Genomic DNA, 144,179 nt, shown 5'->3' on the forward strand with positions numbered 1-144,179 from the left:
TTATGACCTCAGGGAAAGTCACAGCAGCTGCACTTTCCACCATGTCAGGGACAACAAGAGCTGCCAGCACATTATGAACCACGGCTGCAATTGAAAAGAGTCCAAAAATGTCATCTCAGCAGAGACAACAGCAAAACAACTGCTTCCACAGCATCAGGATCTACAGGAGCAATAACTGCTGCTACCACATAAAGACACTTCAGCAACAACAGTTGCTGCATCAACAGCTGCTACAACAGACTCACCACAAGCAGCAACACTAGCAAGAATCATTGAAAGCTCATCATAGGATGCAACATTAACTACAACACTAATGATAGTAGGAACCTCAACTGCTACCATGGCAGAGCCCAGAGCAGTGATCATAGCAGGGACTATGGCATAAATTGGAGCATGACATCATAACCACTTCCTCTTTAGTAACAACATCTGCAATAGTATTTGCAAGCACACCAGGGACCACAAAAGTGGGACAGCTTTTAACACATCTGCAATCTCAGGAGAGGCAAGAGTAGCAATCCCATCTGCCCATATCCAAACTAATAGTATGACAGGTGCAACTGCTTTCACCACAGAAGGGATGTCAGCAGTGGCAACCATTGTCAGCACATCATGACAGCAGCAGCTGTCTTCAAAGAATGGACCACAAGAGCAAACAGCTGTAACCTTAGGACGGATTTCAGCAGCAACCACATCTGCTACCAATGCAGGGACAACAACATCATCAACTATCTTGTCAACATTTACACATCTGCCACAGTCCGCAGTTATTACAGCAGGAACTCAACATTGACCTAAGTTCCCACCAGTGCAGGGACATATTAAGATTAACAATGACTGCCAGTTAGACATGGACTACTATTAATAGTACAAGACAGACAGCAGCAACAACAACAGCAGCCTGGAGCAGGAACCAAAGCAGTGTCAACAGCAGCTGTCACAGTTGTAACCACTGAGAAGAATAAAAGGTGATGACTGGACTGCTTGAATTGGTCTTAGTCACTGGTAATTATTCTGGGCTGCACTGCAATCCATCTTGTTTTTACTCACTTTGCCACGACACATGTACCAATTAGATGAAAGTCAACCTTGCTCTTGCTCCAGTAGGAACATTTAAACCGAACTGCTAAGCCATGCCTCCTCTCAACTAACACGCAAACAACTCGAGAGTGTTTTTGGCCTATTGGGCCTAATCATTGAGGTGCAGCTTGAGTCCTATGGCACAGTGAGCACAGAACTCCTTTATTAGTAATGGTGTCCCTTAGAAAATCAACAATAGTCTTGACTTTCAACTACCTCACATTATCGTGCCAGACATATTTAGAGTCCCACTGTGGCTGAGACAATTGTGCCTCAATAGGAGTGGTGTCCAATAGACCACTTGGAAGGATTTTAGCCTCATCCATGGAGCCCAGGTGTGCCGCCTAAACAAAGATATAGTCCCCAAGGGAGTGGCATTTATGCAGTGCTGAAGAGTGCATGTATTGCCTCTTGAAAGGGTGCCATGCTCACCAGACATCATTTAAACCCTGGAAGCCCAGCCATCTGGCCAGCACTGGCCACCTAATAGACTGAGGGGAAGAGTCCACAACCTGCTCACTACAATGAACTTCATTAAAGTCCCCACCTACGATTAACATATCAGTGGAAGCATTCAAGAGAATTTATGTGATATTTTTCAGTGTCACTTTTACCAAAGAAGGCGGTGCATAGACACTACAAAGCATCCATGGAGCTCCTTCCATCATTTCCTCCAGCAGCACGTAGTGGCTTAACCTATCTGAGTGTACCTTTGACACTACTATGGGGAGGAATTAATGTAGGAAAATAGCTGTGCCTTGTGAACCTCCTTGTACACCCTACATGGTACACCCATGTGTACCCATGCCTGTCCCAGAACCCACAATTAGTATCCAGGAGGTGCATTCTTGCAAAAACAGGATATCCAGGGAGTGGTGCCTGATGTAGGACATAACAACCACCCTTTTAATTATATCCAGGAGCCTGTTGACATTCTAAGTTATGAATTTACAATATTGTTGTGTGGTGCCCATCCCTGGTGTGACTCAAAATAGGTAATGAAAAATAGTGAATCAAAGGTTCCAACCGTATTGATGGCTGCATAGGACTGTCACAATAAAAAAACACTCCGACTCTCCCCCACACTTCCTGCCTACAAGCATATAACACCCCAAACAATACAAGATACAAAACAACCCCAAAAACCACTAACTCAGGAATAACACTGCATTCATTTCACAGGATGGAAACCCTAGTAGAATACTTTGACTCAAAAAGATTAAGTAGAGTCCCCCAACCGTCCATTCATCACTCCTGATGGTGGGGAATGGAGCAACCTCCTGTGACCCGCCGTGTATGTGGAAATCAACCCAGTCCCACCAGCTTCCACTCTTTGAGAGTGGGACACCCCTCGCACCTGCCTGCTCCGCGGCAGCCATCACCTCACATCTGACCATGTATTTGCCAGAGCAATGGTTCCATCTCCCACCTGATGTTTGGCTGGTGCATTTCCAGGAAGCAGTGACCTTTCCACAACCCATTCCCAAGCACTGTCTGGAGTATAAAAAATCTGCCTCTTTCCATGGAATATGACCTTTCATTGTGCAGAGTATAGAAACATGTACTGGATTCCCATAACTCTAAGCTTCTACTGCACTTGATCAACGATTTTCTTTTACTGCTTCACCATGCAGGTGTTGTCAGGGAAGATAAAGATCTTTTGAGAATCAAGTTGAACGTTGTCCAATCATCTGAGCATATTTAGCACCATATCACGGTCCCTGTAGTTGAGTAAGTGGGCTACCACTGGATGAGAAAGGCCCCCATCGGGAAGCCTCCAAAGGAGGGAAAAGGGCAATCACACATTCGAACAGCAGGAGGAGAGTTGAGCCTCATGGAGGTAGGTTCATAATCGGGTATCTTGAAAAATTTCAGGATGTTTTTTACCCATCAGGGATCCTCAAAAACCTGATGTTATTTATAGTCTCAGTCGCAGCTGCCACAGGTTTTGTGTGTTTACCTATTTTTCCCTACCCGTGGAGTACTTTGTGTGTCACCACAATTCCTCCAGGACGAGGTGTGATTCGACCTACCAGACCACAATCTCATGTGGCATGCGCAGCGAATGCGCTAAAAAGGCAAGAGCTGCACTTCCTTAGTGGCCCCAGGCCAATGATACAGGATAAGAATAAGCTCCAACAAGTCTTTCCAGGTGCATGCAGGTAAAGCGAGTGGTAGATTAATCTTGGGCCACAGTCTGCCAGTAGTGACAGTGAACACCTGTAATGGGATGTCTCGTAGGTTCTCATTATCCTAATGAGACTACTGGATTTGGGTGGCAAAATCGCCTGGACTGCGGGGGATTGAGTCTGAACCTGCTCCAGGTGACGCCTGTCAGCCTAATCCGGGTTTGTTCCAGCGAACTAGCAGTACCTCGTCTCCACCCAACAGCAGGGATGATTTGGGCAACCGGGCGCATTACATAAACGATTCCTCAGGGAAATCGTGGTCACTCAGATCTCATCTGTTTCTCTGAGTTACATTAGTCTAACGTATGCAAGGGCAATAAGAGGCAGGAGAAAGTTCAATAAGGTTTTATTGAAGTAACTGCATCTTAGATAATAAAGCATGGATTGCAATAACTAGGATGATGAAGCACAAAAGGGTCAAAAAGGTAACAAGGAGAGTAAAACACAGAAATAACGCTACCATATTGTCACTAAGGTTTGTAGAGATAGTTTCTACCTAGGCTATGTTATAGCACAGCATGTTAAGCTCTAATTCTGCCCTTCGGGTTCCTCCTGGGAAAACATCAGCCCTCATTACTCAGCAAGAGTCCTGTAGTCTACATAAGCAGCTGCAGCGAAGCACTCAGCAATCAGCATACAGTCGTCTGGCTGGAATCTCCCTCTAACGTACATGGGTCAAAGCAGTGTTTTTATAATAAAACAGCTGATGTTCAAAGAAAATATCCCCACCTAAGAGTGTGTATGTTTCTGTGAACAGTGGAGACAAAGCATACCACTTTTACTGGAAACCTATCTCACTGCAGCCTTAAGAAAGCACAGAGTGAAAGAAATGTTTTTATTTAAGAACGCAGTGCTGTCCTAGGCGAGGAGCAACATGATAGAGAAACTAAACAGCTAATGTGGCTGTTATTAAAATAATATAACAAAGCTAAAATAAAAACATATCTAAGATAACATGCACAGCAGCAGGCATAGTTTGCTAAAATAACATGTATGAGGCTATAGCTAAAATGACTACTCAACAGGGGGACCCAAGCCATGTGAAGCTCCTGTCAGCCCAGCTTCCCCATAGTCAAGGAGAAACTTCTCACTGGTACTCACCCTCAGGATGGGCAGCTGTTGCTGAGCCGCAGGGCCCAAGTGGAGATTGGGCTCCACCATCACGAAATACCTCTCAGGCAGTGCAATAACAGGGTGGCAAGCCCCTGTAAAGTGAGGCACCCAGCCCCCATGGCTTGTAGAAATCACAAGGGGATGTGGGAGGGCCGAGCATCCAACCCTAACTTATGGTCTCCCAGCATCAAAGGCCTGGGGTCCAGCCCCATTTCCAAACTTGGTGCAGTCGGGAGGCACACCCCCACATCATGTGGCAAAATGCAAGCCCCCAAACACTCTGTCCTGGTATTCGGGTTGCCCCAGGAGTCCACAGTGGAGTTTATCTCAATACACGGCACCACCGATGTAACCACCTCATCCTGCACCCAGCCCCCGTGGGCTTCCCCCCCCCCTTCCCATAGGCACGGATGGAAGGGGAATTGCTTCCCCTTCCACCCCGGCCCTTTCCCTCCAGTGACGTCTGATGACATCAGCCTGCGATTGCCTCACTGACCTCATCAGAGGCCGCCCACTTCCAATCAGAAGAGAAATGCTTTGCGTTTCTCTTCCGATCAGTGGGGTGGGAGCAGGCAGAGGACAGGAAAGGAAAGGCCTTGCCTTTCCTTTCATGTCTGTATGAGCATTTCTGCAGCCCGCTCGTGAGGCGATCAGGCTGCAGAAATGCCCACTAGACACCAGGGATTTGTGTTTTGTTTTGAAATGGACATTAGGGAAGAGACCCCTTGAGCAAGGGTCGCTCCCCAGGAGTGTAATTTTTTATGAGGCCTTTTCTGCCTATTTTAATTAGACCAGGCCACTAGGCACCAGGGCAGATCAGCCTATTTCAATTAGGCTGATCTGCCCTGGGGGGGGGAGTGAGGGGGGGTCAGAAGCCACTAGGCACCAGCGATAATTTTTTACAGTTTTTTTAGAGGTGGGGAGTGACCCCCTTAGGCAAGGTTCGCTCCCCTGGGGCAAATGTCTTTTACGCCATTTCTGCCCCCCTTGGGGCAGATCGACCTATTTTAATTAGGCCGATCTGCCTCCAAAGGGGGCAGAAATCACTAGGCACCAGGGATTTTTATTTTATTTTTATGTTGTACAGATGGGGAGCGGCCCCTTAGGCAAGGGTCGCTCCCCTGGGAGGCAAATTTATTTTAGGCCATTTAGATCGGCCTATTTCTATTAGGCTGATCAGCCCCAGGGGGGGCAGAAACCACTTAGGGACTGGTGTGTGTGTCTTTTGTTTTGGGGGGGAGCCCCTTGGGCAAGGGTCGCTCCCCATGGGGGCACATTACTGTTGGACATTTCTGCCCAACTTGGGGGCAGATCGGCCGATTTTTGAAAGGGCCATCTGCCACCCAAAAATAATTGTGGGGTGGTGGCTACCAACCAGTATGGGCATGGTTATGCCCTTACCCCAAATAAAGGGGGTAACAGTCTTTCAGCTCTCACCCTGCACACTAAAAGATCTTATCCCAACGGCAAGCAAGAGGACATTTGATTATTTTGGGTTTTGGTTTTACATTTGGGCCATGAGAGCTTGTCTAACTCTTAAAATCGTCGCACTTGGAATGGTGAGGCCTGCACTTTTTGGACTTTGGGATGCTGCCATGTAGAAAAATCTACAAGACCTAGACACATCTGAAAACTAAACATCTGGGTGAGTCCAGGGTGGTGTGCTTCACATGCAACCGCACCATTTTCTTACCCACAATGCCAAGCATTGAAATCACACATTTTCCCCACATTTTTGTGATGGAACCTTCCGGGACCTGCAAGAATCCACAAAATTCCTACCACCCAGCATTGTTGCATCTATACCAATAAAAATTCTACCCCACTTATCAGCCTACAAATGTTTTTTGCAAAACTGCCCTTTTGGACTCGCTCTGGTTGTCCCTCACTTTTGACATGTTTTTGGCTCTTCTCTGTCACAGGGACTTGGCCCACCTACACAAGTGAGGTATCACTTTTATCGAGAGACTGAGGAGAACGTTGGGTGGTAGGAAATCTGTGCCGGTGCAGTGATCCCACACAGAAATGTGGAAAAAATTTGATTTTTTTAAAGTAAATTTGAGCTTTGCTGAGGATTCTGGGTAAGAAAACACTGGGGGATCAGCGCAAGTCATATCTCCCTGGACTCCCTCAGATGTCTAGTTTTCAGAATTGTCTAGGTTTGCGAGGTTTCCCTAGATGGCTGCTGAGCCCAGGACCAAAAACGCAGGTGCCCCCACCCCCAAAACAGGTAGTTTTTTATTTGATAATTTTGATGCATCCGTGTTGTGTTTTGGGGCATTTCCTGTCGCGGGCACTTGGCCTACCCACATAAGTAAGGTACGATTTTTATCAGGAGATTTGGGGGTATGCTGGGTGGAAGGAAATTTGTGGCTCCTCCCAGATTCCAGAACTTTCTATCACGGAAATGTGAGAAAAAAGTGTTTTTTGCCAAATTTTGAGGTTTGCAAATGATTTTGGGTAACAGAACCTGGTTAGAGCCCCACCTGGATTCCCCTAGGTGTCTAGTTTTGAAAAGTGCACAGGTGAGGTAGGTTTCCCTATGTGCCGGCTGAGGTAGAGGCCAAAAACCACAGCTAGGCACTTTCCAAAAAACAAGTAAGATTCTAATGTAAAAATGTGAGGTGTCCATGTTGCATTTCCTGTTGTGGGCATTAGGCCTACCCACACAAGTGAGGTACCATTTGTATCAGGAGACTTGGGGAAAGACAGAATAGAAGAACAATTGTTCTTGCCCCTTCTCTTTCTCTACATTTTTTCCTTCCAAATGTAAGACAGTGTGTAAAAAAGACGTCTATTTGAGAAATGCCTTGTAATTCACATGCTTGTATGGGGACCCCAGAATTCAGAGATGTGTAAATATCCACTGCTTTCCAACACCTTATCTTGTGCCCATTTTGGAAATGCAAAGATTTGCTTGATGCCTATTTTTCACTCTTTATTTTTCACCAAATGAATTTCTGTAAACCCGGTATACAATGAATGCAAGGTGCAGCTTATTTATTGGCTCTGGGTACCTAGGGTTCTTGATGAACCTACATGTCCTATATATCCCCGCAACTAGAAGCATCCAGCAGACGTAACAGTATATTGCTTTCAAACATCTGCCATAGCTGGAAAACGTTATAGAAGAAAACGTGGACAGAAATGGCTCTTTTTTTCACCTCAATTTCATTATTTTTTTATTTTAGGTGTTACTTTCTGTAGGAAAACCTTGAAGGGTCTACACAAATTATCCCTTGCTGAATTCAGAATTTTATATACTTTTTAGAAATGTTTAGCTGCCCGGGATCCGGCATTGGTTTCACACCCTTTTCTGTCACTAACTGGATGGAGGCTGAAAGCACAAAAAATAGTAAAATGTGGTTTTCTGATTCATGTCTGCCTGTTCCTGAAATCTGTGAAGATGGTGATTTTAGTACTGCAAACCCTTTCCTGATGCCATTTTCAGGGAAAAAACACAATCTTTCTTCTGCAGCCCATTTTTCATTTTTTTTTGAAAAAAATAAACTTTTTGCTGTATTTTGGCTAATTTCTTGGTCTCCTCCAGGGGAACCCACAAACTCTGGGTACCTCTAGAATCCCTACGATATAGGGGAAAAAAGGTGACAAATTTGGCGTGGGTAGCTTTTGTGGACACAAAGTTATGAGGGCTTAAGTGCGAACTGCCCCAAATAGCCAAAAAAGGCCTGCCACCTGAGGGGGAAAAGGCCTGGCAGCAGAGGGGTTAAAGTCTCAGGGGCCCACCTCAGCGTTTGCACCAGAGACTGGCCGGAGAGCAGGAGCCCTCTACCATCTTTGCCTCGAAAGAGAGGCTGCACCTCAGTCAGGCCGCACCAAAAGACCTGCCAACTGCACCACAGCAGCCAGCAATCTGAGCCCTGGCAGTCATGGAGAAGCCGGACAAAGAGATTTTGTGAAACTCAGTCCCTCAAGAAGATGCTCTGTATGCAGCACCAGGTCTCAGTAGCAGGTAAGGCAGGATTTCAGACCGCTTACAGGACCATAGAGCAAGAGCTCTAAGAAATGGCAGCCACTATCTTGCCCTTCAGGCCACTGCCCCTCAACCAAGCTTTCTATTAGGAATTGCCTATACCTGAGCCCTGGTGTAAAAACTATAGGAGCACTTTAATGGTCATCATATGCTGTATCAGCCAAGGGCAGCATGTCCTGTTGGGTAGCTACCTTTTCCCCAAGTTGGTGAACTTTTATCGATTTACCCTTTGAATTTCTGAATCTGTTTAAGTGCTAGTGGGGGTACATCTGCATTGAAAGGTTGCACACAGAATGCTTAACAGTGAGTGTGGAACTAATGGATCAGCTTTCTGAAGTTCCAGGAGGAGGGTGTATATATCAGCTTTTTGTGCAGTTGAATCACCTAAAGTTTTAGTGTCTGTGTGTAGCATCTTGAAATAATCATCTTGGAAAACTCCCTGCACTTCAGTACAAATGTGGAGTAATTGTGTTTAGTGTCACCTGTGGGGTGTGCAGAGATATCTGTGTGGAACACATTCTTTGAATCATGTATGGATAGTATATGTGGATTTTGTGGCATAGCCTATTGATATTGTATGAATTTCTCTGTTCCTAGTATGGGAAAATACTTAGGCCCTCATTACAACCTTGGCGGGAGGCCTCTGCCGCCCGCCAAAGTTGAACCGCTGGGCGGCTGCCAGTGCAGCCGCACTCCTGCAGGGTCTATTATGAGATACCCTCTGGGCCGGCGGGCGGAAACCTGGTTTCCGCCCGCCGGCCCAGTGGGGATCTCGGACCCAACATGGAGCCGGCGGTGTTGCAGCTGTGCGACGGGTGCAATTGCACCCGTCGCACTTTTCACTGTCTGCTATGCTATGCAGACAGTGAAAAGCTGCATGGGGCCGTGGCAGGGGGCCCCGCGACTCCCCTTTCCGCCAGCCTTTTCATGGCGGTTCAAACCGCCATGAAAAGGCTGGTGGAAAGGGGACTCGTAATCCCCAAACCGCCGGGACCAATGTGGCTGGAAACCGCTGGTCCCGACGGTGCGACTGCGGCGCTTCCGTCGCGGTCGTAATGCCCAAGTTTGTACCGCCAGCCTGTTGGCAGTAAAAACTCCAAAACAGCCCTGGCGGTCTTTGACCACCAGGGTTGTAATGAGGGCCTTAGAATTTATATTATTAGAATTTGCATGGAAGGACATTGCCCCCATCGCTGGCATAGTGCAGACACATCATGGATGTTTGCTTTAGTTGCTGCCTCTAATGTTGGTTTAGGGTAATCATGTATGGCTAACAAAACTGCCTCTCTCCATACGTTACTAATACCTAACAAAGAAACAGTTTTAAAGTTATGTATCAGCTTTAAACACAAATCAACTGCTGGAGGATGCTTAAGGTATGCAGACAATCTCGTCCTTGATCGGCCGCGTAGGAGCTTCCATCATGCTCCACGGCTGAATCGCTGGACGATGCAAAGGGGAATGTCGTGAGGAAGAGAAAGACGCGTTGTGCTGCAGCCCAGATTGCTGTGAGAACTTTGGGCTGATCAGCGGAAAGGAGGAGGCATGGCTGATGGAGACGAGCCCAACCCAGGCATTAACTGAAAGACGCGCTGCAGCCCAGACCGCTGTGAGACCTGAAGGCTGACCGGCAGAAAGTCAGCACGTCAGAAGGAGAGGCATGGCAGGATGGTGAAGATCCCAAGGCAGAGAAAGATGCCCTGCAGCCTGGACCACTGTGACCCACGGGCTTATTGGCGGGAAGTCAGGTGAGGCACGGAAGGAGAGAGGCGAACCCAACTCGCTCGGAAAAGGGGAGGAAGAATTGGAAGGAGGGATACAGGCCCAGTGGCCCTAGTGGGGGGGACCCCATGACATATAGTAGTGCCACGCAGATTGGAGGGAAGCTTCCCTTACCTGTGTCATCCCTCTTGGTGGCTCATGATCCTTCCTCCCCCCTCCACTAGTTATAGTGCTGGTCAGGTGCTTTACCAGAGACAAATGGAATGAAATGAAATACGGTAATAGTTGTTACTACTGGATTACTGGACCCTCCCCCAAAGATATAAAACTTTATATCAATCTTACAGCTGGCCAGGTTTTGAGTTAGAGGATTCTGGCTGTGACACGCTCAGTAACAGAGATCAGAGGGGCTTCCTTGCCCAGACTACTGTGTGGGACACATGTAAGGGGTGCAAAAGCATCGGAGATATGCAATTCAATGGACTGGTGATGGCTTAAAATTTGAAAGGAGTAGGCAGTAAGTTGTCTCCACCAGCAAGAGTGGCACTAGGCTTTCTTGTTGGGTTGGCTGGTGCTCTAAGGGGTCACGGAGGTGGCCTGTGTAGACACAGGTGTGGCTTGTGGCCCTCGGGTGCATCTGCAGCACGGAGGAGATTGACGGGTGCCTCTTCAGCTCAACAATGAAAAGATACCCATGAGATTCACAGACCAAGGGCCGTGCTACAGCTAAGTTTGTTAAACCGGTTGTCACAGTGTCTTTTCCTCGGGATCTGCACGCTGCTGAACAAGAAGGCCCACCTCCCGGCGTCATCGACTCAGAAAGCTTTAATAGCACAGAGTTATGATGAAGCCAGGAGGGGGGAAAGGAATTAGGGTAGGGAACAGCTGGCAGAGAGATCTAAAAAGGAAGAGATTAGAACAAGCATGCATCTACTCATTAATGACAATCTAATTCACCATTAGAGCCTTTGCGTACATGCATCTCTATAATACCAGATTCAAACTCTTTGTGATTGGGCAATATCCCCTTCTGTAAATCACAACACCAGAATGAACTGAGACCTCAGAGTCCCAAGAAGACCATAGTTTTATACCATGGACACTCTCTGAAATATCAATCATAGAACCACTTATGCATTGATAAAACTCTAAACATTAGATCTCTGTTTAGAAGACTCATAAAACACTTAAAGAGTTCTTTTCAAATAATGTAAAACACCTTAATATGTATCTCACATATCATGCATCTTAAAACAATGAAACTGTGATTTCTTTATCTTTGAAACCCTTTTTCAATAAAGGTTCTCCTGTGCATGAAAAGTGCTTTTATTGGAGCACGTTGCTTCCGTGAATTGAATCGCTTTACTGAGCGCGTTTTGCTGCTGTGAACTGAAGTGCTTTACTGAGCGCGTTTGCTGTCGTGAACTGAAGCGCTTTAATGAGCGCGTTTGCTGCCGTGAACTGAAGCGCTTTACTGAGCGCGTTTACTGTTGTGAACTGAAGCGCTTTACTGAGCGTGTTTGCTGCCGTGAACTGAAGCGATTTACTGAGCGCGTTTACTGTCGTGAACTGAAGTGCTTTACTGAGCACGTTTGCTGCCGTGAACTGAAGGGCTTTACTGAGCGCGTTTGCTGCCGTGAACTGAAGCGCTTTACTGAGCGCGTTTGCCGCCATGAACTGAAGCGCTTTACTGAGCGCGTTTGCTGCCGTGAACTGAATGGCTTTACTGAGCACGTTTGCTGCCGTGAACTGAAGCGGCCTAAAACGCAATGCTCGTTCGGCTAAGGGAATGCTGAAAGTTAGGAAGAAACAACTCCCTTCTGACGTGGGGTCTTAACGACCTTACCACCCACGAGTACGACCTACTCTTGTCTGAATTCCCAAATGGAATAACTGGAACCTTCGAGTTTCTGCCAAGCTGCCTTTGAAGAAATTCTGCTTTGCTCCAGAGGAAAGTCCCTTGAGGTCTGACTGCATCGAAGTCTTCAAAATAGTGAGCCACGAGGTTGGGTGTGGCTGGGCTTTATAGGCCAGCCACACCCCAAGATGGCTGCTGCCTCTAAAAAAATGGGAAATGTAGTCCCTTCATAGAATAGCACTTATAAGTGCATCTTGACCACCAATGGCCTGAACCTGCAGCTATGTTGGTTTTACCACAGGGCAAGCGACGCTGCTGGCCGTTCTTGGAACAAGCGGGGATGACGCGCCGCAAATCCACGAAGCGGACCTTCGGGTGGAAACTGGACCGCGCGCAGCATTGATCCTGACATTACACCCCTCTCCCAAGCGCGGTCCAGGGCCTGGTTTTTCAGGATGGAGGAGGTGAAATCGCTGCACCAAACATGGTGCATGGACATTCTTTGTAGGTTCCCAAGAGTCATTTTCCGGTCCATATCCTTTTCAGGACACCAGGTACCAAAGGGAAGATCCCCGATATTTGGAGTCTAAGATAGCTCGCACTTCATATTCCAAGTGCCCTTGGACTAGGAGAGGAGCAGGTTGTGTGACACTCGAGGGCGAAGCTGGTTTGAGAAGTGAAGTGTGAAATACTGGGTGAATTTTCAAAGATGATGGTAACTTCAGTTTATATGTTACTGGATTCACTTGTAAAACTTCATAGGGCCCTACGAATTTTGGATGGAACATATTTTTATTTTTGAATACAAAGTTTTTTGTGGACAACCAAACGTTATCCTTGTCTGTATATTGAGGACCAGGCTGGTGTTTCTTGTCATATTGTATTTTATATTTTTTCTTAGCTTCATGGAGATTTGTTTGCAGTTGTGAATGTACCTTCTTCATGTGTGTTAGCATGTCCATAACTGCCGAGTGGTTTGTGTTGCAGCCGGTAATGTGACTGGCAAAATATGTGGATGACGACCATATAACCCATAGAAAGGTATTGAGTTTATCGAGGAATGATGAGAGTTATTATAAGCCAGTTCAGCTAGCCACAAAAGATCCAACCAGGTTTTTGCAGATTTTGTTGCATAACATCGTAAGTATTGTTTCACGGTTTGGTTTAGTCTCTCTGTTTGACCATCCGTTTGTGGATGATAACTAGTAGACAAGTTTGAATCAATTCGTAAAGCCTTGCACCATTGTTGCCAAAAGCGTGCTGAAAATTGTGTTCCTCTGTCAGAGAGGATGAATCTTGGAAGTCCATGAAGGCAAACTAAGTTTTCTAGGATAATAGTTGCTAAGGCGTCAGAGGTTGGGAGCCCTTTACAAGCGATGAAATGAGCATATTTAGTAAGGCTGTCCACTACCACTAAAATAGTTGTAAATTGTTTTATTTGCGGAAGACCAGTAATGAAGTCCATTGAAATATGTTCCCATGGATGATTGGGAACAGGTAGAGGTATTAGTAGACCTTTAGGTTTGCTATGTTCGCTTGTTGCATCTTGCACATACCTCACATGATTGTAACATTTGCTGAAGATCGTGAACGAATGTAGGCCACCAAAAATACCTCTTGATGAGTTCTATTGTTTTTTGAGGACCTGGATGACCTGCCAGAGGGTGACTATGTAACCAATGAAAAGCTGTTTCTCGTAACTCCTCAGTAGGCAGGAAAACTCAAGATTCATGCAGTGGTAAACCTTGTTGAATTGACCTTTTGGTGTCTTGTTGTAACCACTCTTGCCACTAGGTGATATGAACATTTTTACGAATAAGATCAAAGAATTTCTCAGCTGCTATTAACCACAGTACCTTTGGAGGTGTTATAATAGGCATAGGTTTTTGTTCGGTAGGAGTAATAGAAGAATCTTGCCTAGACAAAGCATCTGCCTTTCGATTGTCAACTCCTGTTCTAAAGGTCACTATGAAATCAAATTCTGCGAAGAACAGCATGCATCTCAATTGTCTGGGAGTCAATAGTCTGGCAGAACTCATAAATTGGAAATTTCTATGATCAGAATATACAGTTATGGTGTGTTTTGCTCCCAGCAGATAATGCCTCCATTCCTTAAAAGCATTGCGAATTGCTAATAATTCTTTTTCAGCTATGGTGTAGTTCTGTTCTGCTTCATTCAATTTCCTTGATGCATAAGCGATGGGGTGCAACTGTCCCGTTTCTCTATGACGTTGAGATAAGATGGCTCCCACAGCAACATCGGATACATCAGCTTCCACTATGAATGGTTCCTCCACATTGGGGTGAGCTAGGATGGGAGCTGTAGTAAAAGCCTTTTTCAATTCTTGAAATGCTTCCTCAGTTTCTTGGGACCAGTTGAAAATTGCCTTTTTTCTTAGCAATTTAGTGATTGGCACCACCTTTTGGGAGAAATGATGGATGAAACGTCGATAAAAATTTGCAAATCCCAAAAAGCATTGAACATCACGTACTGATTTTGGTGTGGGCCAGTCAGATACTGCTTGAATCTTTCTTTCAGTCATGTGCATGCCATTTGGTGTTAAGATGACTCCTAGAAATTCAACTTCTTTGGAATAAAATTCACATTTACTTAATTTACAGAATAGATTGTGTTTTTTGCAGGGTTTTTAATACCTTTTTCACATGTTCTTCATGTATTTCCTCTGAGTCTGAATAAATCAATATATCGTCTATATAAACGATAACAAAGATGTCTAAATACTCTCTCAGGACATCATTTAGGAAGTATTGAAAGGCTGCTGGAGCATTACATAGATGAAACAGCATCACTAGATACTCGAAGAGGCCATAATGAGTTTTGAAAGCCGTTTCCACTCATCTCCCTCTCTAATTCAAACTAAGTGATTAGCACCTCGTAAGTCAAGTTTGGTATAGATAACGGCGGATTTTACTTGGTCTAACAAGTGTGGAATAAGAGGCAGGGGATATTTGTTTTTGACTGTGATCTTATTGATTGCTCTAAAGTCAATGCAAGGCCTCAAATCACCATTAGCTTTGGGTACGAAGAATAGGGGAGAAGTTGCTGGAGATTGTGATGACCGAATTAACTTGTTGGCCAAACATTGATCAAGATATTCTCATAGGACTTGACTTTCTTTCTCATATAAAGCATAGATTCTACAATTTGGTATATTAGCACTGGGTACTAAGTCGGTCTGACAATCGTCCCGTCTGTGAGGTGGTAAGGAACTTGCTTTCTTCTCACTGAAAACGTCAGAATATTCTGAGGATTGGGATGGCAGATCAACTTCTTTTTCGGCTGCAGTAACAATGGAATGTTGAAAGTCTTCTTCTTATTTTTCTCTTCATTCGAAAAAATTGTTTTGCACAATAGGAAGAAGAAAAACTTAAAACCTGGTTGCGCCAGTCTATGCATGGATTATGTAACATTAACCATGGCATTCCAAGGATTAAACCATACTGGGGTGCCTGTATTATATCGAAGCGAATGATTTCACAATGATTCTGGTTTTCATGATCTTTACAAATCATTTGGATTTGTGAAGTTTGTTTAGTAACTGGGCCTCTGGACAATTCGCTACCATCATATGCATAAACAACTTCTGGAATCTTTTTCCTGACACTGGGTATCTGTAAGTTTAGTGCAGTCTGTTGATCCACAAAATTTCCTGTTGCCCATCAATCAATTAGAACTTGTACTTTATGTCTTTTTCCTTGCACAGTCATTTGTACTAGAATTCAAAAATGTTTGACATAACGGTTTGTGCATGAGCACACTGAAGGGATTGTTAATTTGCCCAAGAGGTCCCCTTCATTTTTTCTTGGGCATTTTAGTTTTCCTGTGAGTCTTCCAAAGCAATAGCTATCTTTCTCTTTGTTTCAAAAGTTGGGTCCATTTTACCTTTGAGTTTCTTTTGACATTCCTTTATAAAATGACCCTTTTTTCCGCAATATAAACACTGACCATTTTTTCGTTGTTTGTCCATTTCCTCTTTGGTAAATGATGGCCGGACAGTTCCGATATCCATTGGTTCAATCATTGAATCTGAGGACGCTTGAAGATGTCTGGGCCTTTCCAGACGCCAATTGTTTTTTTCCCATCTTTTCCTTACTCCTTTTCTTTCAGAGAAACTATGATCTAACCGTAGAGTTAGATTAATCAAAACAGAACAAGTTTCTGGTTGTGGTTCAACTTGGGCCAATACATCTTTTAGTTCGCCTTTTAACCCGTGATAAAATACTGGTGACCTTTTTACCTTAGGCAAAGCAGTTTCCACAACTAGCCGGTTGAAATGGGACAAATACGTTATCAAGTCTTTATTTCCTTGCCGCTATTCTAGCAACTCCTTGTCTGCAGACATAGTTATAGCACGCCTATCAAATACTTTTTCAAATTCTTCCACAAAATGGCGCCAATTATACAACAAAGGACTGTCTACTCGAACTAAAGGCACAGCCCAAATAGCTGCATCACCACTTAGATACGATATCAGAAATGCAATTCTAGATTGTGCATCCGGAAAAGCACTGGGACGACATGTAAAATGTAACTCCACCTGAGTGAGAACATTTTTAACCTTATTACGGTCACCTGAAAACCTTTCTGGTGCAGCGAAAGGAATCTGTGGTGGAATGTTCACAGCTATATTAGTAGGTGTGGCAACCATAGGGCGAGTAGTAGAATCAGAACCATCCACCTTACTCTGTAACTGAGTTACTTTGCTAACCAAATTAGCTGTGACATTTTTTTAGTCTGTCATATCTTTTTGTATCTGAGCTACTGCTTGCATAAGGGTGTCTAATGTGGCCATTCTTGCGCAGCTAACTTACAGACCAAGAGGAAAGTATTAAATCATGGGCTCACTATTCTGTCACAGTGTCTTTTCCTCGGGATCTGCATGCTGCTGAACAAGAAGGCCCACCTCCCGGCGTCATCGACTCAGAAAGCTTTTAGGGTAGGGAACAGCTGGCAGCGAGATCTAAAAAGGAAGAGATTAGAACAAGCATGCATCTACTCATTAATGACAATCTAATTCACCATTAGAGCCTTTGCGTACATGCATCTCTATAATACCAGATTGAAACTCTTTGTGATTGGGCAATATCCCTTTCTGTAAATCACAACACCAGAATGAACTGAGACCTCAGAGTCCCAAGAAGACCAGAGTTTTATACCATGGACACTCTCTGAAATATCAATCATAGAACCACTTATGCATTGACAAAACTCTAAACATTAGATCTCTGTTTAGAAGACTCATAAAACACTTAAAGAGGTCTTTTCAAATAATGTAAAACACCTTAATATGTATCTCACATATCATGCATCTTAAAACAATGAAACTGTGATTTCTTTATCTTTCATGCACAGGTTCTCCTGTGCATGAAAAGTGCTTTTACTGGAGCGCGTTGCTTCCGTGAACTGAAGCGCTTTTACTGAGCGCGTTTTGCTGCCGTGAACTGATGCGCTTTACTGAGCGTGTTTGCTGTCGTGAACTGAAGCGGCCTAAAACGCCATGCTCGTTAGGCTAGGGGAATGCTGAAAGTTAGGAAGAAACAACTCCCTTCTGACTTGGGCTCTTTACGACCTTACCGCCCACGAGTACGACCTACTCGTGTCTGAATTCCCAAATGGAATAACTGGAACCTTCAAGTTTCTGACAAGCTGCCTTTGAAGAACTTCTGCTTTGCTCCAGAGGAAGGTCCCTTGAGGTCTGACTGCATCGAATCTTCAAAATGGTGAACCACGAGGTTGGGTGTGGCTGGGCTTTATTGGCCAGCCACACCCCAAGATGGCTGCTGCCTCTAAAAACATAGGAAATGTAGTCCCTTCATAGAATAGCACTGATAAGTGCATCTTGACCACCAATGGCCTGAACCTGCAGCTATGTGAGTTTTACCACAGGGCAAGCGACGCTGCTGGCCATTCTTGGAACAAGCGTGGATGACCAGTGGTGCGCAAAACACGCCACAAATACGCGCAGCGGACCTTTGGCTGGAACCTAGACAGCGCACAGCCTTGATCCTGACACCGCTACACAATTTGAGGAGTAAGCGTCCAACGATCCCTTATAAACTTTCAGGTGCAGATCCAGGCACTAGAGGACCCCACCCCCCAAATGCATCTCCACTCCACCTCTATGTCTCCTCCGATCCCAGCATAACAAAAAATATTAGTCTGAGTGCAATTCATTATGTGGAGTACACTGAGCCAGCAAACAATAGTCGAGGGAAGTGTGAACTTGGGAACCTGGATAAAATTGATAACTGCAGGGAAGAACTTTTTCACTCAGAGCAAAAACCTGGACTAAAGCCTGACACCAGTGGCACTCAGGAACATGGAAGCAGTTGCAAGCAGTTATACCTATTATTCAGTATCAGGTGAGGTAAGGAATTTAAGGAAACCCTGAAAGCAACTCAGCAAAACGACATGATGGCAAAAGGCAGACAGGATCGACACAATTCAATATTAATTGAAACAACTTCCTGCCCGTTGCTCAACACTGCTCCGACCCCTTCACACCCGGTGGTATGTTGCCGACTGCATCTCCCAATGGCTCTATGGATAACAGGTCTCTACAGCTGGAGGTCAGAAATACAATTGTCCCACTACTGATTGATCTGGGGAACTCCCGGTTAGGTAATCAAACCCAGTCGGAAAGAGCAAAAGAAGGGAATGTCGATACACCAATGGAAAGTCTGCTTCTTCAAATTCTGAGTGAGCTAAAAGGCTTAAAACTGTCACAAGAAGAGGCAAATCGAAAGACTGAAGCACAGTTAAATCTGATAAGTAACAATATGCAGCAAATTGAGCACTCATATCAAGGAGATGGAGCAATGAGTGTCAGACCTGGAAGATGGGGGGCCCCATCTGGAAACATAAATCTCCAAATGTCAATCAGAATTAATGGACTTGCAGATTCGGATGGATGATGCAGAAAATCGATCATGTAGATCTAACTTAAGGTTTACTGGGGTGCCAGGAGGTCACGAAAATGGGAAAATTGTTATTAAACTAATTATAGACCTTGTAAGCCAGCATGTCCTACCTGATCCAGTAGACAGAAACCGAGACCTTACTATAACGCGAGCTCATGGAGTACCAGCAGTGCAGACTCCTAGTGCAAAATATCCTCGAACAATTCTGGTGAACTTTGGCGATTATCTTATCAAAGAGCGTATTCTTTCACAGGCAATTAAAACAAAGGCATATCAGATTCCTGGAGACTACACTTTCAAACGTTTTTCAGATATGTCTGCCTTAGCCGCACATAGGAGGTGGGAATCTAAGGAACTGATCCCTAACTTTCAAAAAGCAGGGCCCATGCGGGGGTTGTGCAGCAATCAAAACTTAGGGGGTCAGCAGACACTGAAATTCGCGATGGGTACAAATGCACCCGTCGCACCTTCCCACTCCGCCGGCTCCATTCGGAGCCGGCTTCCTCGTGGGAAGGGGTTTCCCACTGGGCTGGCGGGCGGCCTTCTGGCGGTCGCCCGCCAGCCCAGCGGGAAAGCCAGAATGGCCTCCGCGGTCTTTCGACCGCGGAGCGGCCATATGGCGGTTCCCTCCAGGCGGGCGGCTCTCGCCGCCCGCCGGGGTCTGAATGACCCCCTTAAAGTTTTTTTAAGGGTTATTCAAATATACTACAAACAGTTGAGGCAGCCAAAACCCTTTTGCACTCAATACGAAATGTAGACGGGGATCAGGGTGGCAGAATAAGTAGCTATGGTGATGAATTATATGAAAGACCGGGGGCAGTTCACTTGTAGCACAGAGCGTCATAAATAACTCACTATTAACTCCTCTCTGTTGCTCCAGACAATTAGGGTGCCATGTCAAGGTGCATATTTGGGACTATGAGAATTTTGGGGGTTGGTAAGTTGAAGCAGGGTCACATTAAGGAAGTGGGGGTGGGGGTGGGAAGTGGCCCCAGAGTGCCCAGGTGGGAGGGCCCTAGGTGTAGGTCACTAAGGGAGAGGGGTGGGACCAAAGACACACAGAGTACGGTAGTGGTAGGGGGGGGGCTTAATTATTGGGGAAGGGGGAAAAATGAGATTCTAAAGATGAATAAAGTAATGAATTACTGGGGAAGGGGGCGAAATTAGATTTTAAATGTGAATAAAGCAATTGTGTGCTGGTTTAGGTCAAATTGTTGGAGGGGAACTAATGAGACTCTAAGAATCTCAAAACAAGGTTGCTTAGGGAGAGGTTAGAATCAGCTATTATCCTTGAAGCATGCCTATCTGCATGAATGGCGGGGTTGAATTTTATACTAAAGGTGGTCCCTTGGAATGTTAATGGCCTAAACAATAGGAAAAAGAGGGGTGCAATTGAAGCTTGGGTTAAAACAGAAAATCCCTCAGTAATTTTATTGCAAGAGACTCATATTCCAGCCAAAAAACTAGGGGAATTTGTTTTGTTTAAAAACTGGGTGGACTATAAGGAGCTCTCAACGGCTCAAGCAGTTCATAGGGGCACTGCAGTCTTTCTGGCCAAGGGGCCGGAGTGCTTGATTTCGTTAACGATAAAATCGGGTGTTGGGTGAGTTGTGTAGTGTTCACTAAGAGACTTACGTTCGTAAGTTTCTGCGCTCCAGTAGAAGGTGGTCCTGCGCCATATGAGGAGTTTTTTCAGAACTATTTAAGATCGTTGACATTACGCAATCCCTGGAGGATCACTTTGCGACTAAAAAAGATCATACATGCCTCTCCAACTGATTCAAAAGCTCATCTCGTATAGATTTTATTTTGTTACCTAAAACATTGAACTTTAAGGGCTAGCAGTCACTGCACAGTGGCCTCTCATACCATGTAGTCCTTATTTTGGAAGTACTGGTGGGAAGGGACATGCCTAGGCTTAGAAGATGGACATTTAATAAGCAACACCTTCAAGAGGAAGGATGAGTTCAGGTCTGTAAAAATGAGATTAGAGAATTCTTTAATAGATACCACGATTCAGCCATTCCCAATACTGTGTGGGACTCATTGAAAGCATATCTTAGAGGGATTGTGATTGCAAAGGATGCTGCTAATAGGCGTATCAATAGAGAACAAGGCCAGGCTTTAGAAGAGGAAGTGCATAAGAGACTAGTCAAATACCTTAAGTATCCAACAAGAATGAACAAAAAATTATTAGATCAGGCTAAGCAGGCATTTTCTGATCAGTATTTTAGCAGGTCTGAGGTGATATACCAGGCTCACAAGCAAAGAGTGTACGAGGAAAGTAAATTCTTAGCCTGGCAAGCATGTGACCAGGTGGCTAGTAATATGACCCACGCATTGAAGTGCTTAACCTCGGGGTAAGATACATGGACCACAGGAAAATGGGAGAACTTATGCTAGAACATTCTAGACGAATATATAGTCAGAATCAAGTGGTCGATTCAGTAGCTATCAGGGACTTCTTAGGTAGGGTGGACAGCCCCACTTTGTCCAAGGAAGACATGGATGCTATATCTCGCCCGTTTACTAAGTCGGATCTTATGGAGGTGATCAATTTGCTGCCCGAGAGCCTCTGGCAGAATTTTTCAAAACTTTTATTGATGTTTTGGCTGACAATTTTTTGCTCGTAATCAATAATATGCTAAAAGGGGGCACTACTTCAAACTCATCTTGTGTAGGAAATGTAGTTAGCTTTTTTTTAAAAGATAAAAATAATGAAGATCCAAATTCATATCAAGCAATTATGCTCTTAAACTCAGACTATAAGATTGTTATGAAGCTTCTGGCTAATCGTTTTAATTCAGTAGTTGCAAAATTGGTTCATCACGATCAGAATGGGTTTATTGCTGGACATCAACTAGCAACTAATACACACTTTCTGGCTGAGGCATTAGATTATTTTTCCATCAATAATATCCCCACTGTCATTCTTTTATTGGACACAGAAAACGTTTTTGATTTCGTGGTATGGGCGATGCTGTTTGATATGTTAGCTAAATTTGGGGTTCCATCTCAGATCTCGGGGTTCGTACAAAGGATGTATAAAAATATGGAAGCCAACATAATAATTAACTCTGCAAATGTGGATCAAGTTTGCCGGGGCATTCGGCAGGGATGGCCCCTGTCACCCAAACTGTTCGCTTTGTTTATTGAACCATTGTCCATTGCAATTAGACAAAATGAATTGATTCGCCCTCCCATTGAGCAGATGGGGAAGATTAAGCTGTATGCAGATGATATTATTTTATTCCTTGATAATAACAGAAGTTCAGAGGAAAAAGCCTTCAAAATATTTGCTCAGTTTGAGCAAATAGGGGGATATAAAGTAAATTTAAAAAAACAGAAATTATCCTCTGTGGGCACCCTCCAGTAGATTACTCCCTGACTTGATGCCCTGTGTGAACTCTCAACCTAAAAGATACCTTGGGGTTAGATTCTAGTAAGAAATGTAAGATCTTTATGATCTCAACTGTGCTCCCCTACTTCTTAAAACTCAGGCGTTATTAGCTCAGTGGGGATCACTTCCTCTAAATATTTTAGGGAGGGTCGCCTTGATTAAAATGGCAATTCTGCAGCTGTTTAATTTCTTATTCGCAGCCATCCCATGCATGCTAACCTCCCCCTTTTTTAGGAAACTGGATTCATTATTTATATCGTTTATTTGGCAGAACAAAACTGCTCGCGTTTCACTAGGCACTTTTTATGTGGGTTCGGAAAAGGGTCGCCTGGCACTCCCCAATGTCAAAGACTACTATTTTGCATTTTTCGCACAGTATATGGCTAAATTTAAGGTAGCATCGCCCAATGGTGGCTTATTCCTGCAAGATTTTGGGGAATTGATCTGTAGGGAGCACGTTATAAGGGATGCTGTACAACTGGTGAAATCCCCAAAGAAAGTACGTCATAAGACCTGGAGGTGGTTCTTTAGAAAGAGATCAGAATTCTTTTGAAGATACGCGATCCCACATGTGAATACCTTCACTCTCCTTTCTGAATTAATAAGGCGACCCGGTTCTCAACTTAATCCGGATATAACTTGGAAGTGGGAATATGCTGGATTTGGGAAAGCTGGAGATTTTTTAGCTGGTGATAAATGGGAAACCCTGGTGAATATAGGGGTAGCTGTGCAAGGCAACTTTTTGCTTATGGGGTCTTTCAGAACTATGCTTGAGAGTCTTACCGATTTGGATTGTGACCAGATACAGGATTCTCGAAAGATAGTTAAAGAACTGGTAGACCCCTCGGGGGATAGACGAGCGGGTGAGTGGAGAAGGCTGCTTATAAGGCGGAAGGGACCACATCTCTTTTTAAAAGCAACTAGCAAATGGGAGCAACATGAAGGGCTAAAATGAACAAAGGATATGTGGAAAGAATTAATCAATTAAATGTCAGGGTACTGAACGGAGCTAATTGGCGTAGAATGCTTTATTTTAGCCAATGGCTGATCTATCGTACCCCGCAATTTCTAGCCCAGGTCAATCCCAACTGGCCTAGCCACTGTTTTTGATGTCATGCGGGGGTCACAGCAAACTGGACACGTGATAGGCGGATGTGGGCTCATTCAAGAACTCTAGGGCAAGGTATTCATATCTCTAGAAATAGCCTTACAGATTGAAATAGTCCCCAGTGTATGGTTGCTGATCTTGGGCTATGACCCCGGAATGAAACTAGCGCCCAGATGGGTAAAATTAGTCTATATCGCCACCGCTGTGGCTAGCACACATTGTCAATGACCAATGCTTACATTGGGGTGTTGTATGAGAAAAGGCTGCTTTCAATTGATTAGTTTTATGAGCAATCCAAAATGGAACTTTGTCTCACTTGGAGGGCACTTTGACCATAAGTGCACAAATAGGGTGTGGACTAATTGTCTACATAGGGGGAGGTCCCTGTTTGGCTGTAGGGGCCTCAATCTTAATCTCTAACCTTTATGCCACATACTGTCTAAGATGCCTAAACAGGGGCTCCAACTCTGTGAATAACTCTTGTACTTTAGCTGCAGTCACAATCCGTACTAGTGGTCGTAGTGTAATGTGTGGGTAGGTCTTGGAAGACTCAGGGTGCCCCCATCAAACCATAATCATGGCCAAACTGGCCATAGCAGGCATCGGGTGTTTTCCCGGGAGGCTGGGGGCCAGTTTTGTTACTGTCGGACGGTTTTGCAGCAGTACAGCAATATTATCACCCGGTAACAAAATGAGCAGGCCAGCATAACCCACTCTGGCTGTAGGGCAACATGACAGGTGCCATCCCACCACACTGAGAGCTGAGCTGGGGGAGGGGCACTGTGTTTGGAAATTTGTAATGGGTTTAAATGCACCCACTGCAGAATTCCTTGTATATCCAGCAGTTTTCAGTCAACAATAAAAGCGCTGTGATATCTGCGGTAAATAATATTTCTGCTGGAGAGTGATTTGAATTTTGTCTAGTGACAGTTTTGCTAATTTAAAGTAGTGAATAGGGTCTAAATACCTGCGGCAAAGAATGAGTTCAATACAGATCACAAAATTGTATCTTATACGCAAAAGACAGTGGGTTACAACTTTTGTCACAGTGATCCTTTTATTACTTTCAGTTCATAAGTAGAAATCGTAATATAGCACAGTGAGTTATGAACTTCCATCAAAGGCTGTATGCAGACTGCATCGTACAGGTTACAAAGGTATGCTTTTTTCCAGTCTTTCATTATCCTAATGTTGACAATAGAGGTTTGTTTGGGTAGAAATAAATTCCTCTTAGTAAAGCCAACCCTAACCAGTGTGTTACGTTTTGAATCCTGAGTTTGTGCTTCTCTTATCATTTATATCGACTGTTAGGAAATTGATGCTCCTTTTGGAACACCAGACCAAGCACTCTTAGAAAATGCCTATCGGTATGGATGATATGTGAATCCTACACCTTATAGTTCCCCTTTGTCTTTTGTAACATGTTTATACACTAATTTACACAAGTATGATTCATTGTCTCTATGTGGGTGTGGGTTGTAAAGTGCTCCGACACACTACACTGGTATGAGAGGCACTATAAAACATATTAAATACATGTGGGAGAGGAGTATGGAGAGACGAGGTGCACTGTTGGAGGGTGATAGTGAAGATTTACTGAAGGGCCCCAACAAAGATTGTCTCAATGTCAGCCATCAGCCCTAAAGCCGCCCCTGGCCCTCCCTCAGCGAGAAGCCCCCTGCCCACAAATTATCATGAGGCGACCTTGTCTTCCAGATCAGACGTCAGAGACTCTGGGGGTAATAAATAGCCAGTGTGAAGGACTAAATTGCTTTTTCAGTTCTTCCTGTGTTAATCACCTAGCAATTCGATAATTAAGGAATATATGTTTTGTAAATCACAGCAATACAAATTGTGGTGTGATTAGCGGATGACATGATTAACAAACTTTGTCTTCCTTGTTAGTACATCAATACAGAAGTTGCTTTTCAACATACCTACAGTGTCTTCTTTGCACAATGATAATGTGTCTCATTGAAAAGGAGTCTTAGGTGCACTTTGATGTTTTATATGAAGACCTTCTAGTTTGACATATAACACAAACATGAAAAAAAAGACCAATTATATTTGTTTAAGTGGCTGTGCACCCTGGTGCTCTGAAAGGTCATCATTTGCTAAGCTTTGAAAGCTAACATAAGTGAATAATTAATGAAAAATATGTTGTAGAATGTACTGTTTTCGCCATTTTTACCCACATTGTCTTGGGGGGAAGACCCTCCCTTCCAAACCCCACTTGTAGTGGTCAGGCTTGCTCCCTATGCACCGTAAAGGGGCTTGTCTGACAAGATTTGCCAGGGTTGCTTTGGGTTCCCAGTATGGCTCTAACCAAAATGCAGTTACTTAATAAAAAATGGCTTTGACGTACATATTTTGCAGGAATTGGAGAAGACTGATGTGCATAAAATACAGAGTGGCAGGATCCACTGGCTAAAACTCTACCCATGAGTAAAGTATTTCAAGAAGATAAGCTGGACTGGCTGTAACTACTAGAGTCACTTCTCATCCCCATTTCAGGCATCAGTCTGCCCAACAAATATTGTGTCACAAGTCTTCTAACACTTGCCTTTATTTGCAAGGTCCCCTGAGCCTTTTAACACATATTCAGAATATGATTCAAAATTCTATTGAATTATGGTGAAATTCCTTTTGCAAGTTCATCTTAGGAAACCCTTCAGCAAATAGGGTGCTCTGGTGTGGCCTGAAGGAGGAAATTAATATTACAATGCATGTTTCTGCATGGTTAGTAATTTGGGTGCTCTGACAAAATATTGTTTAAAAGATGTCGTGAAATACAAATATCATGTCAAAAATATTTTAACATCAAAAATATCATAGTAATATCTGTGTTCAAGTCTTTTATATAATTTTGTAAACCTAATTGTACATGATATCATTTTTTATTGTTTGGTCGAGTGTTATTAGTTTTTGTGTGATACGTTGTTATTATTTTAATGCAAAGTGTGTTTCATTGTTTTTTTGGGTGCGTTTGTTTTTTGATGATAAATTTTAAGGGTTTTTTAATGTAAATTTTTTGGTAGGTTGCTGGGTTTGTAGGCGGATAGGGTGGGAAGTTGTTTAAATATATATGGGACTGATTTAGATTTTGGAGGACAGGTTACTCTGTCACAATAGTGACAGATATCCCGTCTGTTGAAATATTAATCCCACAGGAAATAATGGGATTTATATTTCGATGGACGGGATATCTGTCACTGTTGTAATGGCGTATCCATCCACCAAAATCTAAATCTGGACTTATATTTTTCAGTGATTATAACTTTTTTATGTGTTTTAATATATTAATTAGATCAATATGTAAACTTTCTGTAGTTATATATTACATATTTTAATAATGTGATTTGGTAATAACATAATGATTTGGAGATTAACTAATTATAGTATCTTTGAGATTTTTTGTTTCATGAATAATTTATTCCATTTTTAAATACTGCCTATTGATATCTATTTTCTAATATTAATGTAATTTGTTTTTGTGGGTGTTAGACTTTTGCTTAGGATGAGATGTATTTTAAGTTTATATTTTACATGTTTTAATTAATATAATTTTCAATATAGTTTTATGTATAATTTCATTTGTTAATTTTATGTTTTTAGTTTCTAATAATTTATTTAAATTATATAATGCTAAAAATATGTTTTCATTTGTTTAGGGAGATATATTTTATGTTAATTTATTTTAAATGTATGCAATTTATTTTGTATTAATTTCAGAAAAGAAAATTGAAATCTGAGCTTTCTAGAGCTTAATATTTTCCCTATTGCTGCTGACTCTTGTGACAGAATAGTAGTTCTCACACCACCAAAATCCAACACTTTTCCTACTGGTGCTTACTTGCCAGGAGGAATAGTAAGTATCATCCGTGTTGCTCAGATTGTTATGGGGATAGTAAATCTGACCCTTTAAAGTCTAGCACTTTTCCTATTGTTGCTTATGTTGGAGTGGGAATAGTATATCTGACTCTTCAAAAGCCCAATACTTACCCAAATGGTGCTTAGTTGGAGGGTGAATAGTAAATCTTACCCATCCAGGATCCAAAGTTTTTGCTACTGGTGCTTACAATGGTGTGAGAGTAGTGGATCTGACCCCTCCAGATTCCAACACTTTCCCTGCTATTGCTTACGTTGGAATGGGAATAGTAAATCTGATCTCTCCAAAGTCTACTACTTTCACACTGTTGCTCAGGCTTGAGTGGGAATCACAGGAGTTAACACTTTCTCTACTGTTGCTTACATGGGAGGGGGAATAGTAAATCTGACCCCTCCTCAATCCAACACTTTCTCTACTGTTGCATACGTTGGACTTGGAATAATACATTTGACCCCTCCAAAGTCACTTTACCTATTGTTGGTCAGGTTGGAGTGGGAATAATGATTTGTACCCCTCCATGTTTTGTTTATATCTGGTTTCTTTTTTTTAGTTTTTAATATATATATATTTTTTTATTTTAAAAGCTTTTTTAATGTCATTTTGTTATCATTTATTTTTTGTAGTGATACTTTTTAGTTTTTCTGTTACTGGTATGATTTATATTGACTGTTAGGGAATCAATGCTCCTTCTGGAATGCCTGTGGCTTCACTCTCACTGAGAGCCTCTCGCTTGCACCTTGTATACTACTTCCAAACATTTTCATGAGAACCATCATCCCTTGTGATTCATGATGTGCATGTCTCTCCAAGTACCCTGCATGGTAGAAATGTGATTGATTTAAAAAAAAAATCTTGCCAGTAGTCCTTGGAATGTTATCTGATTACTTTTACGGTACCACTTGCCTGTTTTAATTAGAGATCCCTTCCCTTAGTACAAAGACATACCATGAGTCATCCATTGCTAGTGCTATCATCAACCCCAGTGGGTGAATACGAAACAGGTGAGTCACTGCTCAGTTATCCTTGAGGTGGGCCCTATACCTCAGCTAAACATTAACCCCAGATTTCCTGCCAAGGTATCTTGATCATTCTTAACTTTTTATTGGACGTTTGGGTCAGGCAGGAGAGAAAGCACATTAAACCAGCTTATGTCCCTATTTCACCTGGATGTTTATTGTTCAATGCCTCTGCCAGGGGCTTAGCCTTGGGTGTGGGAAGGTGTTTGCAGTTTTACACCACCCTAATAAATGTATTTTCTGATGAATAATTAGGTATGGGTGCTTTCAGCAGGGTAGGGCGGGATACCTGTTGGATTTCACCTGGATTTTTTGCATGCACACCCAGACAAAGCCACCCACACACTCTTTCTCATCTATGTTTTGAAAGCCTTAAAACATGTTCATTATTTCCCAAAATATTGTGTTCTCTCATTTAGCACCTCTACAGTCTACATACTTCTCCCTTTCCATTGCCTCTTAAGCCCCTCTCATGCCACCTGGTTGCTGTATAATGTCCTTTAACATTATGGCCCTCATTATGACATTGGTGGCAAATGCCGCCTACCGCCACAGCGACGGCCGCCAACATACCGTCGCCGTGGCTACCAACCGTCCACCAAATTATGACCGTAGCTGGAATTCTGCCAGAAGGCTGGCGGAATTCTGGCTACGGTCATGGCGGCAGATGGCGGTAAGGTGGCACTGCTGCCAGCAGCAGCGCCACGCCAGCAGAACACCGCTGGCTGTATCATGAGCCAAGGTACTTCCTGGTGGTGTTTTGCTGGTGGATGCTGCTGCTGGCAGCATCGCCGCATCCCGTCTCCGGCTGGAGGACCCCCTGCGAGCAGGTAAGTTTGGTTCTCTGACATGAGAGGGGGAGGGGGCTGGTGTATGCATTTGTGGGGGTGTGTGTGACTGTGTCTGAATGCGTGCATGCATGTGTAATGCAGGTGTGCATGAATGGGTGAGTGTACGTGCATGTTGTGGCGTGTGATTGCGTGTGTACCTGGATGCATGATAGTGAGTGTTGCTGTGAGTGTGTATCAATGTATGCATGCATGTGTGAATGTGGGTATGCGTGTGTGTATGGGTGTGTATGTATGCACGTGTATGTATGTATATGGCAGGGGGTTGGGAGGGGGGGGATGGAGGGGAAGCAGAGGGGGGCGGAGGAGACCCCTATCAGTGCCAGGGAAAGAATTACCTGGCACTGATAGTGCCTACCGCCATGGTTTTCGTGGCAGTACAGAAACCACGGAAACCATGGCGGTGGGTGGGGTCAAAATGCCATGGGCAGCCTAGTGACGGCTGCCGGGCTGGAGACTCTAGTCTCCAGCCCGGCTGTCCTTACCGCCGTGGCGGTTGGCGTGTTAACTTGGCGGTTAGGCTTTGGCCAAACCGCCAATGTCATAATAGTGACGGTATGTACCACCAGCCTGTTCGCGGTACTACTGCCACTATTACACCGGCCGCCGGGGTTGTAATAACCCCCTATATGCCAACATGATTGTCAGGAAACCTGAAGCTCATCATAAATAAGCTAATTAAGGTATACTTTTCCAAGGTTCTTGTTGTGTCTTCGCAATTCCAGCTCCCAAAGAAGGCCACACAGAGGCAGGTAGGGGGTGAGAATGTTTCTTCTTTATTCTGCAGCCTGGGTCCCCAGTGCATGCAGGGACGTACTTCACCAATGCCCAGTACGAAAGTAAATTCCTTCCTCTGACCGGAAGTGCTCATTGGCCAGCACCCACCTCCCAGTCGGTGGGCAGTGTGTGTGTGGTCCTAGTGCCCACTCCTGCTTGCGCCAATCATTCCAATATCTCCTCCTTTTATTGACAAATATGCACACGCCAGCCCAACGAGGAGCAGGCCCTATGATGAAGCATGACATCCATAGGGTGCGTGAGAGCTCTGTCTTCTACTCTTAAGAGTGCCTTTCTGACCTGCTTTCTTCCCCGTGGAATAGTGTACCTTATTTAATTTGACTCTGGGAGGATGTGGACTGGACTAATTTGAAATCTCCCTGTCCCTCTAAGATTTTGTAAATATAAACATTCCCCATGTTTGCCTTTGTTGGTGATACCTGGTATGTTCTATGTTTTCCAAATGCAACCAATACATTTGGATGGGGAGGGAGGGAGGGAGGTAGAGGGAGAGGGAAGGAGAGGGAGAGAGAGATTGAGAGAGAGAGAGAGAGCGAGAGAGAGAGCGAGAGAGATATATGAAGGTGTCATGGTCGACTATTTCAATAGTTGTTCTTCGACTCAGCCATCATAGTTCTTCAATCAGTCTATTGGGCTGTCTGCTTGCTCTCAATAGGCATGATCTCTCCTTTTCATAGCCTTTTTCTTCTTTTACATCTTTGGCCAGGAGGGGTCCTCCCCTGTTAATGGAACCTTTTGTATTAGCCCTCCAGTGTCTGTGCTTGGAGCCTTCTGTCTGGCACTAGGCCGTGCCTCTCCTAACTCATCATCCAACACTCTGAACTCTTTGAAGTTGGAGCTGGTTCTGGTGATGGAGTAGGACCCTGCCTCTGCTGTGATCATTGGCCCTTTGAGGTTTGTTATCCTCAGAGGCTGGCTCGAAAAGGGGCTGCCTGATTTCCCCATCTGCCATTGACGCACAAGGACTAGATCTCCAAGCTGTAGTCCAGGCACTGTGGCATGACGCCGTGTCGGGTGTTGTTTCATTTTCCTCTTTGCCTCTTGGTCACACGCGACAATGTCGCTGTGTTATGACGGTGCCTTTGTTTCCAGTTGGGGCAGATGAGTCCTACTTACTCTTCCCAGTGGCATTTCTGATGGACACCTCCTTGTGGAACTATGCAGGGTGTTGTTGTAGTCCCAAAGTACTTGGTACAGTGCTTTTCCTACAGAAATTTGTGCCAACTTCACTTGTTGGACAGCCTTCTATACGTTACCCATGATCAAATCAAATCAAATCAAATCATTAACATTTATAAAGCGCACTACTCACCCGTGCGGGTCTCAAGGCGCTAGGGGAAAAAGGGGGGATTATCGCTGCTCGAACAGCCAGGTCTTTAGGAGTCTCCGGAAAGTGGAGTGTTCCTGGGTGGACCTGAGGCTGGTGGGGAGGGAGTTCCAGGTCTTGGCCGCAAAGGAAGGAGAAAGATCTCCCACCCGCCGTGGAGCGGCGGATGCGAGGGACAGCAGCGAGTGCGAGGCCAGAGGAGCGGAGGAGGCGGGTGGGGACGTAGAAGCTGAGGCGTCTGTTGAGGTATTCCGGTCCCTTGTCGTGGAGGGCTTTGTGTGCGTGGGTGAGAAGTCGGAAGGTGATCCTTTTGCTGACTGGGAGCCAATGCAGGTGTCTCAGGTGTGCGGAGATGTGGCTGCTGTGGGGTATGTCGAGGATGAGGCGGGCCGAGGCGTTTTGAATGCGTTGCAGGCGATTTTGGAGTTTGGCTGTGGTCCCGGCGTAGAGGGTGTTGCCGTAGTCCAGGCGGCTCGTGACGAGGGCGTGGGTCACGGTTTTTCTGGTGTCGGCGGGGATCCAGCGGAAGATCTTGCGGAGCATGCGGAGGGTGAGGAAGCAGGCGGAGGACACGGCGTTGACTTGCTTGGTCATGGTGAGAAGAGGGTCCAAGATGAAGCCGAGGTTGCGGGCGTGGTCTGTGGGGGTCGGTGCGGTGCCGAGGGCCATGGGCCACCAGGAGTCGTTCCAGGCGGACGGGGTGTTGCCGAGGATGAGGACTTCCGTTTTTTCAGAGTTCAGCTTTAGGCGGCTGAGCCTCATCCAATCTGCGACGTCCTTCATACCCTCTTGTAGGTTGGTCTTGGCGCTGGCGGGGTCCTTGGTGAGGGAGAGTATAAGTTGGGTGTCGTCGGCGTAGGAGGTGATGATGATGTCGTGCTTGCGTACGATGTTGGCGAGGGGGCTCATGTAGACATTGAAGAGTGTCGGGCTGAGAGATGAGCCTTGGGGTACGCCGCAGATGATCTCGGTGGGTTCTGAGCGAAACGGAGGGAGATAAACTCTTTGGGAACGGTTTGCGAGGAAGGAGGCGATCCAGTCCAGGGCCTGGCCTTGGATCCCGGTGGAGCGCAGGCGGGTGATTAGGGTGCGGTGACAGACGGTGTCAAAGGCAGCCGAGAGGTCGAGCAGAATGAGGGCGACTGTTTCACCGTTGTCCATCAGGGTTCTGATGTCGTCTGTGACTGAGATGAGGGCGGTTTCAGTGCTGTGGTTGGTTCGGAATCCGGTTTGTGAGGGGTCGAGCAGGTTGTTGTCTTCCAGGAAGGTGGTCAGCTGTTTGTTGACGGTCTTCTCTATTACTTTGGCTGGGAAAGGCAGAAGAGAGATGGGGCGGAAGTTTTTCAGGTCGCTCGGGTCAGCCGTAGGTTTCTTTAGTAGGGCGTTGACTTCGGCGTGTTTCCAGCATTCGGGGAAGGTAGCAGAAGAAAAAGAAGAGTTGATGACCTTCTGGAGGTGCGGGGCGATGATGTCGTCGGCTTTGTTAAAGATGAAGTGCGGGCAGGGGTCTGAAGGGGCGCCGGAGTGGATAGAGTTCATGATGGATTTGGTTTCTTCCGTGTTGATGTGGGTCCAGTTGTTGAGGGTGATGGCCGGGGATGCGGGTTCGGTGGTGTTTGGTTGGGTCTAGTGTCCGAAGCTGTCGTGGAGGTCGCTGATCTTGCGATGGAAGAAAGTGGCGAGGGATTCGCACAAATCCTGTGAGGGCGTGACGGCGTTGGCGTTGGCGCTGGGGTTGGAGAACTCCTTGACGATGCTGAAGAGTTCTCTGCTGTTGTGTCTGTTTTTGTCCAGTCTGTCGGTGAAAAAGTTCCTTTTGGCAGCGCGGATCAGGTGGTGGTGTTCGCGGGTAGCGTTCTTGAGGGCGGTCATGTTGTCAGCGGTGTGGTCCTTGCGCCAGGCTTTCTCAAGGGCGCGACAAGTTTTCTTTGATTCTTTGAGGGTGTCAGAGAACCAGAGAGGTTTTTTGGTGTTGGTCTGTCGATGCGTGCGTTTGAGGGGAGCAAGGTTGTCTGCGCAGTTGGAGATCCAGTTTGTGAGGTTGAGGGCTGCGTCGTTGGGGTCGGTGGTGAGGGTGGGTTGGTTGGCGGCAAGTGCGGAGAAGAGTTGCTCTTCAGGGATCTTGTTCCACTGTCGACGAGGGATGGGTTGAGTGCGGAGGTGGCGGGTCTCGCGTCGGAATGTGAAGTGGACGCAGCTGTGGTCGGTCCAGTGTAGGGCGGAGGCGTGGCTGAAGAAGACGTGTTTGCTGGCGGAGAAGATAGGGTCGAGCGTGTGTCCGGCGATGTGGGTGGCGGTGTTCACCAGTTGTTTGAGGCCGAGGTTGGCGAGGTTGTCGAGCAGGGTGGTGGTGTTGGGGTCGTTGTTTTGTTCCAGATGGAAGTTGAGGTCGCCTAGGAGGATGTAGTCTGGAGAGGCGAGGGCGTGCGGGGAGATGAAGTCGGCGATGGCGTCGCTGAAAGGGGCGCGTGGCCCGGGAGGACGGTAGACGAGGGATCCTCTGAGGGTGGTCCTCGGGTCGGTGCGAATCTGAAAATGCAGGTGTTCCGCGGCGAGAGGGGTGTCTTCGGTGGAGGTGGTGACGCTGATGGAGTCTTTGAAGACGATGGCGATACCTCCTCCTGCTTGGTTGGTGCGGTCTTTCCTGGAGATCTTGTAGCCTTCGGGGATGGCGGTGGCGATGTCTGGAGCAGAGGAGGCGTTCATCCAGGTCTCTGTGATGAAGGGGACGTCCGGTGCTATGGAGTCCAGGAGGTCCCAGAGTTCAACGGCGTGTTTGTGGACGGAGCGAGCGTTGACTAGGATGCACTTGAGGTGGTTGATGGCGCGTGGGCTTGTGGTCGTGGTTGTTGCGTGGTGGAAGATGTGTTTGCAGGAGTTGCAGGCGAAGGGTCCATGGGTGCGTTTGGGGTGAGCTTGGAAGCAAGTGTTGGAGCGTCCAGGGTTGAGGGCGTGGAGGGTGGTGGGGTCGTAGCGGATCAGCGGGGCTTGGGAGAGCCGGGGACCAGGGGTCGTGGCGCTGGGCGCGGGCCAGGCGCAGACGGGCGCAGAGGGGCTTGCCTCTGGCGCGCCTCTGGCGCGCCAGCGGCGCAGTCGCGCAGCGGCCGCCATATGAGGTAGGAGGGGGGAGGGGTCAGCTGGGGGCAAATGGGAGCTGGGGGGCGGGGGCGTGCAGGAGGTCGTGGCGGGAAAGCACGAGGGAGGGGGGGACAGGTAGAGTAAGAAGAGCTGGGGGAGAGGGGTTTAAGGGTGGAGGGGGGTGAGTGTTAGGAGGTTTAGGAGATTAGGGAGAAAGATAGGAGTAGGGTTGTGAAGATAGGGGAGGGGGGTTGTAGAGGTGGGTGAGGGTGCGAGGTAGAGTGAGAGGATGGGAAGATAGGTAATAGAGGGGGTGGCGGGAGGGGGGGAGAGATAGAGAAATAGATAGAGAAAATAGATAGAGAAATAGATAGAGAGATAGGAAGATAGAAGGAGGTGGAGAGTGAGGGAGTTAGATAGTGGGATAGAGAGATAGAGAGATAGGTAGATAGGAGGAGTGAGGGAGGTAGATAGTGAACCGGTTAGATAGGGGAGATAGAGAGGGGGATGCGAGTGAGGGAGGGGGATGAGGCAGGAGCAGGAGGGCAGGCGCGGGGAGAAGAAGACGGAGGAGGCAGAAGAGCCGAAGACAGAAGACCAGAAGACCGGAAGAACAGAAGAACAGAAGAACAGAAGAACAGAAGAACAGAAGACCAGAAGTCCGGAAGGAGAGAAGAACAGAAGAACAGAAGACCAGAAGACCGGAAGGAGAGAAGAAAGGAAGACCGGAAGAACAGAAGAACACAGAAGAACACAGAGGAACACAGAAGAACACAGAAGAACACAGAAGAACACAGAAGAAGATACAGAAAACGAAGAACAGAGGGCAGAAGACCACAGAAGAAGATGAGGAAGAAGAGAAGAAGAGAGAAGACGGGGAAAAGAAGAGTACAGAAGAAGATTACAGACGAGGAGCGAGGAGGAAGAACAGAAGAACAGAGAAGAAGAAAAGAAGAAAAGAAGCAGGAGCAGGAGAGAGGGTGAGTAGCACGGGGCAGAGCGAGGGGCTGGGAGGTGGGGGGTACTTACTGTGAGGTGGGTCTCAGGAACTCAGGAACCTGGAGGAGCTGGAGGAGCTGCAGCGGCAGGGGGAGCGACCTACCCTTGGGTCAAGGGTCGCTACCACTGTCGCGCAGCGGCCGCCATATGAGGTAGGAGGGGGGGGAGGGGTCAGCTGGGGCGAATGGGAGCTGGGGGGCGGGGGCGTGCAGGAGGTCGCGGCGGGAAAGCGCGAGGGAGGGGGGGACAGGTAGAGTGAGAAGAGCTGGGTGAGGGGGGTTTAAGGGTGGAGGGGGGTGAGTGTTAGGAGGTTTAGGAGATTAGGGAGAAAGATAGGAGTAGGGTTGTGAAGATAGGGGAGGGGGGGTTGTAGAGGTGGGTGAGAGGTAGAGTGAGAGGATAGGAAGATAGGTAATAGAGGGGGTGGCGGGAGGGGTGGAGAGATAGAGAAATAGATAGAGAAAATAGATAGAGAAATCGATAGATAGAGAAATAGATAGAGATATAGGAAGATAGGAGGAGGTGGAGAGTGAGGGAGTTAGATAGTGGGATAGAGAGATAGAGAGATAGGTAGATAGGAGGAGTGAGGGAGGTAGATAGTGAACGGGTTAGATAGGGGAGATAGAGAGGGGGATGCGAGTGAGGGAGGGGGATGAGGCAGGAGCAGGAGGGCAGGCGCGGGGAGAAGAAGACGGAGGAGGCAGAAGAGCCGAAGGCAGAAGATAGAAGACAGAAGACCAGAAGACCGGAAGAACAGAAGAACAGAAGAACAGAAGACCAGAAGACCGGAAGGAGAGAAGAACAGAAGAACAGAAGACCAGAAGACCGGAAGGAGAGAAGAAAGGAAGACCGGAAGAACAGAAGAACACAGAGGAACACAGAAGAACACAGAAGAACACAGAAGAAGATACAGAAAACGAAGAACAGAGGGCAGAAGACCACAGAAGAAGATGAGGAAGAAGAGAAGAAGAGAGAAGACGGGGAAAAGAAGAGTACAGAAGAAGATTACAGACGAGGAGCGAGGAGGAAGAACAGAAGAACAGAGAAGAAGAAAAGAAGAAAAGAAGAAAAGAAGCAGGAGCAGGAGAGAGGGTGAGTAGCACGGGGCAGAGCGAGGGGCTGGGAGGTGGGGGGTACTTACTGTGAGGTGGGTCTCAGGAACTCAGGAACTCAGGAACCTGGAGGAGCTGGAGGAGCTGCAGCGGCAGGGGGAGCGACCTACCCTTGGGTCAAGGGTCGCTACCACTGTCGCCCAGCGGCCGCCATATGAGGTAGGAGGGGGGGGGAGAGGTCAGCTGGGGGCGAATGGGAGCTGGGGGGCGGGGCGTGCAGGAGGTCGTGGCGGGAAAGCGCGAGGGAGGGGGGGACAGGTAGAGTGAGAAGAGCTGGGGGAGTGGGGTTTAAGGGTGGAGGGGGGTGAGTGTTAGGAGGTTTAGGAGATTAGGGAGAAAGATAGGAGTAGGGTTGTGAAGATAGGAGAGGGGGGGTTGTAGAGGTGGGTGAGGGTGAGAGGTAGAGTGAGAGGATAGGAAGATAGGTAATAGAGGGGGTGGGGGGAGAGGGGAGATATAGAGAAATAGATAGAGAAAATAGATAGATAGAGAAATCGATAGATAGAGAAATAGATAGAGAGATAGGAAGATAGGAGGAGGTGGAGAGTGAGGGAGTTAGATAGTGGGATAGAGAGATAGAGAGATAGGTAGATAGGAGGAGTGAGGGAGGTAGATAGTGAACGGGTTAGATAGGGGAGATAGAGAGGGGGAGGGGGATGAGGCAGGGGCAGGAGGGCAGGCGCGGGGAGAAGAAGACGGAGGAGGCAGAAGAGCCGAAGGCAGAAGATAGAAGACAGAAGACCAGAAGACCGGAAAAACAGAAGAACAGAAGACCAGAAGACGAGAAGGAGAGAAGAAAGGAAGACCAGAAGAACAGAAGAACACAGAAGAACACAGAAGAACACAGAAGAACACAGAGGAACACAGAAGAACACAGAGGAACACAGAGGAACATAGAAGAACACAGAAGAAGATACAGAAAACGAACAACAGAGGGCAGAAGACCACAGAAGAAGATGAGGAAGAAGAGAAGAAGAGAGAAGACGGGGAAAAGAAGAGTACAGAAGAAGATTACAGACGAGGAGCGAGGAGGAAGAACAGAAGAACAGAGAAGAAGAAAAGAAGCAGGAGAGAGGGTGAGTAGCACGGGGCAGAGCGAGGGGCTGGGAGGTGGGGGGTACTTACTGTGAGGTGGGTCTCAGGTACTCAGGAACCTGGAGGAGCTGGAGGAGCTGCAGCGGCAGGGGGAGCGACCTACCCTTGGGTCAAGGGTCGCTACCACTGTCGCGCAGCAGCCGCCATATGAGGTAGGGGGGGGAGGGGTCAACTGGGGGCGAATGGGAGCTGGGGGGCGGGGGCGTGCAGGAGGTCGCGGCAGGAAAGCGCGAGGGAGGGGGGGACAGGTAGAGTGAGAAGAGCTGGGGGAGGGGGGTTTAAGGGTGGAGGGGGGTGAGTGTTAGGAGGTTTAGGAGATTAGGGAGAAAGATAGGAGTAGGGTTGTGAAGATAGGGGAGGGGGGGTTGTAGAGGTGGGTGAGGGTGAGAGGTAGAGTGAGAGGATAGGAAGATAGGTAATAGAGGGGGTGGCGGGAGGGGGGGGGAGATAGAGAAATAGATAGAGAAAATAGATAGATAGAGAAATCGATAGATAGAGAAATAGATAGAGAGATAGGAAGATAGGAGGAGGTGGAGAGTGAGGGAGTTAGATAGTGGGATAGAGAGATAGGTAGATAGGAGGAGTGAGGGAGGTAGATAGTGAACGGGTTAGATAGGGGAGATAGAGAGGGGGATGCGAGTGAGGGAGGGGGATGAGGCAGGAGCAGGAGGGCAGGCGCGGGGAGAAGAAGACGGAGGAGGCAGAAGAGCCGAAGACAGAAGACCAGAAGACCGGAAGAACAGAAGAACAGAAGAACAGAAGACCAGAAGTCCGGAAGGAGAGAAGAACAGAAGAACAGAAGACCAGAAGACCGGAAGGAGAGAAGAAAGGAAGACCGGAAGAACAGAAGAACACAGAAGAACACAGAGGAACACAGAAGAACACAGAAGAACACAGAAGAAGATACAGAAAACGAAGAACAGAGGGCAGAAGACCACAGAAGAAGATGAGGAAGAAGAGAAGAAGAGAGAAGACGGGGAAAAGAAGAGTACAGAAGAAGATTACAGACGAGGAGCGAGGAGGAAGAACAGAAGAACAGAGAAGAAGAAAAGAAGAAAAGAAGCAGGAGCAGGAGAGAGGGTGAGTAGCACGGGGCAGAGCGAGGGGCTGGGAGGTGGGGGGTACTTACTGTGAGGTGGGTCTCAGGAACTCAGGAACTCAGGAACCTGGAGGAGCTGGAGGAGCTGCAGCGGCAGGGGAGCGACCTACCCTTGGGTCAAGGGTCGCTACCACTGTCGCGCAGCAGACGCCATATGAGGTAGGAGGGGGGGAGGGGTCAGCTGGGGCGAATGGGAGCTGGGGGGCGGGGGCGTGCAGGAGGTCGCGGCGGGAAAGCGCGAGGGAGGGGGGGACAGGTAGAGTGAGAAGAGCTGGGTGAGGGGGGTTTAAGGGTGGAGGGGGGTGAGTGTTAGGAGGTTTAGGAGATTAGGGAGAAAGATAGGAGTAGGGTTGTGAAGATAGGGGAGGGGGGGTTGTAGAGGTGGGTGAGAGGTAGAGTGAGAGGATAGGAAGATAGGTAATAGAGGGGGTGGCGGGAGGGGTGGAGAGATAGAGAAATAGATAGAGAAAATAGATAGAGAAATCGATAGATAGAGAAATAGATAGAGATATAGGAAGATAGGAGGAGGTGGAGAGTGAGGGAGTTAGATAGTGGGATAGAGAGATAGAGAGATAGGTAGATAGGAGGAGTGAGGGAGGTAGATAGTGAACGGGTTAGATAGGGGAGATAGAGAGGGGGATGCGAGTGAGGGAGGGGTATGAGGCAGGAGCAGGAGGGCAGGCGCGGGGAGAAGAAGACAGAGGAGGCAGAAGAGCCGAAGGCAGAAGATAGAAGACAGAAGACCAGAAGACCGGAAGAACAGAAGAACAGAAGAACAGAAGACCAGAAGACTGGAAGGAGAGAAGAAAGGAAGACCGGAAGAACAGAAGAACACGGAAGAACACAGAAGAACACAGAGGAACACAGAAGAACACAGAAGAACACAGAGGAACACAGAAGAACACAGAAGAAGATACAGAAAACGAAGAACAAAGGGCAGAAGACCACAGAAGAAGATGAGGAAGAAGAGAAGAAGAGAGAAGACGGGGAAAAGAAGAGTACGGAAGAAGATTACAGACGAGGAGCGAGGAGGAAGAACAGAAGAACAGAGAAGAAGAAAAGAAGAAAAGAAGCAGGAGAGAGGGTGAGTAGCACGGGGCAGAGCGAGGGGCTGGGAGGTGGGGGGTACTTACTGTGAGGTGGGTCTCAGGAACTCAGGAACTCAGGAACCTGGAGGAGCTGGAGGAGCTGCAGGGGGAGCGACCTACCCTTGGGTCAAGGGTCGCTACCACTGTCGCGCAGCGGGCGCCAGATGAGGTAGGAGGGGGGGGGGTAGGGGTCAGCTGGGGGTGAATGGGAGCTGGGGGGCCGGGGCGTGCAGGAGGTCGCGGCGGGAAAGCGCGAGGGAGGGGGGGGACAGGTAGAGTGAGAAGAGCTGGGGTAGGGGGGTTTAAGGGTGGAGGGGGGTGAGTGTTAGGAGGTTTAGGAGATTAGGGAGAAAGATAGGAGTAGGGTTGTGAAGATAGGGGAGGGGGGTTGTAGAGGTGGGTGAGGGTGAGAGGTAGAGTGAGAGGATAGGAAGATAGGTAATAGAGGGGGTGGCGGGAGGGGGGGAGAGATAGAGAAATAGATAGAGAAAATAGATAGATAGAGAAATCGATAGATAGAGAGATAGGAAGATAGGAGGAGGTGGAGAGTGAGGGAGTTAGATAGTGGGATAGAGAGATAGAGAGATAGGTAGATAGGAGGAGTGAGGGAGGTAGATAGTGAACGGGTTAGATAGGGGAGATAGAGAGGCGGATGCGAGTGAGGGAGGGGGATGAGGCAGGAGCAGGAGGGCAGGCGCGGGGAGAAGAAGACGGAGGAGGCAGAAGAGCCGAAGGCAGAAGATAGAAGACGGAAGACCAGAAGACCGGAAGAACAGAAGAACAGAAGAACAGAAGACCAGAAGACCGGAAGGAGAGAAGAACAGAAGAACAGAAGAACAGAAGACCAGAAGACCGGAAGGAGAGAAGAAAGGAAGACCGGAAGAACAGAAGAACACAGAAGAACACAGAAGAACACAGAAGAACACAGAGGAACACAGAAGAACACAGAAGAACACAGAGGAACACAGAAGAACACAGAAGAACACAGAAGAACACAGAAGAAGATACAGAAAACGAAGAACAGAGGGCAGAAGACCACAGAAGAAGATGAGGAAGAAGAGAAGAAGAGAGAAGACGGGGAAAAGAAGAGTACAGAAGAAGATTACAGACGAGGAGCGAGGAGGAAGAACAGAAGAACAGAGAAGAAGAAAAGAAGAAAAGAAGCAGGAGCAGGAGAGAGGGTGAGTAGCACGGGGCAGAGCGAGGGGCTGGGAGGTGGGGGGTACTTACTGTGAGGTGGGTCTCAGGAACTCAGGAACTCAGGACCCTGGAGGAGCTGGAGGAGCTGCAGCGGCAGGGGGAGCGACCTACCCTTGGGTGATCCTTTCCACCATGCCATAGGCTTCCAGCCACAGCGGTGTTATTTTCCTATGATGTACTCCCAGATATGCCCTGAATTTGAGAAATTCTTCCTCTGAAAATTGAGGCCCATTGTCTTTCTTTAGTGTCAGAGGAGTGCCCCAATCTGCAAAGATGTCATCTAGAATTGGTAGAGTGGCGGTGCCGGATGTTGATGACACCCGGTGCACTATGGGGGAAGCAGGAGTATTTGTCGATGACTACCAGTAGGTAGCTGCCAGTGTCCTGTGGCCCATAGAAGTGTGCAGTGTTGTCCATACCATCTCAGGGACGTTGGACATGAGTAGTTGCTCTGGCTTGGATGGCCTTCCTGTTATCTAACAGAGATGGCAGTTCATAATCATGTCTTCTACCTGACGGTCAAGTCCAAGGACCCATACTTTCTCCCTCCACATTTTTTTTGTTGCCACTATGTCATGGTGGGACTCGTGCAAGGCTGACTGTCTGCTGTCGAAGTGTCGCCGGTATTATTATTTTGGTGGCACGAATATTTTGGTTTGACAGCCCCTCCTGCACTTGTTTGAATGCTAGTAGTTCCTCTCTCCTGAACCCTTCGCCCACCGGACTGTTGGCGGTCACATGTCTCCACCTCTGTTGTTGCATTATTGTTTTGACTGCTTGTAATGTGACATCCGTCATTACGTCCTGAGTCAGTTTCTCCATTGTGACTGGGGCACGTGTATACTGTGTCAGCACAAAGTTGAGATATTCCTCGGCTATGGATGGTGTCTCTATTTTCCGGGGCAGGGAATGTCGCAACATGTAGTCGGCAGGGTTGTGTTCTCTCCCTGGATTGTGCACTATTTTGAAGTTGTAGTCCATTAGGTGTTTTCCCAATCTTTCTATGCACAGTGGTATTTTTGCATTGGGGTTGCCCTGTACCGTGACCAACGCCTGGTGGTCTGTCACAATGGTGAATGGTTTTCTGTAAATGCACATGTGCTACTGGTCGCATGCCCATACTTCCACTAGGCTTTCTTTCTCTGGCTGAGAGTATGCCCTTTCTGTATCTAACAAGCTCCTACTTGCGTATGGAATGATGTGTCACAATGAGGCGGTCATTCCGCCGTCCACCAAGGTACCGCCGTCAGAACACCGCACCGCGGTCAAAAGACCGCGGCGGTGATTCTGAGATTTGCCCGGGGCTGGCGGGCGGCCGCCAAAAGACCGCCCGCCAGCCCCGGGCAAATCAACCTTCCCACTAGGATGCCGGCTCAGAATTGAGCCGGCGGAGTGGGAAGGTGCGACGGGTGCAGTTGCACCCGTCACGTATTTCAGTGTCTGCTAAGCAGACACTGAAATACGTTGTGGGGCCCTCTTACGGGGGCCCCGCGGCACCCCCTACCGCCATCCTGTTCCTGGCGGGAGAACCGCCAGGAACAGGATGGCGGTAGGGGGTGTCAGAATCCCCATGGCGGCGGAGCGCGCTCCGCCGCCATGGAGGATTCTGACGGGCAGCGGAAAGTCGGCGGTACACCGCCGGCTTTCCGCTTCTGGCCGCGGCTGTACCGCCGCGGTTAGAATGCCCGGCGGAGCACCGCCGGCCTGTTGGCGGTGCTACCGCCAACCTCCGCCATGGCGGTAATTACCGCCGGGGTCAGAATGACCCCCTGAGTCTCTTCCGGGCTTATGCTGGGCGAGAATGGCTAACCTTACCGTGCTGGCGTTTACGGTGAGTTCCATGCACAGAGAAGCATCAAAATAGGTGAGGTGGTCTATGGCTGTGAATGCATGTCGGATATTCTCAAATGCCTTGTTGCATTCGGAGGTCCCAAGGAATGGTTGTCCTTGTTTGGTCAGTTCGCGAAGTGGGGTTCTCACAGTGGCAAAGTCTTTAATGTATTGAGCAATGTAGCTCCCTGGACCTAGAAATGATCTCACTTCTGCTACCTCCGCTGGAGGTTATGTTTTGCATAGGGTTTCTACCTTGCTGAGGTCTAGCCGCATCCCTTTCTTGGAGAAGATGTGTCCAAAGAAAATGAGTTCTCTTTTTCCTAGCTCGCATTTGTCCTCATTTATTGTCAGGCCAGCTGCTTCTAGTTGCTTGCATACTGCCCGCAGTGCTGGTCGTGGTCATCATTCGTTTGACCAAATACCAGGAAGTCATCACTGTAGTTTAGACCATTTTTTACAGGCCTGTTCACTCGTCTCCTTATCTCCAGAAATATTTCTGCTGCTGATGACAACCTGAAGCTTAATTGCTTGTAGCGAAATAGTCCTAGGTGGGTGGAGAATGTGGTGAAGTAGCGGGACTGCGGATCTAGTTCCAGTTGATGGTATCCCTTGAATAAGCCTAGCTTGGAGAACATGCAAACTACAGTAAGGCCGCTGATCATGTAATTCAGATGAAAGCCAGGGTGCTGTTTTCTTTCGAAAGCTTGTCAATGCAGATTCATATTTTCTGTGCGTTTTTTTTGGCAGAAGCCACAATGGGGGAAACCCATGGCGTTGATCCTTCTGCGGGCTCGATGAGGTCCTGTGCTAGCAAGCTCTTTCGTTTGAAAGTCAGAGAGGTCAAATGGCTAGGAGGCCGGAAGATCGCGCATGGAATCACACCCTTGTTATTTTCCTCTGTCAACGTCGCAGGCACATAGTATGATGTACTTGACACAATGTAATTGTTGGCACAATTGTATATTGAATTGTCAGTTTAGTCACTAGTGTGTTGAACCTGGTCGCAATATGAAATATAATGCTTTCGCTCACAGTTTTGCAGTGCACAGTCTAGTTGCTGTCAAATTCTATGTCAGGACCGGAGGCTCAGATTATGCTTCTCTTTCCATGCTTTATTTTTTAACAGCAGCCAATGAAAACTATGGAAAGTAAAAAACTACATAACCCAACACAAGTAATATCACGTGATGAACCATAGAGGAGGAAGCCTATAAAGTGTTACATCACACCCAGCCACTCCTCTTTCTTTGCTGCTTCGCAGCCAGATAAGTGCTATTTTCTTTCTTGTTTTTGGTAATAACGTGTTTTGAGCGGGTTTTTCCCCTCCTTGTAAAGCGTTCTTTTTAGATTGCTTTTCTAATAGTGTGGAGCGGGAGCAGGGGAGCTAGGACTCGCACTTCCAGCGCAGTCCTATTTTTATGCCGGAGGAAATGTCTTATCGACTTGATTTATTGTTTTATTGCTCGCGCTCGGCGTGAGCGCGTTATGCGAGGTAGAGCTGTCCCTGCACTCCTCATTAGAGTCTGTCTTCCCTTTCAGAGCGCACCGCGTGTGTTCCCTTCTTCATAGCCAACAATTATCTCGAACCCGGTTGTGTTTTGCCGGGCCGAGTAAGTTATTTGTTTTTCCCCAGGGGGCCTGCCTCCAGCGCTCGGACCGGAGCGCTTTCTACACTTTGTTTATTTAACGCTCGTCGAGAGCGTTTTATTGGCTTTGGGCTTACGCTCGTCCGGAGAGTTTAAATTGGATTTCCTTCCTACGAGCTTTTATTAGGGGCTCTGCCTCTTGTTGACTTTAGCGCTGCTACGCTATATATATTCTGAATTTGTTCCTCACCGGCTAAGCTCCCATCTACGCCCCAGTGCCTGGACACTGGGGTTGGAATAATTCCTACTCAGGTTGGGCCTGATTTCAAGGGTTTTTAACCCCTGCAGAGCAGCTCCCTCCACTTCCTAATTTGACTGTTTGCTCTGCCCTGATTTACTACTTTATTGATTATACTGCTCCTTTGGAGCCTCATTTCTGCAGATTTTTTCAGTACGGCTGGCTATGATGACCAAGCCCAAGATTTATACTACCTGGATGATACTGCTGGTACTTTTGACCAGGACCTAGTCTATGCTCTTGACGCAGGAGTGCGTCATTCAGTCAATCAGGCCTTAGCTCAGGCCATTCAACCCATCAAGCACCACCTATTGGGCTTGGTGGATCAACAGAGCTGGGTGGCCCCGGGGGGCACTCAACCCAGTGGGGAACCTTCGTTTGCGGCGAGCACTCAGGCTCCCAAGCAAATTTCTAACCCGCATGCTGCAGACTTTGAATCCCTTCTAAGGAACATGGCAAGGGAACATGACTACAATGCGGGATCACAAAAGAAGACTGTTAGTGACCCAGCTTCTTCTTCTTCTTCGGAGCACTCCTCCGACCAGGGTGATGCTCACCCTCGGAAGCGCAAGAAGAAAGCTCATCACAAGAAGATTCCGAGCCAGAGGACATCGTACACCCCAGATCCTCTCTATGGTTACCACCCTCTGAGGTGGCAGATTATGTAGAAGCCCATATTAGACACGGCTTCGATAAAGATATTCGTTCTAGACTGAGATCCGAGTGTCCCAGACCTGATTTCCCTTCCAAAGTTACCGAGACTCCAGAGTTAGATCCGACTCTAGTAACTTTCCTCAAAAAATCTGCGAAGGATCCTAAGAAGGGTATTGATCGTGCCTGGCGCGGATGCCAGGACAAGCTATTAGACATTTCCGGACCTCTAACTAAGATTCTGGAATTGGCTTTTCAGGCCAAAGAGTCAGGTGAGCCTATTAACCCGGACATTCTGGTAGGCTGGGCTCAGAGTGCTCTTTGTTTTTTAGGCAATGCCAATTGCGCCATTTCTTCGGAACGACACAGATCTGTTTTGATGAAGCTAGACCCCAAGCTGGCGGACCTGGCTGCCTCTGAATCAGGCCCCGTGGCCCAAGGTCTACTTTTTTGATCTCCATTTATGAAGGAACTTTCCAAGTTCGTGTCCTCTTACGCCAGTTCGGACAAGGCACAAGGTTCCATCCGGAGAGTGCTACGTCCACTTTTTCGTGGGGCCGGACGCTATAGAGGGCGTGCATTCGGCTGCTTCAATCAGCAAGGCCCCCATCATGACTCCTACCAGCAAGGAAGAGGAGGTTTTCAAGATTACGACTCCTCCTCCTCTACCTTCTACCCGTCAAGACCGAGGTACGGTCGGGGCAGATTCCGCAGGGGGAGATCCAAAGGACAACAATCTTTCTCCCAGGAGTCGGGAGCCACAGGTGAGCTTGATTGTGTGTTAAGATGTAATGCTGGGGGGCAGAACTCAGAACTTTTTGGAGGCTTGGCGCCTGATTTCCTCAGATGCTTGGGTCTTAGAGACCGTACAAGGGTTCAAGCTAGAATTTTACGGGTCCCCGTATCAGCAATGCCTTCCCAGGCAAGTGTATTTTTCCCGTCAAGATCACAATCTCACTTCCGCAGAAATTTCAGCTCTGGTCAAGAAGGGCGCCGTGGTCAAGGCTCCCCATCACCCTTCAGGTTTTGTCAGCCCAGTATTTCTAGTAGACAAGAAGGGTGGCAGCTCCCGCCTAGTGCTAAACTTAAAAGACTTCAACGGGTTTTTGATATATTGCCATTTCAAAATGGAGGGTATCCATTTGTTGAGAGACGTTCTCCAGGAGGGAGACTGGTTAGTCCGTCTAGATCTAAAGGACGCCTATCTGACCATTCCTATTTTTCCTTCGCATCGGAGGTTCCTTCAGATCTATTGGGAGACCGAGTATTACGAGTACAAAGTTCTCCCCTTTGGCCTGTCCTCTGCCCCTTGGTGTTTCACGAATGTAATGCGACCAGTAGTAGAGTTTCTTCGCTCCCAAGGGGTCTGATTAATAATTTACCTGGACGACATCCTGATCATGGCTCAGGATCGAGACCTGCTGTTGTCTCATCTGGAATGCTCGGTGTCTCTACTTCAGAGGCTGGGGTTCATAATCAATGCCCAGAAGTCCATTCTGGTTCCCGCTCGGCGGATAGATTTCTTAGGCTTCCGGATAGACTCGATGCAGTCTCTACTTATTCTTCCCCCCGGGAAGATTCACTCGATCAAGAGAGAATTGAGATCTCTGTTATCCAGACAGACTGTCTCATTGAGAGCGATTGCTCACATGGTGGGCCTGCTTTCTTCTTCGATTCAGGTGATATTTCCGGGTCCTTTGCATTACAGAGCCCTTCAACGCTTGAAGATATCTCATCTTCAGAAAGGCCTAAGTTATGCAGATCAGGTTCCCCTGTCAGATGAGTCTCGTGCGGAGATGCATTGGTGGCTGGAGCATATGGAAGCCTGGAACGGCAGGGCCATATTCAGCTCTTACCTGGACGTAGTGATAGAGTCCGACGCCAGTCGTTGGGGCTAGGGAGCCCGATGCAGCTCAGTGTCCACTGGAGGCAGATGGTCCAGCACGGAGTTGAGCCTCCACATCAATTGCTTGTAACTCCTTGCCGGATCATTTGCAATCAAGAGTCTCTCTCCCATCAGAGCGAATTGTTGTATTCTCCTTTACATGGACAACATCTCGGCTGTGAGATACGTCAACAAGCTGGGGGGAACTCGCTCCCGCATTCTGGCGGATATAGCCAAGGAGTTCTGGTACTTCTGCCTTCAGCACAGAATTTCAGTGGTGGCGGAATATCTGCCTGGAGCCAACAACTTAGTGGCCGACTGGAACTCTCATCACCTGAGAGACTTCAGCGATTGGAGGTTACATCCCAGAGTTTTCAGAACTCTTTCTGCGAAGTGGGGTCCCTTTTCTATCGATCTGTTTGCGTCTCGCCTCAACCGGCAGATGAAATGTTTTTTCAGTTGGAGACCGGATCCGGAAGCATTGAAGACGGATGCGTTTCTTCAGGACTGGTCTCAAGAACAGAGTTACGCGTTTCCTCCATTCTTGATGATACCCAGGGTCTTGGCCCAGATCAGGCGTCAACAAGCGGAGTTAGTTCTGGTAACCCCCCTTTGGAGATCCCAGGCATGGTTCCCAGTGGCAATGGAGCTGAGTTGCGATCATCCGATTCTCATTCCCTTTCGGGAAAATCTTCTCCAGGACCCTCAGGGGTTGTTACACCCTTTAATCCTGTCGGGTCAACTATCGTTGATGGCTTGGCGTCTTTCAGGGAAAGATGGAGCATCCCAGGTCTTTCGCAAGAATCTTCCGAGTTCATTGCGGGTTCCTGGTCTTCCAATACTCACAAAAGATACGCTTCGGCTTGGAAGCGATGGAGTACTTGGTGTAGTTCTAGGAGTGCAGATCCTTCTTCAGCAGGTTGCTGTCTGGTCCTAAATTTCCTTTCTTCCCTGGCAGTGTCAGGTCTAGCATATCGTTCCATCAATAACTATAGGGCTGCTATTTCAGCAGGACATTTACCAGTGGAAGGTAAACCCATCGGAGAGTCCCCTATTGTGTGTAAGTTAATGAGGGGTATTAGATTGTCTAACCCCCCTCGTCCCCGTTATTCGTCCCTTTGGGATGTGAATATTGTCCTTCGTTTTTTAGAATCCTGGCCTTCTAATAGATTTTTGTCTAGGAAACAGTTGTCAGCTAAACTCACCATGCTGTTATGTCTAATTTCGTGTAAGAGAGTTTCAGATGTTAGAGCTCTCGATTTGGCCGGGAGAGTTTTTTCTCCTGAGGGAGTATCTTTTTCCATTTCGCATAGAACTAAATGCAATCTGAAGACTGTATCTTATCCCTGTTTTGTGGGCAACCCCAAAATTTGTGTGGTGCAGTGTCTTAGAGCTTACGAGGTGAGTACAGAAGAATTTCGTTCTGATATGGGGGGACAGTTACTCATTTAATTGGTTAAACCTTATCATCCTGTTTCCTCAGCCACTCTCGCTAGATGGATGCGTTGGTTGCTGAGTGAAGCAGGCATTGACATTTCTAAGTTTGGAGCACATTCTGCCAGAGGAGCTATGGCTTCTAAGTCTTTGGCTTTGGGTTCTCGGTTAGAGGACATTTTAAAGGCAGCGGATTGGTCTTCCCCTTCAACATTTAAAAAATGTTACTATAAACCTATTGTCGATATTGCATCTGTGGTTGTGAATCAGCTTTGAACAAGCATAATCTGAGCCTCCGGTCCTGACATAGAATAAAAAAAAATGTAGCAGTCGCGCTAAGAATTTTTCAATTCTATAAAGGACACGGAGGCGATGATTATCCCTCCTGCACTGTATATTTGTGATTATTTATGTTTAATATCTTATTGAATTTTGTACAAGTTACTGCATTCAGTGCTATCCCACCCTTTTGCATAGTTGATATAAGTATCTCTTATGATATTCAGTTTTTATGGCCTGAATTTTTTCCTTTTTCCTAGGAAATGAGGAAAAGTAGTTTGGACTGTCCCGATATCGTTCTTCTTCCAGTCAAGTTGGATGCCAGTTCTTCCGTTTTCTGGATTTGCGTTTTCAAGTTCATGTTAAGACTTTGACTTTTTCTGTTGCGAATTTTGGACAAAGAAAGAGGAGTGGCTGGGTGTGATGTAACACTTTATAGGCTTCCTCCTCTATGGTTCATCACGTGATATTACTTGTGTTGGGTTATGTAGTTTTTTACTTTCCATAGTTTTCATTGGCTGCTGTTAAAAAATAAAGCATGGAAAGAGAAGCATAATCCTCACCTCCCTGTCCTTAATAGAATTGAAAAATTCTTAGCGCGACTGCTAGAAAAAAATGTATTCCCTTGTTTATGAATGGGCACCTGACTTAAAAATGGCCACCGGTTCTTCCCTACAGCTCATTGGCTTGCAGTTCCTGACTGCAAAATGGCCACTGATGACATCACACTCTTGCGAGATCTTGCAGTATCTGGGGATCAGTGCGGGAGACTTGAACGGCCACCATTAATTAGTTGTAGGTCTCCGTGGGGATTACCGCAAGCTTGTTTGTCTTTGCGCAGTGCATGTAGTCATGCGTGTGAGGAGCAGGGTGCCAGTATCAGTGTAGCAGGGCGCTGGGGCAGTGGATCGACATAGGTGCCAGTGCACATTCAGGGACACATCGCAGTGAAACAGGATGAGTTGGCATGGGCCAGGCTCCTCACTTTCATTGGCAGTTGTCGTGTCTTGGCAATCCCAGCTCCCGAAGAAGACCACACGGAGATAGGTAGAGTGTGTGTGTGTGTGGTCCTAGTGCCCACTCCTGCTTGCACCCATCATTCTGACAGTTCTGAAGCAAAGAAATGAGATACCAGTAAGATAGTTCAGTGTGTGAGAAACCCACTAAAGCCAGAATGACAGAGGTCTGATATGTGTATCCCTGAATGACTAAGAATACCACAAGTGTGAGCCAGCGATCCCGAATTACTGTGGTGTAGTGCCTATAGGTCATATGAGCTTTACCATATTGCAAGATGGTTTACAAGCCCCCGATGTATCTGTGATTCCATGAAGAATAAAGACCACAGTATGTGCAACAAGCCAGCCATGCATGTTTTATTTATTGCAATATGGTACATAGTAGGAGGTTTCTTGGACCCCCAACAACTAGGTAGAGGAAAAAGAATATATTTAAGCATAATATGAATAGCAACATTTATGTCAGTCATGCACATGCATGAGACTGACCTGTGACATGTTTCCATCGATTCTGTAAACTTGGATGTGTGCCCTGTCCTGTACAGTGTAGAATAATTTAAATACATTGCTGTATGTTAGTGTAACTGGATCAATACTAAACTGTGTGTAGTAGCCTATCCTTTTCAGCTCTACCTTGTGTTGGGGAGCCTCACTCCATTGTCAATATATACATGGATCCCCTTGTTGGTAATCCTTGTGATTCACATGCGATTAGGTTTTCGCAATAAACACCTTCAGACTCAGCTAAAAATGTGATAGGGAGTTAGGTTTGATCAAGGTTTGTAACACACATTGAAATACTTCCCAAGGGAGTGGATCTTCCATAGACGTTTACTAGGACTAAATTTGTGCCCTGCCAAAAGGTTCTAGTTTGAAGAGCATAGTGTACATTTTGAAGCTCAATATATGATTAGGTGGGACACATAAAGGGCTGATTTTCAAGAATTTGTTTAAATACAACCGAGATAGCCTCTTCCTGACCATAAGCTGAAAAAAGACCTTTAATCGGGTGGAACAAGGCATTGAAGACATGGTATATTGGGCCCGGCTTTATAAGTCTGGTGATGCCAAGTTATGTTAACTCTTCAGCAAGTATTTGGCTCATTGAGCGTCACTCCTAATGGGTCCAGTATCAAAATGGCATGCAACACGATTGCCCTCTTTCCTTTCACTTCTCTTCTCTGTTTTTGGAGTCCTTGGCACAACATATACATAATGATGAGAGGATCCAGTGATTTCATTGAGGGGTGATGACTTTAGATGATCACTATTTGTAAATGACATTTTGGCCTCATTGACTGAACCTTCCTCTTCAGTGCCAGCCCTCTTGCGAGAGGTCTGGCTTGTCCCAGCTGTTCCATGATTTTAAATTAACATATGGAAATCCACAGTCTTTAACTTGATGGTTCCCCCATAGAGGATGAGAGAATCAGAAGAGCAGTTGCCCTTCAGATGGAGTAAACCTCCATTCAAATTGTAACATGGAGGTCGTAGTATTCCTGAAAACATGCCTGTGTCTGTTATGATTCATAGGCATGATAACACCGAAGGTCAAATCACAAATCAGGATCATTTTCCATCCGGGGGAAATTAACAAGTAAGTTAGTACAACACTTTAAAGAAGAACAACATACTGGTTGTGATTTCTATTGTACTTTTATATAAAAAGTTCTCAGCAAAGAACACAGGGTTCTAATGAAGTAGAGCAACGTTGGATGTTCAGCCTTAAGAGCCACATAATTGATCTCAATGATATGATCGAATGCAACCAATTGTGAGATGTAGTCTTGGATTACACTGATCTGCCTGTTCAAGGGGTTTGTCATAATCAGTTCTTGAAGACCTTAATAACAAGTACAAATGTAAGGAGGAACCACTACATATTTTATAGAGGGAGCTTGTTTTAGCACAGCAGCCAATCTGTTGCATCCCTGATATGATTCATAATCATTGGTTTAATACTGTGCAATCACCATTCGAGTCACCTTCATTCACTATGATCAATTGTACACCACCAATTGATAAGAGGACTAAATCTAGCCCATTACCAAATAATTCATGAAGAGGTGATATGAATTCCAACATCGATAGACATTTAAGTAACGATATAGAGCCTGGTTCAGGAATTTTACAGTCTGGGAAGGTGTCATTCTTGTGATAATATATGTCTAATTCTTTTTGTCTTATTTCCTTAATAACAAATACATAGACTACAGGAATGATCACTTACCACTCTCTGTCTACACAAAAAAATTATATTTATCATTTGAAATGAATGAGTAGTTCCATTCCAATATGGTGGTCATGCACAAACAAGGCAGCGTTGATCCCAAAAACGTTTTTAATTCATTGGTTTCGACGCTGTGATGGCTGGAAACACTAATGACCATTGATCCTCTATTTCATTCGAGAATAATAAACATTCCTGTTCTAATATGGTTGCTGTTCTTCAGATCTAACACAACTAGTCTGGAATCACAATGACATGTTAGGCATGTCGCATACTGAGATCTAAGGGGTGAGAGACAAGGCACTTCTAGTACTTTACTAACCTGATGTGTCAGATACTTTTAAGGGTAGAACATCTCTTTGCTACGCCATCTATCAACTATTAAGATGATGATTCTACCTAGAGCTTCTGTAGGCATGCACTTATCAGCACCAGGATACCCTCGTGGGTGATAGTGCACTTTACAAATACACATAAAATTGGTATTTATAAAGCACAAGCCTAGCTAGGGAGCAACATTGAGTGATGTACATTATGTGGGGTGTTGGTAGATGAGCAAGATCGTGTACATTAAGGTGGAATTACATTACACACATTTACATTTTTTATGCAGAGTGAGTTTAAGACGTTAGACCCATTTGATGTGAAAGAAGAAGTTCTAGCCTCTGGCCACCAATATATTTTTTCACATTTTCAGCCCAGCCTCGGCTCTTGAAAAATAAGTTGCTGTTTTATTTTCAGCTGAGCCAATATTTATTGCCTGGACTATGCTGAATCATATTCACTGCATATACTCTATCCTCACAGAGAAAAGTAAATGCTTCATAATAGCTCTAGCACACAGAGTCCATCACAATAAAGATAGGGGCTTGGGATCCCCGATTTTATAGTGTGTAAAGGTAGTGTCTTTTGGAATGTCCCTGACCAAAGACGGAACATTACTGGTGCTTTATTGACTACACTTTGGCAGGATGCCCTTTCTGGGGGGTACAGTGGATACAAAAGAATGATAGAGAATGGTCTCTATGCTCTTCCTTGATGTGAAGCCAAGAAAAGGTTTGACTACCTATCGCCATCCCCGTTTACCTCCTTGTTTTGAAATCCTCATTTGCCAGTAGACTGTGAAAGACCTCTCTGTCATCACTGGAGGGAAGGTAGATGTCTGAAGGTGGATTGTATCTTTTGTGAAGGGCACAATCAAACTATTCGATCTTGAAAAGTGGGACACTGGCCTGCAAGGTATTGCTCCACTCAGGTTAAGCACAGGGTTCTTCATCCCACAATGAAGCACAGAACCTATAGGGATCTGATTGGTTTTGGAAATCTGCTACAAAAGAATTTAGATGACCAGCCCTTAATCTCCCTTACACAGAGATTCTACTAAACGTGCACCCTGCTCAGAGATGGTGCTTACAGAGCGCATAGGGGGTGCTGAGTATAGATCTCACTGAGGAGCAATGGGAAGTAGTTTTCCCACAGCTTTGTTAGGGGAGCTACACTTGCCCAGTGTTTCGAAGGTAGCTCCAAACTCATGCTCCAGTGTACTTGCTGCCCTCTCATATACATACTATTGAAGGGGCAAGAAATGAGGTTAGCTGGTGAGGATGTGGCGAGAGGAGCACAACCTCGCATACTCCTTGCGTTGTGCGCATATACAAAGTTTTTAACTACAAGTGTTAGATCTCATTGAGAAGATGGTAATCAGTATATTTGTGCACCCAGTGGGAGTCTTGTTGTACTGTGCGCTGAGAGTAAGGTGGGGGATTGCCGGGGACATGCAATCTCTGGTATTTGTTATTGGCAGCCCAACAGGTCATTTTGCAAAGTGAGACTAATGCACCTATCAAAATGCATGAGACACCATTTGTCCTGTTACATCTTCAGGGTAGAAAGGATTTCCCACAAACAGGCCCGTATAAGGTGTCACTTTAGAAAAACCTGGGGCCCATTACTTCGATTCTTTGAGAGGGACTCTCACGCTCTGGCAAGTCTGAGATCTGTGGGAGCTCTTCTGGGTAATTCTGATGGGAGCAGCTTAGCACATCTAATGTGGTTGGCCAATCTTCGTCTCTATGGCCCAAAAGGCTTGAGGTATTGGTATATATATTTGGTGAACTAAACTTAGATCCTGGAAGGAAGGAGGAAAGGAAGGAAAGTTCCGTTTGTCTCTTGTTCTTCAAAGTCAGGAAGGAGATTGTCTGAGGAGAGTGAACAGTGCTCTGGTGGCATAGTTTACACATTTGTTGAGGGGTGGAATCTTGATGGATAACACCTACTGCTGGTGCACTGCTCCACCTTGACAATAGCTTTGGTGTTAATGAATAATCTGGGGCTCATGAAGGGATAATAGGGTGGCGCGTTCTAATGTTAAACAAATTGAATGATGGCAGTACTAACCATCTGAGAAAATGGCAACTTGGGGGGTGGGAACTGGTATTAACAACCCCCCCCCCCAAGTATTACAACAACTGTGACTCAGCACCCTGCAAGGACAGGGAGAGGCTGTCTATACATACATAGTCACATCTGCCCCTCATCCATTTCAATACTTGTAGAATAAATGTAGAAACTCTACTGCGGCAATAAACACACAAATGCGCAAGTTCTTTTAATATTTTAAAACGTTTATCGTCAAGCAGACTGGATTTGCCAGAGTCAATAACTGATAAATGCAGATAAATTCCTTCCCTCTTATACTTAATTCCACGAGTGCAGTACATAAACAGAGGATCATAAATATATATTCGTAGCTAACTACTGTGAATTGTCAAAGAAAGTTTAGCCCAAAGGTATCTAAACGGTTGTATTCAATCAAATGTTTATGTAGAAGTCTTTGCAGAGCGCTGCGTTTCATGCTCTATTCTGGCAGTTGGCATTCTGAAGTCACACCAGGAAATGGAAGTCACCATTACCAAGTACCTCCCTCAAGTTTCTACTCAAGGTCCCACCTCTGTCCACTCTCTTATCCTTACTATGCTGATGTCACTTGTCCCATGAAGAAACAATAGTTGTCCTTTTTCTCTTTCTTCTGGTCTTGTTTCCGTCCCATTTTCTTTTTATTTACTTCCTCATTCTTGGTTTTGATTTTTTTAATCATATTCTTTAAAGATTTTTAGATTTTTTACAGAAAGACCTAAATCAGGGATAATGCGCATAAGAACTGAAAACATTGAAGTTTATTGTAATACATATTTCTAGGAATGATTTTAATATCGTATTACAGGTGGATCATGTTGTCACACCTAAGATGTAATAAGGCAAATAGATGCATTCGTTTATAGAGAATTTCATAGAGCTATTTGTTACAGGTAGGCTCTTTTTTTCTAGATATATTCATAAGCTCGTGGTCCTCCCAGCTCTGCTGTCAGACCATGTCACATTTCCCTCCCACCCCGTAGTCTCAGTAACAGGAAGATGGTGGATTCGTTTTTGATATTGTAATACTTCAGGGGGTTGTGATCCTCCAGCTCACGGTCACTGTACGTCAAGCGCTGCTGGGGTGCTGGGACATTAAGTCGCTCTTGAATTTTCTTCTTTAGGTCACCTACGGTGATATGTGTCTGGATCTGAAAAGTGTAGGTTCTGCCATCTGTGTTTCTCACAAAGAGGTTTATCTCTTGAGAGGCAGTTGTGAGAAGATTAACTGTGGTGTTGGAGAACACATTGTAATCTGCCAGTGTACAGCCATCCTGAAGTAGTCCACGACCAGGTTCCAGTCCTTGAACGCAGAGACGTTGGTCATAAATGGAAATTCTCCATTCTCGCTGGATTTCTTCTTTGATCTGTGAGACAGTGACCCATGGATTTACACACATGGTTAGGAGTGACCCGGAAATATTTCTCACTGATATTTGTATTGGTGTTTGAGGCTGCAAGAGGAAAGAGAGGGAATTCAGGAAAAAGAGACATAATCATGACATTAAGCAAAAGTTAGATTAAAAAAATCTCGTAGTCCACCAATGGAATGTGCATTCAACAGATTTTCCTAAATAAACATGACAAATAAGAGAGTTCATCGCAACCATAATCTATAACAGAATATGCATAATCTATAAAAGAACGTTACATGGGAGTGCTACTCAATAAAGATTGCTACATGATTAGTCATAGGGTGTGCCTCTCTAAGGAATCTTCTGTGAAGAGTCATTGAAATCCATCATTAGAGAGTCCTCTATGAAAATAATGTGTGTTTACCTGATTTGGAAATCATGCATTGAAAGGATTGCTGTGCGCCCCACGGGATAATCCTTTATAAATCATCTCGGGGTGTTCCTCATAACATGATCAGACCTAATCATTAAATAATCTCTCGTGAAAAATCTTGTGGTCTCCCTAATTGGAAGGACATCCTAATACAAATGTTGTACAAGTGCAATAGTGTAATTACATGAAGATAAGATGAAGAGGCAGGGCTGTGAGTGGTGTCGATTTGGGCCTCATTTACAGCATGGGGGGATGGAGTGGACTTTGCTGGACTTGGAGATCTACTTGCCACGCTGAAACTTCATCTCTGTGAGGGTTGAGAATTTCCACTGATAGTACTTTCTCCCACAAGGGTCGCTTTTCGGACTGGTCAGCACTGGGTTTGATTTTGGGATGTTTAAAACCATGCCCCAAATGCACTAGGAATTCCTCCTATCACCTGGGGGGTATTGCACATTTTTTCCTTACTGCAATGCACGGAGATCCAGGGCATGGATGCTCTCAGCTTCGGTGCACTAAACAAGCAAAAGCAGGTTTACGTGGTTGATTCACAGCACTTTCAATCAAAATGAAAACCTTCATATAGACAGATGTTGGTTGGTGATGCTGGTATTAATATGGCCCAGAAAGCTAACACTCTATGTATTTTGTTTTACTCTTCTTACTGGATGAGCAAACAAATCAATAGACAAAAATGCAGTTTCTATTTACAAATTATTTGTATGCTGCAGTATCTTTTCATCAATTATTGTAACTCGCTCTTTTTTTGTGAGCTTCAAAAATCATTATAGCAAGAGTACAGGAACTTCAGACCTAAGCGACTAGAATGTTGGTAGGTGCTCCATTTTTAGCTTGCTCAACTCCTATTCCAAAAGATCTGCATTGGTTACGTTGCTGCCTCGTGGGTATAATTTAAAACCAGCAAGAGTGCTCAGATGGAGGTACTCAAAGATCCGAGTGACACAATGGTTGACCAGCACCTGCAGGTCCTATACGCTCATATGTGGCACCTGCTGCCTAATGATGCTGTAGACTCATAAAACCTACCTTTGTTCAAAAAAGCAGCTGCAAACTATCTGTAAGCCAGGTTTTGAAATATTACTGGACTTCACATCTAGCACTTGAATATTAGTTCTGCTTTAGGTGATATTCACTTTTTGGAATTTAGAAACTCAACCCTAAAGTGGATGGGTTTTCTGAGCTGGTGATTCTGCAGCGGCTGGCCTGCCATAAAGGTGTTTCCAACCTCAAAGCGGGCTGAGTCTCTGCCACCAGAGATATACATTTTGGATGTGATTAGAGCGTCACAGGAGTTGTAGCAGCCACTACTCATGTGGCCCTACTGATCTGGTAGTGCCTATCTGACCTCTAGCTTCAGAGAACTCAAAGGAACAGAAGCAAACCAAGGATCCCATGAGCCCTGTTTACTTCTTGTTGCTCCACTAGAATTGGGAAATTGAAATTCATTAGAATATGCATCACACTTCAAAGTGTTTTAGTTTGCAAAATGCAGTCTGAAGTGCAAGTGTATGTGATGAACTTTTAAATGAACTAGAATCTTGTAGAGGCATAATAAATACCCCATTACATTTCCAGGCAGGGTTTGTTACACTTTGCTGTATGTAGTCTTGCAGGGCTCCTCTCTTCCCTCATGAAAGAAGGAGAAAAGCAAGGCCAGCAGACAACAGGCCTCCAACTGTGTGGCTTTCCTGGAACTAGGAGCTGGGCTGGCATGAAGTGATGGTGAACACAGGTTCTGCTGCATGGTGTTTGAGTCTTTGATGCAGTGAGGACCTCTTATTGACTAAGGGAATTCTGCAGTTACATTAAAAGTCTGTGAGATTCCGTGGAGTTCGGGCGGAAATATGCACATCATGCTGCTCGTGCTGCAATTTAGGGCTGGTACTGCTTTTCTTTCCTGGTAAATCAGAGCAAATTGGACCATGCAGTGTGCAAGAGTGCATGGCCATGCAAGAGCGTTTTGCTGCTGCTCGAATAGAAAATCTGCTTGAGAAGCAGCCCTCTGACTGTGTCCGCGACCACACTTGTCAGTCAATCAATCAGTGGGTCTTGTAGATTGTCATCTGCGGGGGTTTCTACGAGCTTCGACCGAATGGCAATGTTGGTCAAAGAGCTAAGTCCTGAGCTTCTTCCTAAAGTCCTGCTGAGAAGAGGAGGTGCACTGATGTAGGGGGAGGTCATTCCAGGACTTGACTGAGAGGTGGGAGAAGGAGCGTCCCCCAAAGCAGAGTTCTCTGGTTGGTCGGTTGAATGTAAGGCGGTTATTGATGTAGGCGGGCTAGTAGTTCTGGAGGGGTTTGTAGGTGTGCATGAGGAGCTTGAAGAGGCATTTTTGCTGGACGGGGAGCCAGTGGAGAGCTCTGAGGTGAGGAGTGATGCTGGTTCTTCCGAGGAGGTCGAGGGTGAGTCTTGCTGCTGCTTTCTGGATGGATTCAGGGGCTGTTTTGTGCTCCTGGGGTAGAGTGCATTGCCGCAGTTGAGTTGGCTGGAGATGAGGGCCTCGGTGACTGTCTTCCTGGTTGAGATGGGGTTCCATCGGAATATCTTGCAGAGCATTTTGAAGCAGGCAAAGGAGATGGCATTGATCTGTTGTCATGATCAGTTGGGTGTCCAGGATAATTCTGAGGTTCTGTGCAAGGCTGGTCCGAGGGCAGTGGACCACCATGTGTCAGTCAGAGGGAGAGCTTGTTCCCAAACATGAGGACCTCTGTTTTGTCCTGTGACTGCTTGCAACCACCTGCAATAGAAATTCTCACCATAAGTCCTCCTAGCGACCAGAAAGTGTGCTGAAGGGCACCAAATCTTGCTCGTGCTCTCCAGCTCATCGTTATGGAGCCTCGCAGGAGAAGAAATTCAGCCATGCAGTCACTGGCGGAATTTGGCCAGAGCTCCATGTTACAAGAATAACGCAGAGTTGTCAAATTCCACCAACTCCACGAGCGGAATGAAATTTTCCACCTGGGCCTGTTGCTGCCTCTTTCTCTAGACTTTTGATAACTGTATGTATTTTATATCTTAGAGTTAAATAATCATAAACTGGACTGAACAACTTTCTTTGTTTGTAGCCCTGGCTTATCTTTAAAAATGCTGTTGGTCAGCCCTAAAGATGACTGAGACTTCAAAAGTGTGTGTTAAAAATCATAATTGAAATACATTTGATGCCACTCTCAGCATAATTGAAAGGGGTCATTGTTTACTTTTCTGATTTAAACATTGGGGCCTGGCATTGTTCAGAGTTATTGCATGGCCCCAGAAACCTGCCTATGGTCCTATGTTATATATTACACCTTCAAGTAGGTCTAGCTTTTTATGTAACATAAATTTACATAATTCTCTGACTTGTAATGTCTTTGTACCATTACACACATGCATTTAAAAATCATAACCAGGAATGTGCTAGTGGACAGAAAGCCACGACTGGCTTAAGTTATCTCATGTGAAGCCACATTGTGCCACAAGCTAAATTTGCACCCCAAGCCCTACACTGTTGCCCACAATGCATGTGTTTTGCGAGATAGGCTTGCAAAGCTGCACCTCATGCTGTACCTGTTTCACAAGGGTAGCTTTTGACTACTATTGCCTATATGGCAACGACTTGATCCTAACCGGTATGCAATTCTGACTGCTAAATGCGCACATGGTAAATACTGATACTGCCTGTTGCATTATTTATTGAGTATGAAAATACCATGCGATTCAGAATTTTACAACTCAGATAATAAACAAATAGCTAATTTCCCCAAGTTAGGATGTGCGCAAACGGAGAAGTGAGTGAGGCCAAGAAAAGGATGCCAAGGGAGCTTAGACATCAGCCAGAGAAAAGGAGGGAGCGATAGAGCTCGCCGGTGCCAGGTGGATAGGGAGATAGAAGAGGGTGGACTGAGAGCTAGCAGGCAAAGTAGAGAGGTTAAAAGGGACTGACTGCGATTTTTGCAACATTCGTGTTCTAAGAGGGTCCAGAACTTTGGTGAGGGGATTGTGACTCATTTAGCACTGTATTTAAAGCATAAAAGAAGGGGCGCTGCATAAATATGAGAGTTCGCAGAGGCAGTGCTGCTGCTGCAGTTCCTGCTAGTTCCTTTGGCCTTTGCCACCCTGCTCTACTTATTTAAGTCAGTGTTTTTCATACATGTAGTCTAAAGGCTGAAATAAAAGGAGCAGGCTAGCTAAGGTGACTGAAGTGCACCAAAGCTGCCAGCAGCAGGACTGTCTCTGTTAAGTTGCATCTGGTCATGTAACGATTCTCACTGTGACTTTTAAAATGAATCTGTCAGGCCATGTTTTGTATAATAATCTATGTGGGATAAATGTCATCTTCCCTGAAACACTGTGAGAAACTATGGTATGGACAATAACAGCACAGACGCTCCTAACACGCTGATCAGGTACATCCCTTGCAATTCCAGTGCTAGGTGATCTAAGGCAGGGAACTAGTGGGTTAGCTGTCATTAGTGCTGAAGGTGCAGCAGCACCCAAAGGCTGGCCCACTACACCTTAATTGTGTCTGTCATCTTCTACCATAAGGAGCCGTTTTCCTATTTTAAACCATGTTTAGAAAATATTATCTGGGTGCATCCCAGAATCCCTCTTTAGGAAAGTGCCCTCACTCTCAACCCCACTTTGAGGGGTGTCACTGGTGCAAGTGGGCAGCACAAGTTTTGCCAGTGGGAGACACCAGTGGTAAAATTAGACAGTTGCCTCTTAATAAAACATTTAGTCACCTGCAATTATGTTTTTGTGTACAAATTAAGCACTGGTCCCGGGGACATAAAAGTTGGACACAAAGGGTATATGCTGAAATTTGTCAGATGCCCTGTTTCTTCTCCACTCTAAATGAGCCCAATAGAGCAGAGAGTAAAAAATGCTGGAGTATATTTATACATTCTACATATTCACATAAATGGGCAGATGAAAAGAGGTGTTTATGCAGGAAGTTTGTTCTACAGGTGTTTGTTAAACTATGGGGATACATGAAAGGCTCACCTAAGACTCAGAAAGACATACTACAGAAAGAGACTGAGCAATTCTGTGGAAAATCTGAGAGATCCACAGCATAGTTTCAGTGCTATTAAGGTTTTTAGTTTGCAATGCTTTGTGTATGTGTCTAAGCGCTAAGTGTGCTTGCCTGGGAGAGATAGGTGTGCAATTTTCCATGAATAGTTGTAAATACTGTTGTAATGTTGGTGTTGGGTCCTGAGTTTAGTAGAAAGTATCCTGTTTGATGCCAATGGAGTGAGATAGGGAAGTGACTGTGGAGAGTGAGCAATGCTCTGGTGTAAAGGTTTAAAGTTATGACCGGTGGAGGAGGAAGACTTATGCAGGAGACCCACAACTAATCGGCTGCATAGTCCAGCTTGCTCTTCACGCAAGTGTTAATATTTATACAGTTTGCAAGGAAAGGTAAAGACAGACCTTTCTACTGCTAAGTAATTGAGTCCATGGACAGTCCAGCCAGCTAGGCTATGGGCAAAACGTGGCAGTAGGTGGGAAACGGTAGAGGCTGGAAGTAGTGTAGAATGGTCTGGGCTTGGCCCAAACATGCCCCAATCATCTCCTCTCTCCAACCTGTTGGGGTAGTGCTCACTAGCATCACTGGTGCAAAATAATCTGCTGGCATGCCTGTGCTCTCAGGCTACTATGAGTGACAGCCGCAGAGGTTGGCTGCTTCTGATGAGCATGTGTAGATGCGTCCTTAATCTGCTGCACGTGGCTACCTGTTGACAGTAAGCGTGGGAGCAGCTGACCACAAAGTTCAGCCCCTTCCAAATCTCTCTCTCTCCCCTCTCTTTCTCTGTCTGTCTCTCTCTCTCTCTCTTTTTCTAGACCATGTCTTGAAGGTTTGAGATGCATTGTGGTCATTTTGAATTTGGAAAATGGGCAAGACAGTTTGTGCTTACATAAAGGTCATTCGGTTAAAGTACAAAGATCCCAGAATGTTTCAACGTTGCCCCTTATATAGAGCAATGAGCCACTGGCTACCTTCTTTCCTATATAGGATAATAATGTGGAAACTGCATGACGTGTACTTTCAACACTGAAAATGGGGGTGGTGATGTGTGCTTTACATTCTGGTCTTGGAGAAATGTGGAAACTGGATTGGCTTTCAGCAGCCTATATCTGCAGAGCACCACGTCATCTAAAAGAGCCTGCTTGGCACACTGAGATATTGTAGCCTCATGCGCTGTCAGAAGCCAGAATACACCAGGGAGTGGGCAATAACAGGAAAATAGTCATTCCTTAGCTTTGCCCCTGTTATAAGCTGGCTCCTCACTCCGGAAGGTGCACAGGTGTGTGATGCCCATCTACCACAAAGGAGAAGGAGCACACTGAAGAGGGAAGGTGCCAGGTGAGCTGTTCTGGACTAACTTTGTGAATAAAATGCTGTGGTTCCAAACTATCATGGACAGAATACCGTTTGACAAAAATATTGCATCCTGAATAATGTGTACAAAAATATCACCACTTTGAAGTTGATAATAGAAATCATACAATCAAAAAGGTGTGTGTTGTGCGTGAGAAAAAAAAGAGAGAGAGAGAAAATAAACATCTTCTCTCAGGTCACTTTAGTGGTGTTTAGTGTATGTCCCAATAAATTATTCGTCCTGAATTGTAATGCACATGTTTACTTTTTTGTGAAACTGTATTTTACTTGCTTGTACTGGGCTGTATTTCACCGTGCACCGCTTCTCTTCTAAAATGCTCTAACAGCTGGTGGCATTGAAGCTTAAAAAAGAATGGGAATAAATAAAACATATGAAGCAATGCCTGTGTGTGTTTCCTTATGGTGGATAATTAATCAGCACTGGCTAGTAGAGTTGCGGATCACATGCAGACAAGTAGAGAAATGCCCTTTGGGGATGTATAGAAGAACCGACTGTGTGATACTGTGCAGGCAGTCACACAATATCTCTTCATTTCCCTTCTTGAAGGACACTGGCTTTCCACCCAGCGTGAGAGATCAGGGAGCTGGATTGGAGGAGACTTACTGGCACATTCCAAGGCTGGATTGGTCCTAGGCCGTTCTTGCTGCACGCTGACCGCAGACACTCTGCTGCCTCCGCGGCCACCAGATCCCAGCGCGTCTCTTGCCCCACAGCGAAGGTGGGGTCTGCCGGGTCCAGGATCACAGGCCTAATAGAGGCAAAAACACATAGTTTCTGTGTAAGTGACTGGAAAGCCTCTATTTCCGATTATATTAGGTACAATTATAACAGAGGTTGAGACAGATTGATAGAGGGACAGTGTTAAGTACAGATAAAAGCAATATGATAGACAATGTCCAGGTAACCAAGAGAGTGATTAAGGCAGATTGGAAGTGTTATTTAGAGTTTAGCAGTTGAGAAAGACCTGCAAAGAAAGGTAGATGTCACATCCCCTCTATTTATTTAGACTGTACACCTGGCTAAACATTCTAACTAGCGCTGATAGCGCATCTGCAAAACTCTAAATAATCCCTTAAGGCTCATACATAGGCACAGAGTTCAAGACACGGGGATGGAGGTTTATGCTAAGACTGAAATATAGTCCGAAAATAGAGACAGACACTCAGACAGAAACAGATAGGATGTTAGACTAATCACGGACAAGGAACTAGAGGAAGATTATGAATTGTGTTATTTCTGAAAAACATAAAATTGGGATATTGGCGTCACAACACTGTACAAAGATATAGGTAAACATCTAGTGTAAAATGTTCTGCTGCAATGTGTTATTAACAAGAACCACTGGGGAAGTTTCATGCAGAGGGTAGTCTTTGTTGGACCTTTCTCTGGGTCTTGTGACTGTGAGTAGCTACTAAGCAGTATTCGTGGCGAGTAGCATCGTTTACTACTGGTGTTTCAAGCCTCAGGTACTGTTGAGCTTCAGTTAGAAAATAGAGGTACTCCTGTTTAAGCACTTGACTGCCCTGAGCAGTAGGCTTACGCCCTGACATTTAGCATACGGAACTAAAATACTGCATGAAACAATTAATTACACTAATCAAAATCAATGTCCAGTCAGAGCTATATCTTTGAAAAATGTAAGTCTTTGACTATGTCTTCAAAAAGCTAGAGCAGGTAAATAATACAGTCCCTATGATTAGCATAAAATGGGAATGTAAGATGGTTTTGATGAGTTCTGTTTTTAGAGTCGAGTGCACAAGTGCTCCGTCCCTGTTGTAATCTGTCTTTGAGCTTTTAACCACGCCCATGTCATGCCTGTCACTTTCATTGGTTCGTAGGCTTTCCTTTTAAAATCCGCTAGCTTTCATTAGTGAAAGGCATGCATATGTCATGCCTTTTTTGGTGTTTAGCCCTCCTCGAATGCACCGACCAACTGCTGAAAACTTACAAGGCTAAATGTTTTCAGCCTGGTTTCTGCACTACAATATCTTTTTATTTTCCATGCAGTGCGATTGGGCTGGGTTTTACATAGCGCAATCGCTTGGTTTTTTTGTTTTCAATTTCAGCGCGATCGTGCTGCGTTTTACATAAAGCAATCACACTCGTTTCTTTTCTTTCTATTTGTGTAGCAAGAACAGTCCAATTAGGAGTTTACAATGCTAATAGCTCTAACTCGTGCCAGTGCAAGACTCGTTGCATTGCAAATGCTTGTTTACAATAGTGGTTGTTTACTCCAGCTAATCAGTGGAACAGAGGTGTCAAATGGGATGCAACTGTGTGTCAGCTTTACTGGTACATTTTCCTTCAGAGTGAGTCTGAACAAACCTATAAGTTTGAGCACACATGGCTTAATTTCAGCAACTTCCCCCAAATATGCAAGAACAAAAATCGACAATCCAAACTAGAATAAGGTCACATCCAAGTTGTAAAGGTTAAATTACGGTTACCAAAAACAGTTCACACAATGCCTGGGTGGCTAATTAATTGAAAGACAAGTGCTACCGGTAGATGGCAGTCCAGTTGAATGAGCACATTTCAAGGCTAAGACCACTTGAGGAGCTTAGTGGCTTCACTTTCGCACAGAGGAGTAGGTGCTGGGATGGCACTAGCAAGGAAAGGGTACTCCAATTACCAACATTCACAGGCCTTCATCTTGGAACTGGCGGTCATGGTTATGTGTTCTGGATGATGGTACACCCTTAGACCCACAGACTCCTCCATTTATGACTGGAACTAAGATATGTGAATATGATCCAACCATGACTTCTAGTCTTAATATCTCTGGAGCCATACGAGCTAGAAACAAAGCTTCAGAAGCACTATCCAGTATCCTGAGATACTGGAAAGATGTGCGCTTCTAGGACAGTCTGCTGTGCCTAGCTCCAGGATCTTACCGCTCAGACACTTGCCCCACTTCATTTCAGTAGTGTTGCTCTCCATTGCTCAGGGCACATAAATCAGGGGTATTCTATAGTCCTACATTTTGTCTTAAGGAAAATAAGAATCCACAAGAATTCTGGTTCTCGCAGTGGTTTCCCAGCTGATAGAACCAGAGTTTGTTTGTGAAATCTAGACAAAGTACAAATACCGGCAGGGTTGACCACATATTTATCCATCTGCTGATTCACTGACGGGAAGCCTGGGTCAACTCGAAAGTGAGTTGCCATCATATTTCGAAGACCTTCCCAATCAGAGCAGGAAGTTGCAAAGCAGGGAAGAGGCAGGCATAGCAGCCAATATCAACTGGTCACATGTTTTGTGTATTAGCTGTCATGATTGATTCCTGACAATCTTCTTAGCAGTGGCCATCTGGTTGTTAGCTAACACTCAGAACAAAATATAAAGTGTGAGGGGAGTTGAGGTACTGTGGCATACAGAAACTGTGATGGTAGGAAGCCAACACACGTTCCCCACCTCAGATACACCTTTGGTGTAGCAGGCAGAACCCTCAGAATTATTTACTTGTTGTTTGTCACATCCACAGGATGACGAAGGTCATCTGGAGATCTGCTGCTTTGTAAAGACATGCCTGGTGACCTCTGTAGAGATTATGGAATGTGCATACTGGTTCTTGGTCTTATACCCGCACCTCTGAATAGATTACACAAGAGAAAGGTCTTTCCTCTAAGCTTAAAGATAAAACAGACAAGCCATTGGCACTAGAATTCAGCAGCCAACAACAATCATTAACCCAGAGTTTCTTATGATGGGTCAGTAGTCACTCTCGATTACAGATGAGGTACAATTTGGGTGCAGCTCCTAACCAGCAAAATCTAGGTTCAGTTTTCAGCCCTCATTACAAAATCATGGGTGGCCTCCGGTGGACTCAGATTTGATTTGTTTTAATGAAAAATAAACACAGGATAGAAAATGGCGAATATGACAGAGTGGCATAACATCCAAAGCCTTGTGAGGGTGTTTGTCCCTATAGCACAAACTCATCTTGTTCTCCGGTGACACAAGAACCAGCAATTATATCTGTGGAAACTGAGTTTTGTTCTCATTCTCGGTTCCATAACAGTCAGTCAGTCAATCAATCATCAACATTTAGACAGCGCACAGCTGCTACAGGAGAAGCATCCTTGTGCTCAAAGCAAAGCGACTAAGAGTAAAACCAGCCAAATAAATCTAGATTTGGTCGAAGAGACAGGTTTTTGGTTCTTTCCCGAAACAGTGCTCCGACTAGGTCATGTGGTAGAAGGGTGTTCCAAAGTTTAGCAGTCAATACTGAGAAAGATCTGCCACCCTCACAGACTTTGACAAACCTGGGAATGCGCATAAGTCAGATGTTGTTAGATCTCAGTGATCTCGCCTGTGGGTACTGCCAGTCTATTTCCCAAGTATCGAGGGCCCTTGCCTGTAAGGGCTCTGCATGCCAAGGTCAGAGCCTTGAACTTTAATCTTTTTGCCACCCAAAGCCAATGTAGATGCTTGAGATATGGTGAGATATCACGGTGGAAAGGGACCAGTCAGATCAGCCTCACAGCTGCATTCTGTATGATGTGTAACTTGTGGAGCACAAAGGAGGGGAGACCCAAATAAAGGCTGTTTGTGAAATCCAAACATGATGTCACTAAAGAGTAGATAGCAGTTTTTCAGATCTCAGCTGAAAATAGATGTAATGATCTGAGCTTCAGGAAGCAGATTGAAGAGATCTCTCTGATCTGGGAGGTTAAAAAGAGCACAGAGTCAAACTGGATCCCCAAATTTCTGCCCGAAGAGGCTGGTTCCAGTGGTGGATTCAATTCGGCAAGCCACCAAAGATTAGTCGGGGGGAGGACCTTCTGGTTGCAGAAAACATCTTCCTTTTTATCGGTATTCAACTTTGAAAAGTTTGAATCCATCCATTTGACTGTGCCTTTTAGGCAGTCTTTAAACTTGACAAAGGCCGCTTCTGAGTGTTCTCGAAATGTCAACATCAAATTCATGTTATCTACATAGGATACAACCTTCTCTCCCCAGGATTCAATAAGATTGTCCGGGGGGGGGCAAGTAGAGGTTAAAGAGCAGGACAAGGACAGTAAATATTTAGGAAGGACAGTCCTGCCCGTCCATGCTGTGGCAATCTATCCGTGCAACATGGAGAGTCTAGGCTATTGCAGTCCTAAAACAACCCTAATGGTATGTTACATCATCACCAACGTAGGGACCCTTTTACAATACAAGGTGGCAGTCAAACAGCCCTGTATTCAAACTCCCTCCCACAATACATGACTCCTGAATTTACTCATTACGGTGGCAACAGTAACTCAGTGAGGGGAGGAGGGGCAGGGAGTACCACAGGACCACCAGTTGAGGGTTTCCTGAGAAATGATTTCAGGAATACCACACACAAGTCTCTTACCAATTCTCCCCAAATGCCTGGAGTTTTACTAGGACATTTTTTCTGCCTTCAGCAGCTGAAGACTTCTGGTGGAAAACATCAGATAGGTACAGTGCCAGAAGCCTTTGATGGGGCTAGTAACTCATATTAGTGGCCCAATGAAACTGAAAGGGGAGCTCACAAAGAAGTTCCTAGACTTTACTCAACTAACTGTATCACAGAAAAGACATATGAGATGTTCAGATCTGTCCAGTTCTGAAGGCCAAGACACTGGGAAAACTATGAGTGGGAGTTATTCAGGGACCTATTTCATCACTCCTGTTTGAAAAAAGTTGAATGAGCAAGAAGATCTCTCGTACAGTCAGAATATTTAATTTTCTTCCTACTATTGCCTATGGAATAATCGAAGATGATGTTAAAGCCATTGCAAAATGAGAATGGGTACTGTGTATGTGACAAAACCATCTACCCAATCTGCTAATGGTTTTTTTCTGGCCCTATCTAGGCACAAATGTACCAAAACAGTGTAAGAACTGGGTACCCCGTACCTCCTGAAATACCTATGCCAAAATAGCATCTGAGAATTTGCAATGGGCCAGTGGATCTGGTCTGCATGTACAGCTGGTCTTTGCTTCTGATAGATGAAAGATAGAGAAAAGTCTCATACTATTTGATTTAGCCCAGATCAGGTCGTCCTATGTAGTTATGCGTGCTATCAGAAATGGGGTAGCCTGATAAATCTTGATTGCTTCACAAATCAGGTGACAGCATGACATCACAGTGTCACGCCACTACCCACTGTTGAATGTCTGTGCATCTCTTGTGGATGATATCATTATATTTTACCCCAACAAGGTTTATTATGAACTAATGTAGGCACTACTTATGCTCAATTTAGTTTAAATGTTATGTTATATAATGTGTGCTCAGTGTTAGCTCATTTGCAGGTGATATGTGACCTGTTTGAAATTTTACACCTTGGTTTACTGTTTATTACAGAAACATGGCTTGCTACTCATTTCAAACCTTTATTTTATGAAGTTATCACACCTAGGCCCATATTTATACTTTTTTAGCGCCGCATTTGCGTCATTTGTTGACGCAAAAGCGGCGCAAACTTACAAAATACAATTGTATTTTGTAAGTTTGTGCCACTTTTGCGTTAAAAAGTGCCGCAAATGCAGCACTAAAAAAGTATAAATATGGGCCCTAGTTTTAAACATTTTCAGGCAGATCTGGAAAATAAAACTGGCAATGTAGGGGAGGTAGAAGTAAACGGGCAGTGTGGGGACAGGGAGTTGAAGTTACTGACAGAGAGTCATTATGCATAAAATCACTAAATATGCAGTCATTGACACTGCCAATAGACAAGCGCTTAGCCATCTCCTTTAAGTTTAAGTCTACCCCCTCTCCTTTCCAGTCTTCACATAGCCACAGTCCTCACAGCCTGTGCTTAATCACCCCAGCCACTCTGGACACCACTCACTCCCTTCCTGGCAACAGAGGGTCTACAACACCGATGTGCACCAACAGAACCAGACTTTGTGTGAGAGTTCACTCTTGGGAGACACCTGAGTTTTGACTTTTACTATGTGTGAGCATCTAGTAATGGAATGAAGGTGCTTGTTTTCCTAACCTCTGTACTCCAGGTACAGATAACACACGTACTGCTTAGTATGTTACTGTGTTGCATGTTTATTAGAATATCAGTGCATAGTATGAAGGTCATGTCGTGGCTTCCCCTGCATGAAGATATCACCCAGTTCCAAGAGGCAACCATCCACATTTATGCTCAAGATCTCTATGCACACTAACTAATTACGTATTTACACCAGGCTGGGGAACCTGGTGAAACCTCCTCAGAAAGCACTTTAACACCAATTCCCATCAGCTGAACTTGTGTCACCTAACACTGACTGGGTCTCTCCCCCATAGGGGCGGCAATGAGTAGAAAACTCTTGTTTATGCTCAACCGCATTGTGGGGGCACCAACCACTGGCTAGAAATCAATAACCATATGGCAACTTGAAACTTCCTTTAAGAATTAAGAACTCTCGTCAAAAAATCTGAAACTGGTAACATCGAAATAAATATGAATTCAGGGCTGTTCGGTACTAAATATTGACTACGATAAATTTAATTAGAACAGTGGAATGTTGCGACCTCCATTGGAGACAATGGAGTGCTCTGGACTTTTACTTGGCGGTAAAAGCCCAGAGCGTCAACATTCCAATGTTCTTTGTTCACAGCAAGAGCTGTAAACAAAGGCCTCCTGGAGCCCGAGTGGATTTCAGTCTCCTCGGGCTCCGTGAGGACTATGTTTTATTTATTGGAACATTCTGCCCTGTAATAGCCTTATAGCCCTTCGTAGCTGGGCTATACTGGCATTTAAAGTCCCGCTCCCTTGTTAAAGGCCCTCGCCTTCCGCTCAGGCCTTTAATGCGGGAGCGGGCCTTTAATGGGCAGTAGAGCCTGCCATGGCCGGTTCTAACGCTATAATAGAAACTGGCAAATGTGCAGAGACACCAAACAGAGCATAAACAGATACTGACAGAGACAAGACATAGGGAAATAACAACACAGTTGAAGACTGGTATAGAAAGGAGGCCCACAGACAGTGAACTAGAGATGAACATAGAGTGAGAGAGAGGCTGGCTGTCGAGACAGATGGGAGAGACAGAGAATGCTGGGAACTTAGTAAACTTTATAAGGAGAGGAAATTGAAAGGTACACAACATTACAGAAATAACCACATATGTAGACAGGGAGAAATAGAGTCTTGTCTCTAGCGAGATAAACAAAGAAAGTACAAGAGACAAATAGTGAGGCTAAATATTGAGACATAAAAAAATTAGAAAAAATAGATATACATGAAGGTAGAAAGGTACAGAACACTATAGGTGACAGGGTTAGCTCGAGAAACACAAGAAGATGGGAACATGTTTAGAGAAATATGCATTGGTAAACGTAGAAAAAGAGCAATAAATGCAGAGAGAAGTATACAGACTGAATTAAATACAGACAATTAGGAAGGCAACACAGGAAAAAGACAGACGAAGACTGACACATTACCCAGAGAAAGATGGTTAAAAGAGAATGAGACATGAGAATGTATAAATCAAGAGTGAAAACTGTGGTTGTGAGGGTCTGACCTGGGCTTCCTCAGTTGCTCCCTGACGTAGTTCCCCACGATCGGGTTCTCAAAGTCATAATACGTCGTCCAATACACGCAGAGTTTCTGATACTGACAGAGCAGTTTCATAAGGGTACAAAAGCCCTGTTCAGTGCGGAAGTCCTCAGCTTTGCTGCCTTGTTCCCAGGCGTAGATAGTTAGAAGCTCCAGGGCATACTTGTGTGGCAGGGAATAGCCCTTGTATTTGGTTTTAAGATACTGATGGAAGGAAAAATATGCATAAGTATAGTGGTACAGCCAGTGTCCTCATTAGTTCTTACCTAGAGCCAGTGTGCACAAACCAGCCAGATCCCTTTAAGCTTCATTACTCCAATATCCCTTACTTAACCCAGTGCCTACTGTGTGGACACATTCCTCAGATACCAGCTTTTCTCTACTGCTCTGCTTTAGGCCCTTATTATTCCCTTGGATGGTGTGATATGAAACACAGCCCTACAACCACTTGAATATATTTGGGATCAGAGTAATCCTAAGGAATGGAGGGGTAGGATTATAAGTACTGGGACAAGGAAGAGTTATCAGAGTAACAGAGATTACCGGAAACTAGCATCTCCATTATCTCCTCATGCCCTTCCTCATCCCACTCCTTTTATTGTGGTTATACCATGGTGGCACACCTTTTCTACAAACCCTGAAAGAAAAGAACAACCACTTTGGATTCAATGCCCCACAAGCCTAGAAAACTCTTCTTCTCACTTCCAACCAGTATTAAGCATCGAAGTTGGATGGAGTTATGTAAGCAGCAGAGTGGTCCAAGATGGGTGTCCCACCAGCTTCCACCCAGTGGATCTGTCTTGCACCAACCACAGTAAAGGAGGGCCAGTTGACTCATGCAAAGGACTTGGTTGATTTAATCTACCAAATATACAACAAGGTAGATGGCCCTGATGATGTACCTCTGTTGTGTTAACTTTTATCATCTTCCTCCTCTGAACAGGGGTCTAAAAAGAGGGAAGGAATATCATCTGCTTCGTGGCAAAAGAATGAGATAGCCTGGGCTTACAGCATGGGTCCATCCTCAACATCAATACGTCAAAATAGGCAGATAGGTGGATCTGGCCATTAATGATCCAGGACAGAGTGAGGAAAATCTGGGAAGGTGGTAGAGAGAAGTCCCTACTGAACCCAGTCCTAGAGAGAGTTCCCCACTTGCACCTGGGCCTCAAAATTGTGGTTCAACAGACCCAATGTCGCAAAACACCAGTGGATCTAGGTGCTTGGGCTCTCAATGCATCATAAAGCTGTAGGAGATCTGGTAAAATAAATCAAAAGTCTGTGTTTGAAATGACAGGATAGAGTAGAATGAGTATAAGTGAACAAACTGATTTTCCCTCCTCAACCTGGAATTAATCCTTTTCTAGAGCCATGTCCTTCTGAATACGACACCTCTGCTAAATCCATAGGTCTATATGATCTTGCTTCAGTTGAGTTCTGAAGTTGACCATAATGGATTGCAGGTCCAAAGAGTGTGTCATGTATGAGCTTGGATAGTTGATCAGAAAAATCAATTTGTCCAGAGCCCGACCAACTGTTCCTATGTCTCTGACTACTATCTGTACTGGTAGAGTGTGGAAAAGAGAATCATCCAGGTAGCAGCAAAGAAGAATTCCTTAGTTGCAAAGGAATGCTAAAACTGGCAACAGAACCTTGGTAAACATACTTAGAGATGTCATGAGGCTAAAAAGCCACTCTGGAAATGCCAATGGACTTCCAGCACACAGAAACTCAGGAGCCTCTGTTGAGATGGATGAGCGTGGCTGCGCAGTTATGCATTCCCAAGGTCTACGGCCATCACAAATGTCCCTGGCAAGGCTACTCCTTTGTAGAGTATCCATCTTGAAATTAACCTTTTTGAAGGACAGGTTCGGAGTCTTGAGCCACAATGTGTCAGCCCAAATCATACTTGCCAGGAGCAAAATGTACACTCACAAAGACTGGTTGTTGTGGTGTGTGCTCCTAATTATTATGCTTCCCCTTTAGGACAGGAGCCGGAGGGGAGGTAGGAAAGAAGAGCAGGGAAGAGTTCAGAATGTTATGCTGGTACAACATGGTGCTTTGACAAGGTGGCCTCATCTCAAGGTATGAGGGCTAGAATGAGGAACGATTTGAGGAGGTACTATCTGCTGTGAAGTTCACATATGAGGAATACCTTATTCGTGCCCAAAGAGGCAATTTGAAATATGGATTTATTTTAAACAGTGCCTCTGCCACATATAGGTGACACTGTTACAGATACTTGTGACCAAGTATGCTTCTCAGTAAGCACATAATCATAATGCGTTGAATCCTCTTTAGATAATGTAATAGATTAAGGGGAGAGTAAAGTTCTAGGTGGCAGTAGAATCTCTTCATAACTTCTGTTATGGGCCTAAAGCCAGCTCAAATAAGTGAATGGTCTTCTGCAAAGACTCTGGCATAGGTAAGTCTCTCTAAGTGAAATTTTAAGCCTTTCTCTGGGTACAATTTATCTTGTGTCACACCGAAAATATTTCTGTGGAAAAGATCCCAACCTGTGCCTGCTCACAGAATCCAACAAAAATCGCTCCAGATTAGTCTCGCTTTTGCTCCAACTATCTACTTGTTCCTCCGCACTGGAATGTCTTCCCACAATAGCTCACTCACCAACAAGCCACCAGCAACACTTAAAAAAGAACACTTTCCGAACTAGGAAATACACCAAGTAAGGACCTAAGTACACATCTTCCTCACTACCCTGCCAGCCACTGCCTATGTTCATTTCAGCCCTCTTGGTCTATATTGACCACCACAACTGATGTTGTCCCTTGTACCAGAATTCATAAGCATGTGTATTTTAAATGCTAACACTGCTAAATAAATGTGTCAACAAATTCCCATAATGTCGGCTTGAGCAAATGCCCATAATGTCGGCTTGAGCTCTTTCAGGGAAATTCCCCACTGTCCTGTCAGAAAAATAGCAATGTGGGAAGCAGGCTGGCAACCAGCTTGGGCTCTGCCTGCTAGACGGTTTGGTTGCCCATCAACCAAACTGAAAATACCCCCCTACCCCAACTGTCTGAGTTAGTCTCTGAGCACACTCTTGAAGGCCAAACATTTCCATATAGCTATGGTGTCTACTGTCCATTAATTAGAATCATCATGCAATGAGGGAAGGATAAGCGGCTGAGCATTTTAATTTTGATAATCCCAGGAGACTAACTGTAGAAAAGAGAGTCTGTAGTCTTGCTGTGAGCGGGGTATGAGCTTCCAAAAACTCAAAACAATCTAATTCCTAATGAGTAACCAGGTGTTCCTGAGGAGTCCCTAACTTACCCTAGGTACCTTGGCACAGGCATAAACATCTTCCTCTGAGACATTGCAAGCGTACTTGAACAGCAACATGAAAACAACATTACAGTTAGGCATAAAGCAAGTTCTAATTCCAGTTTATATTGAATTGAGCAAAACATAATGGTAACGGCAACACAAAAGGTAAATAAATCTGAGGTAGAAGTCAGGAGTTAATAAAACATGAATTGGGATTATTTTAAATACTTTGGTACCTCCGAGCAACTTTCCAGTTTCAGGGATTCAACATAAGGGAGGAGGCACCCCATCCTCAGCCTATCTCTGGAATTATTCCAGCATATAGGAAGTAGTCTTTTTACCTATCGGTAGCTAGCTATCATGAGAGCACAGGTTTTATGGTTCAGAAATGCGAAATTCTATAAAAAAAAAACTAGCTGGAGTTTATTTACCCTCTCTGTTTATTTTAGAGTATTATTACTCAGTTCCTCTCTCTCCAAAGCACTTTGTTTCAAAACAATACTCCAGCTTTCTGTGTGCTTCAATAATCCAAAATAGTAGACATAAGCCTCACTGAGCATCCTCTTGCTCTCTGTCAAAACCCCTCCTAAGCCAGCTGACCTCAGCTACCATAGGATGAAAATAAAATCACACCCCTCTTGATCACATCCACTCTCACTCAGGTGGGGAATGGCTTTTCTGTCAGTAAGATCCCAACATTCCAAGCAGGCAAATGTCAAGAGACCACAATAACAGATAGCGGTTACTGGGAATATTTTGGTCAGCAAATCCTTCTCCCTTCCAGGGGGAAGAGGTGTGAGTGGTACTTATTTCTGGCATTTGTAAAGTAAAAGTATATTTATGTTTACTTCTGACATCCAGTGCTAGGTTGGAATGCTTTTCTTGCACGCATGTCCCTGGTTTTGTACCAGATATAAGTGGAAAATAACTTTTTTTGCTTCTAATATTAGACTGTGACATTTTAACATTTTATTCCATGTTTAAGTAGAGGGACAATCAGTCTATGACCTGATTTGCAGGAGAAAACTACTTTGGGGGTCAAATTAACAGTTGTCCAGAGTCCAAAATGGAAATATTTTTAAGGAAAACTGTGCTGACAGAGAGATTTTCTACAGTTGCACAAGTATTTCTGCAGTAGATGCATTTCTTGATATGTGGGAAACAAGCCTCATCATCTCTGCCACCAGTGGAGAAGGTGCCAGTATTAACACCCTGCTGGTGTTGCCCGTGGTCCCACTTCCTTCGGCAATTAAAGAATCCTCTACATATTTGCTTTAATTATTTATTGACTGACTTATGGTATTAACATATTAACAGTGGTAGAGTGATTGCTTGTTGCCAAGAAAAAATGTATGACACTAATGTGTATTTTTTCTGTTGTAGCAAATGAACATGTTACATTAAGAACCATCCAGAGCACATTCTCAAATTATGCATCGCTGAAGATAGTTATCAATATAGAAAAGAGAAGTGTAGTTCTGGAAGTTCCCTGCATCTCTTATGGAGGTTTCATTTGTATTTTACATCTAGAAAGTTAAAGTTTCAACCAACTACTTAGAGTTGGAAATACATAGATTGTCACATGGTTAATCATATGTCATATTAGTAACAGTGACTTTGAATTTTGATGTTGATTACTAAACAAATGATCTTTTGTTTTAGACAGCTGTGCACCTGCAGAGCAGGATAAGCCCAGGAGTAAACAGGCAGACTGAAGATGTCAAGTGTATCTGTTTCTCTCTCTTGGCCCAGTCCCCTTTCCTATGGTTTTTTGCAGACCTTTACAGTACTTTTGTTATCCTGGGGATTCAGGGAGGTGATGAGATTTGACAGTGCTTCAGATAGATCTGGATTGCCACATTGGTGCTAACGTGACAACCAGACACACTGTGCAGCCCACCCTCACTCCCATCTTGGTGTCTGCTGTTCTTCCATGTCGAACAGGAGAGGACCAGGGCAAGCGTGATGTAGAAAAAGGTACGTGGAAGGAGTGGGGGAGTCCAACAGCAAGGGAAAACATGGTGTGCAGGTCACCGACGTGGTGGGTGTAGCAGTGACTTTGCCACTAGGCATTTTCCTAGAAGCCGTTTTTCCAGAGAGCTACCACAACAACATGCATATACACATCTACTGTACTATTATTCCTATTTTGTATAGACTCATTAGCTTACCGTCTTGTACCACTGCTTCACCAGGCGAATCAGGCTCTTGAGCTTTGGCGGGCAACGTTTCACAAAGTTTCTTTGCAGTTCTGTGAAGCAAGGAGTGAAGTCGCCAGGGCCACCACAAGCCTCAATTAAGGAGACGTAGACCCTTGGGTCTGGTTTTACACCAGTGGTAACCTGGCCTGAACAAAGGATGGAAATAAACCATTATTTATCAATATACTATTTTTTCTAATTTTAATGAGTGAGAAATCTGACCTATATAAACTTAGGGAATTATTGCTTGCAACATTCTACTAAAGTCAGAGAAACTAAATTGGGTAGCACTTGAAAACAAAGTACACATGATCAAAAATGAATTATTTACCGTACCACCAACTCTCACTTGGTTAAAATTACTTATAATGGGAGAGGTGATTCCCTTTAGTGTAGGCTTGCACAGCAAGCTGCTCAACCAATACATTATGCACAATTTTCAGATGCAGGAGTTAATGTAACATTGTGATCCATCAATATGAGGAAAAATTGTTTCTCCCCCTCAAACCTCATAGGTTCCAAAATGTACTGCAGAGTCTCCTACCTCCCTGGCGTCTCATGGATTTTTCTAGTGCTATGTTTCAGCTTCTAAGATATCAAGAGCCTCTTTTGCCAGCCCTCACCAGCTCCTTAAGAGTGATATTTCTAGTTCTTTTTGCCAGCATTTGGTTTACTCTTGACCATCTCCTTCCTATGCCCACCGCATTTCCAATTCAGCTATATCTTTCCTTTTTTTGTAACAATTCTTTTTCAGCATTTGGTGTGCAATGCAAACAAAATCATCACAGTATTCCAAGAAGAACCTAAGATAAGCATAGGACCATCATGAACTGACGGAAATTAGGGCAGAGCTAATAACAATAATGAAGTATGGGCGCTGCCACAGGCTTAAAAGTGGCAGCTCTGTGGTCCCGCAATATTACACCCTCTACTTGTCTTAACTTGTTAACTTGTTGCCCGTTTTGTTCATGTGATGTTGCCAAACCGTATTATCTGCCAACCTAATACCTAGATAATCAAAGGGGTTCACTATTTCTATAGTCTCGCCCCCCAAGGTCAGCCTCCCCCTGAATGCCTTGTGTGGGTTGATATTCAAACATTTAGGCCCTCATTACAACTTTGTAACTGCCACGCGGCCGCCAATGCGGCCGCACTTCCGCGGTGGCCATCACAACATCCCCGCTGGGCCGGAGGGCGGAAACCTCATTTCCGCCCGTCGGCCCAGCGGGGATGTCGGCCGCAACACGGAGCCAGCTCCAAATGCTATGCAGACAGTGAAAAGCTCCATGGGGCCGTGGCAGGGGGCCCGCGACTCCCCTTTCTGCCAGCCTTTTCATGGCGGTTCATACCGCCATGAAAAGGCTGGCGGGAAGGGGACTCGTAATCCCCTGAAGGGTTACAACCGCCAGGACCAAAGTGGCGGGGTCCCGGCGGTGCGACCGCGGTGCTTCCGCCGCGGTCGTAATTCCCTGGGAAGCACCGCCAGCCTGTTGGCGGTGCTTCCGACGAAACAGCCCTGGCGGTCTTAGACCGCCAGGGTTGTAATGAGGGCCTTAGTCTTGTTAGTATTAATAATCAATCCCTGTATTCCACAAAATTCTTCAAATCTAGCCTTTGAAGACCAGCTGGGTTCTTAGATACCAATAAGGTCCAATAAGGTATCGTCTGCATATAGTAGAGTTGCAATCTTGTGGTTCTCAAGTGGGGGGCATCTGCCAAGGGGATAGAGATAAAATGTACAACTTCATTCAAAAACAGAGAAAAGAGAGTAAGGGCAAGGACACCTTTGTCTATTGTAATGGGTTTGGTAACTTGTCCTTGATTCTTGCACCGGATAACTGCTTGATTATTCTCATGCAGGCAGATAAGAACGAACAAAATGTCACCAGGCAACCCATATCCACTAAGACAGACCAGAGTTGATCTACTGGGACCGAAGCAAAAGCCGATTTTAGGTCGATAAATGCAACATACAGACTGCCTTTACCTACTACCACAGACGTCCAATATAATAACACAAATCTAAACACTTGGTCAGTTGTACTTGTCTTCGGCCTAAAGTCGGCTTGATAAGGGGATAAAATATTCTGGTCCTCTATCCACTCTAGAATCTTCCCAATAACGCCCTACTAGAGACTTTCTCTGCTGCATCCTTCAGACTTATAGGCCTGTATTTGGTAGGAGAATCCCTTGCCTCCTTCGTATAGATTGGTACCACCTCCGCACGTTTCCAAGGATGGGGAATGGGCAACCCTTTTGCAATGCAATTGGCTAGTTCTAACATGTAAATAGCCCAGACTTCCTTGTCATACTTGAATAAATCACCTGGGATACCATCAGGGCAGGGAGAGTTACTAGCCACAATAGAACTTATGGTCTCCATCAAATTGAACATATCTCTACGGCCGAGTGGGACACACCTTATGTTGAGCTCACATGAACCAGCCATATGGGGTACAGAGTAAAGAGATTTAAAATGTTCCACCCACACCTCGGGGGCAATCATATTGTCAAATTTTGATTGGCATTTAGCATCACATCCCCCTATGCACACAAGATCCCATAATCTAACATGCTCATGTGCCTTACAGGCAGCTTTAAGAACATGCCATCTGTTGTCCTCCCAGACTTTCCTTGTATGCACCTGAGCCACCTTATAGGATGCCCTGAGCTTAGGAATTCTATCCCCGTCCCGTGATTTAATAGCTTGGATCAGGTCAGCCCTGGTCAGTCTACAATGCTTGTCATACCAGCTTACAATACACTTCTGTTATCTGCAGCACCAAGTGAACATGTGCTTTACACAATAGGTCATCAGGTTAGTACTTTACCTAAAATGTCAAAAGCAGGAAGGACATCCACATCGATGGCCTCATTCACCTTCCGGGAACGTATGCTGAAGGAAAGGGAACGTGGCTTTCGCAGTTTTCATTTAGGATCCAGATTGTCTCTTGGTTCATCAATCACAAGCTCGTAGGCAATGCTTTTCCGGCATTTGTTCAACATCTCATGGATTTCAGCAATGACACTGCCTCGCTCCTTATACTGATCCTGTAAAGACTGGAAGCAGCTTAGAAAGACCACCAAGTCTGCATCAGAACCATTTTACAAGGCTGTGCCTTTTCCAGAGGATCCACCCTACAAAACCAGAAGAAGCAGAGCTGTTATTGTTAGTGAATAATGCCCTGGATCAGCCAACTAGGAATAGGACAACATAGATCTACGCTGGAAAGAAACAAAGGTTGATGCATTGTGACCCAGTTTGCTACACCATCTTCCCTGAGTAGAAGGTAAGGGCTGTGGTCCCAATTCACAAAGACTGCTGTGTGCATTAGCGTGACTTACTCTTCTAGTACTACTGGTTTACTCATTAATTTCAGGTGTAAAGCAAGAGTACATCTGGCTTTCTCCTGGCTTACGTCTGGAATTCAAGAGTACTACAAAAGTAAGTTGCAGCCAATTGGGCACATTGTTTTTGACTGATGCCATGCCTAAAAATAGCAGTTAGCCGCTTAGCCTAGTGCGCCACTCTTGGGTCTGATCTTGCAATGCCCAAAAGTTTAAACCATTTACACTTGAGTCTATTGTATGCAGACAATGTAAAGGGCTTTGAGTTCTGCTCAAGACTGTGCATTTTGTTTTAGCTACACCCTATAAGTAAATAAGCATTGGCAAGGCCAATAGGTTTCACCTAGGCAAGATCTATTGGCTTTACCAATTTTTTTACATGTTGCACAACAACAAAAAGCACCAAAGACATCTTGTCATAGTGCTGTACCTTCCTGTCACAGCACAGTGGCTGTAAAAGATCCCTGGTGGTCTAGAGTACATTAAGGACGGAAATGGATTGTCAGGATTGAGAGAGACTGGAAAGGTGCAGTCCTGGAGTGCATGTCACAAAGTAAGGGGAAAAAGTTACGACAAGCAGAGTGGTGAGAAGGCGTGAGAGCTATTCCTTATTTTTTTTTTAAAGTGAAAGACTGTTAAATATTAGCGATTTGTTGGGAACTTGTTTGCGCCAACGTTAGTTAGCACATGAAACCAACTATGTGTGATCATTCAGTATAACTCATAAGTTAGACCCCCCATGACTGGACGGATGCATTCTTTCCTGAGGTTTGTGATGTTTCTTTTCTCCCCTTGGGCTCCCCTGCCCTTGTTTATCTACTCTCCCCATATTCCATTGGCTCCGGTTCATAGCTGCATGTGTGAGAGTGCCACTGGGTACGCGTTTGGGGACTGTTTACACGGGCCCTGGTCATGCTTTTTCTGCAGCACCCAGAATTCCAGGAAGCAGACTCTGCAATTTTAGGGTTGAGCGCAAAGCGCTCTGTCCCTGGTGTAATCTCTCTGTGGAATTATAACCACGCCGATGTCATGCCCATCAGTTTGGTTGGTTCGTGGGCTTGCCTTTAAAAATTCGCTTTATTTCATTAGTGAAAGGCATGCATATGTCATGCCATTTCCGGTGTTTAGCCCGCCTCAAGCGCACCAACCAACTACTGAAAACACAGGAGGCTCCATGTTTTTGGTATGGTTTCTGGACCACTTTTTCTCTTTAATTCGTAGGCAGCGTGATCTTGCTGGGCAGTAGTCGAGCGATTTGCATGACATCGACCCTGTTACATAGATATATGTACTTTTGCAGGTTACAGGGATAATTGCACTTTTGCCGGTTATTTGGATAATTGCACTTTTGCCAATACGTTTCACTGCGAGCGAACTTCTGTTTCCTTTTGTGTGTCTGCTTTGCGCTCATGGCGGCTGTCGGCTTGCCTATGTGAAACTGTTTTACTTTTCATTTTCAGTTTATGTGGCAAGAAAAGTCTGATTAGTTATGTGAAACTGTTTTACTTTTCATTTTCAGTTTATGTGGCAAGAAAAGTCCGGTTAGGAGTTTACAAAGCTAATAGCTTTAACTCGAGCAAAAGTGAGACCCATTGCATTGTAAATGCTTGTTATTCAGAGTCAGTGTCAACCCGTGATAGGCCTTAAAATATCACATAGGACAGCAGCAGGCTCTGTCCCCTTTAAAGCCAGCAGTGAGCACTCAGGTGGAGCGAGCTGAGTGGGCGACAAACCTTCTATGCTACTCTACTAGCCACGGCATGGGGAGGCACCCTTGAAACTAGATAAAATAGTACATGGTTTTCTTCACCTGAAAAAACAAGCATATCTTTACTAACAGTTAATCCTCATCTTTATACGTTTTTCTTTGCTCACGGACGGACAGCTAGGTGCCACAAAATAGCAAACTGCAAAGCTGATTCGGGTTCCGTATAATAAAAACAAAAGTGTATTTTTAAAGATTCATCCGTACTTCATATTGCAAAGTCCTTACTTTTGACGGAATGGAGCTAGCGGCGGCTCCTCTGTTAGAGCAGAGGAGCATCGCTCCCCTCCCCCTCTACCCCCCCCCATTGCCAGCAGCAACCATGTTTATTAACTTTATGTTTGTTAAAGGGGCATGGCATTGGGGATGATGAGGATGAGGGGACTGTGCACTACCCTCAGTGCGCATGTATGTTTGGCCGACTGTCTCGGGCCGGCCAAACACACATGCACAGTAGGCTCTCTCCAGCCTGTGTTGCAGAGCTGGAGAGAGCAGGCACAGGCTCACAGTCTGCCTGGGAGAGCCCTGGCTGGGTGCTCCCAGCCAATCCTGATGCTGCTCTGAGCAGCTTCAGGATTGTGCAGAAGGGCAGGCTGGGAGCCTGTGCCTGCAGTGACAGGAGAAAGAGGAGCGGTGCAGCGGTGGATCAGGTAAGGTTTTAAAAAAAAGAAAAATAATTACATTTTAATCCCCCCCAACCCCTGTGCACCGCACCCGCTTCGCCCCTTGTGAGCTCAGCGAGCCGCAACTGAATGGAGCATTTTGTTGATTTGTATGTTGACAATAATTGCAAGGCCACAACTCTTACGCTCATCTTTTTTTCCACAAGGAACATTCATGAAAACGACCTGCAGACGCACTCGTATGGAGTGCTGAGTAAAAAATATATTTTAAAAATGCGGGGGTGGGGAAGAATTTAAACAAACGTACCATAAGAAGCACCCACATATTGCAAGAGGAACGAGATGGGTACCGGAAGCAGTACACGGGCCCAAAGCCAGTCTTCACTGCACAGCAATGGAGGCGAGGAGGAGGCGTTGACCATCAAAGAGCTACTTTGGAGTCAGCCAATCGTAAGTAGAGCCATGTGGAGACCATGTGGGAATTCGCCAATGGTAAGTAATGGGATGTAGGAGCCACGTGGAAGCGAGGCAATGGTAAGTTAAGGTAAGTAATGGGTGGGCTCTAAGTCCCCTTTTAGATTTGTTTTCAAACATAAAAGATTTCTCAAGTACACCGCAAGTGCTGTGCAAGCAAAACCTAAAAAGTAAGTATTGTTTTGCACAATTTTCAAAAATAATGTAAAGCAATCTAGAAGGGCAAACACTCCTATAATCAGATCTTGCAATTTACTAAGGCCCTGGTTTTAAGTGAGCCTGAGTTTTTTGACTGCTGAGCAAAGCTGTGTTTGCCCAAGGACAGAATCCACTGGTACAGTGGTTACTGCGTCCAGGTGATTACTGGGTGTCCTAAAGTGTCATCCTCTGTTAACTTTCAAAGCTGCCAAACATTTACTGAGGAAAATATGGTACTTGCAATGATATGCAAATTTTGCTGCCTTAGACACCAAGATCCATGTTCATCCCCAAAAACACAGGATAAGTGCAGTGTATCTGATAACTTCCAAACCCTAGAGAGCTGAATTTCATCAGGTCCAATAAATAGCACCTTCCCGCAAAGGCACTTGTAATGATGGTCTAATTCAGCAAATGTGTTTTGCAAAGGGGGTTTGAACATGCCTCAGAATGTAGGCATTTATGTACGCAGTAGATGTGTAATGCAAACCTGGTCAAAAGGTAACAGAGTGTTGTGAAGGGTCAAATGTATACAATCAAAAGGTGATGAGAGCTACCTGGGTTCTGGGAGAAGAAATGCACAGATACATCTTTGTGATGTAGTCTTCTTTGAAAGGGAGCTGCATTTTCAACTTTTTCCCAAATTGTTAGCAGTGTTGGGGTCGGGATCTTGATGGAGGGAGAGACTTATACAAGGAAACCATTATTGTTCTGTTTCAGCCAGGGGATTAACAAAGGTGGCTGCAGCCCCTGTGGCAAAGAGTGAGTGGAGATCAACCCTCTAGGGTGCCCTCAACCTTTCAATGGTTCCCTCTATGTAAAGTCGCAGGCTCTAGGCCCTATCTAAAGTAATGAATGACACAAACACATTATACTTGTGGGTGCACCTGGCCCCGGGCACTGTGCCAGACCTCATTTATTAGCAGGATCACCCGAATGGTGACACCTCTGTTGGATGAGTGTGGGGTGGATGTTAGGACTGCCTCCAGGGAGGGGATGAATTATTAGATGTCCAGGAGGACACTGCATCCTAATGCGAATGAATGTCTCTAAGGTGAAGGAGACTTGGGCCCCTCATCACATTCAGCCGGGTGATGTCATTAGGTCGAGCATAGCAGCGCGCAAGCACTGCTATTCCAACGTGTTGGTATCTATGTGGGCTCTTAACCACATCCACGACACGCCCATCACTATCACTCGTTCATGGGCTTGCCTGTCAAAAATCCTTTGTTATCAATGATAAATGTTTTCTGCTTGTCCCTCCTTGGGGAGGTTTTATTACTGCCTTGGCCATCTACCCTGTTACATGGATAATAGCACTTTTGCCGATATGTTTAACTGGAAGTGAACTTATTTTTCCATTCCTGTCTCGCCTTTGTGCTCTTGCTCATGGCGGCCGTGGCGCTTTGAATCGGCTCACTTATCTCGACTGTTTTGCTTTTCATTTTAAATTTATGTGGCAAGAAAAGTCCAATTGGGAATTTATAATGCGCATAGCTCTAACTGGAGCAAAAGCGAGACCCATTGCATTGAAAATGCTTGTTTTGTGTTAGTCACTGGTTTCAGTCACCTGTGTTTCATTAAAAAGGTGAAACTAAAACTTTTTGTAATATTCTTTTTGGGAATGGTGGAGGTAGAAGTTACATCAGATATTTGTTTTATTTTAAGAAGGCACCATGTGGGAGATGTGGCACTGGTCAGCCTGCTTTATAGTGAACATTGGTGACCATGTGCCTCAGACGGCCGATTGGGCTGGACAATGGTCTTGTTCTTAGTCAATGTCTTTAATTTAGCTTAACAGATGTCACCACAGGCCCGGCGGTGGTGGTGGGGGGCATGCCTCATATGCTTCAGTGGAGGCCCTCAGTCTTGTCTTGTGTTTGCTTTACTGTTCTACACTATCTTTTTATTAGTCTGTGTGCTTCACGCATTTGTGCAGCTACTTAAAGCTTGAAAAATAACAAAAAACAAGAAAAATAATTTTGAAGAAACTGACAAAAGGCCCCTTCATTTAGTGAATGGGACCCCATGTTAAAATAACGATCGATTCCTCCATGCTATATGGCCTGCCCTGATTTTCGTGCAGTTTTATATAGTGCAAACATGACCCGACGGTATTAAAGCGCTTTACAAGAACACCAGTTACATAACACAAGGTCACATTTGTTTTTAGGCACATGGAGATTAAGGGCTTGGTTACGACCTTGGCAAAGGGGATTACTCCGTCCCAAATGTGACGGATATCCCGCCCGCCATATTACAAGTTCCGTTATATCCTATGGAACTGGTAACACGGCGGACGGGATATCCGTCTCATTTGGGACGCAGTAATCTCCTTTCACCAAGGTCATAATCAAGCCCTAAGTGATTTGCCCAGAATCCCATGATATTCAGGCATATAACACAAGCCATTGAAGTCCATGCTGTCCATACAGTGCAAGGTCCCACCAAGCATTCAGAGTGGTCCCATTACACTCAAGACCTGTGAATATCTGAGACATGGGAGACTCAGGGGACCCCTCTTTACATTCTTCAGAGAGAACCCATCATTTTACATTACATTACGAGAAAGACCCTCACATTTCTCCAGAGGTTAGTGCATCCCTGTGTGGACAAGAGGGCATGAGGGAAGAAGAGACAGGGCGTGGCCTGGTTCAAGGGAATCTGGTGGTCTTTTGTATCAGACTGAGTTGCAGGGCTGGGCTACAGTCACTCGTATCATTGTTTTGAGAAGTTATTAAATGTGGCTTACCTATCAGTTGATTCTTGTCCAGTACATGGGAACATGCATTAATGATTAGTGACCAACGAAATTCTGAGCACTCATAATGGCAGTAAATCTTCAGATATTGTGGCTATTTGTGTACAGTGGTGCTTTCCCTTGTACAATATTTGTAATTCTTGGCATTTTTAAAATGTTTGCTATTGTTGCCTGAGGTCTCAACATGTCAGACTGGTGTAACCTTTCTGTTTCCATCACTGATGCACTCACTTGTTCAATCATTCATCCACCCATTCATCCATGTGTAATCACTGTTATTTATCCGTGCCCTCAGTCACTCACCCACTTATTCATTCATGCACTCGCTAATCTCGCCAACTATGCACATGACCACACACACAAACCGATGAACTGCTTTGACTTAAACAACATGCCCAACACTACCAGCTTTAGTAATACTTATTTCAAATGCTTCAAATCTCTGGAGTATGAAGAGCCCCCTCTTTACATCCAAAGTCCCAAACTAAGCACTAAATCTCTTCATGGGCCATAATTCTTACTGGGTTCTACTTTTTTTCGAAATAGAGGAGCAAGCTGTCCTTGGGCAAATGTAATCCAAATACTCAAATTCTTCAAAAGTTGCAATAACCCTCTCCCATTAACCAGATGAATTTCCAAAGCCTGCCACCAAAGACCCAGACTTTGGTGTTGCTACAGGTAATCTTGGTGTTGTTTAGCAGCTTCCAGTATCGCTCCCAAACCGCTAGCTCCCTCTGGAGGCCATTAATGCTATTGCTCCTTCAAGTCCACATCCACCACAGAAATACACTTCTAAAGCCCCCCAGACCCCCAGGACCTCAGGGGAGGCACTTAGAGACTCATAGTGTGGCAGACAGAGTCCAGTCCAGGCCCAGTTGCCAATAATCAACTAGGCAGTTGCAGGGAAGGCCTCTTGGATCTTGTTGATTCCCTGTAGCTTGGACAGGAGACCAGCCTTATGACCTTTGGAGTTTACTTATTTGTCCTGGGTACAGGAGATATAATAGGTCCAGTTCTTTAGAGCTCTTCTCATATCTCAACAGCAAATTCAGTCATCTTCTGATGTTTCACAGGTGTAACAGTGTTCTGAAGTGTGTGCCTGGAGGTGCTACACGTTTGCCTGCCACAAGCTTATCAGTGAGAATGACCGATGGGGATGCCCTAGTCAATGGTATATGGTTCCTGGTGCTAACCCTGTGCACTTTGGAGATTTTCAAGTTTCAAGTTTTTGATCACACTAAATTGACCTCTGTGGGCTAGGCATCTGCACGGGGACTGTAATCTGGTAATCCTATGTCTTCCCACATCTAACAACAAAATCCAGTTGCGCAGTTCCTTGACCGCCAACAAACACAGAAATAGAAGTCTGGTTAAATTAAACCCGAGGTTTCAGCAATCAGACAGTGAATATACACAAAGGGGGTCATTACGACCCTGGCGGACGGCGGAGAAGCGGCGGTAAGACCGCCAACAGGCTGGCGGTCTAATTTTTGCAATTATGACCATGGCGGTTACCGCCATGGTCATCCACCACTTCTCCGTTCCGCCTGCCAGGGCGGAGACGACCGCTGGGCTGGAGACCTGACCAGCCCGGCGGTCGTCACTATACCGCCGGCGGTATTTGGACCCGGCTGACCACCATGGATTTCATGCGGTTTGGAACCGCCATAAAATCCATGGCGGTAAGCACTATCAGTGCCAGGGAATTCCTTCCCTGGTACTTATAGGGGTCTCCCCCACCCCCACTCCCCCACCCCTACCCCGACTCCCTCCCCTACACCCCCACCACTGCTGCCACCCCCCCAAAGGTGGCAGGACCCTCCTCCCCACCCCGACCCCCAACATCACATCACTCATTCACACACAACACGCACGCAGGCACCACCAACACACATACACGCACACACACCGACATACATGCCAACATCCACACACACAGTCAGACATGCACACCCACATTCAAACATACATGCACACATCCATACAGACATAACTACAGACATACACGCACTCATTCCCAAACACACAAGACCCCCGCAAGCATACACGCACTCACACCCCCCTCTACATACACACATGCACACCCCCATGCACGCACACAACACACAACACCCCCCACCCTCCTCCCCTAATGGACGATCGACTTACCTGGTCCGTCGATCCTCCGGGAGGGGACGGGATCCATGGGGGCTGCTCCGCCGACACCACAACGTCAACAGAACACCACCACGCCGAATCACAGGTCGTGATTCGGTGGGCGGTGTTCTGTTGACGTTGTGGTGGAGGTGGAGCAACCTCCACTTCCCCGCCGCTCGCCAGTATGGCTGTTGGCGGCTCTCCGTCCGAAAAAGGACGTGAGAGCTGCCAACAGTCATAATACGCCGAGCGGAAAACTGCCACCACTGGCGGTCTTCAGCACGGCGGTCCCTCGGCGGTCTTGACAAAAGACTGCCGAGGTCAAAATGAGCCCCAAAGTGTCTAGGTATTCTGTGTCCGTCCTTTGAAGTGTTCCCCAAATAATGTACGTTTAACTCCAGCAAACCTGTCAAGAAGGATGTTACACTGAAGCAAGATTTGACATTCCAATGTCAAAGAAGATGCTCACAGCCCCACCTCGTGGTCACTCTAAACCAGTTCTAGGGCAGTTCTCCCCCTGCACCCCTGGTGTTGGCACTTTGCTTACTAGAAGGACAAAAGAGGAGGCAGGTCCATGTGTGAGCTGCATCTGCCTTTGACAGGGGAGGCCCCTTTGAAGTGCACCAGTTCTGAGCACAACCCCCAGGCCACCCTGTCAAGGAAAGACAACGCCTCCCCACCCCAAGACCCAATGTCCATGTCCTGGGTGTAGTCCATACCTCACCACATGGTAAGCCATCAAGCTGCCAGGTAAGAGTTTAATACATACAGAAAAGGCTGCAGAGGCTATAGGCAGGCAAAAAGTAAGTTTGCTAGAGTAACTTTTCTGTAACTGTTAGATAAAATACATCTGTACCATTACACTGGATTTTGTTTAAATATTAAAAAGAGTCCTTGTTGAAAAGTCTTTTGTTGTTCCCTTTACATTTCCGGAGGTATTGACTCTGTCAAATAAACCAACATCTATCTCCCTCCCGATGATTTTTAACAACTCCTGTAGAATTTTGCAGCCTGTCTTTGCTTCATACAACGACGATAAGGTGCAGTTTTTAAATTTGTCAATTTGGCACATTAAGCTCATTAAGTTGAATAATAGAACCATCTATTGGAAATCTTGACACATGAGGGTGTTAAGATGGGTGCACCAATTATTTGAAAAGTATTCCCCTCTTTCTTCTGTACAGGCACAATTTCTTTTTTTGTTTCCATGCTCTTTTCATAAAAAATCTTACGCTCTAATACACTTTATAAATAGTTTATATCAATCTTTTCCAGTTCAGCAAGCACTTTTGGCCCGTCCTCTTCCAATTAAGAATTTGTTATTACAATCTGCATCAGCTTCTCGTCTTTATCAAACTATTATGGCTCTTCCTGGAGATAGACCTAAATCAGCAATAGAAATACAGTGGGAGAAGGATTTGGATATTTCACTTTCACCTTCTTTATGGAATAAAGTGTGGATTAAAATACGGAAATCCTCTAGAGCAGCTAATGCAATTCAAGCTTTTTTTTATATATATAATAGGTTTTTAATTACACCTTCTTCTTTACATAAAATTAATTCTAACCTTTCGTCCTCTTGTTGGTCCTGTAATAAGCCGGTATCTGGACTTAAACACATGCTTTTTGAATGTCCATATACATTTCAATTTTGGGTTAAAGTATGGAGTTAAATTACTGCTATTTTTAAAACTTAACTCCTTTGAGCTTTGCAAATATATTTCTAGGTAGCTTTGTAGCTGATTGGTCTTGTTTTCCAAAAAATTCTATTGTAATATTGGATTTATTGTTGGCTGTTGCTTTTCAACAAATTACGAAAAATTGGAAGGATTCGTCTCAATTATCCTTTCAGGCTTGGTGGTATGGTGTGGTGTATGTTATAATCATAGGCTGGACAGAGCCTATGTATCCCCTGTCTCCCTTGCTATTAAAAGAGACATGTTATAGTTACCTTTTACAAATTACCTAAACTCTTTGGCTTATTCTTCGTGCACTCATTTTCCTAGAAATGAGGAGGTCTCTAAACCACCATGAATTGTGTTACTCTTCCTATCTTAGTGTATTTACTTATACTTAACTCTCTCATGTAATATTTTTAATATATGCATATATACTTATGTTTTAAAGTATTGATATATTTAAAGTGTTCTACTAATACGCGTTTCTCATGAAATTGAACTGCTATAGTATTATTTCATTTCTGTTATCAAATGTATTTATATTTTTTGTATATTGTAGGATTTTTCAATACATTTTCTCTTTAAACTTAAAAAAAGAGTCCTTGAAATATTTCTCTAGCTTTTACCAATCTGAAATTAGCATTATAAGGTGTTATAATGTAATTCAGCATTTTCCTGTGGAAACAGCCAGCCTTGCTACAGTTAAAATAGCTTTTATGCTTTTTCACTATAGGGACACGTGGGATATTAAACGTCCACATGTCCTACTTTTAAATTCCATGCTCCCTACCATTTGGGCATTAAGGTCTCCCTTAGGGGTAACTTATTAATAATTAAAAGGAAGGTTAGCCCGACAAAAGCATTAATTTTTACAAATTGAATTGGCAGTATAAAACTGCACAGCCAAACTACAGTGGTAGGGCTGAAGACATGTTTACTCTTTCACTGTACTGGTTGACACAATGAGTGCTGCAGCCCACTGGTGACATTTAACTTACATGCCCTGGGCACACTTTGTACCATCTTAGAGACTTATTGGTAAGTTAAATAAACCAATCAAGACTATCCCAATTTTAGGATGCTGAAGGGAGGAGCACACGCTCTTTACCATTGGTTAACAGGGGTGAAGTGCACAGAGTTCTATAGTAGGCAAAAAAAAGGTTTAGGAAAAAGGCAAAAAGAATTAGAGGTGGTCATGCAGAAAGGGCACATTTCTAACACCCCTGCTACCATTTACCTCTACATGGCTATTCAAGCCTAAAAACCCTTTGCCACCATTTACTCCTGAACCCCAAACAACCCTTATTACCACTACACTGCATCACTACTCACCCTTGAACACTAAAACCACCCTTACTGCCCTTACTACCCTCTTCCTTAACCCACATCTGAACCCTAAACACCCCTTTAAATCTAATAACACCCAGAACCCTTGTAAACATAAACATGTTTTTTCACATTTTATCTATTTTCTTTGCAGAATGTAACCTGTAGCTAACAATAAAACATAGTTGCACTGCCTGCCTTTTTATTGCACTTAAAAACGACACAATTGTACACGTTTATAGGAATCTGTGACGCACAGACCACAGGCAACTTGTGCAGGGTCAACCAAAAGCCCACAAGGCTGTCCCAGTCCCGCCCCCCTGAAATGTAATCGCTCCTACGCCCGGGGGAGGACTCACCTTCACCACTTTGCACACCTTGGTGCTCTTGAAGCAGTTCTCTTTCAGGAATGTCGCAATCCTGTTGATGGCGTCTCACACCTGGGAGTTGAAGGTCTCGTTGGGCTGCAGGCAGCGCTCGATCCAGGCATCCAGCCTATTTGCCAAGGTCTGGTAAAGCTCCAAAATCTCCATGAATTGAGCCTCTAGCACAACCATCATTGGGTCCTCATACCACGCCATCTCCGCTGCTGCTGTCCCGCGCTTTCTGTTCCAGCTCGGTCAGTGGCAGCTGTCTGAGGCTCTCAGTGGCGACTGAGTATGTCACTTTGAAACCCTGACGGGATATTTTGTCAGGCTCTCTCTGGTGACAGACTGTCTCTGGCGAAAGCGTTTGTCACACTCGCACTGTACTGACACTGGCAGTCTCCCTCTGGCTGTCTCTTTAAACCGAGGTCTGTCAGGATTTCTCTCAGATGACACTCTCTGTAAATCTCTCTCTGATGACAGAGTCTGTTACTCTCTTGAGGACGATAGGCTCTTTAAATCTCTCCGGTGAAAGGGCCCGCCAGTCTTTATCCCTGTCACGATCTGTTACCCTGTCTCTAGTGAACCATCAGCCAGGCTGTCTCTAGTGACCTGGTATGTTCGTTTTTTCTATTGCGATATGGTTTGCCAGTCTCTCTGGTGAAAGCGTCTGTATGACTCTCTCTGTCACAGGGTTTGTCAGTCCCGCTGGTGACAGTCCCTGCCAGGATCTCTCAGGTGTCTGAGGTTATCTGTGGCGACATGATCGAGTGAGCGCTGTTAGGCGACAAAGTCAGCCAGTCTGTTTCTCATTAAATAGTCTCTTAGTTTTGCTCTAGTGCCAGAAGGAAGCTCTCTAGTGCCACGGTCTTGTAAACTCACTTTCTTGAAAGGATGTCCGAAGCTTTCGGTAAGAGGGTCTCTCAGTCTCTCTTCAGTGGCAGGGTATCTGACATTTTCTCTGGTAGTCTCTGTAGTCAGAAGCTCTGACTGTGGTAAGGTGTGTCAGAATCTCTCGAGGGACAGGATTTCTCAAGCGCTCTCTGGTGACAGAAGCTCCCTTGAGGGTGCCTCTCAGGATGCGACAGTGTCAGCTTTTGAAGCTCCCGGCTAGCCACGCCACCTCCGGGGTTGGCTCGGTAAGCGCACCTCTTAAGGTGGACCAGTGAGATGATGACCTGATTCACAGATCTCTCTCTCCCAGTTCCCCCTCACCCACTAACCCGGAAAATGTGAGACCTACGTTTGGCCATTTTATACATTCCTTCCACATGTCCCCTTTGATTATATAAACCCCATAGATGCATTTAACAAGAAGTTGGGAAGTGTCCCCTTTAATGCCAAAATGCCCCACTATTCACTTTCCGGTGGTGTCAAGCGAGTTTCTACAAAGAATTTGCAATTACTTTCGCAACTTTGTGCGCCTTCCCCGGGACAATTTTGTGTATCTGTTTCGTGACTTTCTAAAACCGATCACACAGCACAGCAGTCACAGAGGGAGTCGCAGATACAGTGGGGAAACAAAACTTGAGGGAGTCCCTTGCAAAATACAATGAGGGGTCCCCTCTGGTCTTACTCTAAGGTGCCCTGGAGCGCCCCCCGCACTGCGGGGGCCTTTGTTACGCTACTGCACAGATATCAAATGTTAGACCTGACAGTCTTAGGGTGATCACCTTCAACTTTTTGCCTGCCTCCCTCCACTTTTTGACACTGTTTTTGCTGGTTTTAGGACTCTGCGCACTTTACCACTGCTAACCAGTGCTAAAGTGCATATGTTTTCTCCCTTGGACATGGTGACATTGGCTCATACCCAATTGGATAATTTAATTTACTTATAAGTCCCTAGTAAAGTGCACTACATGTGCCCAAGGCCTGTAGATTAAATGCAACTAGTGGGCCTGCAGCACTGATTGTGCCACCCACATAAGTAGACCCTTAACCATGTCTCAGGCCTGCCATTACAAGGCCTGTGTGTGCAGTTTCACTGCCAATTCGACTTGGCATTTAAAAGTACTTGCCAATCCTTAAACCCCCCTTTTTCTACATATAAGTCACCCCTAAGGTAGGACCTAGGAAACCCATAGTGCAGGGTGCTATGTAGATAAAAGGCAGGACATATACCTGTGTAGTTTATATGTCCTGGTAGTGAAAAACTCCTAAATTAGTTTTTCACTGCTGTGAGGCCTGCTCCTTTCAGAGGCTGACATTAGGGCTGCCCTCATATACTGTTTAAGTGGTAGATTCTAATCTGAAAGGAGTAACAGGGTCATATTTAGTATGGCCAGAATGGTAATACAAAATCCTGCTTATTGGTGAAGTTGGATTTTATATTACTATTTTAGAAATACCACTTTTAGAAAGTGAGCATTTTCCTGCACTTAAATCCTTCTGTGCCTTACAATCCACGTCTGGCTGGGTTAGTTGCCAGCTCTCTTGTGCATTTCACTCAGACAACCCCAAACACAGGATGCTCAGTCAATCAATCAAAAAATGTATAGAGCGCGCTGGGGGTGGAGGGGAGAGAAATGGGGGGGATGCCGTTTTACTGTTCAAAAAGCCATGTCTTGAGGTGTTTTCTGAAGGACAGGAGGTCCTGGGTCTTGGAAGGTTGGTGGGGAGGGAGTTCCAGGTTTTGGAGGCGAGGTAGGAGAAGGATCTGCCTCCGGAGGTGGTATGTTGGATGGGGGGGACTGTGGCGAGGGCAAGGACGGCAGAACGGAGGTGACGAGTTGGAGTGTGGAAGTTCACTCTTTCGTTGAGGTAGGCTGGTCCAGTGTTGTGGAGGGATTTGTGTGCGTGGATGAGGACTTTGAAGATGATCCTTTTGCTGATTGGAAGCCAGTGAAGGGATCTGAGGTGGGCGGAGATGTGTTCATGGCGTGAGAGGTTCAGGATGAGACGTGCGGCTGCGTTCTGGATCCTCTGGAGTTTCTGCTGAAGCTTGACTGTGGTGCCAGCGTAGAGGGTGGTTCCGTAGTCTAGTCTGCTTCTGATGCGTGCATGGTTTCAAAGGGTATCCATTTGAAGGTTTTTCGCAGCATGCGGAGGGTGTTGAAACAGGAGGTGATAGAGTTGATTTGCTGGGTCATAGAGAGAGACGAATCTAAGATGACGCCAAGGTTGCGTGCGTGGGTGGCGGGTGTTGGGGGTGATCCTAGGGCGGTGGGCCACCAGGGGTCGTCCCATATTGTTTTGTGGAGACCGAAGATGATGATTTCAGTTTGTTGGAGTTTAGTTTGATGTGGCTTGCTGTCATCCATTTGGTGGTGACGAGGAGTCCGGCGTGGAGGTTAGTTTTGGCGGTGGTGGGGTTCCTGGTGAGGGAGATGATGAGCTGGGTGTCGTCTGCGTAGGATATGATGGGCGGAGGATGTTGGCGAGCGGGGGCCATGTAAATGTTGAAAAGGGTAGGGCTGAGGGAGGACCCTTGGGGGACTCCACAGATGATCTTGGTTGCTGGGGACTGGAAGGGAGGGAGGCAAACTTTCTGGGTTCTTTCAGCAAGGAAGGAGGCGAGCCAGTCCAGGGCCTTGTGTCAGATTCCTGCGTCGTAGAAGCGTGTGCGGAATATTTGGTGGCAGACAGTGTCGAAAGCTGCGGAGAGATCCAGAAGGATGAGTGCGACAGTCTCGCCCTTGTCGACTCTGGTTCTGATGTCGTCAGTGCAGGCGATGAGTGCGGCCTCAGTGCTGTGGTTCTTGCGGAATCCAGACTGTGAGCCGACAAATGCGTTGTTTTCCTCTAGGAAGTGAGACAGGCAGGCGTTCACTAGCTTCTCAGCGACCTTGGCGTGGAAGTGGAGAAGAGAAATGGGGCAGTAGTTTGTGAGGTCATCAGGGTCTGCTTTGTTTTTTTTTAGGAGTGCGGTTACTTTGGCGTGCTTCCAGGAGTCTGGGAAGGTGGCGGCGGCGAAGGAGCTGTTGATTACGGCACGAAGCTTGGGAGCGATGGTTGGGCTGGCCTTGTTGAAGATGTGGTGGGGACAGGGATCCGAGGGGGAGCCTGAGTGGATGGAATTCATGGTTTTTCCGGTTTCTTCGTCGTTGGTAGGGGCCCAGGTGTGTAGTTGGTTGGAGAGGGGGGGTATGTTGTTGTTGGTCGTGTTGGTGGTGGAGATGGTGGGTGCTGGTGGTGTGAAGCTGTTGTGTATGACTAAAATTTTGAGGTGGAAGTGGTTGGAGGGAGTTGCAGAGGTTTTGTGTGTGAGTGGGGTCGATGTTGCAGGATTTGGGTTTGGTGAGCTCTTTGATGATGGTCAAGAGTTCTTTGCTGTTATGTGAGTTACTGTCTATGCGTTCTTTGTAGTAAGCCCTTTTGGTGGTCCGTATGAGTTGATGATGTTTGCATATGGTGGTTTTGAGGGTGGAGAAGTTGGTCATTGAGGGTTCCTGGCGTCAAGCTTTCTCGGTTTTGCGGCATTCATGCTTGGAGGCTTGGAGTTCAGTGGAGAACCAGGGGGGCATTCTTGATGTTGCGGGTGGTGATGTTTCTTCTCAGAGGGGCGAGTGAGTCCGTGCAAGTTGTAATCCATTGTGTGAAGTTATGGGCAGCGATGTTGATAGGGTGTGGTGTGTTGATGGTGGTGGGTGGGGGGTTCGAGAAGGAGAAGTGGACACAGTGGTGGTCGGTCCAGTGGAGTTCGGTGGTGTGTGTGAAAGTTATGTGGTTGCTGGAGGTAAAAATTGCATCTTGCGTGTGTCCTGCTGAGTGGGTGGATGAGGTGACTAGTTGTTTGAGTCCTAGGTTCGTGTGGTTGTCTAGTAGGGATGTGGAGTTGTGGTCGTGGGGATTCTCCAGGTGAAAGTTAATGTCACCAAGGAGGATGTGGTCTGTGGAGGTGAGGGCGTGGGGGCTGATGGTGTCAGCGATGGCGTCACAGAAGGGGGGGGCGAGGTCCTTGTGGTCTGTAAATGAGGGTTCCTCTGAGGGTGGTGTTGGCATTTATGTGAATTAAGAAGTGTAGGTGTTCTGCGCTGTCTAGGGTGTTGTGTGTGTTGGTGGTGATCTTTATGGTGTTTTTATGTACAATGGCGATGCCACATCCCGGTTTGTTTAGACGGTCTCTACGATAGATTTTGTAGCCTTTTGGGATGGCTATGGGTATGTCGGGCTCAGATGAGGGATTCATCCAAGTTTCCTTGAGGAAGGCAATGTCAGGGGAGTGTGTTGTGGTCAGGTCCCAGAGCTCGATGGCATGCTTGTGTACAGAGCGGGTGTTTAGGAGTATGCAGTTAAGATGGTTGCGGGGCTGTTGTTGTGGTGCGTGTTGGTGTTGTTGTGGGGCGTGTTAGTGTTGTTGTGGGGCGTGTTAGTATTGTTGTGGGTTGCATTAGTGTTGTTGTAAAGCGTGCTAGTGTTGTTGTGGGGCGTGTTGGTGTTGGAGTAGGGCGTGTTGGGGTTGGCGTGGAGCGTGTCGGTGTTGTTGGTGTTTGTGGGAGTGCTGGAGAACCTGCATGCATAGCATGTAAAGGGTCCATGTGTGTGCTTGGGGTTGGCTTGGGCGCAGGCGGGGTGCAGACCTGGGTTGAGGGCGTGTAGCGTGGTGGCGGAGTAGTGCTGTCTAGGGGGGTCGGGGTTGCAAGGGCCAGGGGACCGGCGCTGGGCGCGGTCCAGGTGCCGACGGGCATAGACGAGCACAGACGGGCTTGCCTCTGGCGCGCCAGCGGCGCGGCTGCCATTAAGAGGGGGAGGTGGGAGGGAGGAGCAGCTGGGAGGCGGGAGGCAAGAGACCAATGGGTGCGCGAGGGGGGTGGGGCCACAGGGGACGCAGCGGCAGGGGCTGGGAGACCGGCGATAGCTGGCTGAGCCGGGCGGGCTCTGAAAAAAGGCACAGAAAACTAAACGGGCAAAAACAAAGGCACAAAGGCAGTTCAAAACAGTACAGTAAACGAAAAAACAATTCTAAACAACAAAAAAAGCTAAATGCAACGGTAGAGCACAACATCACAGTAAGCCTACTACTAGGCACCAGGGATGAGGCGCAGGCTGGTGGAGGGCCTCAATCTCGAATCCTGGCGGCAGACGGGAATCAGGGGCATGGAGGCGGCTGGTGGAGCCAAGTGGACTCCTGGCCAGAATCAGGTCAAGGGGTCACACGGGGCTCAGCGCAGTGGCCGCCATTAAGAGGGGGAGTTGTGGGAGGAGCAGTTGGGAGGCGGGATGCAAGGGACCAATGGGTGCGCAAGGGGGGCGGGCCGCAGGGGACGCATTGGAAGGGGCTGGGAGACTGGCGAGAGCCGGCTGAGCCAGGTGGGCTCTGAAAAAAGGCACAGAAAACAAAACGGGCAAAAACAAAGGCAGTTCAAAAGAGTACAGTAAACGAAAAAACAATTCTAAACAACGAAAAAAGCTAAATGCAAAGAGGAATCGATGCAGCACCTGCCGTGCGACATAAATTTCCCTGCATCGCTCAACAGATAAACGCAGCTCCTATGACTTCGCCCTGCACGCCCAGGATTTCTCTGCATCGTCCCCGGGCGTCCAAATATCCCGCAACCCGAAGAGGATCCAAGCCTGCATGCCCGAAATCGATGCAATACCCTTGCTGCGTGGAAAAGTACCAGCGCATCGTCTCTGTGTGCCCAGAGAAACCAACGCACACCTCCCCGTTTTCCACGCATCTCCTCCTCTGCGGCCCCTTGCAGATAATTTAGAAGCAAACAAGGTACTTTGTACTTGCAAGAGACACATTGCTTTTTAAGAACTTAAGACTCTTTTTATCATTTTCTAAAGTGATATTTCAATGTGTACTTATCAAATCCTGATTGTTTTGGGCTACATTTAATCAGATAAATATTCTATATTTTTCTAAACCTGTGTGGTGTATTTGTTATGGTGTTTATACTGTGTTATTGCATGAATTATTGCCCAAATACTTTACACATTGCCTTCTAAGTTAAGCCTGACTGCTCAGTCCCAAGCTACCAGTGGGTGGGCACAGGATAATTTGGATTGTGTGTGACTTACCCTGACTAGAGTGAGGGTCCTTGCTTGGACGGGGGTAACCTGACTGCCAACCAAAGACCCCATTTCTAACATCAAAACATTTAGAAAACAGGACTGACAGACCAATGAATAGAACAAACTAGTTGATGTTGCCTGAATTTAGGGTGTCTTTATAAAAAATAGGACTAAAGCAAAAAGGAGTGTATTGTCTACCCTAAAACTGTTGGAGGTGGCAAATGAAACTGAGTTTGCAGCCGAAAATGTTGTAATCTGCCCCTACTTTGACTGCACTTTAACAGGCGGGGAGCGAACTGACTCCTTGAGTCAGCTGACACACGTTTTTTTTCTGATAAACAGGGAGTTATGACGAACTCGTGTTCTGTGCTGGAGAAACGAAACTGAAAGTAGGAGGAAGGCTGGAGTATGGACGCTGGCTGGAGAATAGAAACTCAGCTGGATAATCTCTTTGACAGAAAGGGTGCCTGCTACGATGCAGCTCAGAAGCAGCAAACCCACCACAGCCAGTGTTTTTGTGTTGGTCTTCGCTAGTAAGCTTTTACACTTAATGTATCATAGCTGCCAGGCTTTCAGATTGCTTTTGTGGGAGATTTTCATGGCCTCGTGTATTTATTTATGAGGGATATGCTACTTCCAAATGTGTGACACTGGGTGACACAGTCTGTGTGTAATAGAATTTTAATGACTTGCACATTCACAGTGCCTTCTAGTAGAAGAATTTTAAAATAATGAATTGAACATTCACATTGCCTTCTAGTCGCAGGCTGGGACCTCGTAGCACTACAAATGAAGTCACTAGTCCCCACTACGCCAACCACTGTTCAATTCTGCTTCTCTTTGGTTGTACACACACACCTACAGTGTTTACATTAACCAACCTAGGATTCATAACATAAACAAGGATTGGCAAAACCTATTGTTCTGGCCTTTCACATCGCTACAGTAACTCAAATAATTACTAGATGCTCCTCTCAAGTCATAAACAACTGTTTAACAAGTCTGTTACAAAGCTGCAATAACTAATGTTGTTGCTAAATGTACCCCTTGAGTAAGATGCAACTGCTTCAAATGTCCTCCACAATGTTGAGGGGTGTGGATTTAACATAAACATGTATATGCCCACTTTTTCTACTCTAATAAATTGTGCTTGATTTCAATGGGATAAGTAAATATGGTAATGCTGGTGCATGCTGATGAATCAATATCATAACTTTCAATAAATGTTTTGATAACTATCAAAAACGTGTACAGACAACCTAGTATATATAGGTACTAGCAACTACAAGTTAAGTCAAATGCCTTTTATCATATTGTTGGACAACTGTTTTTTGTTTGAGTGGCACTATATTTATGTCCAAATAAAATGGCCACTGTCTTATGCTATGGGCTGTGGTAGGAAGAAGCAAAATGCAAGTAGTAGATACACATATCTGATTTGTGTGTGTATGTGGATATATATATATATATATATATGTATATATACATATATACATATATATATATATAAGGTACCAGCTCCTCGTTTTAAAGCCAAAATTCCCGACATCCAGATCTCGAGTGGCACAACTCAACAGGTTTTTTTATTTATTTTGCCATTTTCACAAATTTACATATATATAGCAGGTTTGAGTGAAACAAAGGTTACATGGATGTTATAGCTAGGCTCAGAATTCACACACACAACACAATAGAAATTCACAAATGGTGTTGTTGTGGTTTCCAGTAGACTAGCATACACAGATGTTTTACTTTGGTCATTAGTGTTTAGAGTAGTGGTTCAAAAGAGATAGAACTATCCACTGTGAACTGTTTCTTAGGTGATAAATGAATGTAGTAGTTGATAAGGTTACATCTCTCACCTGTGTTATTATTAGTTAAAACAAATGGTATTTTATTGAGTATATTGAAGTTTATTTTGCTGGCTGATGCCATCAGTGATGTCATTTGAGATGTCACTGACCATGTCATGAGTGCTGTAATATGTGACTTCATAAGCAATGCATGGCGGGGGAAAGTTATAGTTAGCTCAGTTAACTGCAACTGCTGAATGAATTGCCATGGTTTTGTGTGTGTAAAATCTGAGCCTAAATATAATGTCCCTGTAACCTTTTGTTTATTCATTGAATTTCTAAGTTTTTTTTAATTCTATGTTCTAACTATAACATCACTGTAACCTTTGTTTTTTTCAGTGAATTTCTATGGTTTCCTAAAGCTATTTCCTAACCATAATCTCCATTTAACCTTTGTTTTTTTCAGTGAATTTCACCAGTTTTTTTTTAGTATAAATTGTACAACAATTTCACCTAAAACTTTAATAATTAGGTAATATACATTTTTAATTGTTTATAAATACATTTTATTCACACATTTATTCTTATACATCTTAAATGTAACAATTAACAAATCAGGCACGGTAACTTATGTAGTCTTTTTTTTTAATTCATTTTATGAATCCGCGGAGCTACCGCAAATTCGAGAAAAGAGCCCATACAAGTACTCTATGGTTAGAGGGCGACTGCACGGAATAGACGTGAGTGATGCAGCAAGGAAAGCCGGTGAACTTTCTACAGATTTGAAAAACATAGCTATGGACACCAGGAGACTCCACAAAGCAGCAAGTGGTGTTTTTAACTGGTCAATCCTTTTGATGTACGGCCCAGAAAAGGACAGCCACGGGCCACATTGAGTCTCCTCTTAGCCTCCGGACAGTGGAGGGAAACCCATTCCCCGGGGGGGGGCCCAGGTGCACAGAACACGGTGATGTGCCCGTCGGTAAGTAGAGAGGCTTGGAGTAATGGGGAAAGCAGTGGACTTGTTTGGGGATTTGTCTGCAGCAATTGGCGTAAGGAATGGCTTCAAGGATTTAAAGGAACCGTAAGCTGGCTGTTCTTGTTCTTGGGGCGGTGACGGTGGCAGCGGTTTGGCGGTCCCTATGAAGAGCTGGTACAGCAAGCTTAGGTAAGTGCTTGGATGTGATTGTAGGATAAACTGTGATCATAAAGGAACTGTTGGAAATTTGTTGTGGAGGTGGAGGAACTTAAAGGAGCCCATAAGGAAGAATTAACCTGACGGGTGGGGCAAGAGAAACAAGGAGCTGTCACTGGTTGGGTGCTGGGAGTTATCAAGGGGAGATGGCACCCAGGAAAGGGCAGCAGCTAAAAGGGTTGAGTAGCTGCCAACACAAGGATACCACAATGTCTCTGGACAAAAGGCCAGAATCAGATTTGGATGGATTTGGAAATGAAGGTGAAAGAAAGACTAGAGGGGGGCATAAAAGGGGCCAAACTCAGCTTATGTATCCTCCACAGAAAGGCTCTGAGGGAGTTTCTGCAAACAAATCAATAAAGCACTTTGTGGACAGACACTTTAAAAGGAAATCACCTCAATCTTTAACCGAGCTGGGACTAATAGAAAAAGATCGAATTGAGGAGTCCGGTGGCATAACCTTCGAGTAAAGTCTGCCAACGATAAGCTTGGAGGACACATCAAGTCACAATGATCTTAACATTGAACCCAGACTATCATCATCCCTAACTTTGTTCATTATTTGAGGTTGGAGGGCAGTATAAAGCTGAAAGGAATGGGGATATGGAAGAAGGGTACCCTTGGAGGACGTTGTTGATTGTAGGGGGGGTGCTAAGGTGGTAGAAGGGTGGGGCCCAGATGGTGGGAAAAGAATATTAGATGAAGCAGGACAAAACTCCATCATAAATGTAAATTTCACTGAATAATCCACAGTGTCCATGATAAATATAATGTTGATCTTGCAGAAGACCTTGCAAGGGTTGCTGGAGGTGTCTGTAATGAGTCATGATATTTTGAAAGTACAGCTTGACCAATTTCAGGGAATTGTGGGGGAATTAAAACAGATAAAGGCCCTTATGCCAACCATGGTTAGCCCTGGGGATGGGAATAGACAAGATGCTGAAGTCCCAAGCATGGCGGAGGTTGGGGGAGAGGCCTCGAGTTCGGTCAGGCCACAGAGTGTTTATGTCTCAATGCAGCCAGTGCTTGCTAGGAAGTTGGGCAGTCTACTAAGTATAGACAGTATGTACCCAGGATAAAAAGAGTGAGGCGAGGGAAGGGAGTAAGAACAAACCCTGTTTAAATAAAGGCATCCTGGCAAGGGGATGGGTGTATTGTTAAAGTAAAAAAGCAAAAAAGAGATCAAAATAAAATTAACCTGACAGAAACTAGAAGCACTAGGAAGTTAGAAGGTGAGGGTAGGAGGTCTCCGGGAGATTATAACGAAGGGAATATCCAATGCCTATGCCAGGAAGCAACCGGGAAGACTAAACAAGGAGGAGTAAGGAAAGTCACAGAAAGCAGGGGGTTCAGAAAGGGGACCTGGTGAAAAAAAGAAAGGAAAGACAACATGTCCAGGAGTAAGTGTGACACTACAACAACTGGCAAAGGGAATGAAGTTGGAAGTGACCTTTGGTCGTATTTAGAACCAGCATAGAACTAGAAAAGAAGAAACTGCACTAGAAAGATAGTCCCTCTAAATCAATCTAAAATATTGTTTGCCTTCTCCAAGTGTCCCAGCCTGAATGATTCAGGGACCAAGGATCTTAGACAGGTGGGCTTTACGAAAAACAGGAAAGGGGAGGATGTAACTAAAGTCATGCTGTATTCAGAGCTGGTAAAGTCTTTGATCGTAAATGCTGAAAAGAATGTACAAAAGGAAGGGATCAAGGTGGTTCTGAGATCTGAAATACTGGAGGCTGAAACCCCAAATAATCTGTTCCTCAGATATCATGCAGGGCTGGGGCCAAGACAAGTTAGGCTGACGAGAAGGGGTATGGTGACAGGAAAGCCCTGGAGATAACTGTGCAGTCCCCTTTCGGGAGACTAAGATGAATTGAAAAAGTTATGCAATTGTAGCCTCACCTGATTATAGGGGAGAGGAATGTATGAGGGATGTTGATTAGGATTCAGGGTCGTCGCACACACTATAGCAAATATTAAGCATACTATATATAATTTTGTACTGACCAGGGCGGCCGGAGGAAAATTGTTCTCAACAATTATTTTGGGGAGACTTAAGGAATGGGCTGAGCGGAGGTGTATTGTTCCCCCAGAGCAGGGTGGCTTTAAGGAGGGCCATTCAACAATTGCTCATTGCTTTTCCCTCTGGGCCATCGCGTGGAAGTCCATAGATCAAGGGGGAAGATTGTTTTGTTGTTTTGTCGACTTCTGTGCTACTTTTGATTTGGTGGGCCATAAGTGCTTGTGGGACACTCTGATTAAGCAGGATATTTCAAAGAGTTTGCTGCAAATTTTTAAAGAACTGCATACAAATAAGTGGGCCCAAGTTATTATGGATGTGGAAGGGACCCTAACTCAGAAAATTGTGATAAAAAATGGGCTGCGGCAGGGCTGTGTGTTGGCCCCATTACTGTTTTGTTTTCTGTCTATTGCTGATCTGCCTGTCGCACTGATGGTAGAAAGAGGAGCCAGCCCCAAAATGGATGGGAATCACATGGTGTGTCTTTTATATGCCAACGATTTTGTGATTATTGATCAAGCGGAGTTAGGCCTCCAAAGAAAGCTGGACGCTTTTGCAGAGTATTGTCATGTAAAAAAACTTACTATGAATAGGGAGGAGACTAAGGTGCTGTGCTTTGGCACTAAAACTTCCAGATTTAGTTGGTATTTAGATTATAAAAAACTGGAACAGGTGTAGGAATGTAAGCATTTTGGGGTGTGGTTTGAGGCATCCTTGAGATTGGTCATGCACAATGAATCAGCAAAGGTAAAAGTGCTTGCCTTGATAAGTGGCCTGAAAAAATCAAATAGGGATTATGGGGAAATGTCCAATCGACCAGTGTTAAAAGCCTATGCTGCCATGATTCCATCACAATTCTTATAGGGAGCTGAGTTGCAATGTGTGAATGGGCAAAATGACTGGAACAGGGAGAAGGGGAAGTGTTTAAATAATGTGTTGTCCCTCCTTGCATCAGCCCTGATACAGGCTGTGAGGTTAAAAACAGGCTTGGTGGCATGGGATATTTTGGCACAAATTGCCTTAATTAGATTTTGGTTAAGGCTGGGGGAGGGGTGTAGAGACCAAAACGTTGCTTTACGGTGCTGGAATGAGATAGTGAAAAGTGAAAGGGATTGGGCTCAGCGGGTAAAGAAATGCTTGAATGATATTGGCATTGTTATGAAAGGGAAGTCGGACCCAGAGAATCTAAATGTGGAAGTTTCTAAGACAGAACTAAAGGTATTTTGTAAAGAGCTGTCCAGACACAAAGATTGGCAATACCTAGGGGGTAAAGGTTCTGTTCAATTCATGAGGATGGCATGGCAAAATAAAGAATTGTTCCTCTGTCTGATTTGCTGCCTAATCGAAGATTGAGATATGAAGTATTAAGAATAAGAGTGGGGATCCATCCGTGCACAGGAACCTAGCGCTAAAATAAGGATATGATGGATATCTCTGGGAGATGTACTTGTGCATAGAGGACTAAATGTGACATCTTACACATTATAATGTATTGTTTATTTGTTATGCACCTCTGGAGAATTATTTTATGCCCAGTTTTTTTTAAAGTATGGTGTTAGGAATCGAGCTGACACTATAGCACTTTCAACGGATATGCGTTTTTTAGGTATTGCCTGTGCCATCGGAAGATTAGGAATCAATGGAAAGTCACATTATAATATACATATAAAATCTCACAGTTGATTTGCCAAGTTCTTATTTTGCAGGTTGATCGAAGTAATTTGTGGGCACACTGTGCCAGCTGGAGAAGTTTGGCGGCTCCCGGTTCTTGCAGGAGCAGCGGTGAAAGGTCTCTGGAGGTGTCCCTTTGAAGCTCTCCGCCAGGGCAGTGCACATTCCTGAGGGAGGAAGTGTTAACACCTACACCCAGGAAGGGCATTGTTTTACAAACCAGAAAGACAGTGCTCTCTCCCAAGGTTTGTAGATTGGGTGTCTGGAGGAGACAGGCTGGATAGAACTAGTCAGCAACCATGCAAGGCTAGTTAGCTTTTGCAGGAGGCACCTCTAAGGTAACCCCTGGGTACATTTAGGGATAAAACCAATACTGATAAAAATTTGGATTTATCAATCTGAGTTGTTTGATACCAAACAACCCATGGTTCAGAGTGGCCATCATGTAGCTCGTGTTGACCAGTGTCCAGCCGTGCATTAAAATGGCTGCTCTGTTCACTCACTATGTCCTAGGTTTGACAAGGACACAGTGGGGGCATATTGCTCATGCAGCGAATCCCTCACATATAATATGGTGCACCCTGCCTTTAGGGCTCAAAGGCCTGCCTGAGGGGTGTCTTACCCATAGTATATGCAGTGTGCCCTGTCGAGTTTGTGTTTTTGGTTTTCATCAGGACATTCAGCCTGCAGTGGCAGGGCTGGGAGCACCTCGATGCATGGCCCTAGAGGGTGGCACAATTAGTGCTGCTGTCCTCAGGGGCCTACCCTTGATACCCCATGCCCTGGGTACCTAAGTACCTTTTACTAGGGACTTATAGTGGTAGCTAAAAGTATATCCAATTGTGCCAATGCATCACAACAGTTTTAGGGAAAGAGCTCTGTTTCAGGGAACCTGGTTAGCAGGGGCCCTGGGCACTACAATGTCTAGGCTACATCAGGCAAAAAGTGAGGGCTAACCATGTCAAAAAGAGGCCTTTTCTCACAATTGGATACAATAAGTCTCTATCCATGCAGATTGCAAACCACACCCTAAATCAGTTATTTGGGTTTCACATCTCTCTAGAGACAGACTGAAAACCACAGCTCCTTCTTTTTTGGCTTTTCTTCCAATAAGAGGGTTTCAAAGACAATATGCCTTCTGCTGAAGGTAAAAGAGAAGCTGAAGAGCACGATGAAGAATAAAAAGATATCCCACATCCAAATAAGGCTTTAGACGTGTGGAAACATTTATCCATCCCTTCAGAAGAAAAAAAAGTTGTTGCAAAAATTTTGCAATGCAATATAGGCAGCAAAAATCTGTCAAGAGGTATGGGGGACAAGTAATCACATGGCATAACCTGTATGTGGAAACATCTAAAAACCATTCATACACAGAGGTATGAATGGGTGATGTGAGAGAAGTGAGGTGGTGCAGCATCAATATCAGCAGCTGGACCATCTTTGGGACCCTTAACACCCTGACTAGATGATTACCATCCGCAATGTGTACCAAAAACTACCAGACATGGTGATTCACTCTGGAAAATGCCATATTCCAATGGCAATAAAAATGCCTTCTGTTGCTGAGTTCCTGGATGCTGTGAACAACCACAACTGTAAAAAAAAAAAAAATCACCTCACTGTTCCACCTTTATTTCCTCTTAAGGACTGGAGCCAGTTGCTTCTTCCAAGTTGCTTTGCCTTACTACTTTTACTACCCTTGTTAGTTTCCTTTCATAGCAAAAAAGACCCCCAAAAAACAAAACTTTTTTTGAGAAAACCCACCCCCCCATAAAATGTTCTTTTTAGAACCACTTTGCTACGTCAAAGAAAGAGCAAACTACATGTTTTATGTTTTTGTGCAATTGTATGTTTAAGTGTTTGTGAGTTTTTCTATGTATACATGTATCATACCCCACATAAGTTATATCAAAGTAGCGTATCTGGCTACTTTAATATTCACCAAGGAGAATATACATATAAAGTATTAAAGAAGACACTAGCAAATGTTTTGCTCTCTCATTTAAAATACTAAAATGCAAGTGAATGTGTAAGTGGCTTTATGGATGTATCAGTGCTTGTGTAAGTAGCTCTCTGGGTGTATGAGTAGCCGTGTGGGTCTGTGAGTGGGTGTGTAAATGGCTGTGTGGGTGCGTGAATGAGTGTCTGTATGGCTGTAAGAGTCTATGTGAGAAGGTGTGTGCAAGTGTAAATGGTTGTGTAAGTGACTGTATGGGAGTGTGAGTGGATGCGTGAGTGGCTATGTGGGTGTGTCAGTAGCTGTGAGATTTTTTGTATGGGTGTGTTAGTGGAGATATACATGTCTGTGTTGATGTCTAAGTGGATGTGTGAGTGGGTATGTGAGTAGCATTGGATCTGTGAGTGGGTGTGAGAGTGGCTGTATGGGTGTGTGAGTGGGTGTGTGAGTGTCTGCGTGGGTGTGTCAGTGGCTGTGTGATCGTCTGTACGGGTGTGCTAGTGGGAATGTAAATATCTGTGTGGGTGTGTAAGTGGCTTTGTGAGTGTGTGAGTAGGTGTGTGAGTGTCTGTGGGGTCTTTGAGTTGGTGTAAGAGTGGCTGTATGGGTGTGTGAATGGGTATCTGAGTGGCTGTGTGGATGTGTGAGTTGGTTTGTGAGTGTCTGCATGGGTGTGTTAGTGGGTATGTAAGTGAGTTGTGTTTGCATAACTGTCCTACGCTATATTTTTACTAGTCTGTGTCCTTCACACATTTGTGCAGCTAATTAAAGCTTGAAAATTAACAAAAAAACAAGAAAAAGCATTTTGGAGAAACTGACAAAAGGCCCCTTCATTTTGTGAATGGGACCCCATATTAAAATATTGATTGATTCCATATTTTATTGCATGCCCTGATTTATGTCCCCTTTTATATAGTGCAAACATGACCCAAAGGTATTAGAGAGCTTTACATGAACATAAGGTCACAGTCATTTTTAGGCACCAGGAGATTACATGATTTGTCCAGAATCCCATTATATTCAGGGGTATAACATAAGTCATTGAAGCCCATGCTGTCCCTGCAGTGCAGGGTCCCAGTAAGCCCTTCAGGGGCCCTAAAAGCATTCGGAGTGGCCCAATTCCACTCAAGACCAGTGAATATCTGAGACATGGGAGACTCAAGGGACCCTTGTTCACATTCTGCAGGGAAAGCACATCATTTTACATTATGAGAAAGACCCTACATTTCTCCAGAGGTTAGTGCAACCCCGGGTGGAGGAGAGGGTATGAGGCAGGAAGAGACAGAGCGTGGCCTGGTTATGGAAATCTGGTGGTCTTTTACACCAGACTGAGTTGCAGGGCTGGGCAACAGTCCGTCATGTCATTGTTTTGGGAAGTTATTCTTTGTGTCTTACTTATCAGATGCTTCTTATCAAGGCACCGGTATATATCAGCCATTGCTCTCAACAGCGCTCCAGTACATGTGAACATGGATTAAGGATTAGTGACCAGCGCAATTCTGAACACTCGTAATGGCAGTAATTCATTAAATATTGTGGCCACTGTTGTACGGTGGTGCGTATTCCTGCTTAATGCTTTACCTGGCAAAACATGAGTAATTCTTGGCATTTTTAAAACATTTGCTACTGTTGCCTGAGGTCTCAACATGTAAGACTGATGTAACCTTTCTGTATCCATCATCCATGCACACCCTTGTTAAATCATTCATCCATGTGTAATCACCGTTATTTATCGGATTACAACCGCCGGGAGTGCCAGGCTGCAGGTTTTTGGCAGCAGCCTGGCGGTGTCGGTGGTCGGACCGTGACGGTTATAGTGAGGCGGTTGGGCTGCAAATACCGCAGCAGTCCGATCGCCACTGTGGGTCTGGCGGTCATCATAATGAGGCCCAAAGCCCTCATTTTGACAGGGTGCATTGTTTTTGATGTGAATTTGACTTTGTTTTACTTAAATGGGGCTAAACTTGAAAAAAATTAAAGAGCAGTGCTTTATACACCTCACAGGGTTGCCCCAGGGGCATACTTAAAGTTAAATTATTTTTTCTGCTTTTGTGTATTATCCTCAGTGAGAAGGGACTGTGGAGTGAAGGGGTGGAGGTGGAGGTGAAACGTCAGAGAACTATTAGAATCAATGGCGTGATGAAAAATGATGGGGGGCCCAGTGCAGAATGGGATGAGGGCCCCCACTATCAGCAGCAACACCCGTATACGCTGCACACACACTGCTGATAGGCAACAGCAGTGGCACTAGAAACATTTTCAGAGAGGGAGTGCAGTAGTCAATGTTGTATAACTGAAGTCATGGGGACTGTGAACATGTCATACTCACACCAAGTATAACAAATTAGCTACGCCCATCAGCAGCAGTGTGGTAAACGTGTGATATGTAGCCAGTGGCACATTTTGGAATACACCGTTGGAATTATCTTACTAAAGCATGGTGTGGTAGTACACCCTCATCCACAGACAGCACATTTTCCTTGGAATGGCTACTAAATTTGCATTTACACTTTTCCTGATAAAACTATGTAGCACACAAAGGCTGATGTGGGGAAATCAGGTATCAGGCAATATTTATCATTTGTGCATCACCAAGTAAAGTGTCTAGATTTGTTATAATCCAACTAAAGGTATTTACTTCCCTGTGGCAGGAGGACTCACCTTCACCACTTTGTGCACCTGTGTGGTCTTGAAGCAGTTCTCTTTCAGGAATGTCGCGATCCTGTCGATGGCCTCTAGCACCTGGGAGTTGAAGGTCTCGTTAGGCTGCAGGAAGCGCTCGATCCAGGCGTCCAGCTTATTTGCCGGGGTCTGGTAAAGCTCCGGAATCGCCGTGAGTTGAGCCTGTAGCTCGGGCATCCCTGGTACCTGGTTCCACGCCATCTCCGCTGCTGCTGCACGCTTTCAGCTCAAGCTCTGTTTGTCCCTGTCCGGGGCTCGCTCTCATTGGCTACCGAGTCCGACACCTTCAAACTCTGACAGGATATTTTGTGTCAGGCTCTCTCTAGCGACAGCGCCCGTCAGCCTCGCACTGTACCGACACTGGCAGTCTCTCTCTGGCTGTCTCTTTAAACCAAGGTCTGTCAGGGTTTCTCTCAGATGACACTCTCTGTAAGTCTCTCTTTGGTGACAGTGTCTGTTACTCTCTTGAGGGTGATAGGGTCTTGTCAGTCTTTGTAGTGAAAGGGACCGTCAGTCTTTATCCCGGTCACGAGCTGTCACCCTGTCTCTAGTGACCCCTCAGCCAGGCTTTCTCTAGTGACCTGGCATATCAGTTTTTTATTTTGTATTTTGATAGGATCTGCCAGTCGCTCTGATGAAAGGGTCTGTAAGTCTCTATCGGTCACGGGTTTGTCAGTCCCGCTGGTGACAGCCCCTACAGGACCTCTCGAGTGTCTGAGGATTTCTCTGGCGACAGGATCGAGTGAGCGCTGTTAGGTGGCAAATTCGGCCAGTCTGTCTCTCATAAAATGGTATCTTAGGTTCGATCTAGCGCCAACTGTTCTCTCTGGTGGTAGGGTCTTGTAAACTCACTCCATTGAAAGGATGCTTCGGGTTCTCTGGTGAGAGGGTCTCTCCAGTGACAGGGTATCTGAAGTTCTGGTAGTCTCTGCTGTCAGAAGCTCTGGTAAGGTTTGTCAGAATCTCTCAATGGAGAGGATTTCTCAAGCTCTCTCTGGTGACAGAAGCTCCCTTTGAAGTGGTGAGATGCTCTCTCAGGCTGCCCCTCAGGATCCATCACTGTTGGCTTTTGAAGCTCCCGGCTACCACGCCCCTCCGGGGTTGGCTCGTTAAGCGCAGCTCTTAAGGGGGACCAGTGAGATGATGACCCGATTCACAGATCTCTCTCCCGTTACCCCTCACCCACTAACCGGGAAAATATGAGACCTACGTTTGGCCATCTATATATTCCTTCCACATTTCCCCTTTGAGTATATAAACCCGATAGACACATTTACAAAGACACTGGGAAGTGTTCCCTTTTCTGCCAAAATACCCCTCCCCCATTTCACTCTGTTTTTTTTAAGCGAGTTTCTACAATCAATTTGGAATTAATTTCACTGCTTCGCTCGCCCTCTCCGGGACATTTCGTGTGACTGTTTCGAGACTTTCTAAAACCGATCACACAGCACAACAGTCACAAAGAGAGGTAGTCGCAGATATCAACACATTTGCAAGCGGCACCGACAGACGCCCATGAACAGAACAAACTGGTCGATGTCGTATGTCTTTATTAAAACTAGTACTAAAGCAGGCAAAGGGAAGTGTATTACATAACCTAAAACTGACAGAAGGGGCAAGTAATACTGAATTTACAGCCAAAAGTCTTGTAATCTGCCCCTACTGTGACTCCACCTTAACAATCAGGGAGTGGATTCAGTGAGTCCCTGAGCCAACTGACGTGCACTTTTTTTAACAGATAAACAGGGAGCTATGACAAGCTCCGTGTTCTGTGCGGGAGAAACGGAACTGAAAGTAGGAGGGAGGCCGGGATATGGACGCTTGCTGGAGAATAGAAACTCAGCAGGATACCCTCTGTGACAGAAAGGGTGCCTGGTATGAGTGTAGTAGGTAGGCTTTATGCAGGAAAACGTTTCACAGGCTTTAATTCCAGTCTACAAATAATGGCCACGACGCGTAGCGACCACCCGGCCCAGATTCCTCGCATCAATTGATGCCTTGAGAGAATTCTCGCCCAGATGTGCTAAACTGCAAAGGCCTCATGGTAATCAAATTAAAACACATAAATCACAATAATAGAATTAACAACAATGTACTTCAGTGAGTCGGCGATTATGTGTTTATCTTCACTAGTCAACTTTTAAACTTAACTACAAGGGTTGGTTTCAGATTGATGTCGTGGGACATTTCCATGGTTTAGTGGATTTATTTATGAGCGACATTCTGCTGCCAAATGTGTGACACTGAGTGACATAATCTGTGTGCAATAGAATTCTAAAAAATGACTTGGGCGTTCACAGTGCCTTCTAGTTGCAGAATTTTAAAATACTGACTTGTCCATTCACAGTCGTAGGCTGGGACTTCATGGTACTATACATAAAGAAGTCGCTAGTCCCTACTGCACCAACCCAGATTCAATTATTTTTTTTCTCTGATTACATATACACAACCATCTATAGTGTTTACATTAACCAATTGAGGTTTTATAGCACAAAAAAGCTCTGGCAAAGCCAATTGATCTGGTCTTTCGCATCGCTACAGGTACCCAAGTAATTATTAGATGTTCTTCTCGAGTCAGAAGAAACAGCCTGAAGTCTTTTACAGGACTTCAGCACTTCAGAACTTTACTAGATGTTCCTCTCAAGTCAGAAGCAACTGTTTAACAAGTCTGTCACTAAGCTGCAATAACTCATGTTGTTACCTAATGTCCCTCTTGAGTCCCTCTTGAGAAAGATGCGACTGCTTCAAATGTCCTCCACTAAGCTGAGGGGTTTTGGATTCAACATAAAGATGTGCACTTTTGCTACGCTTATAAATTGTGCTTGATTTCAGTAGGATAAGTAAGTAAATATGGCAATGCTGGAATATGCTGATGAATCAATATCACAACTTTCAATAAATGTGTTGATTACTATGGAACACTTGTAAAGATAACCTAGTATGTATAGGAACTAAAGTACTAGCAATCACTTGTTAAGTCAAGTGCCTTCTACCGAACTGTTGTTTTTTGATTGGCACTATATGTCCCAGTAAAATGGCATATACAATAATTTGTGAAAATTGGGTTTCAGAAAACATTTATTTGCACATCACCAAGTAAAGTGTTCTGACTTTTTTTTCATTCTATTAAAATATTTTTTCATCACACAGAAGTAGAAAAAATTGTCTTTCACAGCTACTAAAATATATTTTGAAATTTTTGTAAAGTTGACTTATAGGAATGTTGTGTGTTAGGAAAAACCTTATATCAAAAGCCTTTCATTTCACATAGGTCAGACAGTTCACCTTACAAAATCCTGGAACTCTGCAGTCACAAGGAAAAATAGTTGCATTGCAAGAAGACAAACTGACATTTGAACTCTGTCTCTGAACAGAGAGCAAATGTGACAAGAATAAGGTTTAAAGGCATTTTAATTGCTAATTCAGTTTCTGACTGAACAGAACACCTGTTCTTTGTCCACTCCCCAGAAGTGTCCAGTGGAATCTAAAAATAGCTCGACCTCATAAAATAAAACTTGTCATAGCGAGTGATATATATTATTATATATATATACATAAATTAAAAAAAATAAATATATATATATATATATATGTATAAACCATCTTGTACTACCTGAGGAAGGCGGAAGCTGAAACGTTGTAGTAGAAATATATTTTTGTTCTTTAATGAGATCATCTGTTTGAGTCACTTCTTTCTTGGATATTACATTTTCTTGTGGCTCTTTGTATCCTTTGGGATCCAGATTTTTGCCCTGGCTGGCTGTTGTTTTCTTGTGATCCTGCATCTTCCAGTATATATATGTATATATATACATATAAATATATCAGTATTTATATGCACCATTACGCTTTCTTGTGTCAAACAACCTGTGATAAAACAAAATACAACCATAGGAACATAATTATTTCAAACAATATGGCAACATTTGCTATTGATAACAGAATGCCCCCGTACATCATTAAAACTTTAACGTTTGCTCAGCTTAATGCTCTGTTGGCTGAAGGCATACCAATGCATTGCATTCTGGTTTACGTAGCTGAAAGCAGAATTGTTTAATGAATGCTAACTGATTGTTTTTTATTTTGAATTTTAACTCCGCTCCTGTACTGTATTAACTAGCAGTGTTACAGGATCAAGTCCCTCTCAATGTGTGTTATTATTTGTATATATTCTGCTGCACATCCTGTTTACTTACTGATGTGATGTTTCAGCCGATGACACTAAGCCAGCCGTGCTCATGTTATACTTTCCTCTTGCATGCTGGTATCAGTAGTGAATCACAGTACGGCAGAATTAATACATTGTAAATCCGCTAGCTAAACTTGGTTAAGGCATCATCACGGGACAACCTAATCATAAAATGATAAACTAATTTGAAAATAATTATACATCCCTCATTCTTGTAAAGGGGCTCCAGTGCCTACTCTGCTAATTACTTGTGAAGCGGTAACATCGTAAGTGGTAGCTGCACAATTACGACAGATGTCCCAAATGTTATCCAGTGTCACTAGACCTGGAGGAACCCCTCCCACTGCTTTAAATATACAAACTGCTATGTGCAAGGATTTAAGAAATCCCCAAAGAGAAATTATCTATGAAATTTAACTGACAAAATGGAGGGCTCCAGTGCCCATATTTTGCATCTCTCAAATGCATTTGCTCCCATATAACAAAATTTAACAATCATTTGCAATGCAATGGTTCTCACATTTGTTCGACTTAGAGCTATTGGAGTTGTAAAGTCCTAACCAGACTTTTCTTGCCACATAAACCGAAAATGAAAAGTACAACAGTTTTACATACGCAAGTCTATTCAAAGTATCACGCCATGAGCATGAAGGAGCACACAAAAGGAAACAGAAGTTCGCTCTCAGTCAAACTTATTGGCAGTTTTGCAATTATCCATGTAACAGGGTCGATGTCATGCAAAGCGCTTGACTACTACCCAGCAAGATCGCGTTAGGAAATAAAATGGAAAAGTAGTCCAGAATCCATGTACAAAACATGGAGCCTCGTATGTTTTCAGTAGTTTACCGATGCTGTCGAGGAGGGCTAAACACCAGAAAAGTCATGACGTATGCATGCATTTCACAAATGAAATCAAGCGATTTTTAAAAGGCAAGCCCACAATCCAATTAAAGTGATGGTGGTGACATGGGTGTGGTTAAAAGCCCACAGAGAGATTACAACAGGGGCCAGAGCGATTGCGCGCTCAACCCTAAAAATGGTTATGTCCTCTGGACATAGTGTTAATTACTTTTAACTGCCCACCCTTCAGTTATAGGCCTCAACTGAAGTACAGCATGCACAATGAGGGATGGGCAATTAACAGATGTTAAAGCCCAACAGTATGAGGGCAATAAGGCTTTCAGCGCCAACTCCCGAAATCTAAAGAAGAATTGAAGATAAAAATATCAACTTTCTCTGCCTTCTCTATGTCCTGCTACACAATCTCATAGAAACTAGAATACAGGAACACATTAGTACCGGTATAATAAGCATTTTGAGTGGCTCAGCCAATGTGAGCATGCTACACGTGTATTTGTATTCACCTTTCATGATTTAAACTATCTCTAAATGTTTACCCAAATTATGGTCCCAAGTACGTATTCTGGCATGCTCAGAGGTTCTAGTAGAAGTCATGCCAATGCCTTTAAACCATAAACCTTCAAAACTCTGCATTCTGTATACTTTTTATGAGAATGTTGTGACCTGAAATGTGCCAATGACAGCTATTAAGATGAAACATTACCCACCAGGAGGCCTCAGTGTTCCTGTTGAAGGATGGAGAACATTTGTCGCATTGACTGACACAATCACAGGTCTGTCTATATGTTTTGGGGTGAACACGATTTAAATGTGTGCACAGTAGGATATTCTCTGACAAATTGATGATGTTAATAAGCCAACAAACAGCTTACCAACTTCCTGGAAGACAACAACCTTCTCGACCCTTCACAATCCGGATTCCGAACCAACCACAGCACTGAAACTGCCCTCATCTCAGTCACAGACGACATCAGAACCCTGATGGACAACGGTGAAACAGTCGCCCTCATCCTCCTCGACCTCTCGGCTGCATTCGACACCGTCTGTCACCGCACCCTAATAACCCGCCCCCGCTCCACCGGGATCCAAGGCCAGGCCCTGGACTGGATCGCCTCCTTCCTCTCCAACCGCTCTCAAAGAGTCTACCTCCCACCTTTTCGCTCAGACCCCACCGAGATCATCTGCGGCGTCCCTCAAGGCTCCTCGCTCAGCCCAACACTCATCAATGTCTACATGAGCCCCCTCGCCGACATCATACGCAAGCACAGCATCATCATCACCTCCTACGCCAACGACACTCAACTTATACTTTCCCTCACCAAGGACCCCGCCAGCGCTAAGACCAACCTACAAGACGGCATGAAGGACGTCGCAGATTGGATGAGGCTCAGCTGTCTAAAACTGAACTCAGACAAAACGGAAGTCCTCATCCTCGGCAACACCCCGACCGCATGGGACGACTCCTGGTGGCCCACGGCCCTTGGCACCGCACCGACCCCCTCAGACCACGCCCGCAACCTCGGCTTCATCTTGGACCCTCTTCTCACCATGACCAAACAAGTCAACGCCGTGTCCTCCTCCTGCTTCCTCACCCTCCGCATGCTCCGCAAGATCTTCCGCTGGATCCCCACCGACACCAGAAAAACCGTGAACCACGCCCTAGTCACTAGCCGCCTGGACTACGGCAACAACCTTTATGCTGGGACCACCGCCAAACTCCAAAAACGTCTGCAACGTATCCAAAACGCCTCCGCCCGCCTCATCCTCGACGTACCCCGCAACAGCCACATCTCCGCACACCTGAGACACCTGCATTGGCTCCCAGTCAGCGAAAGGATCACCTTCCGACTTCTCACCCACGCTCACAAAGCCCTCCACGACAAGGGACCTGAATACCTCAACCGACGCCTCAGCTTCTATGCCCCCACCCGTCTCCTCCGTTCCACCGGCCTCGCGCTCGCTGCCGTTCCTCGCATCCGCTGCTCCACGGCGGGTGGGAGGTCTTTCTCCTACCTGGCAGCCAAGACCTGGAACACCCTCCCCACCAGCCTCAGGACCACCCAGGACCACTCCGCATTCCGGAGACTCCTCAAGACCTGGCTCTTCGAGCAGCAGTAGCCCCCCTCCCCCTAGCGCCTTGAGACCCGCACTGGTGAGTAGCGCGCTTTATAAATGTTAATGATTTGATTTGATTTGAGATATAGCTCAGTTTAGAAGCTTTGAAATTAGATTAAAATACGCTCGACTGTTAGCATCAACTCATGGATTATTCAGTAGGGTGGTATCCATCTTTAGTTCATTTTCTAAGTATCATTTCCAACTATAAGCGATTTTCCAAGATGTTCGTCAAGCTGCAAGTGTTATCATTTCCTTTTTTTCAGGCACATGGAACATGATCTGCAGGTGATCAGTTGAAATACATAGGGGGTCATTACAACCCTGTCGGACGGTGTTAAAGCGGCGGTAAGACTGCAAACAGGCCGGCGAAAAAAAAAAAGGGAATTATGACCGTGGCGGAAACCGCCAACAAAGACAGCCACTTTAACACTCCGACCACCACGGCGGTACAGACAAACAGCACGGCGGTCACTACCAACAGACAGGTGGGAGACAAAGTACAGCCCACAGTATCACAACCTACCAATCCGCCACCTTTTCCGGGGCGGATTCACTGTGGATAAAAACACGGCGAAAACAGCCATTTCAATGGGAAAACGCTCACCTCTACACACTCCACGAGGAAGGAGGCCACCATGGAGCCGGAACTTCAAATACTCCCTGCGATAGTCTTCCTGCTCCTGTACGATCATCAGCAACGCCGGCGCCGAAGACAACGGTGAGTACTGCACCTACGACATAGGGGAGGCAAAAGTCAGGGACACACACACGCAACACCCCCACCCCCACCCCGACCCTCACCCACTACAACACACACACCAATGCCTATTCAAACATAACAGTAACAACCCCAATACCCCCCGGAAGAATGCAAAGACAAAAGGAAATGAGTGCAACCATTGTAATGTATCAAAATACAGTAACCAAATATATACAGATATAATTTCACATCCAACAAAATATACATCACGATTAGTAGTGCAGGTATGCACCAATCAATGTCCGTGGACCACTGGGCCCAAAATGCATGGGCGAGGCCCACACACGATACCTGAGCAAAACGGAGAGAACACTGCAGGGGCATCAGATCGAAATACAACAGGCACCTCAGGGGGAAGGGGGGGCACCTCAGCCGGATGAGAGCACATCGCCAGATCCACGAGGGGGCTCCATGCCCAATTATGTATCCTGGGGAGTGCAAAGCCACAGTCTCTCGAGTCTCTACAGTGGGTGGGTTGCCCACTGTACCATCCTGGGGAGTGCAAAGCCACAGTCTCTCAAGTCTCTACAGTGGGTGGTTTGCCCACTTTTCAATCCTGGGGAGTGCAAAGCCACAGTCTCTCAAGTCTCTACAGTGGGTGGTTTGCCCACTGTACCATCCTGGGGAGTGGAAAGCCACAGTCTCTCAAGTCTCTACAGTGGGTGGTTTGCCCACTGTACCATCCTGGGCAGTGCAAAGCCACAGTCTCTCAAGTCGATAACAGTCTCCACTGGTTCTGGAGGGGGACTGGTGCCCAGAGTGCTTCATCCTGTTAAGGACTGAGGTAGTGGATGCTGTTCTCCACTGGTTCTGGAGGGGGACTGGTGCCCAGAGTGCTTCTCCCTGTTAAGGACTGAGGTAGTGGATGCTGTTCTCCACTGGTTCTGGAGGGGGACTGGTGCCCAGAGTGCTTCATCCTGCCAAGGACTGAAGTAGTGGATGCTGTTCTCCACTGGTTCTGGAGGGGTGCTGTTGCCCAGAGTGCATCACTCTCCCCGTGACGGTCCCAGTTCCGTCACTGCCCCTGCCGCACATGGGCTAGCGGTGCTTGATTTGGCGGTGCTTGCCCTGTTCAGCGGTGCTTGCCATGGCGGTCTTTGCCCTGTTCAGCGGTACTTGACATGTTCAGCGGTGCTTGAATTTGCTGTCTCTGACCTGTTCAGCGGTGCTTGCCATGGCGGTCTTTGCCCTGTACAGCCGTGCTTGCCCTGTTCAGCGGTGCTTGACTTTGCTGTCTCTGACCTGTTCAGCGGTGCTTGCCATGGCGGTCTTTGCCCTGTTCAGTGGTCTTTGCCCTGTTCAGCGATGCTTGCCCTGTTCAGCGGTGCTTGCATGGCGGTCTTTGCCCTGTTCAGCGGTGCTTGCCCTGTTCAGCGGTGCTTGACTTTGCTGTCTCTGACCTGTGCAGCGGTGTTTACCATGGCGGTCCCTCATTGCCCAGCGGGGCTGTGGCTGCCGGGGCCCTCCTGGGCACTGACTCTGGAGGTGGCCTCCTGGCCAGTGACGATGGGACTGCCCTCCTGGGCACTGACTCTGGTGGTGGCCTCCTGGCCACTGACGATGGGGCTGGCGGTGGCCTCCTGGGCAGCGGGGATGATGGCGGGCTTCTCCGCCATGCTGCTCTTCCCAGACTTTGGCGCCGTCTTCTGCCCCTTCCCCACCTTGGGAGGAGTCACAGCTGAGTGCACAGTCCCCCCGGGACCCCTGTGAGCGGCTTTGCTGGCTGGAGTCTTCCCCCTATCCCGTCAGGCACTGTCCAACTTCTGGTGCTTCACAGGGGGGGACTGGCTGTGCTGTGGCTCCGTGTCACACTGGCTGCCCTGGGTCCCGGTGCACTCCACATACCTCTAACAGGCACCACTGGTACCGGAGATTTTTTGGCTGAGGTGCTAGTACGGGACCTATGGGGTGGGGGGGTGGTGGGAAAGAGGTCAAGGTTGCTCAGGAAAAGTTTCTGACGAACACTGGGTCGGGTAGCTGGAGGGGGTCTGGGAGTGGAGGAAGAGGAGGTGGTTGTAGGAGGTGTAACTTTTGTTGCTTTGGGTGCAGGTGCATGCGCTGGAGGCTGTCGTGAGGTGGATGGATGTTGGGTGGGTGTGTGCCTGCGTTTGTGTACTTTGGGAGGTGGCGTCACAGACACACTGGGAGAGGACACAGGGGATGTGTAAATGGTAGTGGGGGTGGTGAGTGCAGGTGAGCGGGGTGTGGTGGTGGGTGTGCTGGTGCGGGACGTAGTGGCTGTAGTGGTAGTGCATGCAGGTGAGAGTGTAGACGATACTGGGAGGGAGGAGGGAGACGACGAGGAGGGGGACACAGTGGATGCAGTGGATGTTGCTGTGTCTGTATGTGGGTGATGCTTGCGTGAGTGCCTGTGGGATGTGTGGTGCTTATGTTTGCCTGAGCTTCCCTTGTGTGTTGACGTTTGTGCATGCTGGTCTGATGGTGTGCTTGGGATAAGCTATGGTACAGGGGATTGGGTCTGGGTGGAGGAGGTTGGAGGGGGGAGGCTAGAGACAGGGACAATGGCTGCCATCAGTGCTGAGGCCAGAGATTGCAGGGTTCGATGATGGGCAGCCTGACCAGAATGAATGCCCTCCAGGAATGCATTAGTGTGTTGCAACTCCCTTTCTACACACTGGATGGCATTCACAATGGTAGACTGCCCAACAGTGAGTGACCTGAGGAGGTCAATGTCCTCCTCACTGAGGGCAGCAGAGGTGACAGGGGCAGGGGCTGAGGTGCCTGGGGCGAAGGTGACGCCCACCCTCCTGGGTGAGCGGGCACGGGGCGAAGGCTGAGGGGCTGCTGGGAGGGCGGTGCTGGTAGGGGGGGGTGGCGGCTGTACCTGTAGAAGTGGGGGGCACAGATTTTGCCGCCACAACAAGGAAGCTCCCATCAGAGGACGAGTCCGTGTCGCTGGTTGCTGATCCTGTGACCGCTGTGAAGCTCCCCTCGCCCACCGTCCCACTGGTGTATTCAGAGTCCGTGGTGTGCCCTCCATGGCCATGTGGGATGCAGCTCCCTCGTGCTCCGGTACCACTGTACCTCCGCCTGATGATGCTGATGCACAAAAGAACAGGGAGAGCACAAAAGGGGGAGGGGGGGACAGAAGAAAGACAGGTTGAGTGCATGGCTTACCACTACCGTTGGCGGTCAATACAGACACAGCAGCCCCCTGCACTACGTCGCGCTGTTGGGCTCTACTGATGCAGTTCCTGGGATATGGCCTACATGGCTATGGTGGACATCAGCACACATAGATGACACAGGGGCATGTATACCTGTAATTGGCACTCTACAGAGGTGGGGTGGAGTGCCACATGGCCTGCATTACGGAGGGGCCTAGCCTACGGAACTCGCCATGGCCTAGGCAAACCCACAGCCCTCCTCCCCCACCCAGACACCTTCACTGCCGCAAAGTCCGCTGCATGAGAGTGTACTCACCCCCTTGTCTCTGCTGTGATGCCCTCAAGCGCCTATCCAACTCAGGGTGGGCCACCGCCGGGATCCGGAACATCAGGGGGGTCATGGTGCGACGGGCACCCCTCCCACGTTCGGAGGCCATCCCCAGCTGAGCCTCCGCCGTCTTCTTGCTCCAGCGGCGAATGTCCTCCCATCTTTTCCGGCAGTGGGTGCTCCGTCTCTGGTGGACCCCCAGGGTACGGACGTCCTGGGCGATGGCACGCCAAATATCCTTCTTCCGGTGGGTGCTGACCTACATGAAATGTACAGGGGAAGAAGAGAAGTCATTACCAACTGCACCGTCGAAGTGAGTGGCCCACATCCCTACCCTTGCCAAGTGGCACATGCATTCACAGTCCTTCATGCTCGCAGAACTCTGCCCCCTTCCTTCTTACAACCCGCCCTCTCCACCCAGGCATAGCCCATACAACTTGCTCTTTGTGAACTCACCTGTTGGTCTGGAGGACCGTAGAGTAGCGTGTACTGGGGGAGGACCCCTTCCACGAGCTTCTCCAACTCCTGTGCAGTGAAGGCAGGGGCCCTTTCCCCAGACGCACAAGCCATTGTCTCTTCCAGACCGAGGTCACAGCAGCACTTGCAGTATAGGTCCTCTCCTCTCGAAGATCAGGTATCGAGTGATTCACCAGATAGAAAATGGCGGTGACATCCGCGGCGGTGACGTCCGCGGCGGTCCGTATTATCACCGCCAGCGCACTTTGTCATTGGCTCCTGGGACCCATAGGGTCCAATGTTAACCAATGCAGCATTGCGCAGCGGTCTTCGACCGCCTACCGCGACGGTGTACAACGCCAGCGCAGTTACCTCACATCCCATTGTCCCAGTTTGGAGGTCAGACAGCCGCCATTTCATGGGCCCACATGGCTTAATTTTCAACTGCGTCACACATACCTAGGCCTGGACTCAACACACATACAGACAACTTTTTGGATTATGTTTCGTGTTCTGTATAGCTGTGGGTACATACCTCTGAGTTGTTTGACTCTGTGGTCGCTGTTGTCCTTCCTAGGCACCGTCAGCTGGGACATGTGAGGAGATGGCGGAATCCTCCGGTGTACCGACCGCTGGTGAACCTGTTGACAATGGAGGAGCGACATTTAATCATCACCTACAGTTTTGACCGTGCCACAATTCAGGAACTGTGTACCCAGTTGGAGCCTGACCTGATGTCAGCAATCCGCCATCCCACAGGAATCCCCCTCAAGTGCAGGTGCTATCAGTGCTCCATTTCCTTGCAAGTGGGTCATTTCAAACAACAGTGGCCATGGCATCAGGGATGTCCCAGCCTATGTTTTCCAACGTGTTGTCTAGAGTGTTGTCTGCCCTGCTGAAACACATGAGGAGCTACATCGTTTTCCCTCAGGTGGAGGATTTGGCTACTGTTAAAGGTGACTTCTATGCCCTTGGACATATCCCTAACATCATAGGTGCCATTGATGGGACCCATGTGGCTGTGGTCCCCCCCCCCACAGGAGTGAACAGGTGTACAGGAACCGGAAGAGTTATCATTCCATGAATGTACAGATGGTATGTTTGGCAAACCAGTACATGACGCCTACATCCTGCGGAATAGCAGCATCCCTTATGTGATGGGTCAACTCCAGAGGCACCGGGTGTGGCTATTAAGTGACTCTGGTTACCCCAACCTGTCATGGCTACTGACCCTAGTGAGGAATCCCAGGACCAGGGCAGAGGAACGCTACAATGAGGCCCATGGGCGGACTAGAAGGGTGATCGAACGCACCTTCGGCCTCCTGAAGGCCAGGTTCAGGTGCCTCCATATGACAGGTGGTTACCTATTCTACTCACCAAGGAAGGTGTGCCAGATCATCATCGCCTGCTGTATGCTTCCCAATCTTGCTTTGCGACGCAAGGTGCCTTTTCTGCAGGAGGATGGTCCAGATGACTGTGTTGTGGCAGCTGTGGAGCCTGTGGACAGTGATGAGGAGGAAGCAGAGGAAGAAGACATTGACAACAGGGACTCAGTCATCCAGCAATATTTCCAGTGACACACAGGTGAGAACACTTTCTTGCCTACTACAAGTACTTTCACACTTCTACCTCCATCCTGTCTGTCAATTTCAAGCAGTATTTGGTAACTGAGTTGTACATTTCCATTACGGTTTCACAGGTGTGGTTACCAACGTGTGTCATCTGCTTGCATTCTTAATGGACTTGTGATGTGTGACATAGGTATGTTGACATTACATTTGAGTACGGATTTTGTCACTGTTATAGCTAATACACATTTTCTAAATCACAGACTGACTCCAGATTGTTTTGTGCTGCAAGGGTGTTTATTGAAGTGCTAATTATTGGAGGGGGTGGTAAAATGGTGAGGGATGATGGTGGAGGAATGTCCATGGCAGAGTCCAGTCTATTAGTCTCACAGGTGCACTGCCCATATGGGCATAGGAGGTGGAGCTGGGGCAGTTCCAATATGGACAGGGTTACAAAGTGGGACCGTGGGATGACAATCAGGGTGGTCTCATTTCTTGGCGGGGGTCTTGCCATCGTGCTCTGTCCTATTCCTGGATCTCAGGGACCGCTTGGGGGGTGGTTCTCCATCTGCAGGGGGTGGGGTGCTGGTGTGGTGGTCCTGTGGTGGGGCGTCCTGTCCATTAGCGCCGGCAGAGGTGGTGGGCAGTTCATCGTCCATGCTAGTGTCAGGGGCCCCTTGGAGTGCCACGGTGTCCCTCATGGTGTTCTGTATGTCCTTCAGCACCCCTACGATGGTGCCCAGGGCGGATGGTTCTGAGTTCCTCCCTGAACCCCAAATATTGTTCCTCCTGCAGGCGCTGGGTCTCCTGAAACTTGGCCAGGACCGTAGCCATCGTCTCCTGGGAGTGGTGGTATGCTCCCATGATGGAGGAGAGGGCCTCATGGAGAGTGGGTTCCCTTGGCCTGTCCGCCTCCTGTCGCACAGCAGCCCTCCCAGTTCCCCTGTGTTTCTGTGCCTCCGTCCCCTGGCTCCGTCCCCTGGACCGTGTGCCCACTACCACTGCCCCCAGGTCCCTGTTGTTGTTGGGGTGGTGGGTTATTCTGGGTTCCCTGTAGTGGTGGACACACAGCTGATTGACGTGTCCTGGGTACGGAGGTATGGGCCCGCTGGGTGGGTGCTGTGCTGGTGTTTCCAGAGGGAGGAAGGTCTGTGTTACGCTGTGCCTGTGCGAGGGGAACCGACTGTCCCGAGGCCCATGATGGTCCGGGCTGGTCATCTGGATCCAGTTCATCCAGTTCATCCAGTTGGCCAGAGCTGCTGGCATCACTGTGGGCCTCTTCTGTGGGTGGGGTAGAGATGTCTGGACCCTCCTGTCTGGTGACATTGGGTAGTGGTCCTGCAGGGGTGTAAAAGCATGATTATTGCATCTGTGTGTGTCATGGTGTGCAATGGGTGGGTGACCGTGTACACTAGTGCTAGCATTCCTGTGTGGGGGCTTGTGTGATGATGGTTGGGGGGGTGTTATGGGTATGTGCAGTGGGCATGCTTTAGTGAGGGGTGTCCATGCTTTGTTGTGTCATGCAGGGCTTGGTGTTGGGATGTGTGGTTTGTGTTATTAGTACATTAGTGAGGAGTTGGAGTAATAGGGGAGGGGGTGGGGGTCTGTGATAGCATGCAGGTAGGGTGGGGGATATGATAGTTAAGATTTGACTTACCAGAGTCCATTCCTCCACCGACTCCTCCGAGGCCTTCAGGATGCATGATGGTCAAGACCTGCTCCTCCCATGTTGTTAGTTGTGGGGGAGGAGGTGGGGGTCCGCTGCCAGTCCGCTGTACCGCAATGTTGTTTCTGGAGACCACGGAACGCACCTTCCCCCGTAGGTCGTTCCACCTCTTCCTGATGTCCTCCCTATTTCTTGGGTGCTGTCCCACTGTGTTGACCCTGTCGACTATTCTTCGCCATAGCTCCATCTTACTAGCTATGGAGGTGTGCTGCACCTGTGATCCAAATAGCTGTGGCTCTACCCGTACGATTTCCTCCACCATGACCCTGAGCTCCTCCTTGGAGAACCTGGGGTGTCTTTGCCGTGCCATGGGGTGGTGTAGGTGATGTGTGGGGTGGTGTATGTGGTGATGAGTGTGGTGATGTGTAGTGGTGTGTGGTGTTTTGTGCGTGGATGTTGTGTGGGTGATGGTGTTGTGTGCCTCTGTGTGGTGGGATTGTCTATGCTGTGCTGTCTCTCTGGCCTTCGTCAAAAGTTTTGGTCGTAGGGGTTTGTGGGTGATGTGGGTGTGTGTTTTATATAGTATTGATTGTGTGGGAGTGGTTTGTCTATGTGTATCAGGTGTGTGTATTTGGAATTGTCCAGTGTGGCGGTGTTTTGGAGATGTGTATGTATTTTGAGCGCAGCGCTGTGTACCGCCTATGGAATACCGTGGTTGAAAGACTGCCGCGTGGATTAGTGGGTCATGATAACATGGGCTTGTTTCTATTGGCGTGACGGTGGAGGTTTTGTTTTCGTCAGTTTATCACTGACCTTTGGTGTGGTGGACTTGTGTGGGTGTCCGAATTTCGGCGGATTCCGAGATGTGGGTCATAATAGCTGTGGAGGATTTCCGCGGCCGCGGCGGTGTATTGGCGGTCTTCTGCACGGCGGTAAGCGGCTTTTACCGCCAATGTTGAAATGACCCCCATAGTGCCTAAGAATGAATCAGTGTGTTATGCTGAGATTAACAGGTTTTATGTATTGTAACAGCCTTAAATATAATGGAAAACTGCAGCATATGGCAGTCGACAATCAGAAATGTGGATAACAACTGCATGGCTTTAGCATTTACCATTAGGAGTGATCTGAAATCTGTTTTTGGCTGTCAAGTGACTGTGTGAAGACACGCATCAAAAGGGCACTCATCATAGTGCTCCCCTTCTGCCCTCATGATATAGCTGAGTGATGGGCTGGGCTCCAGCCAGGATCAATCAAACATGTTTGAGGGAGTACATCAAAAGAGAAAACATCAGTATAGAGCGCTGCATCTCTAATAATGCAATCAAATAATCCGCCTCCCCCACCATTCTTTTCATCCAACCTTTCCTTTATTTACGGTCAGAAGTTTGTTAAACTACACACACATTCAGTCTCTGAGCTCTTTGGTTTGGGCCAGTTAGCTATGCCTCGAAAAGGCCCCCTTTGACTGCTGTTTGGTAGTATAATTAATCAATTATCACTGTTCAATGGGCGGGTCAGGGACCAAGTGACACTGCACCAATGTTAGCTACCCCCTTTATTTCGATGTTAGCCACAGACAGCTCCTCTTTTCAAATCTGTGACATGCTCCCTTTTTTGGAAACAAATCAGATGCTTCTAGAAATGTGGTGATTAGCTGCTTGGTTGGTCGAGCCAGGTTTACATCAGTAGTAGAAGGGGATACCTTGCATCAAACTTTTGACAGGTGCCCCGCCTCATGATGACGTAGGTAATGACGTAGGCACTGATGTGGGTGCCGCGCCCTGTGCTGACGTAGGCACTGACATAGGTGTGTCACGTGGGTTGTGACATCATGGGGTCACATGTTATTCATGTGCCAAGGTGCTAGCCCCTGTGTCTAAGTCTATGGGCTGTGTAAAATGAGGGCCCTGCTGGAGTGCAACCTGTTTCAGAGCCTAAGAGGACAAGTCCGGACATGTCAGACATTCAGGACCAAGTGGCTGCCTGGGGGCCTCCTCACAGGGCGGAGTATTGGGAGTGGAAGGCCAAACCTCCAACTGCTGGCTAATCCGAAAAGAGGGGCTGGGCAAATGCTGCAGAGGTCGTGACATATGGTTAGCGTTACGTGTAACCCCTCAACGTATCAGAGCCATCAAGACGAGTATGTGACCTCTATGTGTTGTTACGCTAATAAGCCCTGCTCAAAACTCTAATGTATGCAGGAGCTGTGCACTTATTTTGACAAAAGCTTGATAGAAAGGTTCATAGAAAGACAAATGTGTGGTATTTATTATAAAAATAGAATGCGGTCTTTAGCCCAACGAAAGTTGTTTTAAAACAAAAACAAAAAATACAGAGGTCGTGGATAGCAGACCATAACTGTGTTATTTAACGCTACATACTTACTCACTTTTAGGACGAGAATCAGAGTGTTGTGGTGCAAGATGTCTATGAGATACACCCAGGATACATCTGTATCGGGAGATTGATATATGTGTTGGTGTGGTATCAGTCTTGAAGATGAAAGTAGGTCCATGCAGATGAAGTTGAAGTCACATTTATTTCAGTTATAATTCATAAATAATAAAACAGGAACTCCAGTCTTCACCCAAACCTCCAGCACCATCAACTGTCCAGCACGGAATGCTGTCCAGCTGAGGAAGATACCAAATGCCACGGGTGAAGCTGGGAGATACCAAATAGATCATAAATAATACAAATACTCCTAAAACATAGAATACAATCCCACATTGAAATACTATAACAAAACACTATCTACAATATTATTCTAGAAATAAACTCAATACTACACCACCCTCCTCCCCACACAAATTATACCACAACAATTCTATTCAAGTTCCAAATCCGTCCATCATCAAGTTTGACAGCCCCTTTATATGTTTTAACAATTTCATATATAGGACTGAACCTAGACGTGCTAGACTTGCTGGTTCCGGGTAATTTAATCCTAACTCTGTCATCAACACATACAATATTTTTTTTCACCGATTTACGAACATCATAGATTTCTTTTCTTCTCATTTGGTGATGTTCATCCTTATTCTTAGCGTTGCTCTTAATAACCTCACTATCTATAACATAAGAAAGATGCTTCTTAAGCCATGGAGGATAAATTTTAGTATGTGGCACACATTTTTTAAACAATAAGAAAGGAGTCTGACCCGTGGTGGAATGTGGAGTGAATCTGTACTCTTCAACTTTCGTTTCTACCCAACTCTCCCAATTAACTCCATTTACTTTAGCCAACTGTATCGTTTCTTTCAATGTTCTATTGAAACGTTCCACCATGCCATTGGTTTCTGGATGACACAGTGCACATTTTTTATGAACAATACCCCTAGAAGAAAGAAAATCTCTCATAAATTTTGAGGTAAATTGAACACCATTGTCAGACAGAATAGCAGCAGGATTACCCTCCCTGCTGAAAACTTTAGAAAGAAAGTCCACAACTACCTTTGAAGAAATCTCAGAAGTTATGCAAACTTCCGGCCAGCGAGAAAGCATATCCATTAATACAAAAATATACTTAGAACTAGACCTAGATGATACAGGTCCCATAATGTCAATGGCAACTTCTTCCCAAACTTCATTTGTATTTCTTTAAGTATTAACGGTTGAGTCCTCACCTTAAGAGTCTTGTCCGCTAAACAGCATTCATAGCAATCTCGCACTCTCCTTTCTAGAGCAATATCCATTCCTGGCCACCAATACAATGCCCTCATTCTTTCCTTAGTTTTACTTATACCAGGATGCCCAGAATGTGATAGAGCAAGGAGCTGATCACGTAGAGATAACGGAGGGACAAGCCTGTTACCTCTTAGTAACAATCCCTCATGTAACTACAATTCATTCCACACTCTCTTGTAAGGAGAAAGTGAAATATCACGGGAAAATGTGGTATCAGTCTTGAAGATGAAAGTAGGTCCATGCAGATGAAGTTGAAGTCACATTTATTTCAGTTATAATTCATAAATATTAAAACAGGAACTCCAGTCTTCACCCAAACCTCCAGCACCATCAACTGTCCAGCACGGAATGCTGTCCAGCTGAGGAAGATACCAAATGCCACGGGTGAAGCTGGGAGATACCAAATAGATAATAAATAATACAAATACTCCTAAAACATAGAATACAATCCCACATTAAAATACTATAAAAAAAACACTATCTACAATATTATTCTAGAAATAAACTCAATACTACACCAGGTTAAAGAAAGAATAGCTGAAATACACCCGGTGACGCTGCGTTATCTGAACATTTCGGAACCTCCGGCTACGTTGCAGTGCGACAGCCCTGTGTGTATCACCAACTGGTGTATCAAGGCGTGCCTACCCGCAACTGATAAATACTGAAACGCGTACAACAACCATGCACAAGAGTTAAGACTTTCACCATTGACCGGGCTACACGTGTTTGAAACTCATGACTGAAGATTATTTCACAAATAAAGGTTCTGTATTGTCCGACCTAGTGTGAACTGTTGAAAGCTGTCAGTATCCTGAGCGTCCAGAGTTATAGGCGGTGGGAGCGGGAAGTCATGTCTAGAGCTATTGAGTGTAGAGCTATAAAAATATCAACGCTTGTGACGCTGAGATCTAGTAAAAGGAACGGCTCTGAGTAATATGTGTAACATGTGTCATACTATGTATACATAGTCAAAAGGCCTCACAGTGTCCAGCAGCATTCACAGCTATAAGCTATGTAAAGCAAAATGTCAAGTACACTGTGTTTATGTTGTGCTGACACTTTTTTTCTATGTTTAATAAAACGACCTTACACAAAACAAATGTCTTTCATTTCATGGTTGCGGTGTGTGACAGCATGACGGGTGCTGGTTTGAGGAAGCTTTATTACAATACACTAGGTGTTGGAAGCTTCGGAAGCACCAAAACTCTGTTTATAAGGGCTCAAGTTGAAAATGAATCTGTAAACCGATCAGGGGTGAAGACTTGGTTATCAGGGGAAGAGGCGTATTCACTCCACAAACCAGCCAGGAGACGTTTTAAGAGGAGGGCCACAGTTGTTAGCGTGCAGCTAGATTATCAGTGGCAGGCTGACATAATCAGTCTTCAAGATCAAGCAAAGCATAACAAGAGGCAATGTATATATTAACAGTCATAGACGTATTGTCCAAGTACGCCTATGCAGAAGCGTTAAACGATGAAAGTGGTACCAGCGTCAATGCCAGCCTTAAAGTTATCTTCGCGAGAGGTAGAGTAACTCAAACACTACAAAGAGACCCTGGAAAAGAATTCTTAAACAAACCTTTTCAGAAATTATTAAAGCAGCACGCTGTTCAGCATTTTGTAACGCACATCGAGGTAAAAGCGGCAGTTTTAGAGCTTTTTAACAGAACTTTAAAATCAAAAGTATTTCACAGCCAACAATACCTGCAGATACGTGGGTGTTCTACAGCTTCTTATAAATGTTTATAATGCCAGTTACCATAGGACCATCAAAATGTCTCCCATGGAGGTGTCTTTTACAACGTAGAGTTACAAAAGGTGCCCTACGATACAAACAGGGTGGAAAAGGTTCTGAAAAGGAAAGGCAGCGGAGCTAAGAGACAGGCACTGGTCAAATGGCGGGGATGGCCAGAGCAATTTAACACTTGGGTTTTGGACAGCTCGCTGCACGGGGTGTGAGGTTGTGCTGTAAGCGCCGAGATGGAGACCTCACCTTTTTATATTACGCTACCGTCCAACGCCTCGAAGCACATGTTCCCTGACAATCAGATTTCCAATTATACGGTGAAACTGGTTAAACTGGTGGACCTGAAAGGGTCCTGGGAGGTGGCCCTAACAGAGATACAGTATCCTAGAACGTGGAATAGATTTACAAAGCACAAGGCTAAATTTATCATAAACCGCTCTAAGGACTTCTTGAGCTTCGCCGTGAGTTTCCCACATGGGTATTATACCACCGTCGAGGCGATGGTCGATGCCATCAACAGAGCCATAACCGGCGTTGAAGAGTATGCGAATATACATCTGGTGTCGTATAACGTTAGAAGAAAAGTGTTTCTTAAAGCCCTGGAGCTCGATACCAGGTTTACCTGTACCAGTAAATTACAAAGGGTTTTAGGGACTGTACAACATGTGAAAAGACAGGTGGATCCAGCCTCTACGTGTCCCGATATTAACAGCGGATTCTATATACTACTCTACGTGTGTAGCGACATCATAGAACCTCAGAGGATACGGGATAGTTATTCGCCATTGTTGAGATGGGTCCCGGTGAAGGGAGAAAATAACACAAAGGTTAATATACAACATCACAAACCAGACTACGTGGCAATTTCCCAAAAACATTTTGACACTATAACCATCATGGTCTACGACGATCAGTCAGAGCCGGTGGCCTTTAAATACGGGAAAGTTAAAAGCTATTGTTGAGCTTCATTTAAGGCCGTGCTGTGACTGTGACTATTAGGCAGGTGCGATGGTCATCGTGAAAACATACGGTGATCCCTCTGTGTACAGGGACTATTATAGAGTTCTAGCCGGCTATGGAGGACCGCCGCCCTACTTTCAAGGGGCTCCTGTTATGTACGGGCCGGATTGGGGGGCTTATTTCGGAGTTTGTTTAGAAGATCCATGCCTTTTTTTAAAGAGGGTACGAAAATGCAAAACCTCACGTTAAAGCGGCTGCTATGAACATAGCCCATGACGTTGTGGGCTCTGTAACGTCAGCTGTTGCCCAGCGCATGAACAAACAACCCTAAGACAGAGGTCGGTTGTTGTACAAGGCGCATGCGGCTGTTAAAAGGAAGCAAGGGGCGCAGGGGCCCGCCAATGCCCTATAAAAAACGGAGAACTTCTTCAAATGGCCCACACAAAAGAAGAGTCGTAAGACGGAAGAGATCTTCCAAGAAGAAGAGAGCACGCACTGGTGCGAATATTTTTTAAATCAGCTATCATGGCCTTTGTACACTGCGCCTCGGTTGAATGTCCCAAATCTGAGCTAGATTTGTTTTCTCTTAAACCAATACAAACCAGCATTGAGAACAGTTTTATCAAGGAAGTATCACCTCTAGCCACTCTGACACCTCTGGCACCAATAGAGTTTTATGTGTTGGGGTCCACGGATATGTATTTGGATCTCAACAACACTATGCCACACCTCGTCTGCAAAATAACAAAAGCGAACAGCATCAAAATTGAGGCTGATGCTAAAGTGACGCTGAGCGCCTAACCCGTCACAACCAAGTTTCATGAAGTGGACATTAACCTGGGCGATCAACTCGTCACACAAAGTGATAACGTGTACGCCTACTGGGCCTACATAGTGAGTATTCTAAATTACAGTCGCAAAGCCCCGGACACACAGCTTTACAGCGGTGCTCTTCTACAAAGATACTCAAGCGAATTTTGAGGACACGGCGTTGGATGGGGGCAACGATGATTTTTAAAAAAGAGCTAGCTTCGCCGCCGGCAGTAGACAGTTTGACCTCCTGGGGTGCATACATTCAGACCTTTTCTTCCAAGATAAGCTTATCTTCAACGGTATAGATCATATGATCAAAGTCAACCGCAACAATGACGCGTTCTGTCTCATCAGCGGCGATGCGAAGCAGTATAAACTGGTTATATTGTCCGCGAGCCTGTTTGTGAAGAGAGTGAAAGTGTCACCAAGCATCAGACTGGCCCACGCCGAAGCTTTACAACTATCAAACGCCAAGTACGCCATTGAAAGAGTGGCTTTGAAGATATTCAGCATCCCCGCCGGTACTAGTTTAACGCAGCAGCAAAATCTTTTTCTGGGGCAACTCCCAAAACTCATCGTAATAGCGTTTGTGGACAATACAGCTTTTAGTGGGCTCTATACCTCTAACCCTTTCAACTTCAAGCACTACGACATCAACTACGCCGCTTTGGTCCACGAGGGAGCTGTTATCCCCACAAAACTGTTCCTCCAAGCTTTGGATCATCCAATTTTATCAGCGAATATCTCGGTCTGGTCTCGATAACGCGGAAACATCTACATGACTCAGGAGTTGTTGTTTCAAGAGAGGGGTATGGGGCCGGCTACATGCTGTTTGCATTTGACCTGACTCCTGACATGGAAGACTGTGACCAATACAACTTGATCAAAAATGGAAATCTAAAAGCTGAAATACGCTTTACACAGGCACTGGCTACCAACGTGAACATGATTGTATTCTCTGTATTTGACAGCATCATCCAAGTCAATCACGCCCGACAGATTATGTTTGACCATCATTAAAAGATTGTAAAATGAACACTGTGCAGATACGTGACTTCTTAAGCAGGCATAAATATGCTAAGAAATACTTTTTAGGTGTATTTCCTAGTGACAGGCTACCTGGAGAGGTAAGCCCAGAAAGACCCCGTAGCCTAGTCTTTAACACCGACCCGCATTACAAGGGTGGTACATATTGGGCAGCTCTGTTTCTGGATGTAGACAAAGTTATAGTGTTTGACAGTTTAGCAGAGTTCCCAGAGCATGACATTTATACAAAACCGATATTCAAATATGTAAAAAAAAAGCATCGCCCACAGTCGAGTATAACAAGATGCGTGTACAGGATTCTCTAGCCATCACATGCCAGGAGCATTGTATATATTTTATTAGTAAAATGTCTGAGGGTATGAAGTTTAGAAGTTTTTTAAATCTGTATTCTGCCGATCTAGTAAACAACGATGGCATTGTTATGAAATATGTGTATGAAAACACATGGACTATGTTGAGCATTGTTAAAACAGAATATGGTGTTTGTCAAAACTGCAAGGCCTTGTAACGCCTCTATTTGTACTGATGACTGTCTACAATAAAAACATTTCAAACATGAATTCAGACTATGCATTTTTTTATTCACCCACCACACATTTTAAAACCATTTTTAAAAAAGATGACTGTTGAAAAGTTAAAAGTGTTTATTACAAACAGTTTTCATCACAAACATTTATACGGGTAAAGAAATAAATGAAGCAAAAATCTTTAGAGACACAAACCTTTTAACAAAACTGTACAACTGTTCAAATGCCATGATAACATTAGAGCGGTAGCCAAGTGTTCACTTTGAACAGTCTCCATATGAAGAGCATCGCTGCTCCTAGACGGTGTTAGCTGCAGAAAGAAAGGCGATGTCGACACAGTGGGACTCACGGTAAAAACACCAGGGGTCGCATCTTTAAACCTTTCAAGCCTTCGCCAGTGGTCGACATTACAGACGATCGTGGAAGGAATGTTGAGTTCCGCAGCGGCGCGTAGGAACTGCTCCCATCCACTAGGAGCATTTTGTGTCGATAGTGTTTTGCTGTGCTTGAGACCTCTGACCAGATCGTACCTGTGTGATCCAGCAACAGGCTGTCCCTTGTAAACAAATTCACCCCGTCGTTCCAAGAGGTCAGATCTTTAGTAGCAGTCATTTTACCAAGCAGCATTTGCGCTGCCCCTCTATACCTCTGACTTATATTTTTTTAAAGGTTTTTGACAAAGGTATCCGTGAGGGCTGGGGGTCCTGGGTCTTGAGGCGCTACCGGGTCTGCTGCTGGCTGGTCCGTGTCGGGGTATACAGAGTCAATTTGGTTTTTTCAGCATTCCATTGTTTGTAATACTGTAAAAAGTTTTGAAGGGCTCCTGAGTAAAGCCTCACTTTGTTGTGTGGTTTTAAATCGGTTCAGTTCAAAATGACTTTGATCACAGCATTGAGACGCTGCGCCTTGTTTCTGCGTATGTCCCAGATGTCGGTGATAGAAGGGCCCAACTATTCCAGCTGTTGGCGAGGCACAGGGTACATTTTTTGGGTGTGCTCCATCAGGTCCTCGACAGGAGACGTGCAATTAGGGGTATAGCTATATTCAGCAGCGCCCTTATTAAACCTCCAGACTATTTGACCAGTTTCCTTTTAGAAAGGAGCGACACCCTTTTATTGCTGAGCTTCTTAATAATGTGGCGCTTCTTCTTCAGCACAAGGAACTGGCTCATTGATATCGGGACATTACCTTTTAGGGTGTTTAGGGCTATTTCTGAAAAGGCTGCCACTAAATCGTCCGGAGCTATCGCCTTTATTTTCAGGGGGCTGGCTGTGACCAGCATGTTTAGGAGGTCTAAATTACGCCGTAGCTGTGCAGACACGGTAGGGACCTTATATTACAAGGTTTAGTGTGTACATTCTTTTTATTGGGTCTTTTTATAGGCTTTGAAGACTGTTTTAGGCGTGTAAGCGACTGGGAAGTCAGATGGGAAAATACCAGAGCGTAGTCTGTAGTCTTCTAGAGTATTGGGTTTTAAATCTACCAGTAAGTAGCCGTGGAGTTTTGCTGTAGCGTCGTTAAACGCTTCCATGAAAAACTGCGTGTTTACAGGGTACATCTGTTTAGCTATAATTGATATCTGAAGCTTGTCGCAGGGGTTTTAAATACGACCAGGTATGAGGCATTGAGAGTTGTAGAACGACTGCTCTTACCCTTGTAAAACAAGTTCTGCATGATGTAGCATATGCTTAGATTATGAGGATGTGAATATTGAGTAAAAACCCTGTCGATCTCAGGGTGGTCCCCGCCTTTGCGCATGAGATCGTCCACAATGACCATGTTTACAAGGTGTTTAGGTAACAAGTCATCGTAGTTGAGATTACTGGGGATGCCTTCGATAAATCGGATGTGCGGGAACCTAGGGATATTTCTGTGTAAAGATCTTGCCAGCAGGAATAAAACCATACGATGTTGTTAGGGGTCTGAGATAAAACACCGGGAGCGTTTTCGAACAATTTCTTTGTAAAATTACTTTTACCGCTATTTGAGGGATCTGCTGAAACGCAGGAGAATGGGTGTTGCAGTCTGGTGTCCATAGCGGTTGGGGTTCACCCCTCTAATGTATTTTAATAACTGTACGGCAGTGTTTTGTAGTCCTCCGTCAGGGCTCTTTTATCAACACTATTCGCAGAGTTTTATTCAACGGCTGTGTTGTAATTTCCCACCTTTTTTTGGGCCTGACGATGCTATGGTGATTTACGACTATTGCTTTATTATTTTCGCGATCACTTGATGCGTAGTACTCGTGCACCAGACCCTTCAGACTGTCAAAATGTATTTTAATCGTATTGCTGACGTTTAAAGTGATACCTTTGACTTTCATGCAAACCTTGTGCTTAGAGGTTTTGTAACTATAGGTCTTGGGTCCGGAGGAGGTGTATTCGAGTATGTACTCATCATTTTCGAGCTGGTCAACTACCCTAGATAATCACCTAGCGCAGGATCTTCATCACCCTCTTTACGCACAAAAATAACAGAGTTGGTGTTGTGGTACAAACAACGATCCTGAAGCTTATCCAACAACCTGTAAAGCTCTAGATGAGCGTGAGCGGTTGTGAAGCAAGCTATGAAGATGTTTATATTGTTACACATTGTGGGGTACTCTTTGGCGTATATCCAGCATAGAACGGCCATCTTATCATCGATAAATTTGCAACTGGATACGTCGGAAGATGGGGCAAATAGATACTTAAAAAAATCGTCTGGATCTGTGACGATTTATGTGTTTGACAAATTGGTACGCTGTGTGAAATTTCCCCACAAGGAATTGAGACAGAGCTTAGCTAACTGGCATCTGGCGGGGTTAACCTTAATGCAATCCGGTCTCAGCTTAATACCCTTCTGAGCTTGGTAATCAGCGATGTCATTTTGCTTCGAGGGCTCATCGACGCACCAGTCGGGATCGTTGCCTCCTGTTTGTCTCTGGGAAACAAGTTGATGTACTCAGAAAAGAGTCGGGTTGTGGTGTGTGGAAAGTGCCAAATTTCCTGTATTTTACTGAGGTGGTACGCTTTCTCAAGGGCCGTTTGCACCTTGATGGTACACCATGTCCACTCCAGCAGCCTTTGCTCATCACTATGTCTACATTCGCTAGTCTGTTTACTTTCAGCGCATGTTCAACATAGAGGTAACATTAGCTTGCCGTCGACTCTGTACGGAAGCACCGGGAAGTAAAGCTTCCGCAGAGGGTGGATTTGACACTTAACAAGCCCGAAGTACTCATCCAGGGAATTAAAGTTCCTATATATGATCCTAGGGTGCCTCACCTGGCACAACTTCAGCTTGTTTACAAATGGATACAGACTGCCAATTAAGGCATTGCGGGGTTCCAACAGTGCTGGTAACTGCCGGCTCTTAATGAAATCTCAGAGTTTTGCAACTTTTATTAGCTTGTCTAACCACTCGTGCTCCCAGAGGGTTCTCAGAGAAAGCCGCTGTTTTCAATATACTGCGACTTTGACAGAGTACGACGATGCAGATGTTCAAACGTGGTGCCCTGCAGTCTATTAAACTCGTGGGGTTTGTGACAACGCTGACACCCGTGGTAAAAGCAACCGTTGAACTCAAAGGCGGTTGTTACCCCGTTAATTAACGCATACCAGCCTAGGTAGTAGCGGCCCAAGTGGTATTCGCCACCCTGCAACGCATGTTGAATGAAGATGTTCTCTTTCTCCAAGAAGTACATGAGCCACTGAATAGTCGGGCTGGAGTAATGTTTCTGTTTACCATTATAGAGGTCAGGCGGTACTAGAGCTATGGTTTCAGCTTTTAAAAACATGTGCTGATAAATAGACATGCACATGGAAGCCAGAGTAATGTTCTTAAATGGGTCTAGGTATTCCACACTTTCCTCTTACAGGATTTGGTTTTGATAATCATGACGTGTTTCATCATCTCCACCACAACGTCTCTGAAAAGGTTGCACGCTTTTCGCAAGATCATTACATCCACTTGACAGTAAGCTTTCAACTCTGTTTGAAAATGAAACCGATTTTTAAGGTTTTCATCGTACCACTGTAGAAAGCTCTCTTTTTCAGATGGCATCATGTACTCAACGCCCTGACTGTCGGGTGGAGGCATAGGGCCGCTGTAATTCTCATTTGCCCATGTGTTCAAAAAGTGAGGGAAATAACCTTTACAGCCTTCAAAACCAAAGGCTTTTGGCAACTTGCTCAACTTCATGGGCAGAAAATTCAAGGTGTCTATGAACTTAATTTCAAAAGGCACAACCTTTAACAGCATCAGTTTGGAACCCTGGGTGATGAGCTCCATGTTCAGCTTTTCATGAATCAGGTCCCGGAGAATAAAGAACGAGTCGTACGCTTTCGAGTTGTGAGCCAGCATTGTATACTCGTAGTATTTCAGCTGTATGAACGTGTTGAGGAAATCGTTCACGCACAACCGGCCTTCAAACTCCCAGTTTTCATTGGTTCTTAGATAATGGGCGTAAATGTAGTTAGGCAGGTGCACACTTGTCTCCTGCATACACTCTATATCGAATACAATGTAGTCTTCAGTTTTTTTCTGGGGGAAGCCTTCGAGCATGTAACAATCGTTTGCTGTTCCGGCTATAAAATACGCTTTACACTTGGGACATTGCATACCTTTACAATCGTGGTTGGCGGCCTTGTAGCGCCCGCAAGCTTGACTGTCTGATTTACAGATACACTGTGTGAGGCTGATGTGTGCGTTCAAGCAGTTTTGTGACCAACAAAACATCCTACACGTCGAGCAATTCACCTTCTGAGCGTCGTCGTCAACGCACCTGTCCCTCTGGCACATTTTACAGGTAATTTCACACTGGTGTCTGGTCCGGTTTTTGCCTATTTGGTCACAATGCTCGCACACATACTTGGCTCCTTGAAAACCCTTCAGGTTCAAGATACCGTAAAAGTGTTTTTTGTGATGTAGCACATAAATGGTCTTGATTTTCACACGCTCATCGGTAGTGAAGTACTTCTAAGAACCGTTGTGGTACAGAACTTTTATCGTAACGGCAAAATGGTACTCAATAAGGCCCAGGTCCCCAAAACCAACCAGTCTGTCAGGCAGTATTTGAAGCGCATTGTGGGCTTCCACCGCCATAGACATAATGACATTGTCTGGGGTAGCTCAGTCCACCAACAACCCTGCGGGGTTCGCTGCCAGACACATATTGGTATCTCCGGTGTTAAAGTCGAGCAACCATCGATATTTCTTGCTGATAATTTTACTGTACATGAGGCTCTTTAAAGTTCTGGAAGCACCCCCCTCACGACCCCGAACAACGAGGGCGATGATTCTAAAGGTCTCGTACGCCATTAATTCAGCCTTGCTCTATAAAAGCTTATACAGGTTTTCTAGAAACGTCACAGCGACAAACACATCTTGAGATGACCGTCTGGTGAACAGAGGACTGTTGAGACCCTGCCCCTGAAAACGTAGCTGGGATAAATCGTTAGGCCCCATGTCAAGTAACAATCAGTCTATGAGTGTTTGTAAGGCCTGGTGTATAGCTATAACACCCTGATCGGAGGAATTTAGATGGTCTAGGTTAATGAACCTAACCTCCTCATAGTGCTCTGTAGCGTTAAACCTCTCTACAGTGCGACTGTACCTTCTGACACTTTCTAAAAACACCGGTTCTGAATTCTCAGCTTGAGGATCGCCTCAGGATGGAGGGCTCCCTGGGGTATCATTTTGTGTTAGTTGGCTACAGCTCTTTGTTGGGGTATTTTTAAGCCACTGTGTAACGCATAGTCTGGCTTTCTTTAATTTTCTTATGAAAGCTTATGGTTTCTAGCACTGATAGCCCACTTCTGTTTCTTAAAAGCCCAGCTGTTTTTAGGCAAGCGACCGCAGCCTATTTGAACAATAGTTGGTGTATTTACAGGAGGTGTCCTTACCATTACACCTAATACGGACGGGGGTCCTTCAGGACCTTTGGGGTTGAGCCGGCTCTGAACTTTACCCCTTGAGGCCCTGAAAATGCCTATATTCCCTCCTAACTTTATATTTTGGGGCCTTATGGGGAGTGTCTTAGGGTGCTGCTTTTAAGAGTTTTAAACAGTTGGGGTTGGCTCTCGCAGCTTTTTGGTTTTGAGCGCTCGTAAAACACGTAGAGCTTTAGTGAGTACATCTTGGGTCTTCTTTTTATATTTAGACCTACGGACACCCTTTTTACAAAAAGCAGATAGGGCACTCCTTAGGGGTACACGGTTGCCTAGTCATGCCGATATTGTCTATGTCTGCCATGGCTGATTCACAAACTACGACCAACTCTCGTCTACACCTTGCTAACCGCAGGATTAACACTCTTTGGGATAGTCTGGAAGACCCAGTATCTACCCCCGACTTCCCCAGTTTTGAGGTCTTGAGCTTCAGGCGTGATTTTAGTTTCCTAACGGCCTGTTGTATTTCTTTCAGGTATGTTTCCAAAACCCTGTTGGGGGTCAGGGTGCCACATTTTGTTCCGCTACATGTGTCCTAAGCTGTGTGCTGTATATTACCCATAACCACCCCGGTGGTCTGATCACTGTAAACTGCAATAAGCCCTTTTTGAATGGGTGGGTTGGGACTGGTCAAAAGAACAGAGCCCCATTGTGAACACCCCAGTGCTTGGGAGGCCTGATCAGCGCTGATTTAAAGTGCCAGTTCACTCGAAGCCAAACGTATCAGTAGGTATGTACAGGGTCGACGTCATGCAAAGCACTCGACTACTGCTCAGTGAGATCGCGCAGTGGGAATAAAAATAAAAAGTAGTCCAGAAACCATGCGGAAAACAGGGAGCCTTGTATGTTTTCAGTAGTTTACCGGTGCTCTCGAGGAGGGCTGAACACCGGAAAAGGCAGGACGTATGCATACCTTTCACTAATGAAATCAAGTGAATTTTAAAGGGCAAGCCCACGAACCAATGAAAATGATGGGGGTGACATGGGTGTGGTTAATAGCCCACAGGGAAATTACAACAGGGACACAGTGCTTGCGCGCTCAACCCTAGAAATGGCATAACTATGGCTTGAACAATCAAATAAACTCTTGTGTCAGTAGAAAACCCTCAATGCATATCCTACAAGTGTTAACTAAAACAGAGGTAAGCCAAAACTTTCTTAAAATATACCCTTCTTATTATGCTGTTTATTCCATCTCTCTATTTCTGATGCATTATCCACTGTATCCCCAACTATACATTTTTGCTGTCAACTATACATGACGAATAATCCTTAAAATGTCTCTTGTGACTCCCTCAATATGCCTGCATACTGATACAAGCCTTTTTTCCTCATGAGTTGTTATCAATAATTACAATGTTTCGTCCCTGTGTGTGGTGGGGGTTGCCCCAGGGAGGTGGTGGTCCCCGGCCTGGGGGTCTGCAACAGACCCCCCTCCTTTAAGTTATTAGAACCCCAGGGAGGTGGTGGCCCCCAGGGCATGGTGCCCCCCATACATTATATTATTTGTGCTGCGGAGGTAGTGATCCCTGGGGCACACGGCCCCCCCATACATTGTATTAATTGTCCCAGGGTGATGGCGGTGCCCGGGGCGTGGGGGGGGGTCGTGGGCCCCCTGCATACAATAAAGACCATCTGCCCTGGGGGCTTGGTGGTCCACGGAGTGCGGGGGACTGCACAGCACCCCCACACAAACATTAAACAGCATTTGCCCCTGGGAGGTGGCGGTCCCTGGGGTGTGGGGGTGCTGCACGTGCCCACTCGTACACATTATCTGCAGTGCCCCAGGGAGGTGGTGGTCCTCGGGGCTTTGATAAGCCCTAGGAGGGGACACATGTGCCCCTCTCCCACATTTTGGCAATGCCCACTGGGACCTGGCCCACCCAGAGGCAAAATGAAAAGCAAGCGCATGACCCACGCTTGTTTTTCTTTTTTTAAACCACATTGAAATTTATGGATCCGGCACGATTTTCACTGTGATTTAAAAAACAAAACTCTATCGTGAAGGGTACCATCAGTACCCCTGCACCAAGGCTAGGGGGGTTAGGGTAAACATACCCTGCCCCCTTTTGTTTTTTTTAAATTTGTTTTTAAACTCAGCTTAAGCTGAGTCTCAAAATGGCTGCCTACACTTCCTGCCAATCAGATCTCTGCATGAGATCGAGAGTACTGGCGAAGCCTTCGTGCCTCCAGATATACATTTTTTTTCTTTAAATACTTCAAAAACTACTGGACGGTTTACACCAAATAACAAAAAGCACTCTTTCTGAACCAAGAACTACCTTCCTGCCAAATTTGGTGTAATTCTGTCCAGCAGTTTGGGCTGTAGTCGTGTCTAAAATCTCTATGGGAATTAAAATGGAAAATAAAACATTTTTACCCTCCCCTTTTTTGTGGCCCTTGCTTGACAAATCACTCTGAAACTTTCCATGCACAACAAAATTCTTGGGCATGGTTTTTTTTTAGAAAATGTTGTTACGATTCATCAAAAGGTGCCAAAGATATAGGCAAGTCAAAAAACGCTTCTATATATATTTATGTGTGTGTGTGTGTATATATGTGTGTATGTGTAAACATATACACACATATATATATATATATATATATATATATATATATATATATATACAAAAAACTAAATCCTTTCAGAGTTAGAGTGACACATAAATTAAGCAAAAAAGAAGAGAGATCTCTGGGTAGTTCCCATGTTTAGGTGGAGAGCAGCTCCAGTATAGAGCACCCTACACCAGCGGCACTCTGATTTGCTCACCTCAAATGTCTGTTTTTCTACCAAAGTTTTTAAGCATAGGATTAGGACGGTGCTATCCATGGCGAGCTACAAAATGAGATAGTCTTTTGCCATTTATACAGCAAAGTCTTTAAGCATATGATTAGCACATTGCTATCCTTGCTGAGCTGTAAATGACAAAAACCCTTTCACCACTCCAGGTACAGAATTACAGCTTTGAATTGGTAAAATAACATTCAAGCCAACCTGGAATGAGCAATGCCAACACCGCTTCTACCTGTGTCAGTTCCTTCTCCAGTGTTTGTTGAATGCCCACCGATGCCGCTATACACACACACCTCTGAGGACCACCTTCATTACCTCCCACTCAATTACCCTACAATTGCACTGTCCCAATTAGTATCAAAATATTGATCAATGGCTTCCCTTAATATATTGAGAAATAACGGGTCAGTCAATGCTTCTGCCCAGAGCCCCCACAGCGGTATCCTAGAACGCTTCCAGTTGAGTGAATATGTCAGTAGCAGAGGGGAGTGATCGGACATGTAGCGCCCCAAATGCGACATATTTACTACTTGCTGTGCTGCTGTGGATTGGACCAGGAAGTAGTCAAATCTACTACATGTACCAGAGGCAGGAATACACATGGGTGTGCAGGTAATGTAGTCGCCAGATGTCGCCCAGTCCCAAACCCCGTCTTACCTGTGTGAGGGCTGTCTTCATATTTGGTTTATTGTTGGGCCTTGGTTATTGTTGGAGCTATCAATTCCACTGTCCAAAACACAGTTAAAGTTTCCTGCCATAAGTACTTCAGTCGCATGGTGTACCCGGATTGCCACCAGTACCCTGCCAGAGAATGTGCCATCTTTACCATTTGGCACGTATACATTACTTAGGCAGAGATCATGCCCATCAAACGTTCCCGTGAGTACGACATGCTGTCCGTTAGAGTCCCCTTGTACCTGTGTTTTTTGAATGGTTTCCCCTGTGCTACCCATATGAGTGTACCACGTGCAGAACCAGAATAGGATGTGGCATAGATTTGACCCTGCAACCTCCTTCTCAAGGATGAGATGTAGTCCCCACAGACATGAGTCTCTTGAAGAAACACCACATCTACCCCATATCCCCTGAGGTATGCATATGCCCTGTTTCATTTCTTGGGGTTATTTAAGCTTTTCACATTCCATGTGAGGAATTTGTACTTAGTCCCTTTGTCTCTCATAATGAGTTTGTATACACAGTCCAAGTCCCTGTAAGACTATTAACCGTCTGTAGCCCATCTTACTGCACCAATTGATTATGGAAGCTCCCTCACTCAACAACAAAACTGGTATCAACATGTCCCCCAACATTCCCACCCTCAGTCCCTCCCATAGGCAGAACAAACAGAGCCCCATGACACAACAGTTGGCCAATAAGGTCCTGAATCCTGCCCCAATCAGCCGCCCCAAGTATCCTCAACGAAACTTTAAAAATGTAACTGTGGTTGTAGATATCGCCTAAGTCCCCAGGTCCCTCCCCCCACTCGAATCGCAAAACATTAAATGGTCTCAGCAACCCTTAGGTGGCTGGGCTCTTGGCTTCTCCATTCCGTGAAGTTAAAAGGAAATTGCAATCAAGATAAGCATACATTGGTCAGATAGCACCATCAGTTTCATGTGATAAGCAGTAGTTCACAATGAGCTGCCTGCCCACCTCCACCTCTGCATACTGAAAGCTATAATATGCAGCAGGGCAAATATGGTCCTGGACTTCTTATCTGTTGCCTGGTATCCTTTACAAACCCAATGATGCCAGCCCACCGGCAAAGGGATAGCTGCCATAGCACAGTGTGTATGCTGGATCATGAAAAAATTAGAGAGACACTTGGGTTTAAGTGTATTCACTACAGAGGGACCCTCC

General features: G+C 45.7%; 2 protein-coding genes across 2 annotated transcripts; both read right to left on the reverse strand.

The window, feature by feature from the left end:
- Nucleotides 1-55,515: 55,515 nt before the first annotated feature.
- Nucleotides 55,516-79,711, reverse strand: LOC138265151 (2'-5'-oligoadenylate synthase-like protein). The gene is made up of 5 exons (XM_069212698.1): nucleotides 79,660-79,711; nucleotides 76,750-76,925; nucleotides 71,253-71,491; nucleotides 63,381-63,525; nucleotides 55,516-56,039 (listed from the first exon to the last, which is right to left on the reverse strand). The coding sequence occupies exons 1-5, from the start codon at nucleotides 79,709-79,711 to the stop codon at nucleotides 55,545-55,547; spliced, it is 1,107 nt and encodes a 368-aa protein (XP_069068799.1). The 3' UTR covers nucleotides 55,516-55,544.
- A 12-nt stretch (nucleotides 79,712-79,723) lies between these two features.
- LOC138266179 (2'-5'-oligoadenylate synthase 1-like) lies at nucleotides 79,724-110,481 on the reverse strand. Its single transcript, XM_069214653.1, has 2 exons — nucleotides 109,715-110,481; nucleotides 79,724-79,917 (listed from the first exon to the last, which is right to left on the reverse strand). Exons 1-2 carry the CDS (start codon nucleotides 109,934-109,936, stop codon nucleotides 79,885-79,887), a joined length of 255 nt encoding a protein of 84 aa, XP_069070754.1. The 5' UTR covers nucleotides 109,937-110,481; the 3' UTR covers nucleotides 79,724-79,884.
- Between the last annotated feature and the right edge of the window lie 33,698 nt (nucleotides 110,482-144,179).

The sequence above is a fragment of the Pleurodeles waltl genome, chromosome 11 (assembly GCF_031143425.1).
Source record: "Pleurodeles waltl isolate 20211129_DDA chromosome 11, aPleWal1.hap1.20221129, whole genome shotgun sequence".
Taxonomy (NCBI): Eukaryota; Metazoa; Chordata; class Amphibia; order Caudata; family Salamandridae; genus Pleurodeles; species Pleurodeles waltl.

Coding starts and splice junctions, on each gene's coding strand:
- LOC138265151 (XM_069212698.1), bottom strand. CDS start 79,711: ATGAAAACTGCGAAAGCCACGTTCCCTTTCCTTCAGCATACGTTCCCG. Junction 71,492..76,749: donor TGAAGCAGTGGTACAAGACG/GTAAGCTAATGA, acceptor TCCTTCCATCAG/TATCTTAAAACCAAATACAA. Junction 63,526..71,252: donor GAGCAACTGAGGAAGCCCAG/GTCAGACCCTCA, acceptor TGCCTCTATTAG/GCCTGTGATCCTGGACCCGG.
- LOC138266179 (XM_069214653.1), bottom strand. CDS start 109,936: ATGGCGTGGAACCAGGTACCAGGGATGCCCGAGCTACAGGCTCAACTC. Junction 79,918..109,714: donor AGGTGCACAAAGTGGTGAAG/GTGAGTCCTCCT, acceptor CTGGTTTTGTAG/GGTGGATCCTCTGGAAAAGG.